The 140,618-nt window shown below is 43.4% G+C and overlaps 6 protein-coding genes and 1 pseudogene across 8 annotated transcripts in view; 5 read left to right on the top strand and 2 right to left on the bottom strand.

Moving 5' to 3' along the window:
- LOC116353675 (probable phospholipid-transporting ATPase VB) overlaps positions 1 to 4,546 on the top strand; it is a 42,838-nt gene extending 38,292 nt beyond the window's left edge. The window contains 6 exon segments of the mRNA XM_031791339.1: positions 1,806 to 1,844; positions 2,374 to 2,593; positions 3,360 to 3,436; positions 4,037 to 4,162; positions 4,237 to 4,349; positions 4,492 to 4,546. Of these exon segments, the coding sequence (XP_031647199.1) occupies positions 1,806 to 1,844; positions 2,374 to 2,593; positions 3,360 to 3,436; positions 4,037 to 4,162; positions 4,237 to 4,349; positions 4,492 to 4,546 (630 nt within the window).
- Positions 4,547 to 31,319: 26,773 nt separating this feature from the next.
- Positions 31,320 to 86,780, top strand: LOC109880546 (copper-transporting ATPase 1-like). The gene is made up of 22 exons (XM_031789611.1): positions 31,320 to 31,578; positions 45,628 to 45,762; positions 47,920 to 48,466; positions 50,748 to 51,500; positions 52,007 to 52,180; positions 54,176 to 54,339; positions 55,676 to 55,837; positions 56,008 to 56,084; positions 56,567 to 56,789; positions 69,537 to 69,770; positions 70,020 to 70,111; positions 70,314 to 70,441; positions 70,630 to 70,784; positions 71,036 to 71,170; positions 71,787 to 71,981; positions 72,188 to 72,370; positions 72,835 to 73,048; positions 74,862 to 75,008; positions 76,106 to 76,248; positions 76,436 to 76,639; positions 82,110 to 82,330; positions 85,462 to 86,780. The coding sequence occupies exons 2-22, from the start codon at positions 45,643 to 45,645 to the stop codon at positions 85,733 to 85,735; spliced, it is 4,545 nt and encodes a 1,514-aa protein (XP_031645471.1). The 5' UTR covers positions 31,320 to 31,578; positions 45,628 to 45,642; the 3' UTR covers positions 85,736 to 86,780.
- A 10,062-nt stretch (positions 86,781 to 96,842) lies between these two features.
- On the bottom strand, positions 96,843 to 113,624 carry LOC109880538 (sideroflexin-1-like). 2 transcript variants are annotated; one of them, XM_031789609.1, is made up of 11 exons: positions 113,442 to 113,624; positions 108,172 to 108,341; positions 107,054 to 107,224; positions 104,621 to 104,719; positions 101,921 to 101,996; positions 101,450 to 101,535; positions 100,705 to 100,832; positions 100,353 to 100,402; positions 99,399 to 99,448; positions 97,594 to 97,641; positions 96,843 to 97,456 (listed from the first exon to the last, which is right to left on the bottom strand). In XM_031789609.1, exons 1-11 carry the CDS (start codon positions 113,616 to 113,618, stop codon positions 97,360 to 97,362), a joined length of 1,152 nt encoding a protein of 383 aa, XP_031645469.1. In that variant the 5' UTR covers positions 113,619 to 113,624; the 3' UTR covers positions 96,843 to 97,359. The 2 variants fall into 2 exon arrangements, with proteins under 2 accessions (XP_031645469.1, XP_031645470.1); XM_031789610.1 differs by lacking the exon at positions 113,442 to 113,624 and adding an exon at positions 113,058 to 113,310.
- Positions 113,625 to 116,373: 2,749 nt separating this feature from the next.
- On the bottom strand, positions 116,374 to 124,369 carry LOC109880541 (serine/threonine-protein phosphatase 2A catalytic subunit alpha isoform-like). The gene is made up of 7 exons (XM_020472739.2): positions 123,698 to 124,369; positions 122,337 to 122,546; positions 120,754 to 120,927; positions 119,441 to 119,530; positions 118,639 to 118,800; positions 118,135 to 118,253; positions 116,374 to 117,921 (listed from the first exon to the last, which is right to left on the bottom strand). Exons 1-7 carry the CDS (start codon positions 123,797 to 123,799, stop codon positions 117,849 to 117,851), a joined length of 930 nt encoding a protein of 309 aa, XP_020328328.1. The 5' UTR covers positions 123,800 to 124,369; the 3' UTR covers positions 116,374 to 117,848.
- Positions 124,370 to 124,785: 416 nt separating this feature from the next.
- LOC109880547 (ATP synthase subunit O, mitochondrial-like) lies at positions 124,786 to 128,502 on the top strand (annotated as a pseudogene).
- A 10,299-nt stretch (positions 128,503 to 138,801) lies between these two features.
- Positions 138,802 to 140,618, top strand: part of LOC109880548 (histone-lysine N-methyltransferase, H3 lysine-36 and H4 lysine-20 specific-like) — a 39,307-nt gene continuing 37,490 nt past the window's right edge. For both annotated transcript variants that reach the window (XM_031789608.1, XM_031789607.1), the window contains exons 1-2: positions 138,802 to 139,279; positions 139,693 to 140,618. The exon at positions 139,693 to 140,618 is cut by the window's right edge and continues 1,319 nt beyond it. The gene's annotated coding sequence lies outside the window, so the exon portion shown is untranslated. The remainder of the gene's footprint in view (positions 139,280 to 139,692) is intronic.
- LOC109880550 (UPF0461 protein C5orf24 homolog) lies at positions 139,876 to 140,385 on the top strand. Its single transcript, XM_031791338.1, has one exon. The coding sequence runs from the start codon at positions 139,876 to 139,878 to the stop codon at positions 140,383 to 140,385; it is 510 nt and encodes a 169-aa protein (XP_031647198.1).

Genomic DNA, 140,618 nt, shown 5'->3' with positions numbered 1-140,618 from the left:
CAGGTGGGGCAACATATTGATGATGGATGGGAGGAATTACCCCCTAGAACAATATTAAACCTGTTTACTGGAGGAATTACCCCCTAGAACAATATTAAACCTGCTTACAGGAGGAATTACCCCCTAGAACAATATTACACCTGCTTTCAGGAGGAATTACCCCCTAGAACAATATTAAACCTATTTTCAGGGGGAATTACCCCCTAGAACAATATTAAACCTGTTTTCAGGGGGAATTACCCCCTAGAACAATATTAAACCTGCTTTCAGGAGGAATTACCCCCTAGAACAATATTAAACCTGCTTACAGATCTAATCAACGGTGTAATACACCAATACAGTTCCAAGGCATGATCACAGTTATCATATTCAACCCTCGTAGGAAATAAACAGCCATTTCTTATGAACAGACCTGGGAGTAGCATATGTTTTGTAATGAACAATCTAAACCACCGTAATACACTGTAATACAATGACTAACCAATTTCCAGAACTTCCATGGTATTCAACCCCTACCATATCTAACATAGTTCAGTGTGGGCAGAATATCACCTCAATATTTTCACCACGTCTGCGTCCTCAAGGCTAGTAGAAGACTCTCCAGTCACTATAAACAGGCTCCTCCAGTCATTCACAGCCAGAGATCTCGAATGTCATGGAAGCACACTGTCCTTGTAATTGATGCTGGTCTGAGGTCACAAACCACACGGCACTGTGACTTGACTTCTCCCCTCTCTGACATTAATAATAAATGATGTGATACAACTGCTTAGAACTCCACCCTAAACGACAACAACAGAGAAACTTCTATGGCTGCATTTCATTCCCTCCTAAAGAAGGGAGTAACTTTCTGAAATGAATTGCAGCCTACAAATAACAGAAAACCTACAAATAACAGAAAACCTACAAATAACAGAAAACCTACAAATAACAGCCAACCTACAAATAGCAGCCAACAAATAACAGAAAACCTACAAATAACAGCCAACAAATAACAGCCAGCCAACAAATAACAGAAAACCTACAAATAACAGCCAACAAATAACAGAAAACCTACAAATAACAGCCTACAAATAACAGCCAACAAATAACAGAAAACCTACAAATAACAACCTACAAATAACAGCCAGCCAACAAATAACAGAAAACCTACAAATAACAACCTACAAATAACAGCCTACAAATAACAGCCAACAAATAACAGCCAGCCAACAAATAACAGCCAGCCTACAAATAACAGCCAACAAATAACAGCCAACCTACAAATAACAGCCAACAAATAACAGAAAACCTACAAATAACAGCCAACAAATAACAGAAAACCTACAAATAACAGCCAACAAATAACAGAAAACCTACAAATAACAGCCAACAAATAACAGCCAACCTACAAATAACAGCCAACAAATAACAGAAAACCTACAAATAACAGCCAACCTACAAATAACAGCCTACAAATAACAGCCAACAAATAACAGCCAGCCAACAAATAACAGCCAACAAATAACAGCCAACAAATAACAGCCAGCCAACAAATAACAGCCAACCTACAAATAACAGCCAACCTACAAATAACAGCCAACAAATAACAGCCAACAAATAACAGCCAACAAATAACAGCCAACCTACAAATAACAGCCAACAAATAACAGCCAACCTACAAATAACAGCCAACAAATAACAGCCAACCTACAAATAACAGCCTACAAATAACAGCCTACAAATAACAGCCAACAAATAACAGCCAGCCAAAAAATAACAGCCAACAAATAACAGCCAACTAATGTGTATAATGTGTTTTCCAGGCGGTGTATACGTCCACACTGGACTGTACTCTTGAAGAGGTGAGGTAGTATGGAGTATGTATGAGGTATGTATGGAGTATGTATGGAGTAGGTATGGAGTAGGTATGGAGTAGTACGGAGTATGTATGGAGTATGTATGGAGTATGTATGGAGTAGGTATGGAGTAGGTATGGAGTAGGTATGGAGTATGTATGGAGTATGTATGGAGTAGTTTTGGAGTATGTATGGAGTAGTATGGAGTATGTATGGAGTAGGTGTGGAGTATGTATGGAGTATGTATGGAGTAGTACGGAGTATGTATGGAGTAGGTATAGAGTATGTATGGAGTAGTATGGAGTATGTATGGAGTAGGTATGGATTAGGTATGGAGTAGCATGGAGTATGTATGGAGTATGTAACAAGTAGGTATGGAGCAGGTATGGAGTATGTATGGAGTATGTATGGAGTAGGTATGGAGTATGTATGGAGTATGTATGGAGTAGGTATGGAGTAGTATGGAGTAGTATGGAGTATGTATGGAGTAGGTATGGAGTATGTATGGAGTATGTATGGAGTATGTATGGAGTAGTATGGAGGTCCAGGAGCTGCCGGGGACCACAGCCCCTCCAACGGCCTGGTGATTGATGGGCATACCCTGGGCATGGCTCTGAAGTCAGATCTGGTGGAGCGGTTCGTGGAGCTAGCTCGGTGCTGCCGCTCTGTGCTATGCTGCAGGGTCACGCCTTTACAGAATAGCACCGTGGTTAAGGTGGTTAGGGAGAGACTGAAGGTCATGACCCTGGCTATAGGTAAAGAGATCCCCAGGATGGATCCATGAGAAGTCAATAAGAAAGTGTAATCTATTGTAAACTTAAACAGTTCTGTGACCAAATGGAATGTCTTAGGTTTGGGAAGGGTTTAGAATGTCTGTAGATATCCCCTTTAGTGTCTATGGTGTTGTGGTTTTAAAGTCAATCTAAGTATAGCTGATCCTTTCTGTCTATGGTGTTGTGGTTTTAAAGTCAATCTAAGCTGATCCTTTCTGTCTATGGTGTTGTGGTTTTAAAGTCAATCTAAGCTGATCCTTTCTGTCTATACTTTTGTGGTTTTAAAGTCAATCTAAGTTGATCCTTTCTGTCTATGGTGTTGTGGTTTTAAAGTCAATCTAAGTTGATCCTTTCTGTCTATGGTGTTGTGGATTTAAAGTCAATCTAAGCTGATCCTTTCTGTTTATGGTGTTGTGGTTTTAAAGTCAATCTAAGCTGATCCTTTCTGTCTATGGTGTTGTGGTTTTAAAGTCAATCTAAGCTGATCCTTTCTGTCTATGGTGTTGTGGTTTTAAAGTCAATCTAAGTTGATCCTTTCTGTCTATGGTGTTGTGGTTTTAAAGTCAATCTAAGCTGATCCTTTCTGTCTATGGTGTTGTGGTTTTAAAGTCAATCTAAGCTGATCCTTTCTGTCTATGGTGTTGTGGTTTTAAAGTCAATCTAAGCTGATCCTTTCTGTCTATGGTGTTGTGGTTTTAAAGTCAATCTAAGCTGATCCTTTCTGTCTATGGCCTCTGGAATACTTCAGGAGACGGTGCGAATGACGTGAACATGATCCAAGCAGCTGATGTCGGCGACGGTATATCGGGACAGGAGGGCATGCAGGTTTGTGTCAGGGCTTTTACTCTGAAGATTCTCTGACATAGCCTGGTCCCAGATCAGTTTGTGCTGTCTTGACAATGACCAGAAGATTTGAGAAGACAGCACAAACACATCTGGGACCAGGATATGAAAGATTTTGATTCTCTGTCCTTCAAAACTCAACCAAACACGTGTTGAAGGAGCTGTGTGTGTTTGATTCTCTGTCCTTCTAAACTCAACCAAACACGTGTTGAAGGAGCTGTGTGCGTTTGATTCTCTGTCCTTCTAAACTCAACCAAACACGTGTTGAAGGAGCTGTGTGCGTTTGATTCTCTGTCCTTCTAAACTCAACCAAACACGTGTTGAAGTAGCTGTGTGCGTTTGATTCTCTGTCCTTCTAAACTCAACCAAACATGTGTTGAAGGAGCTGTGTGTGTTTGATTCTCTGTCCTTCTAAACTCAACCAAACACATGTTGAAGGAGCTGTGTGTGTTTGATTTGATTTAGATTTCATTTGGATACATTCTAGTCCTCATTTGGACTAATCTTCCAAGAGTCCTTAACAAATTTTTACATTTAATTTAAAAATACAATGATGTTTTTCTGTTTATCTTCTGTCTGCAGGCTGTCATGGCCAGTGACTTCCCCATCTCCTGTTTTAAACACATGAAGAAGCTTCTCCTGGTCCACGGTCACTGGTGTTACAGCAGACTGCCTAACATGGCCATCTACTTTTTCTACAAGAATGTGGTGGGTATTTCACCCCGTCCATCCACCACCAATGCATCACACCAATCTAAACACTTGTGTGTCTCTGATTTCAGGGATATAATCACTTTACATTTTGGATCACCATGCTGGACGCCTTCTATCAAAGTCTGGTTTGGTTTGTACAGGCTAGGCATCTGGAGCGACTGGACCCCACCACCAAGGAACGGTGGATCAGGGAGTGGAGGGGGCTCAGGGGAGAGAGCCCATGGGGGGTGGGCGCCAGAATAGACCCAGAAACAGGAGCCTTCTCTGGGCAATCAAAGTCACCTCTGCCTCACCATCATCCACCTTGGGACCCTTCTCCTCAGAGCACAGTCCGGTTTGAACTCCAACAACAACGAGTTGAGACATCACAGAAAGTGACATCATGATGAACGTCATCACCAAGAGATCTCTGAACCCCTTTCTGTCTTGAGAACCTGGGGGATCCTGGGAAAACCTGGGCGATTCTGGGAGAACCTGGGGGAACCTGGGGGATCCTGGAAGAACTTTGGGGATCCTGGGAAAACCTGGGCGATTCTGTGAGAACCTGGGCGATTCTGTGAGAACCTGGGCGATTCTGGAAGAACCTGGGCGATTCTGGGCGATTCTGGAAGAACCTGGGCGATTCTGGGAGAACCTGGGGGATCCAAGGGGAACCTTTAGTACATCACACACAGGAGCAATGAAGAATGAATTATATTTATTACAATGTCATTTTGACAAAGATGGGACTGATTATCTATATATTGTTGAACTAACTCATATCTGGATATGTGCTCCAGTGTGCAATAAGGATGATTAATGAAGTAATGTCCAAAAAGCTATATTTGTATAATGCCGCAAAGTATCACCGCTTCTGTCTCTTCTGGTGTCAAATGCTGTGTCAAGTTTCCATTGTAATTGAATACTAAAATATACAACAGACAGAGAGGCACCTCTCTTCACTCTCCCCTTCCCCTCAGCACAAGGGAAAAACACTCTTCTCTCTCCACTTCCCTCAGAACAAGGGAGGCTCCACTCTTCTCTCTCCACTTCCCTCAGAACAAGGGAAAAAACACTCTCCTCTCTCCACTTCCCCTCAGAACAAGGGAGGCTCCACTCTCCTCTCTCCACTTCCCCTCAGAACAAGCCTCCTTAGGAAACACATTAGCCTGTTACTCTACTGATGGTTTTCAGAGCACACTGATAACCCAATCAGTCTCGCCCCTCTTCCCACCCTGCACCATCCACCCCATCCTTACACCCCTCTCCAAAAAACAACCTCCACTTTTCCAGAACAAAGCACTTAGTATGTTTTATTTAAAGTTCCCCTGCCTCACCTAGGCTGCTTTGTGTCATTAATGGCTCCCTATTCCCTATATAGTGCACTACTTTTGGCACCCTATGATCCCTGGTCAAAAGTAGTAGACTATATATGGAATAGGGAGCCATTTGGGACACACCCAGACCTAGACACCTGAGAGTAATTTGCTCAATAGACAGACGCTCCAAATCCCATCCCATCACCTCTCGCTCTGTGGCCACAGACACACCGTACCATAACTCACGTGTCCCTGTCCAACTCCCAAGCTACCCATCATGACGTAGTTGGTACACTGCAGATGGTGCATCATGTAGTGGCGTTTTCAGTTCACAGACATCGGTCCAAATGGCACCCTACTACTTTTGACCAGGGCCCTAGCTGGTCAGAAGTAGTGGACTGTGTATGCATTAGGGTAACATTAGGAACACAGATCATGTGTCTAGAATTTAGAACATTTAGAACACAGTTCATGTGTCTAGAATTTAGAACATTTAGAACACAGATCATGTGTCTAGAATTTAGAACATTTAGAACACAGTTCATGTGTCTAGAATTTAGAACATTTAGAACACAGATCATGTGTCTAGAATTTAGAACATTTAGAACACAGTTCATGTGTCTAGAATTTAGAACATGTGGAACACAGTTCATGTGTCTAGAATTTAGAACATTTAGAACACAGTTCATGTGTCTAGAATTTAGAACATGTGGAACACAGTTCATGTGTCTAGAATTTAGAACATGTGGAACACAGTTCATGTGTCTAGAATTTAGAACATGTGGAACACAGTTCATGTGTCTAGAATTTAGAACATGTGGAACACAGTTCATGTGTCTAGAATTTAGAACATTTTGAACAGTACTGTATAAAGGTGCCAGGATGAGATATATGTATACATCAAAGAAAGAGAAACGTCATGGGAAGGAACATATAAATGATCAAGTTCATGTTCAGCATTTGTGTAATTCAAGTGGCTTCTGGTGAAAAGGTCTAGCTGTGATTCCATTGGTCAAATTCATTATACTGTCTGTTTATATAACGTCCTGGCCTTCTCTACTGCTTCCTTCTTAGAACGGCTCTGCTCTCTAGTGACTGATGTGGGAACTGCAATAAGATTATTTGAGAATTGGGACAATGTCACGGATGTTTCATCTCATGTTTGCTGATGGGGGTGTTACAATACTATACATAGCCCACAAACAACACACACCATGATTCATTCATTAACAGTGTTGTGCATGGAGGCCGTTGCTATGGTAAAACTGACAAACGTGAAATCTCTGATCTGAGTGTAATTTAATGCCATAGGTCTACTACTGTAGCCTTTGTGTGGAATAGCTCAAATGTCTTATAATTACAATTAAACAGTCAACCTTACAGTTCTCACTGCAAGAATTACAGGACCCATAGTAAATGGAAAATACTTCATTTATTTTTCATAAAATCTTGAAAAGGTGAAGTCCCCAGGAAATACAATATGAGTGAAACTAGGCCACATACACATAGTATTGTATGGTGTAGCCAAACCATCATGTTCCTTTATAATGTCACATAAAACGCAGCTGCAACAGGAGTTCCACATCAAATCAAATCAAATCAAATTGATTTATATAGCCCTTCGTACATCAGCTGATATCTCAAAGTGCTGTACAGAAACCCAGCCTAAAACCCCAAACAGCAAGCAATGCAGGTGTAGAAGCACGGTGGCTAGGAAAAACTCCCTAGAAAGGCCAAAACCTAGGAAGAAACCTAGAGAGGAACCAGGCTATGTGGGGTGGCCAGTCCTCTTCTGGCTGTGCCGGGTCCTGTTGTTGGGTCCTGTTGTTGTCCACATCCTGTTGTTGTTTTACATTTTCACGAAGAATCAACAGCTGCTAGGCCTCTAGGATCCCTTTCTAGTCAACGCGTGGCACACCTCACCATAATACAGTCCTCATATAATACACCTGGATATTAGACAACTGTTGATAAAGCCTCCCCTTTTAATCAGACAAATAAAAAACATATTTTAATATTTGCAAATATTATGATACTATTTGAGCCAGCAATATGTAGACGCACAAAGTAACTCAGTCCACAATGAACGTATAAAAAACAGATGTATTTTGGTTGAATCAGAGCAACGAATTCCTAACAAACATGTTATAAAAAAACATGACTCATTTGTAATCATCCCCTCCTCCAGATCATTACCAGGTGGTCTGGCCTCATCCTCTCCTCCAGATCATTACCAGGTGGTCTGGCCTCATCCCCTCCTCCAGATCATTATCAGGTGGTCTGGCCTCATCCCCTCCTCCAGATCATTACCAGGTGGTCTGGCCTCATCCCCTCCTCCAGATCATTATCAGGTGGTCTGGCCTCATCCCCTCCTCCAGATCATTATCAGGTGGTCTGGCCTCATCCCCTCCTCCAGATCATTACCAGGTGGTGTGGCCTCACCCCCTCCTCCAGATCATTACCAGGTGGTCTGGCCTCATCCCCTCCTCCAGATCATTACCAGGTGGTCTGGCCTCATCCCCTCCTCCAGATCATTACCAGGTGGTCTGGCCTCATCCCCTCCTCCAGATCATTACCAGGTGGTGTGGCCTCATCCCCTCCTCCAGATCATTACCAGGTGGTCTGGCCTCATCCCCTCCTCCAGATCATTACCAGGTGGTCTGGCCTCATCCCCTCCTCCAGATCATTACCAGGTGGTCTGGCCTCATCCCCTCCTCCAGATCATTACCAGGTGGTCTGGCCTCATCCCCTCCTCCAGATCATTACCTGGTGGTCTGGCCTCATCCCCTCCTCCAGATCATTACCAGGTGGTCTGGCCTCATCCCCTCCTCCAGATCATTACCAGGTGGTCTGGCCTCATCCCCTCCTCCAGATCATTACCAGGTGGTCTGGCCTCATCCCCTCCTCCAGATCATTACCAGGTGGTCTGGCCTCATCCTCTCCTCCAGATCATTACCAGGTGGTCTGGCCTCATCCCCTCCTCCAGATCATTACCAGGTGGTATGGCCTCATCCCCTCCTCCAGATCATTACCAGGTGGTCTGGCCTCATCCCCTCCTCCAGATCATTACCAGGTGGTCTGGCCTCATCCCCTCCTCCAGATCATTACCAGGTGGTCTGGCCTCATCCTCTCCTCCAGATCATTACCAGGTGGTCTGGCCTCATCCTCTCCTCCAGATCATTACCAGGTGGTCTGGCCTCATCCCCTCCTCCAGATCATTACCAGGTGGTCTGGCCTCATCCTCTCCTCCAGATCATTACCAGGTGGTGTGGCCTCACCCCCTCCTCCAGATCATTACCAGGTGGTCTGGCCTCATCCCCTCCTCCAGATCATTACCAGGTGGTCTGGCCTCATTCCCTCCTCCAGATCATTACCAGGTGGTCTGGCCTCATCCCCTCCTCCAGATCATTACCAAGTGGTCTGGCCTCATCCCCTCCTCCAGATCATTACCAGGTGGTCTGGCCTCATCCTCTCCTCCAGATCATTACCAGGTGGTCTGGCCTCATCCCCTCCTCCAGATCATTACCAGGTGGTCTGGCCTCATCCCCTCCTCCAGATCATTACCAGGTGGTCTGGCCTCATCCCCTCCTCCAGATCATTACCAGGTGGTGTGGCCTCACCCCCTCCTCCAGATCATTACCAGGTGGTCTGGCCTCATCCCCTCCTCCAGATCATTGCCAGGTGGTCTGGCCTCATCCCCTCCTCCAGATAATTACCAGGTGGTCTGGCCTCATCCCCTCCTCCAGATCATTACCTGGTGGTCTGGCCTCATCCCATCCTCCAGATCATTACCAGGTGGTCTGGCCTCATCCCCTCCTCCAGATCATTACCAGGTGGTCTGGCCTCATCCTCTCCTCCAGATCATTACCAGGTGGTCTGGCCTCATCCCCTCCTCCAGATCATTACCAGGTGGTCTGGCCTCATCCTCTCCTCCAGATCATTACCAGGTGGTGTGGCCTCACCCCCTCCTCCAGATCATTACCAGGTGGTCTGGCCTCATCCCCTCCTCCAGATCATTACCAGGTGGTGTGGCCTCACCCCCTCCTCCAGATCATTAGCAGGTGGTCTGGCCTCATCCCCTCCTCCAGATCATTACCAGGTGGTCTGGCCTCATCCCCTCCTCCAGATCATTACCAGGTGGTCTGGCCTCATCCCCTCCTCCAGATCATTACCAGGTGGTCTGGCCTCATCCTCTCCTCCAGATCATTACCAGGTGGTCTGGCCTCATCCCCTCCTCCAGATCATTACCAGGCTGGCCGGCCACACCCCCTCCTCCAGATCATAACCAAAACAATAACACATACATCACCCTCGTCACACCCTGACCTAACCAAAACAATAACACATACATCACCCATGTCACACCCTGACCTAACCAAAACAATAACATCCCCCATGTCACACCCTGGGGCCTGTTGCACAAAACTAGGATAAGGGATTAAGCCAGGATATCTTGGTGATCCTGGCTCAATTGATCCGTAATCCGGTTGCACTAAAGATGGATAGGGGGCAGGAGGATATGTTATGGTATAAATTACCATGGAGATTTATTCTGTGGAGCTAGCCTGCTCCAGACCAGGCTAAATTCCAGGATCTATTTAATCTCATCCCTAATGTCAATCAGCAGTCACCACAAATGGAAACCAATAGTTATTTCACTGCTCACTATACATTGTTATCACATATAACTAGACCCACTGTTATTATTTAAACGTTTGTGATCATTAATTTCAATGATTTTGGATAAAAAATGATTTTTAGATGATGTTGCTATCATTAGATAATTTACAGTTTCCCATAGACTATAAGGCTATATATAAAATGATAGAATATTAAGGCCACAGAGGGGAAAAAAACACAAGTCATAATATTGTAACCAGTTGTTTTAAAGGAGGACAGTTGTTAAAATGACAGATGTGGGGCATTTCGTGAAATTGTACTTCAGTATGGTTTCATAAACAAAGACATGCTGATGTGCCAGAATATTAAGTATCACATTGTCATAAGTATCAAAACTGTAAAAACAATATGTAGCTTTTCTGCAGAAAGAACCAGCCTCATAAATTTATGACTTTATCCTTTTTCTTCAGTGTGGCCCTAGTACTCTGTCATATAAACAAATACACATTCCATATGAATATAAAAACACAATGTGTAACATTATGTTCCTTTATTGAATAAGGACAAAACAAAGCAGGTAAACCATCAGCTCCTTTCGAAACTGAAGTCACAGTGACTCTACAAGATGGAAAGCACAGAATCCAAGCATATTATACAAAATGATACATACACATTCAAAGGTCTGTATATAACACACCCTGCATGTCTGCACACTAAAATAAATGCAGGACAAATCCATACACATCAACTGAACAGACAAATGAATGGATGCAGTAGCCTCCCTGCAGCCTTGTATTACACACAGTATACCGCACAAACATCATAAGAGGCCAAATTCGTCAAAAAACGAACCCAAAAAAACCCAAATTCCTCTGCCACCGCAGGACATATTTAACCAAAATTGAAAGCACACAATAATTCAACACATATTGGTCCCTCAGCAGCCGACCACTGTCGTCATCAGGGAAGATTGCCGGATTGTCCCAGTCCATGGCTGGTGGCACTCTGGGGGCCCTCTCCTTCCTCAGGCAGGCCACATTGTGGAGGACAGCACAAGCCACAGTAATATCACATGCCCTAACAGGGATGACCCTTAATTTGTGAAGGCAGTGAAAGCGTGCCTTCAGGAGGCCAAAGGTCATTTCAACTCTGGCCCTGGTCCTGGCATGGGCATGGTTGTAGGCCTGCTGTGCTTCCTGGGGGTCTGTGAAAGGTGTCAGGAGAAAAGGCTGGCAGCCATACCCCCTGTCTCCCAGCAACACACCAGAGAATTCACCTGTCAACACAAAATCTCATCATTACTACCTCATAAACACAGTGATATTCTTGACACAGCCATGATGGTTATAAATAGGGGTTGTGTGGCTTACCTTGTGATAGGCACTGATAGATTTCAGAGGCACTGATAGATTTCAGAGGCCCGAAAGATTCTGGAGTCATGGACTGAGCCAGGCCATTTTGCCACAACATTGCTGATCACACAGTCAGCATTGCAGACCATCTGAAATCATAAGATGAGGAATATTACACCAATCAATGCACATCACTGGCAATGCAGAGTGTTCGTCAATGGACAATATCAAAAAGTTATGTTCACCTGAACATTAATGCTGTGAAAGGATTTCCTATTCACAAAATCGGCCTCATGGGCACCTGAGGGGGCTTTTATCCTTATGTGTGTGCAGTCCACTGCACCAATGACATTGGGGAAACCTGTCACACAAAGTAATGAGTATCCTACTATGTGTTAACAGTTGTCCTGTAATTTGTAGATCCTCTTACCTGCAATCCTATAGAACTCCTCTTTGATGTCACAGAGTCTTCTGTGGCCAGGGAAGGAGATGAAGACATCTGCTAATGCTTTGATAGCCAGACACACACTCCTTATTGTGCGGCAAATTGTGGCCTTGTTCAGCTGTTCTGCATCCCCCACTGAGTACAGGAAGGCTCCACTAGCAAAAAAGCGCAAGGCCACACAAACCATTTGCTCCACACTCAGTGCATGGCTCCGTGCAGTGCGGTGCTTAATCCTGGGACCCAGTAGTCTGCATAGATACCGGATGCCATCTGCAGAAAACCTGTATCTTTCATATAGATGGTCATCAGGGAAGGCCAGTGGGTCCAACCGGTCCCTGAAGACCCTTTCTCGCCTGAAGGCTCTCCTCAGCACAAGTGCTTCTTCATCCACCACATCTCGCACGAATGGGCATGCCATTGTCAGAGCAGAAAGGAACACACAATTTTGGGCCTTCATATAGGCTAGTGGCCACACCTGGTGCTGGGGGGGTGGGCAAAAGAGGGCGATGCCTTATAACGATGACTTGGTTGTACTGATTGCTGGGAAAATAAAAATAAAAACGTAGAAAGATGCCACCGTCCTGTGTGCTCACAATAAGAGCTCATATGTCATGGCTCACTTGACTTTACGAGAATATACCTAATTTTTATTTTGAGCTGTGTCATCTTCTTGGAGCTGGGGGAGGAAAGAAAAATAATGATTAATACATTTGTGTTACAGTTAGCATACAGTGTACATTGAAGGCATATCTCACCTCCCTCTCAAGTTTTTTTATTTCAAGGTCCAGTTTCCTAATTGTCCTCTTTTTTATTTCGAACTCCAGTGCAAGATTTTCCATCTTTTTCTTCTTGTACTGAATGTCTATGTCTGCCAGTTCTATTTGGCGCCGGAGGTGGTTGCCATACAACTTTCTGATAGCTTGTGAGCTCTGTGAACACAATACAATTAGCGCAGCTGGAATTTGGCAGGATGTGGTGTCCTTTTATTAATACGCACTATGTTGCCAGGCTGGTTTTCCCACTGTATAGCATCTGGGTCCTGTAAAAGAAATTAGATTTTTTGATTTTGATGAGGACTCCTCACCATTGTAGAGTAAATAGTACTTTCACAGTCTTAACATGATACCTCATGCCTTCTGGAATCCAGAGAGATGGTCTCCTCCTCATCATCGTCTCCATCATGTGCTGTTGCTGCTGCACTGGGGCCTTCACCCTATCACATTTAATCGGATTCATATTGAAGCTAGTAGACAAGACATGCCAGGCCTACAGTATGCCTTTGATGGAGTACTCACTGGATCAGCATCGTCTGGTGCTTGTGCTGGTGGCTCTAACAGGAACACAGTGCTGCCAGACACTGCAAGGCAATAGGTAAACCAAAGTCAGACAGTCCAAATTGATTCAATATGAATGTGGTTGTATCCCATGTAGAGATGGAAGGACATACCTTGAATGAAGCGGGTGGCATCTTGGGAGGAACCTATGCTCATCTCTTTCCCCCCAGGGATCCCCTCTAAGACGGGCCTGCCTTTATTTAGCTCCAAGGCCATGTCCTCTGCTGGGGTAAGGTCAGCCTTTGGTGACCCACCACCCGTGCCTTGTCTGTGGGTATTCTTTTTCACTGCTAAAACAGTACAGACAATGTGTGAGCAGGCACCTTCTGGGTACAATATATGCTTGTGCTTTGTTAAATATTAGTCAGGGACCATACCATTCTGCAGAATGTTCTTGTATTTGATTTTGACCTGCTGCCATGTCCGTTTTGGCCCGTTCATGTTTAATCTACACACACACACACACACACACACACACACACACATTTAATGGAGTCACACTGCAAAAAATTACTTGGTATTTTAGTCTTGTTTTCAGTAAAAATATCAAAAAATGTATCATAGCTTTATACAGTGTGATGGAGTTACTTTACACAATTTCACTCATATCTGCAGTGCATTTCAATAAAAAATTTAACCGTTTCATAATTACAGTACAACTGCATTTTTGGAGATGTGAATTAAATATTTGAATTGTAATTGTGGTGTTTCAGCGGAGCGGTGAGTGTGTAATTGTGCACTACTTACGCATTCAGGCGGTCTGCAATACTTTGCCACGCTTTTTCTCTTTGCTTTATCACTGTGGCGGTGTTGCCTTTCTTCTTAATTATATCTTTTACCTTCTCGTATGCCTCCATGAGGATTTGTGCTTCCGACGGGGAAAAGTACGCGGCTCTAGTTGCCATGGTAAATCAGTTAATCTGTGATCTGTGGCGGGGTCTATTTGAGTGAGCCGTGAGCGCGCACCTATCCAGGATTGGTTTCACCTGGCTTAATGAATCCGTGTCTGCTCATCCTGGCTTGGTCTTTGTGCAACCAATTAAGCCTGGACGCACATGTTTTGGCTTCATTGAGCTCAGCTGAGTCATTTATCCCGGATGTCTTAATTCTACTTTTGTGCAACAGGCCCCTGACCTAACCAAAACAATAACACATACATCCCCCATGTCACACCCTGACCTAACCAAAACAATAACACATACATCCCCCATGTCACACCCTGACCTAACCAAAACAATAACACATACATCCCCCATGTCACACCCTGACCTAACCAAAACAATAACACATACATCACCCATGTCACACCCTGACCTAACCAAAACAATAACACATACATCCCCCATGTCACACCCTGACCTAACCAAAACAATAACACATACATCCCCCATGTCACACCCTGACCTAACCAAAACAATAACACATACATCCCCCATGTCACACCCTGACCTAACCAAAACAATAACACATACATCCCCCATGTCACACCCTGACCTAACCAAAACAATAACACATACATCCCCATGTCACACCCTGACCTAACCAAAACAATAACACATACATCCCCCATGTCACACCCTGACCTAACCAAAACAATAACACATACATCCCCATGTCACACCCTGACCTAACCAAAACAATAACACATACATCCCCCATGTCACACCCTGACCTAACCAAAACAATAACACATACATCCCCATGTCACACCCTGACCTAACCAAAACAATAACACATACATCACCCATGTCACACCCTGACCTAACCAAAACAATAACACATACATCCCCCATGTCACACCCTGACCTAACCAAAACAATAACACATACATCCCCCATGTCACACCCTGACCTAACCAAAACAATAACACATACATCCCCCATGTCACACCCTGACCTAACCAAAACAATAACACATACATCCCCCATGTCACACCCTGACCTAACCAAAACAATAAAGAAAACAAAGAATACTCAGGTCAGGGCGTGACAACAACACCTAACAGGAAGAGGTTCGGTTTTACAATTTTAAATGAATTTTAAATATCTTAACAACACAGCTATATTATTGTGAACTGGGGTAATATTGAAGGGGACTTTTCTAGACATTTTCCAGAAACAAACCGGAAGAACACAATAACTGGAAAGTAACACGTAGAAGGAACACTTATCCTTCCTTTTCCCTTTCCTATCATTTCTCCTGGAATGATGACAAAGTTACAGGTCATTTCCCGACTGAATCGACATATGCAGAGCTTACAGTGAATGCAGTCTACGTTAAAAAAAAACATTTTAAAGGAACATTTGCCTTTTAATTTCAGTGAAGTTGTAAAGCTGATCTTCCACGATGCGGATTGAATAAACCCCAAGTATATACTGTTTGTCCTGGAAAAGACGGACCCGGTTAAAGGACTTCATCTTCTGATAGCCTTGACCATCTCTGTCGTCTCGGAGAGCATTATATCAGGACCCATGATGACATACAATCACATATAGAAGTTTCTGTCAATTGGTCTCTGTGGGTCTCTCTCTCCATCTCTCTCAATTCAATTGAAGGGCTTTATTGGCATGGGAATCACATGTTAACATTACCAAAGCAAGTGAAGTAGATAATAAACAAAAGTGAAATTAACAATGCTGATGATGGACATCTGAGTTAGTCTCTTCCCACACATCTTCACAAACTCCACCTCAGGTGACCTCACACTCCCCGAGGCCAATGGCTTACAGGCTCTTATAGCGCTCAGCAATCCTGAACAGCTCCTCATCCAATAGCTGCAGCCCGTTGGCACAGACCACCAGCTCCTCTAGATGAGTAAAGTGCAGGCCGATGTGACCCAACATCGCTGTGAAGTTAAATTTACTGGGGTTTGGGATAAATTATATGAGCTACAATGCCAGAAGATCTCACTTGAAACCATTTTATCAGGAATCACAGATTTGTTATTTAATTATTTATCCATTTTTTTACCAGGTAAGTTGACTGAGAACGCATTGTCATTTACAGCAACGACCTGGGGAATAGTTACAGGGGAGAGGAGGGGGGTGAATGAGCCAATTGTAAACTGGGGATTATTAGGTGAACGTGATGGTTTGAGAGCCAGATTAGGAATTTAGCCAGGACACCGGGGTTAACACCCCTACTCTAACAATAAGTGCCATGGGATGTTTAATGACCTCAGAGAGTCAGGACACCTGTTTAACATCCCATCCGAAAGACGGCACCCTACACAGGGCAGTGTCTGCGTATTGGGATATTTTTTTAGACCAGAGGAAAGAGTGCTTCCTACTGGCCCTCCAACACCACTTCAAGCAGCACCTGGTCTCCCATCCAGGAACTGACCAGGACCAACCCTGCCAAGCCAGCGTGGTATGCAGGGTGGTATGCTGCTGGATTGTTGACGATGTGCCTTTTAAAGGCAATGTTACCACGTTCGCAAAGAACAAATTCACGGTAAACACTGCATATGTTGGCTTAAATATAAAAAACTTTTTCCAAAGTGGTAAAACAAATAACATCTAATGGCAAAAGGTACATTTTTAATCTCTATCAAATCATTTCTGGGGAACAATTAAGTACTTTACTGTGATTGTTTTCAGTTAAAATGATCAAAAAGAACAGCCTGGTCTCAGAGCAAAACATATTATATTTAACAATAATCTTTGCCACTCCTATTAGTGTGCTATGTTACTTTTAATTACACAACGTTATTTTGCCCTACGTAAATCCGTGACACTCAAATTAGTATGATATGTTAAGTTTGGTGTGACTGTAGGCTTCTTAAGGCATAAACGAAAGGAGGGTAGTCGGTTGGAGTGAATGGGTGGGAGTAAAATGCAAACGTTTGGCAACCCAAAGGTTGCATGTTCAAAACTCATCACAGACTTTAGCATTTTGGCTAATTAACAACTTTGCAATTACTTCCTACATTTGAGCTACCTTGTCACTACTTAGCATGCTAACTAACCCTTCCCCTAACCCTAACCTTAACCCTTTAACCCGTTAAGCCCTATGATCACTCGGCTACGCATGCCTCTCCCTAATGTCAATATGCCTTGTCATTTGCTGCTTTGGTTAGTAATTATTGCCTTATTTCAATGTAGAGCCTCTAGCCCTGCTCAATACGCCTTAATTAACCCTTTAGTTCCTCCTCCCACACATGCGGTGACCTCACCTGGTTTAAATGATGTTTCTAGAGACAATATCTCTTTCATCGTCACTCAGTGCATAGGTTTACCTCCACTGTATTCACATCCTACCATACCTTTGTCTGTACATTATGCCTTGAATATACTATATATAATCTATTCTACCGTGGCCAGAAACCTGCTCCTTTTACTCTCTGTTCTGAACGTACTAGACGACCAGTTCTTATAGCCTTTAGCCGTACCCTTATCCTACTCCTCCTCTGTTCCTCTGGTGGTGTAGAGGTTAATCCAGTCCCTGCAGCGCCTGGCTCCACTCCCATTCCCCAGACGCTCTCATTTGTTGATTTCTGTAACAGTAAAAGCCTTGGTTTCATGCATTTTAACATTAGAAGCCTCCTCCCCAAGTTTGTTTTATTCACTGCCTTAGCACACTCTGCCAACCCGGATGTCCTAGCCGTGTCTGAATCCTGGCTTAGGAAGACCACCAAAAACCCTGAAATTTCCATCCCCAGCTATAACATTTTCCAACAAGATAGAACTGCAAAAGTTGGCGGAGTTGCAATCTACTGCAGAGATAGCCTGCAGAGTTCTGTCTTACTATCCAGGTCTGTGCCCAAATAATTTGAGCTTCTACTTTTAAAAATCCACCATTCCAGAAACAAGTCTCTCACCGTTGCCACTTGCTGTAGACCACCTTCTGCCCCCCGCTGTGCCTTGGACACCATATGTGTATTGATTGCCCCCCATCTATCTTCAGAGCTCGTACTGTTAGGTGATCTAAACTGGGACATGCTTCACACCCCGGCCATCTTACAATCTAAGCTTGATGCCCTCAATCTCACACAAATTGTCAATGAACCTACCAGGTACAACCCCAAATCCATAAACACGGGCACCCTCCTAGATATCATCCTAACCAACCTTCCCTCCAAATACACCTCTGCACTCTTCAACCAGGATCTCAGTGATCACTGCCTCGTTGCCTGCCTCCGTAATGGCTCTGCGGTCAAACGACCACCCCTCATCACTGTCAAATGCTCCCTAAAACACTTTAGCGTGCAGGCCTTTCTAATTGACCTGGCCCGGGTATCCTGGAAGGATATTGACCTCATTCCGTCAGTAGAGGATGCCTGGTTTCCTCACCATCTTAAATAAGCATGCCCCATTCAAAAAATGTAGCACCAGGAACAGATATAGCCTTTGGTTCACTCCAGACCTGACTGCCCTTGACCAGCACAAAAACATCGTACTGCATTAGCATCGAATAGCCCCCGCGATATGCAACTTTTCAGGGAAGTTAGGAACCAATATACACAGGCAGTTAGGAAAGCAAAGGCTAGCTTTTTCAAACAGAAATTTGTACCCTGTAGCACAAACTCCAAAAAGTTCTGGGAAACTGTAAAGTCCATGGAGAATAAGAGCACCTCCTTCCAGTTGCCCACTGCACTGAGACTAGGAAACAGATAAATCCGCGATAATCAAGAATTTCAATAAGCATTTTTCTACAGCTGGCCATGCTTTCCACCTGGCTACCCCTGAACCCGGTCAACAGCCCTACACCCCCCACAGCAACTTGCCCAAGCCTCCCCCATTTATCCTTCACCCAAATCAGGATAGCTGATGTTCTGAAAGAGCTGCAAAATCTGGTCCCCTACAAATCAGCCGTGCTAGACAATCTGGACCCTCTCTTTCTAAAATGTTCAGCCGAAGATGTTGCAACCCCTATTACTAGACTGTTCAACCTCTCTTTCGTATCATCTGAGATCCCCAAAGATTGGAACGCTGCCGCGGTCATCCCCCTCTTCAAAGGGGGAGACACTAGACCCAAACTGCTACAGACCTATATCTATCCTACCCTGCCTTTCTAAGATCTTCGAAGGCCAAGTTAACAAACAGATCACCGACCATTTTGAATCCCGCCGTACCTTCTCCGCTATGCAATCTGGTTTCCGAGCTGGTCATGGGTGCACCTCAGCCACGCTCAAGGTCCTAAATGATATCATAACCGCCATCAATAAGAGACAATACTGTGCAGCTGTATTCATTCACCTGGCCAAGGCTTTCGACTATCAATCACCACATTCTTATCGGCAGACTCAACAGCCTTGGTTTCTCAAATGACTCGCCTGGTTCACCAACTACTTCTTAGTTCAGTGTGTCCGGACCTCTGGCAGTCTCTATGGGGGTGCCACAGGGTTCAATCCTCAGGCCAACACTTTTCTCTGTATACATCAATGATGTCGCTCTTGCTGCTAGTGATTCTCTGATCCACCTCTATGCAGATGACACCATTCTGTATACTTCTGGCCCTTCTTTGGACACTGTGTTAAATAACCTCCAGACGAGCTTCAATGCTTCAACCGATCGCTGCCCACACCTGCCCGCCCGTCCAGCATCACTACTCTGGACGGTTCTGACTTAGAATATGTGGACAACTACAAATACCCAGGTGGATGGTTAGACTGTAAACTCTCCTTCCAGACTCACATTAAGCATCTCCAATCCAAGCATCTTCCTATTTCGCAACAAAGCATCCTTCACTCACGCTGCCAAACATTCCCTCGTAAATCGAACTATCCTACCGATCCTTGACTTCGGCGATGTCATTTACAAAATAGCCTCCAACACTCTACTCAGCAAATTGGATGCAGTCTATCACAGTGCCATCCGATTTGTCACCAAAGTTCCATATATTATCCACCACTGTGACCTGTATACTCTCGTTGGATGGCCCTCGCTTCATATTCGTCGCCAAACCCACTGACTCCAGGTCATCTATAAGTCTTTGCTTTGTAAAGCCCCGCCTTATCTCAGCTCACTGGTCACCATAGCAGCACGCACTCCAGCAGGTATATTTCACTGGTCACCCCCAAAGCTAATTCCTCCACTGGCCGCCTCTCCTTCCAGTTCTCTGCTGCCAATGACTGGAACAAACTGCAAAAATCACTGAAGCTGGAGACTCATATCTCCCTCACTAGCTTTAAGCACCAGCTGTCAGTACAGCTCACAGATCATTGCACCTGTACATAGCCCATCTGTAAATAGCCCATCCAGCTACCTCATCCCTATACTGTTATTTATTTTATTTATTTTGCTCCTTTGCACCCCAGTATCTCTACTTACACACTCATCTTCTGCCCATCTATCACTCCAGTGTTTAATTGCTATATTATAATTATTTCGCCACTATGGCCTATTTATTGCCTTACCTCCGTTAACCTACCTCATTTGCTCACACTGTATATAGACTTTTTCTATTATATTATTGACTGTATGTTTGTTTATTCCATGTGTAACTCTGTGTCGTTGTTTTTGTCGCACTGCTTTGCTTTATCTTGGCCAGGTCGCAGTTGTAAATGAGAACTTGTTCTCAACTAGCCTACCTGGTTACATATAGGTTAAATAAAATAAATAAAACCTAACTCCTAACCTTAACCATAACTTTAACCTTGAACTTAACCCCTAACCTAACATAATACATCATTCTAATGCAGTCGAATGTAATATTTTATACTTAACGGGTCAAAGCAAACTGGTGCGATCAAGAGGTAGGATACTATACATCCTACAATTCAGAGTATACTGTACAACCACGATTATATTGGCAGACCAATGTAATGTAACCTAACGTAAAGTAACATACTGTAACATAGTAAATCGAGTGGCATTATTTTTGTAAAATATAATATTTATTGCTCTGAGACCAGGTTGCAAAGAAAGAAAAAATAGATTTTTAGCAAAGAGCAATTTCTCAAGCAGAATTTTGCTAGGACTTTCTGGGAGTGGTTTGAGTGGGGAGTGTTACTGGCAGAGAGGTTTGGAATTTTCGTTCTTATTGGTCTATTAACTAATTTACCCCATGGTGATGTCACCCATGGAAGACCAAAACTCCTCCCACCAAAACAGGCAGACATTTTCAAACAGCACTTACACTTAAAGGGCATTATCATCATTTTCATTTGACAGCATTATTCCAACCTCATAGTGTTGAAACATATCTAAAATAGGAAATTGAGTGGAAATCGAGTGTTTTACTGCACTGGGCCTTTAAAGACAACATAAAGTGCTAAAAGAAATAGCATCTAATGAGTAAAGTCAATACAAAGTTACTAGACAAAAACATTATACACATCACCTTTAATCACGGTCCTGCAAAAGTACAGGTGTGTGACTGGAGTCTCTTCTCTGAAGAAGGGCTTGAACTCAACGCCATTAAACAGGAAGAAGCACATAATGATGTTGACCTGAGGGGAGCTTTTATTTATCTTTTTCAGAAGTGGCGTTACAGGTACAAAAACCATCAAATAAATAAATGCATAAAAAGATAACCTCCGACCCATCAACCCACCCACCCACCAGCCTACCCACCCACATCCTCCCTCCCCACCCAGAAACCATGCTATATCAGAAGTTGGGTTTTACAAGGGACTCCATAGGCCAGCATAGCTGACCTAAATTGTAACTATAGAAAGAAGGAGTTGCCTGGTAATGTGTATGTATCTATTAAATCTTGGAATGTTCTCAAGCCATTACTGTCCATGATATCAGGAAGGGGTAACGGTATGGATTCCACATTTAGACCATTGGCGGAGACCACCTCTTCCTGGGCAGTAGGAGACACCATATTACATTGGTTAAGGGATATATCAGTGGAGACCACCTCTTCCTGGGCAGTAGGAGACACCATATTACATTGGTTAAGGGATATATCAGTGGAGACCACCTCTTCCAGGCCAATAGGAGACTCCATAATACATTGTTTAAGGGATATATCAGTGGAGACCACCTCTTCCAGGCCAATAGGAGATGCCATATTACATTGGTTAAGGGATATATCAGTGGAGACCACCTCTTCCTGAGCAGTAGGAGACACCATATTACATTGGTTAAGGGATATATCAGTGGAGACCACCTCTTCCTGGGCAGTAGGAGACACCATATTACATTGTTTAAGGGATATATCAGTGGAGACCACCTCTTCCAGGGCAATAGGAGACACCATATTACATTGTGTAAGGGATATATCAGTGGAGACCACCTCTTCCAGGGCAATAAGAGACACCATATTTATCTCTATACTCAGCCAGGGGACAGAATAATCATGTCTAAACCAATTTCAGGATGGGGCGAAATAGTAGAACCTGGAAATACAATTTAAAGTTTGGTACGGGTAGTCTTCCCAGGTCTTTCCCTCTTAGTAAATGTATCTGGGATCGTTTACTTTGTCATATACATTTTTAAAGCGCACTATGGATTTGATCCCAATAGCTAAAGGGGGAGACATGAGACACAGTGAACTACAGAAATTCAAACCTGACAATATATTCATCTTGACAATAGATATTCTGCTGGTTAAAGAAACTGGGATATTACTCCATCTACTGAGGTCGGATTGAATCGATTTCAGCATTTCTGGCAATGATTTTATCTAAAGAAGAAAATGTCTCTACTCTCAAATATTAAAAATGGGAAATGATTGTGGATTCCATTAGTAGAGATGGAGTCCTCCATCGGGGTCCTGAGAGGCAGTAGAGTCACGCCTTGACTTAAGATATCTCTGTTTTCTTTATGTTTTGGTTAGGTCAGGGTGTGACTAGGGTGGATAAAGCGGTTTGTGGTGGCTGTGTGTTGTGATTAACTCTCTGCCATGCAGATACTGGTCAAACTTGTCACATGCAAAAACAACGGAGAGACATTCTTTCTCAGTCTGTGCCTATCTTTGTTCTGTCTGAGTGAATGTTTTGGAGGCAAATGCAACAGGTTGTCCTTTCTGTAGAAGGGCTTCGACCGAACCTGTATCACTGTTATCACACTGCAGGGTGACTTCCTCATTCAGCTCATAGTATTCAAGCACTTGGTGTTGTGTGACTGACTGTTTGATGGTCTCAACTGATACATCACGCTACAGTATCCAATTCCAGTCACTCAAATCAAAGTTTATTTGTCATGTGCGCTGACAGTGAAATGCTTACAATGTCCTTGTCAGTCAGTGATCTGAGCGGCTCACACACATCAGATAGAATGAATTTTGCAAGAGAGTTCACAAACCCCAACAGCCTCTGAAGTAACTTTGACGTCAGTCGGAGGACCCATGTTCTGAATGGCTGTTATTTTCTCTGGGTCAGGGCGAAAGCCCGTTAGTGGTGAGAGGGTGACCCATGTATGTCACACTCGGGAGCTTTAACCGGAGTTTATTTCTGTTGACATCTCTTGCTCTCTGCAGGAGAGCCGTGAGATGTCTGCGATGATCTGCCATCGCCCTTTTCGTGTGTGTCACCACAACCATACAGTAGAATGTCATCTGCGATCCCACTCATTTTAGTCCCTGCAGTGCTTCACACTGTCTGCGCTGGTATTCTTCAGCTGCTGGCTTGATTCCAAATGGCATTCTCAGCCATCTATATCTAACTACAGGTGTCCAGAAAGTTGTTAGATAGCTGCCCACTTCATCAAGTTTGACTTGCCAATATCCATATTTGGCACTGAGTACTGAGAATACCTCTGCATTTGATTTCTTTGGTAGCCGGGTGGCGCATCTAGGGGGGGGGGTATTGTCATGCCTGCTGCTGCTCTTCCCCCCTGGTGCTCAATGGTGCCAAGCTCCCCAGCATTGCGCACTCCTGCCACCATCATTACGCACTCCTGCCACCATCATTACGCACTCCTGCCACCATCATTACGCACTCCTGCCTTCCCCCTGTCACGCGCATCAGCGATTTTTGGACTCACCTGGACTCAATCTCCTCTGTCATTACCTTCCCTATATATGTCTGGATCCTCACTCTGTTCCCTGCTTCAGCATTAATTGTTGTTTGTCTTTGTCTACCCGTGTGCTGACACTGTTCCTGTCCTGTTACCTGTCTGTTCCTCATTAAATGTTCAACTCCCGTACCAGCTTCTCATCTCTGGAGTCGGTCCTTATAGCATCTGGAAGTGTGATCTCAGTAAGGCTTCGTTGAGTGCACTGGGCTCAATGCATATTGGTAGTTAATCAGGTTTTTCAATGACAACCATGCTGTTAATCCAGGGTGTAGGCTCTGTGACTTTCGTGATAATGTCTGCATTGTACATATATGGCCTTTGTGATCCTTTCCCTTTAGGTATCCGTCTTGGTAGCTGCTGCACCGGCCGGGCTGCATTGTCTACTTCTAGGTGTGGCTCTCCAGGAAGGCAGCCAAGCCCATCCAACACGTCCTTGTACTTGGAGATGATCTCCTCAGTTGTCATGATGACCTCAGTGGATGTGGTGCTTCGGGTGTTGACAGTGATGAAACACATGGCTGTGATTCACATGACCTGAAATTTGATAAGAAACCTTTTTTCATCATGGTCTGTTTTGAGATTGCATTCTCCTGTTGTCTTTATCAGTGTGACGTCACATAGCTTGAGTGGAGCTTCGCTGGGTTGGAGAACTGGATTGCCGTCTTGCGTGACTTGCTGTAGGTCCCCATAGCTTGTGACATTCACTGTTGATCCTGTGTCTAGTTGACATTGTATGGCTGGGTCATGTGTCAAAGGCTCGTCACTGATTGGAGCTAGCTTAAGGTTAATTAACCATTTTTTTTGTCTTGCTTTCCACAGAATTAACCTGCGTATCACATTGCCTCTGTTGTTTGGTCATTTGACTCATTATCTTCCTCTACTAGATTGAGTTGAGGTCTGTGTTGTGCTGGTTTACAAAGTGGTTTTGTTTGCCACATGCTTTACAGGTGACACCATATGCTGGGCATTTGGCTTTGGCGTGTATTGAACCACAGTAATGACAGGGTCAGGTTCAGAATCAAAACGTCAAACATATTTATGTAAACAGTTGTTTGGCATTCTATGTTTCTTATTATCCCCTGTAAACTCTCTGTTTTACTATCATATGTTTGGCGTTTTGATTCTGAACGTCGCTCACGGGAGGTATAATGTACAGTCTCTGGTTCACCTCCATCAATTTTTCTGATTTGCCTTTGTGCTTGTTCACTTGAACGACACATGAATAGCTTTGTTCAGTGTGAGGTTCGGTTCTCTGAGAATGCGCGCTCGCCCAGCTATATTTTTAGTGCCTTTGACAAGCCTGTCACGGACTAGTTCCTCTCGTAATGCGCCAAATTCACGTGTCTGCTAGCTTTCTCAGATTTGCAATGTACTGCTCTGTTGTTTCACATTGACTTTGTTGACAAATATTAAACACGTACCTCTCCTAGATCACATTCCTGGATGGCTCAAACTGTTTCTGTAGCGTCTCTATCATTTTTACCGGGTCAGTTCTCTCTGCTTCAGGCAAGATGGAGCCCACAGAGATGGTCGCCTCTCGTCTAGTCCTTAGGAAACTACACAGTATTTCTTTTTTTATATATTATTTCTTACATTGTTAGCCAATAAAATCTTAAGTGTCGTTACATACAGCCGGGAAGAACTATTGGATATCAGAGCGAAGTTGTCACGGCTGTCTTCGTCCTCCTCATCTGACGAGGAGAAGCAAGAAGGATCGGAGGACCAATACACAGCATGGTAAGTGTTCGTCATTTTAATTGAAAAAACTGAACACTACAAAACAACAAAATGACAACCGTGAAGCTAATAAACAATAGTGCTGACACAAACACTACACATAGACAATCACCCACAACCCACAATGACAAAACAGGCTACCTAGATATGGTTCCCAATCCGAGACAACGACTAACACCTGCCTCTGATTGAGAACCATATCAGGCCAAACACAGAAACAGACAAACTAGACATCCAACATAGAATGCCCACTCAGATCACACCCTGACCAAACAAAACCTAAAAACATACAAAGCAAACTATGGTCAGGGCGTGACAGAAGTCAACTTACCAACATTACAACCAGGAATACGACTTTCCCAAAGAGGATCCTTTGTTCGCACCACCACCCAGGACATTGGATCTAATCCCATAGGTCGGAAAAAAGGTAGACAGAGCGGCCTCCTGGTCAGACTTTAAAGGCATCCACACCACCCACCGCTTCCCAGTACATTACTCCCCAATGTCCAGTCTCTAGACAACAAGGTAGACTAAATTAGGGCAAGGGTTGCCTTCCAGAGAGACATCAGAGATTGTAACATTCTCTGTTTCACGGAAACATGGCTGTCTCGGGATACGTTGTCGGAGTCGGTACAGCCACCGGGATTCTTTATGTGTCGTGCCAACAGAGATAAACATCTCTCTGGGAAGAAGAAGGGCGGAGGTGTATTCCTCATGATTAATGACTCATGGTGTAATCATATCAACATACAGGAACTCAAGTCAAATGCTGACCATATTATCTCCCAAGAGAATTCTCGTCGGTGATTGTAACAGCCGTGTATAGCCCACCTCAAGCCGATACATCATAGGCCCTTAAGGAACATCACTGGACTCTATGCAAACTAGAAACCATACATCCTGAGGCTGCATTTATTGTAGATGGACATTTTAACAAAGCAAATTTGAGAACAAGGCTACCTAAATTCTATCAGCATATTGATTGTAGCACTCGTGCGGGCAATACACTGGATCACTGCTACTCTAACTTCCACGATGCATACAAGGCCATCCCCCTCGGCAAATCGGACAACGACTCCATTTTGCTCCTACCGTCCTCTTGGCAGAAACTCAAACAGGATGTACCCATGACAAGACTATTCAACGCTGGTCTGACCAAATGGAATCCACGCTTCAAGATTGTTTTGATCAAGCGAACTGGGAAATGTTCTGGGCAGCCTCAGAGAATAATAATGATTTATATGCTGATTCGGTGAGTGAGTTCAGAAGTCCATTGGAGAAGAAGTCCACTGTGGGATAGATTGCGGCGTTCGGGCAAAATTAAAAGCACAAACCATTGCATTCAACCATGGAAAGATGACTGGGAATATGGCCGAAAATAAACAGTGTAGTTATTCTCTCCGCAAGGCAATCAAACAAGAGAAATGTCGATATAGGGACAAAGTGGAGTCGCAATGTGACCAGCCACGTCACGGACACTGACGTCTTGCTTCCAGACAAACTAAAAACCTTCTTTGCCCGCTTTGAGGATAATACAGTTCCACCGACGCGGCCCGCTACCATGTACTACTGGCCCCCCTCTCCTACTCTGTGGCCGACGTAAATAAGACATTTAAACGCATTAACCCCCGCAAGGCTGCCGGCCTAGACAGTATCCCTGGCCGAGTCCTCAGAGCATGCGCAGACCAGCTGGCTGGTGTATTTACGGACATATTCAATTGCTGCCTATCCCAGTCTGCTGTTCACACATGCTTCAAGATGGCCACCATTGTTCCTGTACCCAAGAAGGCACAGATAACTGAACTAAATGACTACCGCCCCGTAGCACTCACTTCTGTCATCATGAAGTCATTTGAGAGGCTAGTCAAGGATAATATCACCTCCACCTTACCTGCCACCTTAGACCCACTTCAATTTGCATACCGCCGCAATAGGTCCACAGACGATGCAATTGCCATCACACTGCACACTGCCCTATCCAATCTGGACAAGAAGAATACCTATGTGAGAATGCTATTCATTGACTACAGCTCAGCATTCAACACCATAGTACCCTGCAAGCTCATCATTAAGCTTGAGGCCTTCGGTCTCAACCCCGCCTTGTGCAACTGGGTCCTGGACTTTCTGATAGGCCGCCTCCAGGTGGTGAAGGTAGGAAGCAACATCTCCACTTCGCTGACCCTCAACACTGGGGCCCCACAAGGGTGTGTTTTCAGCCCCCTCCTGTACTTCCTGTTCACCCATGACTGCGTGGCCACGCACGCCTCCAACTCAATCAAGTTTGCAGACGACACAAGAGTAGTGGGCTTGATTACAAACAATGACGAGACAGCCTACAGGGAGGAGGTGAGGGCACTCGGAGTGTGTTGCTGGGAAAACAACCTCCCACTCAATGTCAACAAAACAAAGAAGATGATCATGGACTTCAGGAAACAGCAGAGGGAGCGCACCGCCCCCCCCCTATCCACATCGACGGGGCAGCAATGGAGAAGGTGGACAGTTTTAAGTCCCTCTGCTTAACACATCACAGACAAACTGAAATGGTCCACCCACACAGACAGTGTGGTGAAGAAGTCGCAACAGCACCTTTTCAACCTCAGGAGGCTGAAGAAATTTGGCTTGGCATCTAAAACCCTCCCAATCTTTTAAAAATGCACAATTGAGAGCATTTCGTCTGGGCTGTATCACCGCCTTGTAGGGCAACTGCAACTGCACCGCCCACAGCCGCAAGGCTCTCCAGAGGGTGGTGCGGTCTGCGCAATGCATCCCCGGGGGCAAATTACCTGCCCTCCAGGACACCTACAGCACCCGATGTCACAGGAAGACACAAAAAGATCATTAAGGACAACAACCACCCGAGCGACAGCCTGTTCAGAAGGCGAGGTCAGTACAGGTGCATCAAAGCTGAGATTGAGAGACTGAAAAACAGCTTCTGTCTCAAGGCCTTCAGACTGTTAAACAGCCATCACTAACACAGAGACAGACTACATACAGACTCAAAATAATTGGCCACTTGATCAAATCAAATCAAATTTATTTATATAGCCCTTCGTACATCAGCTGATATCTCAAAGTGCTGTACAGAAACCCAGCCTAAAACCCCAAACAGCAAGCAATGCAGGTGTAGAAGCACGGTGGCTAGGAAAAACTCCCTAGAAAGGCCAATACCTAGGAAGAAACCTAGAGAGGAACCAGGCTATGTGGGGTGGCCAGTCCTCTTCTGGCTGTGCCGGGTGGAGATTATAACAGAACATGGCCAAGATGTTCAAATGTTCATAAATGACCAGCATGGTCGAATAATAATAAGGCAGAACAGTTGAAACTGGAGCAGCAGCACAGTCAGGTGGAAGTTGAAACTGGAGCAGCAGCATGGCCAGGTGGACTGGGGACAGCAAGGAGTCATCATGTCAGGTAGTCCTGGGGCATGGTCCTAGGGCTCAGGTCAGTTGAAACTGGAACAGCAGCATGGCCAGGTGGACTGGGGACAGCAAGGAGTCATCATGTCAGGTAGTCCTGGGGCATGGTCCTAGGGCTCAGGTCCTCCGAGAGAGAGAAAGAAAGAGAGAAGGAGAGAATTAGAGAACGCACACTTAGATTCACACAGGACACCGAATAGGACAGGAGAAGTACTCCAGATATAACAAACTGACCCCAGCCCCCCGACACATAAACTACTGCAGCATAAATACTGGAGGCTGAGACAGGAGGGGTCAGGTGTTCCATTGATGAATGGAACACCAGTCACTTTAATAATGCAACTTTAATAATGTTTACATATCTTACATTACTCATCTCAAAAGTATAAACTGTATGTTATACCATCTATTGCATCCTGCCTATGCTGCTCGGTCATTACACTGTTACAATCGCTTATCCACATATTTATATGTACATATTCCTATTTCATCCCTTTAGATTTGTGTGTATTTGGTAGTTGTTGTGGAATTGTTAAGATTACTTGTTATATGTTACTGCACTGTCGGAACTAGAAGCGCAAGCATTTCACTGCACTCGCATTAACATCTGCTAACCACGTGTATGTGACCGATAACATTTGATTTGATTTGATATGAAGATGCCGCTATAAGAGATGACATTTCTTTCCCCATCATGGTTAGCAGAGTTGCTATGCGGACTTTTGCTTCCTTTTTGTCCAGACCGGTAGCTATCCCATAGTTTTCCCATTGACAGAAATGTCCAGTTGTTGTATGTATCGCCCTTCATTTCCATAGGTTCTGGTTCTGGGATTACCGGGTAAGCCATTGTTGTCCTTATTATTATTATTTGTAGCTGGTTAGCTGGTTGGCACCTCCCTTCCTACTGTACATTTATCCATGTGTCGTTTGGATGAGTTTAAAAAATATATATTTCACCTTTATTTAACCAGGTAGGCTAGTTGAGAACAAGTTCTCATTTGCAACTGCGACCTGGCCAAGATAAAGCATAGCAGTGTGAACAGACAACACAGAGTTACACATGGATATACCTATTTGGTTCTGACTTCTGACTCCATGTTTTGTGAGGTGTTTGTTCGATACCAAACCAAGGTAATGTGGATTAGAAAGTCCGTACTTACGCAGCACTGTGTAGCATGCATACAGCTCCATTCAGTGCATGGTAAGTCATGCCTAACTTGGAAAAGAATAGAATGGAATAGAAATTTAAAAAACATGTCCAAGCCTAATCGACACAATGCCATTTGCTTTTTGTTCAGCTGTGGACAACATATTCTACAAAATATGAACTATGCTAAAGTTATTCACAGATCCGTGCAAATGAAGCGAAGGAGACAAGGATAGGAGACAAGGATAGGAAACCAATGGATGAAACCAGTTTAGAATATTTAGAGGCAGCAGTGGTGTCAAGTACTTAAGTATAAATACTTAAAGTACTACTTAAGTAGCTGTTTTGGGTATCTGTACTTTATTTTACTATTTATATTTTTGACAACTTTGACTTTTACTCCACTACATTCCTAAAGAAAATAATGTACTTTTTACTCCATACAGGAAAATGGTCTAATTCACACGCTTAAAGAGAAAATCCCTAGTTGTCCCTCCTGTATCTGATCTGGCGAACACACTAAACACAAATGCTTTGTTTGTAAATGATGTCTGAGTGTTGGAGTGTGTCCCTGGCAAAATTTTTAAAACAATGTGCTTAATATAAGGAAATTAAATTATTTCTACTTTTACTTTTGAGACTTAAGTATATTTTAGCATTACATTTACTTTTGATACTTAAATATATTTAAAACCAAATACTTTTGGACTTTTACTCAAGTATGATTTTACTGGGTGACTTTCACTTTTACCTGAGTTATTTATTTTAAGGTTTCTTTACTTTTACTCAAGTATGACGATTAGGTACATTTTCCACCACTGAGAGGTACCCCCAAGTTCATCACATGCAGCAGGCAGCTCATCCATCTCTCTCTTGCGCAGGTCCCCCGCAATTTAAACCGTGTGACGTCACCATGGAAAACCACACATCGACACCCTAAACAAGGCATGTCAATGTTCTTGTACTTAGATACAAGCTGGAGTACAGAGTTTGTTGCGGCTATAAGGAGACCACTAACTTGCTAGCAAGGAAATAAGCCAGGAAAGTCAACTTTCTCCACCCTTAACAACTCCGAATATCGTTTTTGCAACGTCAACACTACAACATCTTCAATTAAGCTAACGTTACATGGTTGTCTTCTAGTTAAACAGGTAAATATCTGAGAATGTTTTGTCTTAAATAACGTTTGCTTTAGCTACTTATAGCTATCTAGTTTTAGTAGCTAACAGCAGTTTGTTGGTGCTTGATTGGAAAGCAGATCCAAAGAATTAAAAGCCAGCTAGCCCTTGATCATCAACATTTTAAAATGAACATGTAACAAAACAAGCAATGTGAAATATATATATTTCAATAAACAAAGTTGTTAGCTAAGGTCCGAGTAGTTTTATTTATTTAACTACCTTTCGGTTACTAGTCCAATGCTCTAACCACTAGGCTACCTGCCACCCCGAGTAACGTAGGTTCCTTTGGTCCATTATTGGACTAGCTATGCTAATATAATATAGCTATGATTTAAAATACAGATTGCACCTCATACGAAAATAAATTACTGAGCATTTGCTGTGGTGTCATAGTTTTCTATTAAGCCAATGTGAGTAGAAATATAACTTATAGAAATTATTTTCATTGAAAGCAAGTCTAAGACGTGGTAGATCTGTTCTATGTGCGCTATTTCTTTACTGCCCATCTTTAAAGTTAGTTTTTGCGTCTTTTGCTTTCGGTTTTGTACACCAGCTTCAAACAGCTGAAAATACAAAAATTTTGGTTATTGAAAATATATTTCACAGTGCTTGTTTTGTCACAAACTATTATTTTAGTAACCAGGAAATCAAATCAAATCATACTTCATTTGTCACATGCGCCGAATACAACAAGTGTAGACCTTACCGTGAAATGCTTACTTACAAGCCCTTAACCAACAATGCACTTCAAGAAGAGTTAAGAAAATATTGACCAAATAAACTAAACTAACACAATAGCGGGGCTATATACAGGGGTTACCGGTTCCAAGTCAATGTGCGGGGTTACAGGTTAGTTGAGGTCATTTGTACCTGGGTGAGTCTGCAACTTCGGGCACTTTGGCCCGGCAAGCTTTCAGAAATAAAAATGTATTGAAACACCATTTTACCAGTATTATAATCGTGTTTGATTTGTCTAGAAATAATGTCTGATAATGGCTGCGATTGTCCTATTTAGGAATTTATATATTTTCGTCATTTTTCTCAAACAGCCATAGACGAATGTCATTTCCATCACATCATTAAATCAATCAATGAAATTATACATAATATAATAATTTACCAAAAAATATGGTTGTGGTGGAAATGACATCAATGTCTGCTCACCAGCATCAAAGTCAGATGTTTTAAGCTATTTTGCTTGGCAAAGGGAGCACTCTGTGTACATGCACTCTTTCTTCAGGTTCTGACAGCACAAAGACTTACTAACTTTCTCAGTGATGCTGTAGTTTGTCCACCGTGAACTGGAGGTTGGCGTGGGTTTTGCAGAGACATGTGTCTCTATCCTGGACCGTTGGCTTGACAACCCAAAAAGGACGTGTTTTAAAGAATTCATAGTAGGACATTTTTTAATCTCTGATTATTCCCTCTTAAAATCCTGATAAAGGTTCTGAATTGTGCCGTTCAAGAAGCGCTTCTGCTTTTTTTTCTTGTTCCTCGTTACTGTCCTTTTCCCCTGTTGTTCTACTGTTGTCATCTCGTTGATAGAATCTAGTGATGTTCTCTTCTGTGGCTGTGCTAATTCTGTTACACTGTTTTTTCCTGGAGTATTGAAGACTTGTTGGCCTGTTTTAATTTGCCCTCAGTGCTTTTGCTGAAAATCCAAATTCTCTGTTTGACCAGGCCGTACTTTCTCAGGATGTTTCCTCTGAGCATTTTTGAAGCCACTTGTTTGTCTTTTGGCACTGTGCATTTTTTTTATACTTTTGCTTTAACTCTGCAATGATGGTTATTTTGAAACAATAAGATCCTTCTCAAGTTCTTCAGAGTTCCCTGCATTTTCTGTTTTGTCTTTGGGTAATTTTGTCTATCTATTTTCTTCATCAGTTGATCATTGCTTTTTTGTTGTTGGTATTTCTCAGTTTTCCGTTAAGCTTTATCAGGTTTGACATTTGTCTTGCAGAGATCTCTGTTTTTCAGCGACCTCTTCCACCTTTTTTCTTCCAGCAAAGTTAGAGGCAGGTATGTTAGGGGCAGGTATGTTAGGGGCAGGTACAGTGCCTTGCGAAAGTATTCGGCCCCCTTGAACTTTGCGACCTTTTGCCACATTTCAGGCTTCAAACATAAAGATATAAAACTGTATTTTTTTGTGAAGAATCAACAACAAGTGGGACACAATCATGAAGTGGAACGACATTTATTGGATATTTTAAACTTTTTTAACAAATCAAAAACTGAAAAATTGGGCGTGCAAAATTATTCAGCCCCTTTACTTTCAGTGCAGCAAACTCTCTCCAGAAGTTCAGTGAGGATCTCTGAATGATCCAATGTTGACCTAAATGACTAATGATGATAAATACAATCCACCTCACTCTAGCTCCAAGGTGGCATAGCAGTTCAGACGTCTTTTGTCCTCGTCTTGTCGTGTCCTGTATATATATATATTTACAACTTTTTCACATACATTTAATTTTTATTTTCCATCAACTCATCTTCAAAACACTCTCCTGCAACCCGCCTCACCAATGTATATTTATAAAAAAGTATTATTTACCTCAGATCTGTAATCCTCCAAGAAGCTAGCCGGAAACTCCAGGAGGCTGGCCTGAAACTAGCCAGAAGCTAATCCAGAAGCTAATCCAGAAGCTAGTTCAGAAGCTAGTTGGCTCCTTTACTGGCAAGTCGTTGGTGTTCAGCTAACCACGGTTTGTGGTCATCGGCTATCCTTTGGCTCGAAAGTCTATCGCCAGTTCTGTACGGCGCAGCGCGGCTCGGAGCGGAGCATACCGGACCAATTTTTCTCTCCATGTCCCTGGATTTCGACTGCTCTCTGGACATTCATGCCCGGATCTCACAGCTAGCTAGCTGCTATCCGTGTGACTATCGGCCTTCGTCGATTCCGGAGCAAACATCAATTGTTCCGGAGCTAGCAAGCTCCGTCAATCACTCCTGAGTTCCATCAATCGCACCTGGGCTGCAGTCGCCTATCCGGACCCGTTTTGCTGCCTTCGCGGAGCCCCACCGGGCCTTCACAACTGGACTGCCGACGTTATCTACCCGAAGGAGTTATTCGGCTGGCTCCCCCATCTGCGGCCTGCTAACCGTTAGCTGTCTTACCGGCTGCTATCTGAATAGACAATCGGACAATTTTTTTATTTTTTTATTTATTATTTTTTATTATTATTATTATGTTTTCTTCTTGGGCCTCTATAACTATATCTATTGTTTTTATTTTTGTTGTTGTTGTGTGATTTGGATTGATCCCCTCTACCACACGGAACCCCACTAATCTACTGACGGAGCGCAGGAGGTGGCTAACAAACAGACCTCCATCCTATGCTAGCTTGCTACCGATGCCCTGGCTAGCTGTCTAAATCACCAACCAACCTCTCCACTCACCGGACCCTTTTGATCACTCGACTAAGCATGCCTCTCCTTAATGTCAATATGTCTTGTCCATTTCTGTTCTGGTTAGTGTTTATTGTCTTATTTCACTGTAGAGCCTCTAGTCCTGCTCACTATACCTTATCCAACCTATTAGTTCCACCACCCACACATGCAATGACATCTCCTGGTTTCAACGATGTTTCTAGAGACAATATCTCTCTCTTCATCACTCAATACCTAGGTTTACCTCCACTGTATTCACATCCTACCATACATTTGTCTGTACATTATACCTTGATGCTATTTTATCGCCCCCAGAAACCTCCTTTTACTCTATGTTCCAGACGTTCTAGACGACCAATTCTCATAGCTTTTAGCCGTACCCTTATTCTACTCCTCCTATGTTCCTCTGGCGATGTAGAGGTGAATCCAGGCCCTGCAGTGCCTAGCTCCACTCCTATTCCCCAGGCGCTCTCTTTTGACGACTTCTGTAACCGTAATAGCCTTGGTTTCATGCATGTTAACATTAGAAGCCTCCTCCATAAGTTTGTTCTATTCACTGCTTTAGCACACTCTGCCAACCTGGATGTTCTAGCTGTGTCTGAATCCTGGCTTAGGAAGACCACCAAAAACTCAGACATTTTAATTCCAAACTACAACATTTTCAGACAAGATAGAACTGCCAAAGGGGGCGGTGTTGCAATCTACTGCAAAGATAGCCTGCAGAGTTCTGTCCTACTATCCAGGTCTGTACCCAAACAATTTGAACTTCTACTTTTAAAAATCCACCTCTCTAAAAACAAGTCTCTCACCGTTGCCGCCTGCTATAGACCACCCTCTGCCCCCAGCTGTGCTCTGGACACCATATGTGAACTGATTGCCCCCCATCTATCTTCAGAGTTCGTGCTGCTAGGCGACCTAAACTGGAACATGCTTAACACCCCAGCCATCCTACAATCTAAACTTGATGCCCTCAATCTCACACAAATAATCAATGAACCTACCAGGTACCTCCCCAAAACCTTAAACACGGGCACCCTCATAGATATCATCCTAACCAACTTCCCCTCTAAATACACCTCTGCTGTCTTCAACCAAGATCTCAGCGATCACTGCCTCATTGCCTGCATCCGTAATGGGTCAGCGGTCAAACGACCTCCACTCATCACTGTAAAACGCTCCCTGAAACACTTCTGCGAGCAGGCCTTTCTAATCGACCTGGCCGGGGTATCCTGGAAGGATATTGATCTCATCCCGTCAGTAGAGGATGCCTGGATATTTTTAAAAAATGCCTTCCTAACCATCTTAAATAAACATGCCCCATTTAAGAAATTTAGAACCAGGAACAGATATAGCCCTTGGTTCTCCCCAGACCTGACTGCCCTTAACCAACACAAAAACATCCTATGGCGTTCTGCATTAGCATCGAACAGCCCCCGTGATATGCAGCTGTTCAGGGAAGCTAGAAATCATTATACACAGGCAGTTAGAAAAGCCAAGGCTAGCTTTTTCAAGCAGAAATTTGCTTCCTGCAACACTAACTCAAAAAAGTTCTGGGACACTGTAAAGTCCATGGAGAATAAGAACACCTCCTCCCAGCTGCCCACTGCACTGAAGATAGGAAACACTGTCACCACTGATAAATCCACCATAATTGAGAATTTCAATAAGCATTTTTCTACGGCTGGCCATGCTTTCCACCTGGCTACTCCTACCCCGGACAACAGCACTGCACCCCCAACAGCAACTCGCCCAAGCCTTCCCCATTTCTCCTTCTCCCAAATCCATTCAGCTGATGTTCTGAAAGAGCTGCAAAATCTGGACCCCTACAAATCAGCCGGGCTAGACAATCTGGACCCTTTCTTTCTAAAATTATCTGCCGAAATTGTTGCCACCCCTATTACTAGCCTGTTCAACCTCTCTTTCGTGTCGTCTGAGATTCCCAAAGATTGGAAAGCAGCTGCGGTCATCCCCCTCTTCAAAGGGGGGGACACTCTTGACCCAAACTGCTACAGACCTATATCTATCCTACCGTGCCTTTCTAAGGTCTTCGAAAGCCAAGTCAACAAACAGATTACCGACCATTTCGAATCTCACCATACCTTCTCTGCTATGCAATCCGGTTTCAGAGCTGGTCATGGGTGCACCTCAGCCACGCTCAAGGTCCTAAACGATATCTTAACCGCCATCGATAAGAAACATTACTGTGCAGCCGTATTCATTGATCTGGCCAAGGCTTTCGACTCTGTCAATCACCATATCCTCATCGGCAGACTCGACAGCCTTGGTTTCTCAAATGATTGCCTCGCCTGGTTCACCAACTACTTCTCTGATAGAGTTCAGTGTGTCAAATCGGAGGGTCTGCTGTCCGGACCTCTGGCAGTCTCTATGGGGGTGCCACAGGGTTCAATTCTTGGACCGACTCTCTTCTCTGTATACATCAATGAGGTCGCTCTTGCTGCTGGTGAGTCCCTGATCCACCTCTACGCAGACGACACCATTCTGTATACTTCCGGCCCTTCTTTGGACACTGTGTTAACAACCCTCCAGGCAAGCTTCAATGCCATACAACTCTCCTTCCGTGGCCTCCAATTGCTCTTAAATACAAGTAAAACTAAATGCATGCTCTTCAACCGATCGCTACCTGCACCTACCCGCCTGTCCAACATCACTACTCTGGACGGCTCTGACTTAGAATACGTGGACAACTACAAATACTTAGGTGTCTGGTTAGACTGTAAACTCTCCTTCCAGACCCATATCAAACATCTCCAATCCAAAGTTAAATCTAGAATTGGCTTCCTATTTCGCAACAAAGCATCCTTCACTCATGCTGCCAAACATACCCTTGTAAAACTGACCATCCTACCAATCCTCGACTTTGGCGATGTCATTTACAAAATAGCCTCCAATACCCTACTCAACAAATTGGATGCAGTCTATCACAGTGCAATCCGTTTTATCACCAAAGCCCCATATACTACCCACCATTGCGACCTGTACGCTCTCGTTGGCTGGCCCTCGCTTCATACTCGTCGCCAAACCCACTGGCTCCATGTCATCTACAAGACCCTGCTAGGTAAAGTCCCCCCTTATCTCAGCTCGCTGGTCACCATAGCATCTCCCACCTGTAGCACACGCTCCAGCAGGTATATCTCTCTAGTCACCCCCAAAACCAATTCTTTCTTTGGCCGCCTCTCCTTCCAGTTCTCTGCTGCCAATGACTGGAACGAACTACAAAAATCTCTGAAACTGGAAACACTTATCTCCCTCACTAGCTTTAAGCACCAACTGTCAGAGCAGCTCACAGATTACTGCACCTGTACATAGCCCACCTATAATTTAGCCCAAACAACTACCTCTTTCCCAACTGTATTTAATTTTAATTTATTTATTTATTTTGCTGCTTTGCACCCCATTATTTTTTATTTCTACTTTGCACATTCTTCCATTGCAAAACTACCATTCCAGTATTTTACTTGCTATATTGTACTTACTTTGCCATCATGGCCTTTTTTGCCTTTACCTCCCTTCTCACCTCATTTGCTCACATTGTATATAGACTTGTTTATACTGCATTATTGACTGTAGGTTTGTTTTTACTCCATGTGTAACTCTGTGTCGTTTTATCTGTCGAACTGCTTTGCTTTATCTTGGCCAGGTCGCAATTGTAAATGAGAACTTGTTCTCAACTTGCCTACCTGGTTAAATAAAGGTAAAATAAATAAAAATAAAAATAAATCAAGTCTCCGTATAAATGTACCTGCACTGTGATAGTCTCAGAGGTCCGTTAAAAGCGCAGAGAGCATCACGAAGAACAAGGAACACACCAGGCAGGTCCGAGATACTGTTGTGAAGAAGTTTAAAGCCTGATTTGGATACAAAAAGATTTCCCAAGTTTTAAACATCCCAAGGAGCACTGTGCAAGCGATAATATTGAAATGGAAGGAGTATCAGACCACTGCAAATCTACCAAGACCTGGCCGTCCCTCTAAACTTTCAGCTCATACAAGGAGAAGACTGATCAGAGATGCAGCCAAGAGGCCCATGATCACTCTGGATGAACTGCAGAGATCTACAGCTGAGGTGGGAGACTCTGTCCATAGGACAACAATCAGTCGTATATTGCACAAATCTGGCCTTTATGGAAGAGTGGCAAGAAGAAAGCCATTTCTTAAAGATATCCATAAAAGTGTCATTTAAAGTTTGCCACAAGCCACCTGGGAGACACACCAAACATGTGGAAGAAGGTGCTCTGGTCAGATGAAACCAAAATGGAATGTTTGGCGTAAAAGCAACACAGCTCATCACCCTGACTACACCATCCCCACTGTCAAACATGGTGGTGGCAGCATCATGGTTTGGGCCTGCTTTTCTTCAGCAGGGACAGGGAAGATGGTTAAAATTGATGGGAAGATGGATGGAGCCAAATACAGGACCATTCTGGAAGAAAACCTGATGGAGTCTGCAAAAGACCTGAGACTGGGATGGAGATTTGTCTTCCAACAAGACAATGATCCAAAACATAAAGCAAAATCTACAATGGAATGGTTCAAAAATAAACATATCCAGGTGTTAGAATGACCAAGTCAAAGTCCAGACCTGAATCCAATCGAGAATCTGTGGAAAGAACTGAAAACTGCTGTTCACAAATGCTCTCCATCCAACCTCACTGAGCTCGAGCTGTTTTGCAAGGAGGAATGGGAAAAAATGTCAGTCTCTTGATGTGCAAAACTGATAGAGACATACCCCAAGCGACTTACAGCTGTAATCGCAGCAAAAGGTGGCGCTACAAAGTATTAACTTAAGGGGGCTGAATAATTTTGCACGCCCAATTTTTCAGTTTTTGATTTGTTAAAAAAGATTGAAATATCCAATAAATGTCGTTCCACTTCATGATTGTGATTGCACTGTATGTTAGGGGCAGGTATGTTAGGGGCAGGTATGTTAGGGGAAGGTATGTTAGGGGCAGGTATGTTAGAGGCAGGTATGTTAGGGGCAGGTAAGTTAGGGGCAAGTATGTTAGAGGCAGGTATGTTTAGGGCAGGTAAGTTAGGGGCAGGTATGTTAGCCTCATGTTCTGGCTGCAGGTCATCTGGTGACTGAGGTGGTGTGTTGGCTGATAGGTAGGTCTCCATTGTAACTGAGGTGGTGTATTGGCTGATAGGTAGGTCTCCATTGTAACTGAGGTGGTGTGTTGGCTGATAGGTAGGTCTCCATTGTAACTGAGGTGGTGTGTTGGCTGATAGGTAGGTCTCCATTGTAACTGAGGTGGTGTGTTGGCTGATAGGTAGGTCTCCATTGTAACTGAGGTGGTGTGTTGGCTGATAGGTAGGTCTCCATTGTAACTGAGGTGGTGTGTTGGCTGATAGGTAGGTCTCCATTGTAACTGAGGTGGTGTGTTGGCTGATAGGTAGGTCTCCATTGTAACTGAGGTGGTGTGTTGGCTGATAGGTAGGTCTCCATTGTAACTGAGGTGGTGTGTTGGCTGATAGGTAGGTCTCCATTGTAACTGAGGTGGTGTGTTGGCTGATAGGTAGGTCTCCATTGTAACTGAGGTGGTGTGTTGGCTGATAGGTAGGTCTCCATTGTAACTGAGGTGGTGTGTTGGCTGATAGGTAGGTCTCCATTGTAACTGAGGTGGTGTGTTGGCTGATAGGTAGGTCTCCATTGTAACTGAGGTGGTGTGTTGGCTGATAGGTAGGTCTCCATTGTAATTGTTTTCTTTAAAGTCTGTCTTCTATTCCGTTGGTTACATTTCCATCTCTTGTTTCTTTGTTCTCGCTTTGTAAGCTCAGAGATAGATATCACTTCTCCCTTCTCTTTTTTTCTTCCAGTATCTCTCCCTGTCTTTTTGCAGATGTTCCTGGTATCGTATAGGATCATTTTGTTTCTATATGTCTGTGACCTCTGCTGTTTTATGTGGCATCTTCTAAAAACAAAGAAACTACTTAAGTTTTCCAATTGTGCACACCTTGGAGCATTTTCTAGATTAAAGTCATTTAAAACATGATTAAATAAGCCTGTATAAAAAGTACAAAGTAATAACATAACTGTGGTGGAAATGACAAAAATCCATTAAGTTTGTGATGGAAATGACTGATGGAAATGATGCATATTTTTTTTATAAAATCCCCAAAATTGAGCCTGAGGACATATTTTTTTATTATTTTTATTTCACCTTTATTTAACCAGGTAGGCTAGTTGAGAACACCTTTATTTAACCAGGTAGGCTAGTTGAGAACACCTTTATTTAACCAGGTAGGCTAGTTGAGAACACCTTTATTTAACCAGGTAGGCTAGTTGAGAACAAGTTCTCATTTGCAACTGCGACCTGGCCAAGATAAAGCATAGCAGTGTGAGCATACAACAAAGAGTTACACATGGAGTAAACAATTAACAAGTCAATAACACAGTAGAAAACGAAGGGGGGGTCTATATACAATGTGTGCAAAAGGCATGAGGAGGTAGGCAAATAATTACAATTTTGCAGATTAACACTGGAGTGATAAAAGATCAGATGGTCATGTACAGGTAGAGATATTGGTGTGCAGAAGAGCAGAAAAGTAAATAAATAGAAACAGTACGGGGATGAGGTAGGTGAAAAGGGTGGGCTATTTACCAATAGACTATGTACAGCTGCAGCGATCGGTTAGCTGCTCAGATAGCTGATGTTTGAAGTTGGTGAGGGAGATAAAAGTCTCCAACTTCAGCGATTTTTGCAATTCGTTCCAGTCACAGGCAGCAGAGTACTGGAACGAAAGGCGGCCAAATGAGGTGTTGGCTTTAGGGATGATCAGTGAGATACACCTGCTGGAGCGCGTGCTACGGATGGGTGTTGCCATCGTGACCAGTGAGCTGAGATAAGGCGGAGCTTTACCTAGCATAGACTTGTAGATGACCTGGAGCCAGTGGGTCTGGCGACGAATATGTAGCGAGGGCCAGCCGACTAGAGCATACAAGTCGCAGTGGTGGGTAGTATAAGGTGCTTTAGTGACAAAACGGATGGCACTGTGATAGACTGCATCCAGTTTGCTGAGTAGAGTGTTGGAAGCCATTTTGTAGATGACATCGCCGAAGTCGAGGATCGGTAGGATAGTCAGTTTTACTAGGGTAAGCTTGGCGGCTTGAGTGAAGGAGGCTTTGTTGCGGAATAGAAAGCCGACTCTTGATTTGATTTTCGATTGGAGATGTTTGATATGAGTCTGGAAGGAGAGTTTGCAGTCTAGCCAGACACCAGAAGTTCTTGTAGTTGCAGAATTACCCACCTGTAGGTAGGGGTGAAGTGACTAGGCATAGATAGTAAACAGAGAGTAGCAGCAGTGTACAAAATAAATTGAGGGGAGGGGTGTGTCAATGTAAATAGTCTGGTGGCCATTTGGTTAATTGTTCAGCAGTCTTATGGCTTGGGGGTAGAAGCTGTTAAGGAGCCTTTTGGTCTTAGACTTGGCGCTCTGTTATCTCTTGCAGAGAAAAAGCTTGGGTGACTGGTGTCTGTCAATTATATGCGCTTTCCTCTGACACGCCTATTATATAGGTCCTAGATGGCAGGAAGCTTGGCCCCAGTGATGTACTGGGCCATATGTACTACCCTCTGTAGCGCCTTACGATCAGATGCCGAGCAGTTGCTATACCAGGCGGTGATGCAACCGGTCAGGATGCTCTCGATGGTGCAGATTTTTTACGTTTTGAGGATCTGGGGACCCATGCCAAATATTTTCAGTCTCCTGAGGGGGATTAGGTTTTGTCGTGCCCTCTTCACAACTGTCTTGGTGATGTGGACTTTAACGTTAGAAATGCCAATCCCAAAAATATAATTAAGCTACGTTATGCAAAGCTAATCAAAGGACTTTCATGCCATGGCTAGCTAACCTAGAGGAGTCCTATGATGTAACTTGTCTGAGGTCGATGTAGCTAGTCCTGAGAGCCCTAGATGTGTCCAAATTGTGTGTACAGTGACCCACCTGTCTCAGAGAAGCACGGGATTGAACTTCTCAGTTGCCCCCCTTGGTGTGGAAATTGTGATCGAATCAACGTATTATTAGCCACTTTCAATGTAACATACCGAAAGAAACCAAACTATGCAAGACTTAGTATGCAAAACTAACTATGCAAGAGATTTTGTTGCAGAATGCATCGGAGTAGGATTCTATTGCATTGACAGGCACTACTCAGGCCTGTACTGTAAACAGACCAGTGCACCATAACCAATCAGAGCTGGGGTAGGCCAATATGTAAATAAACCATTGCCATATATGGATCTGTGCCATACACTTTGAACTGGACTGTTTACACAGCATGAGCGGTCGTCAGTAGATGCACTTGTTTTGAGATCAAAGCCAGTGTGTGTACATGTTCATATCTTTCGAGTTATTAACCCAGTTACAGATCATGTGTAGTCAACAATGGGGGGAGTGATTGCTTCCTACAAGATGTGTGCATTTCTGGACATCTTTGAAAAACAAGTCAGTGTAGGAGGTTTTTTTATGTCTTAAAGGGGCAGTGTTGTATTTTGAGACGGGCTTGAATAAGCTAAGTAGCCAATAGGCAGAGGGTAGCATAATTTGTCTGATTCTCTGTAATAATGGTATGGGAATAATTATGCATTTTATTTTGTACAGTGGTTTCTTGCATCAAACAACACAACATTTTCAGTCGCCTCCTTGTCTGAAGGACAAGTGGATCAACAGGTTAATGTCAAGCCATGTGTGTTTTTTCAGAAGTCTGATGGAATGTAGGCCTTCATTGAACACCACACATTGGCTGATACTGTAGACTGAGTGATATAACAGCTAATTCCATGTTATGGCAGGCCACTCTGGTATGCCTACATTATGATCAAATAGCCATAGTATCAATCAATCAATCACATTTATTTATAAAACCTTTCTTACAACAGCTGATGTCACAGTGCTGTACAGAACCCCAGAACCCCAAATGGCAAGCAATGCAGGTGTAGAAGCACGGTGGCTAGGAAAAAACTCACTAGAAAGGCCAGAACCTAGGAAGAAACCTAGAGAGGAACCAGGCTCTGAGGGGTGGCCAGTCCTCTTCTGGCTGTGCCGGGTGGAGATTATAGCAGAACATGACGAAGATGTTCAAATGTTCATAGATGACCAGCAGGGTCAAATAATAATAATAATCACAGTGGTTGTCGAGGGTGCAACTCCGAACATCGTAACACATGTGAAAGCAAAATGAAGGCAGAGGACGTGACAAATATACTCAAAATGGGGGAATGTTTACTGGTTGCTCAGGCGGTAAAGGGAAATGTGTCAGATGTGTGAAATAAATTTGACTAGTTATGGAAAATACTGGAGATAAAGAAGATAAGGAGCCAGCACCCCGTGCGTATTATGTACCAAACAGGTGCTGTTAGATTACAATATCATTTACCTGACCATTTGGAGCAATGTAAGCAACACTAAATAAATGATAAGCCTACCAGAGAGTCTGTCTCTGTTTTTTTGGTAAACACTTTATTACAGCAAAGACTATAAACAGTCGCATTCATTCGTGAATGCAATTTATGAAATTGACATTATTATGATCATCATTATAATAAATAAGTAATAATAACAATAATAATTATAATAACAACAACAATGAGATCACAAAAAGGAGGGTTATTATTAATATATATTTTTCTGGCCATTTGGAACAGTGTAAACGACACTAAATAAATTATAAACAACACTAAATAAATTATGAACAACACTAAATAAATTGTAAACAACACTAAATAAATTATAAACAACACTAAATAAATTGTAAACAACACTAAATAAATTGTAAACAACACTAAACTAAAACCAGAGAGGCTGTTCTAACAAACAAGAAAGTGTAAAGCCTTTTATTTCAGCATAGCAAAGATTAAAAACGGTTGAATTTGTGAAATTGGGTGATTCCCACTGATGTAGGCTATTAAACAAACACTCAAACGGGCAACAGAAACAGGATCTGTCTTCTGTATATATATATATATATATATATATATATATATATATATATATATATATGGATGATTCATAAAGCCAGGCACATTCAACAGTTTCCTCTCTCTCCTCACTTTTCTTAGACAATTTTAAGGCAATGGCTGTTTTCTGGTCCTCTAACTCTGCTGCTGTCTCCGCCACATTGTTCTCAATACCGATAAGGCTTGTTAACCCAGTTATTCACATAGCAACATGGTCTAGGAAAAGGTGCCAATTCAACAGCCCACTGATGTGTTTCAGAACCGCGGACAGAGACCACTATCCAACGCGGGAGAAAACACATCGGGTATAATATAGGTGATATTAGTGTTGCGTCGTTGTTCTTACCTAATATAACCAAATAAATGTTCAGTAGCACATGTCTTAGACGTATAGACTGTGCCACCCCCACGGCCTCTGTAATGGATCAGTCCAATCAGACAGGTGTGGGGGGGGGGGTATTTTTTCCTAATGGACAAGTCCACTAAATGGGGTCCTAATGTAATATTTACTGGCCTGTTTTCTTCCGGTTTCTCTCTTGCCGTGGGAAACAAGATCCTTGTCATGCGCTAAGAAATAGTCTCTGACCTTTTCTTGTTTGCTTTCTGGAATGTGAACTATTTTCTTTGTTTAACCATGTTATTTCCTTGTTGGTTCTCAGACTAAAGGACTCACCATGACACTGAAGGCCAAGCTGAGCTCAGTATGTCTGGGTATAGAGGGGATGACCTGTGGTTCCTGTGTTCAGTCTATTGAGCTGCGCATTGGGCGTCTGCCTGGAGTCCTACACATCAAGGTGGGTCCGGTTTCCACATAGGGACTCCAGTCTATAGGATAGGTCTATGTGTAAACCTACACATCAAGGTGGGTCCGGTTTCCACATAGGGACTCCAGTCTATAGGATAGGTCTATGTGTAAACCTACACATCAAGGTGGGTCCGGTTTCCACATAGGGACTCCAGTCTATAGGATAGGTCTATGTGTAAACCTACACATCAAGGTGGGTCCGGTTTCCACATAGGGACTCCAGTCTATAGGATAGGTCTATGTGTAAACCTACACATCCAGCTGATTTGATAGGATCTGAAGGATGTTTTCACCCTTAAAGCTTTGTGTTCATCAATGTCACCTTTTGAACTTTGAAACGGAATGTCTTCAAACTGCCAAGTCTGCATTTCTAATATATGCTTGACACCATTGTACAATTTCAAGAAATGTAAAATAGCTGCGTTTGCTAAAAAAAATAAACAAACAAAAAAACAGGTTTCAGAACATTATAAAAACTAGATGGGAAACTAACCAGCTAGAATTGAGAAAGCAGCAATAACGCTTCTCATTTATATGTTACCAACCATCATTTTTAATTCATTTGACAAATGTCACCCAACATAAATATCCAGGCAGGTTTCCAGGCTGCATCCCAAATCTCACCCTATGCCCTACATAGTGTACTACATTTAACCAGGGCCCATAGGTTCAACTATTTACAGAATAGGGTGCCATTTGGGATCTAACCTCAGCCTCCTCCTCTCCTCTAAGGGGTTGGCTGGTTTATGTAGCTTAATTGAAGATAAACAGTGATCCGTAATCCCGTGTAGCATCTATAAGAACGTTCTAGATGGCAGTAAATGTGGCCTTCTCTGTGTGCTTACCCCTCAGGCACAGGTTAATGAGGATATCATGTGATGGTGTTGTTCCTGACTGACAGCTGGTCTTTACAGGACTGTCATTGGTCGTTGTGGGTCGATAACTGTCTGGAGGTTAGCAGACAGAGGGCGGGAAATGTCATTCATTCCTTAAAAGGGGGATGTTAATGTGTGTTATTGTAAAGAACAGCACATGGCCTTAAAGGTAGGATTTAATATGTTTTTGTTGCATGTGGACTTTAGGCCTATAGGATCGTTTTCTTTCTTTTTTTTAAACTAGTGTCAAAGTTCAAGGAAACTGTATGAGAAAAGGACGGTCTCTCTTTCACTCTCGCTCTCTCCCTGACACACACACACACACACACACACACACACACACACACACACACACACACCTAGGAAAACACAGATCTCTGGCATGTGCACACACACTTCCCTGCTGTGTTTTTAACTCGCAGTGAGTGGTCAGGTGATGGCGTCAGTTAATCACACGTTTCCCTGTGAGTGCGTGTCTGTCTGTGTGAGTGTGTGTCTGTGTGAGTGTGATAACCTGGGGTCTGGAGTTTGGCTTTATCCATTGTGTTTCACGAGGATTATCTTCTGCTAACTTCCAGACAGTTATCGACCCACAATGACCAATGACAGTCCTGTAAAGACCAGCTGTCAGTCAGGAACAACACCATCACATGATATCCTCAATAACCTGTAACCCTCTCAGTGTATGTGATTTATAGTCCATGCTATGAATCTCAGAATCATGCTGATTTTAAGGCCTCCCAAGTGGCACAGTGGTCTAAGACACTGCATTGCAGTGCTAGCTGTGCCACTATAGATTCTGGGTTCAAGTCCAGGCTCTGTTGCAGCAAGCCACGATCAGGAGACCCATGGGGTGGCGCACAATTGGCCCAGTGGGCCGGGCGCAGTGCATGCTGACACGGTCGCAGGGTGCACGGTGTTTCCTCCGACACGTTGGTGCGGGTTAAGTGGGCATTGTGTCAAGAAGCACTTGGTTGGGTTGTGTTTAGGAGGACGCACGGCTCTCGAACTTCGACCTCTCCCGAGTCCGTACAGGAGTTGCAGCGATGTAACTACCAATTGGATACCACCAAAATTGGGGAGGAAAAATAAAGAATAGTGCTGATTTACACAGTAACCATGACATGACAATTTTATGGCTGCGATATAATTCTGTTTAGTTTCAAGGCCTTGTTTTAGAAACTGATTGTACATTGGAATTACACGGTCACTTCTGTTGATACAGTATAAAGTGATTATGCAGTTTGTTTGACGCACATATTTCCTGGTAGGTGTCTCTTGAGCTGAAGAATGCCAGCATCATCTTCAACCACAGCCTCCACACCCCAGAGGATCTGGCGGAGGCCATCGAGGACATGGGGTTTGACTCCATCCTCTCAGACACTACCACAGCCTCCGAGGTCCCCACAGACACACAGCTGATCCCCACCCCAGCCCTTCTCACCCCTGAGGCCCAACAGGAGGCTCTGGCCAGGCTAGCTCAGCTCCAGGGGGTCCTGGAGGTCCAGGAGAACAAGGACCAGAGGGGGGTGTTCATTACCTTCATCCCTGCCCTGATCAGTGCACTGCAGCTGGGGGAGGTGGTTAGTAGCTTGGCCTCCTTCCTGGAGGCCCCTACAGAGGAAACCCTAGTCTCAGTCCCAGACCCTGTCTCAGTCCCAGCCTCTGTCCCAGCCCTGGTTCCAGGTTTAGCCCCTGTCCCAGACCCGGCCACATTCTCACAGGTGAAGATGCGTATCGAGGGCATGGTCTGTCTATCCTGCACCACCACCATCGAAGGAAAGATTGGCAAACTGAAAGGAGTTGAGAAAATTAAAGGTGACTTAGTTACCTTGTATTAAGTAGCAGTCATTATCATTTGATCGTAGTAGTCACAGGTTTTACACTGAAGGTCATTATCATGTAGTGCTGACCTGGTTACAGGTCCAATTCAACAGTCTTTATATCAATATCAAATCATTTCTGGGTAACAATTAAGTACCCTACTGTGATTCATTTTGTTTCTTTTAAATTGAAAACAAACAAAAATAGCTTCTTAGCAAAGAGTAATTTCTCAATCATGAATTTGCTAGGACTGTCTGTGAGTGGTCTGAGTAAGGAGGGGAAAACTGAAAGGTTTTGGAACTCTTTATTGGTTTAACTAGTTTACCACCTGGGGATGTCACCAGGCAGGCCAAAATGTCATCCCATCAAAACGGGCAGAAATTTCAGGTGGTCTTTTCAAACAGCTCTTTTCACAATTTCACAGTATTATTCCAACCTCATACAGTTCAAGTTGGAAGTTTACATACACTTAACTAGTTTTTCTACCACTCCATAAATGTCTTGTTAACAAACTATAGTTTTGGCAAGTCGGTTAGGACATCTACTTTGTGCATGACACAAGTAATCTTTCCAACAATTGTTTACAGACAGATTATTTTACTTATAATTCACTGTATCACAATTCCAGTGGGTCAGAAGTTTACATACACTAAGTTGACTGTGCCTTTAAAAAGCTTGGAAAATTCCAGAAAATGATGTCATGGCTTTAGAAGCTTCTGATAGGCTAATTGACATCATTTGAGTCAATTGGAGGTGTACCTGTGGATGTATTTCAAGGCTGCCTTCAAACTCAGTGCCTCTTTGCTTGACATCATGGGAAAATCAAAATAAATCAGCCAAGACCTCAGAAAACAAATTGTAGACCTCCACAAGTCTGGTTCATCCTTGGGAGCAATTTCCAAACGCCTGTAGGTACCCCGTTCATCTGTACAAACAATAGTACGCAAGTATAAACACCATGGGACCACGCAGCTGTCATACCCCTCAGAAAGGAGACGCGTTCTGTCTCCTAGAGATGAACGTACTTTGGTGCGAAAAGTCAAATCAATCCCAGAAGAGCAAAGGAGCTTGTGAAGATGCTGGAGGAAACAGGTACAAAAGTATCTATATCCACAGTAAAACAAGTCCTATATCGATATAACCTGAAAGGCCACTCAGCAAGGAAGAAGCCTCTGCTCCAAAACCGCCATAAAAAAGCCAGACTACAGTTTGCAACTCCACATGGGGACAAATATTGTACTTTTTGGAGAAATGTCCTCTGGTCTGATGAAACAAAAATAGAACTGTTTGGCCATAATGACCATCGTTATGTTTGGAGGGAAAAGGGGGAGGCGATGAACACCATCCCAACCGTGAAGCACGTCGGTGGCAGCATCATGTTGTGGGGGTGCTTTGCTGCAGGAGGGACTGGTGCACTTCACAAAATAGATGGCATCATGAGGAAGAAAAAGAATGTGGATATATTGAAGCAACATCTCAAGACATCAAGTTAAAGCTTGGTCGCAAATGGCTCTTCCAAATGGACAATGACCCCAAGCATACTTCCAAAGTTGTGGCAAAATGGCTTAAGGACAACAAAGTCAAGGTATTGGAATGGCCATCACAAAGCCCTGACCTCAATCCTATAGAAGATTTGTGGGCAGAACTGAAAAAGTGTGTGCGAGCAAGGAGGCCTACAAACCTGACTCAGTTACACCAGCTCTGTCAGGAGGAATGGGCCAAAATTCACCCAACTTATTGTGGGAAGCTTGTGGAAGGCTACCCAAAATGTTTGACCCAAGTTAAAAATTTAAAGGCCATGCTACCAAAAACTAATTAAGTGTATGTAAACTTCTGACTCACTGGGAATGTGATGAAATAAATTAAAGCTGAAATAAATCATTCTCTCTACTATTATTCTGACATTTCACATTCTTAAAATAAAGTGGCGATCCTAACCGACCTAAGACTTTTTACTTTTAAGGAATTTTTACTAGGAGTAAATGTCAGGAATTGTGAAAAATGTAGTTTAAATGTATTTGGCTAAGGTGTATGTAAACTTCCGACTGTATAAAACACAGGAAAAACATCCACTGGACCTTTTACTGACCTGGCGTTCTATAGCAATAAATGAATATGGGAGGTTGTTGTAGTCTAGTATTCTCACTTAACATAAACTTGTCGTCAGAAATAATCTTGAAACATCTCAGAATCTCCTGTTAGTCTGTACTCCCCACTCTGTGATACTAGGATTGTTGGAGATTAGAAATGTTTCCCCTGTGTGTTCTCCACCCAGTGGTTCTAGACTCCCAGGAGGCCACAGTTCTCTACCTGCCATACCTCATCACCATCGACGACATCATCACCCAGATCGCCAAGACCGGCTTCAAGGCCACGCCCAAGTCCAAGTTCCGCCCCCTGCTGCTGTCCGTCAGCAAGATGGAGCGGTTGCTAAGCGCTGCCTCATCACCCACAGCGCCGGTGGATATTTCCACTGAGGATTCTGAGGTGTCCACAGACTCGGCCCAGACTACCCTCAGGGTGACGGGCATGCACTGCCGCTCCTGTGTGGTAAACATCCAGGATAACATCTCCAAGCTGGCTGGGGTGACCTCCATAGAGGTATTGTTGGAGAGTGAGAGCGCCTCCATTCTCTATGACCCAGGGAGGGTGACTGTGTCTGGGCTACAGCAAGCCATCGAGGCCCTGCCACCAGGGACGTTTAAAACCCAACCCTGGAGCTCTACCTCTGGAGGTGTTAGCCCTACATCCACCACACCACCACCGTCATCCCAGGCCGGCCTCTCCTCCACCCAGCCCTGCTACAGCCAGCCTCTGACGACCACGGCCCTAATCCATATCGAGGGGATGACCTGTGGGTTCTGTGTTCAGTCCATCGAGGGGAGGCTGTCTCAGAGGAAGGGGGTGCGGTCAGCCAAGGTGTCGCTGGCCAATCACAGAGGGGCGTTTGAGTACGACCCTCTCCTCACCCAACCAGAAGAGCTCAGGGAGGCCATAGAGGACATGGGATTTGATGCCTTCCTGCCTGGTGAGTTGATGGGCAGTTTGTATTATTTTATCCTCCTAACTAGGGTTTCAACATTCAGTAAACATTCCATACATTCCCAGGTTTTTCAGAGATCCTGGTTGGAGGATTCCCTCCCTCCTGATTCTAGAAATCCTACAACAGGAATTTCTGTCTTAGGTGAAGTTTCCGGAGTTTAGTAACACAACCCCTAATAATATCTCTGGCTGTGAAACAAAACTAATTACTCTGTTTGTAATAATATCTCTAGCTGTGAAGCAAAACAAAGGACTCTGTCTCTGTTTGAAATAATATCTCTAGCTGTGAAGCAAAACAAAGGACTCTGTCTCTGTTTGTAATAATATCTCTAGCTGTGAAGCAAAACAAATGAATCTGTCTCTGTTTGTAATAATATCTCTGTTTGTAACTCATGGAAACTTCCCAGAACAGTAGTTGGAGAACTGCCATAGAAAGCAGAATGAGAAATTGAAATGTTTATGAAACTCATTGTTGCTATGTTGTCCTTTTAGAAACCAACTCCCTGTTGACCGTCCCAGTTATCCGTCCCCCCTCGTCCTGCTCCCTGTCCCCTGAGGGTGTTAAGGAGCACCCGGACACCCTCGCTAAATGCTTCATCCAGATTGGTGGAATGACCTGTGCGTCCTGTGTGGCCAACATCGAGAGGAACCTGAAGAATGAACACGGTGAGAGGAGATGTGAGAATCAGGGTTATGTTCATTAGGGCATGCAATTTTTTGCAACATTTTACTCCCTGTTTTATTTGGTAATAAACACAACTTAGCTACTGATGGGAACTATGGTATAGTTGTATTAGGGACACTCGTTCTTTACAGCAGCTATCTGTCTTTCTGGGACAGTAATGTGTCATAAACAGTTGTAAACTGTGTCATATTAAGATTTACGATGGCTGTTTTTAAGCAACATACTGTAGGAGGAATGTGGAAGGTATTTAGGATGTTATGAAGACTGAACTTTTACCTTTTTCATAAAACCCCTTTTTTAAAGGTGTGAAACACCTCATTAAAACTCGTTTTTCAACCACTCCACAAATTTCTTTTCAACCACTCCACAAATTTCTTGTTAACAAACTATAGTTTCGGCAAGTCGGTTAGGACATCTGCTTGGTGCATGACACAAGTAATCTTTCCAACAATTGTTTACAGACAGATTATTTCACTTATTCACTGTATCACAATTCCAGTGGGTCAGAAGTTTACATACACTAAGTTGACTGTTCCTTTAAATAGTGTGGAAAATTCCAGAAAATGATGTCATGGCTTTAGAAGCTTCTGATAGGCTAATTGACATCATTTGAGTCAATTGGGGGTGTACCTGTGGATGTATTTCAAGGCCAACCTTCAAACTCAGTGCCTCTTTGCTTGACATCATGGGACAATAAAAATAAATCATCCAAGACTTCAGAAAATAATTGTAGACCTCCACAAGTCTGGTTCATCCTTGGGAGCAATTTCCAAATTCCTGAAGGTGCCACGTTCATCTGTACAAACAATAGTACGCAAGTATAAACATCATGGGACCTCGCAGCCGTCATACCGCTCAGGAAGGAGACGCATTGTGTCTCCTAGAGATGAACGTACTTTCATGCGAAAAGTCAAATCAATCCCAGAATAAGAGCAAAGGACCTTGTGAAGATGCTGGAGGAAACAGGTACAAAAGTATCATTTACACAGTAAAACGAGTCCTATATCGACATAACCTGAAAGTCCGCTCAGCAAGGAAGAAGCCTCTGCTCCAAAACCGCCATAAAAAAGCCAGACTACGGTTTGCAACTGCACATGGGGACAAATATTGTACTTTTTGGAGAAATGTCCTCTGGTCTGATGAAACAAAAATAGAACTGTTTGGCCATAATGACCATTGTTATGTTTGGAGGAAAAAGGGGGAGGCTTGCAAGCCGAAGAACACCATCCCAAAAGTGAAGAGTGGTGGTGCTTTGCTGCAGGAGGGACTGGTGCACTTCACACAATAGATGGCATCATGAGGGAGGAAAATTATGTGCATATATTGAAGCAACATCTCAAGACATCAGTTAGTTAAAGGAAGTTAAAGCTTGGTCGCAAATGGGTCTTCCAAATGGACAATGACCCTAAGCATACTTACAAAGTTGTAGCAAAATGGCTTAAGGACAACAAAGTCAAGGTATTGGAGTGGTCATCTCAACGCCCTGACCGCTATCCCAATAGAATATTTGTGGGCAGACCTGAAAAAGCTTGTGCGAGCACACACTTTTTGTGGGAACTTATTGTTGGAACCTTGTGGAAGGCTACCCGAAACGTTTGACCTAAGCTAAACAATTTTAAAGCAATGCTACCAAATACTAATTGAGTGTATGTAAACTTCTGACCCACTGGGAATGTGATGAAAGAAATAAAAGCTGAAATAAATCATTTTCTCTACTATTATTCTGACATTTCACATTCTTAAAATAAAGTGGTGATCCTAACTGACCTAAGACGGGGAATTTTTACTAGGATTAAATGTCAGGAATTGTGAAAAACTGAGTTTAAATGTATTTGGCTAAGGTGTATGTAAACTTCCGACTTCAACTACTGTATATTAACTGTTGTCTCCATTGAGCATCAAACTCATGTATCAGTTTGGTAGGAAGGTGAATAAAATGTAACGTGTCTAACATTGTCCTGCGTTGTTCTGTGCAGGTATCTACTCTGTGCTAGTGGCCCTGATGGCTAGTAAGGCTGAGGTCCGTTATAACCCTGAGGTGATGGACCCTCTGAAGATAGCAGAGTATGTCAGAGAGTTGGGCTTCACTGCTTCTGTCATGGAGAACTATGAGGGTTCTGATGGAAGCCTGGAACTTGTGGTGAGTGTTCTCATTCTAATCAACACACCATAGTGGTGTGATCTTCTGTTTGGTGTTCTGATTCTAATCAACACACCATAATGGTTTGATCTTCTGTTTGGTGTTCTGATTCTAATCAACACACCATAATGGTTTGATCACCTGTTTGGTGTTCTGATTCTAATCAACACCATAATGGTTTGATCACCTGTTTGGTGTTCTGATTCTAATCAACACACCATAATGGTTTGATCACCTGTTTGGTGTTCTGATTCTAATCAACACACCATAATGGTTTGATCACCTGTTTGGTGTTCTGCTTCTAATCAACACACCATAATGGTTTGATCACCTGTTTGGTGTTCTGATTCTAATCAATACACCATAATGGTGTGATCATCTGTTTGGTGTTCTGATTCTAATCAACACACCATAATGGTTTGATCTTATGTTTGGTGTTCTGATTCTAATCAATACACCATAATGGTTTGATCTTCTGTTTGGTGTTCTGATTCTAATCAATACACCATAATGGTTTGATCATCTGTTTGGTGTTCTGATTCTAATCAACACACCATAATGGTTTGATCTTCTGTTTGGTGTTCTGATTCTAATCAACACACCATAATGGTTTGATCACCTGTTTGGTGTTCTGGATGAATCTCACAATCATGATGTTTATAAGGCTGGTGATATTTCCACTGGCATAAGCACTGCTTCTGTTACCTCTTCCATAATCAAAGATCTCTTTGTCTACACCATCCTAACTGGTCCTCATCAAATCTAATAGTATTGGTCTCATACTTTTATTTATTTAATTTAACTAGGCAAGTCAGTTAAGAACAAATTCTTATTTGCAATGATGGCCTACCCCGGCCGAGGCTGGGCCAATTGTGTGCCACCCTGTGGGACTCCCAATCACGGCCGGTTGTGATACAGCCTGGAATCGAATCAGGGTCTGTAGTGACGCCTGTGGCACTGAGATACAGTGCCATTGACCGCTGTGCCACTCTTTAGCCCTGTTTACACATGTTTAGTGAAATACTTTTGTTCCAGGCTCCAACAGTGCAGTTGTATCTAATAATTCACAACAATACACACAAATCTAAAAGTAAAATAATGGAATTAGGAAATATATAAATATTAGGATGAGCAATGTCAGAGTGGCATTGACTAAAATACAGTAGAATAGAATACGGTATATACAGATGAGATGAGTAAAGCAGTATGTAAACATTATTAAAGTGACCAGTGATTCCATGTCTATGTATACAGGGCAGCAGCCTGTGAGGTGTAGGGTCGTCTTTTCCTCTAAATCGTGTATCAACAGTACACTCTCCTCTCCACCTCTCTCCAGGTCAGGGGAATGACGTGTGCCTCCTGCGTTCACAAAATAGAGTCCAGCCTGATGGAAGAGAATGGTATCGTCCACGCCTCTGTTGCCCTGGCAACCAACAAAGCCCACATCAAGTACGACCCGGAGGTGACGGGACCGAGAGATGTCATCACACTCATAGAGGTACTTCATTTTGTTTTTCATTCATTCATTTATTTGTTTGTCCGTTCGTTTGTTCATCCCAACTGGGTCATCCAACACCCTCTCCTCTGCCCCAGGTTGTTGCTTTAAATGAAGTATGGGATATCAGTTTGCCTAGTTAGATTTGTTCATTCATTTTGTCTGTTTATCAGAACCTGGGCTTCGAGGCATCTCTGGTGAAGAGGGATCGCACAGGCAGTCACTTGGACCACAGCAGAGAGATCACACAGTAATGGAAGGGAATGGGAGGTGTGGGATAACGGGCTGTTTAGCTTTTTACTCACTGGTTATTTAGACATCTCTTCTTCATCTCTTCTTCTCCTCTTCATCTCTTCTCTTTTTTTCTTCATCTCTTCATCTCTTCTCCTCTTCATCTCTTCTCTTCTCCATCTCTTCTCTTTTTTCTTAATCTCTTCTCTTCATCTCTTCTCCTCTTTATCTCTTCTTCTCTTCACTTAACACATATGGACCCAGAACTTAATGGAGCAGCTGACCAATTACACAATACTTTAGTTCTGGGTTAACCGAGATGACTCTTTATCTCTGTCTGTGTCTGACTAAATGTCTGTCTGTCTCCATCTCCGTACCTCATTCTCCAATTACGTGAAACTTTAGTACTGGGTTAACCGAGATTACTCTATCTCTGTCTGTGTCTGTGTGTCTGACTTACTGTCTGTCTGTTTCCATTTCCCTACCTCTCTCTTCTCCCAGATGGAGGAAGTCGTTCCTGGTCAGCCTGTTCTTCTGCGTCCCAATCGTGGGGATGAGGATCTACATGTTCATAGTAGATCACCAGATCAGCACGTCTCACCAGCACAACGCCACCGCACAGGACCGGGAACACTACCACTCCACCATGTTCCTGGAAAGACAGCTGCTCCCAGGCCTCTCCATCATGAACCTGATCTTATTCCTCTTCTGTGTCCCTGTACAGGTAGGAGAGATGGACTGAGAGGGAGAGAGAGGGAGAGAGATGGAGGGAGAGAGATGGAGGGAGAGAGATGGAGGGAGAGAGATGGAGAGATAGAGGGAGAGAGAGATGGAGAGAGAGATGGAGAGAGAGAGGGAGAGAGATGGAGAGAGAGAGAGGGAGAGAGAGGGAGAGAGAGGGAGAGAGAGGGAGAGAGAGGGAGAGAGATGGAGGGAGAGAGATGGAGGGAGAGAGATGGAGGGAGAGAGATGGAGGGAGAGAGATGGAGGGAGAGAGATGGAGGGAGAGAGATGGAGGGAGAGAGATGGAGGGAGAGAGATGGAGAGAGAGATGGAGAGAGAGATGGAGAGGAGAGGGAGAGGGAGATGGAGAGAGAGATGGAGAGAGAGAGGGAGAGAGATGGAGAGAGATGGAGAGAGAGAGAGGGAGAGAGATGGACAGAGAGGGAGAGAGATGGAGGGAGAGAGATGGAGGGAGAGAGAGGGAGAGAGAGGGAGAGAGGGAGAGAGAGGGAGAGATAGAGGGAGAGAGAGATGGAGAGAGAGAGGGAGAGAGATGGACAGAGAGGGGAGAGGGGAGGGAGAGAGAGGGAGAGAGAGGGAGAGGGAGGGAGAGAGAGGGAGAGAGAGGAGAGAGAGAGGGAGGGAGGGAGAGAGGGAGGGAGAGAGAGGGAGAGAGAGGGACAGAGATGGACATGGAGAGAGAGAGATGGAGAGAGAGAGTGAGAGGGAGAGAGATGGAGAGAGATGGAGAGAGAGAGAGGGAGAGAGATGGACAGAGAGGGAGAGAGATGGAGGGAGAGAGAGGGAGAGAGAGGGAGAGAGGGAGAGAGAGGGAGAGATAGAGGGAGGAGAGAGATGGAGAGAGAGAGAGATGGAGAGAGAGAGGGAGAGAGAGAGGGAGAGAGATGGACAGAGAGGGGGAGAGGGAGGGAGAGAGAGGGAGAGGGAGGGAGAGAGAGGGAGAGAGAGGGAGAGAGAGGGAGGGAGGGAGAGAGGGAGGGAGAGGGAGGGAGAGAGAGGGAGAGAGAGGGAGAGAGATGGACAGAGATGGACATGGAGAGAGAGAGAGATGGAGAGAGAGAGTGAGAGGGAGAGAGTGAGAGGGAGAGAGTGAGAGGGAGAGAGATGGAGAGAGAGAGGGAGAGAGATGGACTGAGAGGGAGAGAGATGGACTGAGAGGGAGAGAGATGGACTGAGAGGGAGAGAGAGATGGAGAGAGAGGGAGAGAGAGATGGAGAGAGAGATGGAGAGAGAGAGATGGAGAGGGAGAGAGAGGGAGAGAGATGGAGAGAGAGATGGACTGAGGGAGAGAGATGGAGAGAGATGGACTGAGAGATGGAGAGAGAGAGGGAGAGAGATGGAGAGAGATACATAGACAGAGGGAGAGATAAATAGACAGAGAGGGCAATATAGAGGGAGAGAGACACTGTACTATATAACAAAAGTATGTGGACACCCCTTCAAATGAGTGGATTCTGCTATTTCAGCCACATCTGTTACTGACAGGTGTATAAAATCGAGCACACAGCCATGCAGTCTCCATAGACAAACATTGGCAGTAGGATGCCACCTTTCCAACAAGTCAGTTTGTCAAATATTTGCCCTGCTAGAGCTGCCCGGGTCAACTGTAAGTGCTGTTATTGTGAAATGGAAACATCTAGGAGCAACAACGGCTCAGCCGTGAAGTGGTAGGCCAAACAAGCTCACAGAACGGGACCACCAGGTGCTGTATCATGTAGCACGTAAAAAATTGTCTGTCCTCAGTTGCAACACTCACTACCGAGTTCCAAACTGCCTCTGGAAGCAACATCAGCACAAGAACTGCTCGTTGGGAGCTTCATGAAATGGGTTTCCATGGCCAAGCAGCTGCACACAAGCTTAAGATCACCATGTGCAATGCCAAGCGTCGGCTGCAGTGTGTGTCTATATATATATACAGTGGGGAGAACAAGTATTTGATACACTGCCTATTTTGCAGGTTTTCCTACTTACAAAGCATGTAGAGGTCTAATTTTTTATCATAGGTACACTTCAACTGTGAGAGACGGAATGATCATGAGGAAGGTGATGGATCAGGCCAGAACTACACGGCAGGAACTGGTCAATGACCTGAAGAGAGCTGGGACCACAGTCTCAAAGAAAACCATTAGTAACACACTATGGATTATGGATTAAAATCCTGCAGAGCACGCAAGGTCCCCTGCTCAAGCCAGCGCATGTCCAGGCCCGTCTGAAGTTTGCCAATGACCATCTGGATGATCCAGAGGAGGAATGGGAGAAGGTCATGTGGTCTGATGAGACAAAAATATAACTTTTTGGTCTAAACTCCACTGGCCGTGTTTGGAGGAAGAAGGATGAGTACAACCCCAAGAACACCATCCCAACTGTGAAGCATGGAGGTGGAAACATCATTCTTTGGGGATGCTTTTCTGCAAAGGGGACAGGACGACTGCACCGTATTGAGGGGAGGATGGATGGGGCCATGTATCGTGAGATCTTGGCCAACAACCTCCTTCCCTCAGTAAGAGCATTGAAGATGGGTCGTGGCTGGGTCTTCCAGCATGACAACGACCCGAAACACACAGCCAGGGCAACTAAGGAGTGGCTTCGTAAGAAGCATCTCAAGGTCCTAGAGTGGCCTAGCCAGTCTCCAGACCTGAACCCAATATAACATCTTTGGAGGGAGCTGAAAATCTGTATTGCCCAGCGACAGCCCCCAAACCTGAAGGATCTGGAGAAGGTCTGTATGGAGGAGTGGGCCAAAATCCCTGCTGCAGTGTGTGCAAACCTGGTCAAGAACTACAGGAAACGTATGATCTCTGCAATTGAAAACAAAGGTTTCTGTACCAAATATTAAGTTCTGCTTTTCTGATGTATCAAATACTTATGTCATGCAATAAAATGTAAATTAATTACTTAAAAATCATACAATGTGATTTTCTGGATTTTTGTTTTAGATTCCATCTCACAGTAGAAGTGTACCTATGATAAAAATTACAGGCCTCTACATGCTTTGTAAGTAGGAAAACCTGCAAAATCGGCAGTGTATCAATACTTGTTCTCCCCACTGTGTATGTATGTACAGTGCCTTGCGAAAGTATTCGGCCCCCTTGAACTTTGCGACCTTTTGCCACATTTCAGGCTTCAAACATAAAGATATAAAACTGTAATTTTTTGTGAAGAATCAACAACAAGTGGGACACAATCATGAAGTGGAACGACATTTATTGGATATTTCAAACTTTTTTAACAAATCAAATACTGAAAAATTGGGCGTGCAAAATTATTCAGCCCCTTTAAGTTAATACTTTGTAGCGCCACCTTTTGCTGCGATTACAGCTGTAAGTCGCTTGGGGTATGTCTCTATCGGTTTTGCACATCGAGAGACTGAATTTTTTTCCCATTCCTCCTTGCAAAACAGCTCGAGCTCAGTGAGGTTGGATGGAGAGCATTTGTGAACAGCAGTTTTCAGTTCTTTCCACAGATTCTCGATTGGATTCAGGTCTGGACTTTGACTTGGCCATTCTAACACCTGGATATGTTTATTTTTGAACCATTCCATTGTAGATTTTGCTTTATGTTTTGGATCATTGTCTTGTTGGAAGACAAATCTCCGTCCCAGTCTCAGGTCTTTTGCAGACTCCATCAGGTTTTCTTCCAGAATGGTCCTGTATTTGGCTCCATCCATCTTCCCATCAATTTGAACCATCTTCCCTGTCCCTGCTGAAGAAAAGCAGGCCCAAACCATGATGCTGCCACCACCATGTTTGACAGTGGGGATGGTATGTTCACGGTGATGAGCTGTGTTGCTTTTACGCCAAACATAACGTTTTGCATTGTTGCCAAAAAGTTCAATTTTGGTTTCATCTGACCAGAGCACCTTCTTCCATATGTTTGGTGTGTCTCCCAGGTGGCTTGTGGCAAACTTTAAACAACACTTTTTATGGATATCTTTAAGAAATGGCTTTCTTCTTGCCACTCTTCCATAAAGGCCAGATTTGTGCAATATACGACTGATTGTTGTCCTATGGACAGAGTCTCCCACCTCAGCTGTAGATCTCTGCAGTTCATCCAGAGTGATCATGGGCCTCTTGGCTGCATCTCTGATCAGTCTTCTCCTTGTATGAGCTGAAAGTTTAGAGGGACGGCCAGGTCTTGGTAGATTTGCAGTGGTCTGATACTCCTTCCATTTCAATATTATCGCTTGCACAGTGCTCCTTGGGATGTTTAAAGCTTGGGAAATCTTTTTGTATCCAAATCCGGCTTTAAACTTCTTCACAACAGTATCTCGGACATGCCTGGTGTGTTCCTTGTTCTTCATGATGCTCTCTGCGCTTTTAACGGACCTCTGAGACTATCACAGTGCAGGTGCATTTATACGGAGACTTGATTACACACAGGCGGATTGTATTTATCATCATTAGTCATTTAGGTCAACATTGGATCATTCAGAGATCCTCACTGAACTTCTGGAGAGAGTTTGCTGCACTGAAAGTAAAGGGGCTGAATAATTTTGCACGCCCAATTTTTCAGTTTTTGATTTGTTAAAAAAGTTTGAAATATCCAATAAATGTCGTTCCACTTCATGATTGTGTCCCTCTTGTTGTTGATTCTTCACAAAAAAATACAGTTTTATATCTTTATGTTTGAAGCCTGAAATGTGGCAAAAGGTCGCAAAGTTCAAGGGGGCTTTCGCAAGGCACTGTATATTTAGAAATAATGTATATGTATATAAATATACATACATACACAGTATTTACATACACAGCTGATTGTTATGAAAACGTTAAAATCGGCCCTAATTAGTCGTCCATGCCGATTTAATCGGTCGACCTCTAGTTCCTCTAGTGGAAAGCCTTCCCAGAAGAGTGGAGGCTGTTAAAGCAGCAAAGGAGGGACCAACTACATATTAATGTCCATGATTTTGGATGATATGTTTGACGAGCATGTATCTACATAGTTTTGGTCATGTAGTGTATAGACAGAGGGAGATTATAGGCATAGGCGGAGAGTGGGAGATATAGGCGGAGAGAGGGAGACTACAACCTACAACCTACCCTACAACCTACCCTAACCAGAAACTGGATGGATGGCGGCTTTCGCGCAAAACTGAAACCACGAACCACCGCATTTAATCATGGAAATAGGTCTGGAAATATGGCTGAATATAAACAACGTAGTTATTCCCTCCAAGGCAATCAAACAAGTGGAATGCCGGTACAGGGACATGGTGGAGTCGCAATTCAACGACTCCGACACGAGACGTACGTGGCAGGGTCTACAGGCAATTACGGACTACAAAGAGAAAACCAGCCACATCACGGACACCGACATCACTCTTCCAGACAAACTAAACACCTTTGCCCGCTTTGAAGATAATACAGTGCCACCATTGCGGCTCGCTATCAAAGACTGCCCCCCCTTCTCCTACTCTGTGGTTGACGTAAATAAAACATTTAAACGTGTTAAACCTCGCAAAACTGCTGGTCCAGATGGCATCCCTAGCCGCGTCCTCAGAACATGTGCAGACCAGCTGGCTGATGTGTTTACGGACATATTCAATCGCTCCCTATCCCAGTCTGTCGTCCCCACATACTTCAAGATGGCTACCATTGTTCCTGTACCCAAAAAGACAAAGATGACTGAACTAAATGACTATCTGTCATCATGAAGTTCTTTGAGAGACTAGTCAAGGATCATATCACCTCCACCTTATCGGCCACCCTAGACCCACTTCAGTTTGTATACCGCCCCAATAGGTCCACAGATGACACAATCGCCATCACACTGCCCTATCCCATCTGAACAAAAATAATACCTATGTAAGAATGCTATTTATTGATTATAGCTCAGCATTCAACACCATAGTACCTCCAAGCTAATCATCAAGTTGGAGGCCCTGGGTCTCAACCCTGCCCTGTGCAGCTGGGTCCTGGACTTTCTGACGGGCCGCCCCCAGGTGGTGATGGTAGGAAACAACATCTCCACTTCGCTGACCCTCAATACTGGGGCCCCATAAGGGTGTGTGCTCAGCCCTCTCCTGTACTCCCTATTCACCCATGACTGTGTGGCCATGCACGCCTCCAACTCAATCATCAAGTTTGCAGACGACACAACAGTAGTGGGCTTGATCACCAACAACAATGCGACAGCCTACAGGGAGGAGGTGAGGGCACTCGGAGAAGGTTGTCGGGAAAACAACCTCTCTCTCTCAACGTCAACAAAACATAGGAGAGGATCGTTGACTTCAGGAAACAGCAGAGGGAGCACCCCCCTATCCACATCGAAGGGACAGCAGTGGAGAAGGTGGAAAGTTAAGTTCCTGGTCGTACACATCACAGACAAACTGAAATGGTCCACCCACACAGACAGTGTGGTAAAGGCGCAACAGCGCCTCTTCAACCTCAGGAGGCTGAAGAAATTTGGCTTGTCACCTAAAACCCTGACAAACTGTTATAGATGCACAATCGAGAGCGTCCTGTCGGGCTGTATCACAGCATGGTATGGCAACTGCACCACCCTCAACCGCAAGGCTCTCCAGAGAGTGGTGCTGCAGTCTGCACAACTTGTTCACACCACTATCATCCAGGACGAGGTCAGTACAGGTGCATTAATGCTGGGTCAGAGAGATTGAAAAACAGCTTCTTTCTCAAGGCCATCAGACTGTTAAACAGCCATCACTAACTCAGAGCGGCTGCTGCCTGCATTGAGACCCAATCACTGGACACTTTAATAAATGGATCACTAGTCACAATGCCACTTTAGACAATGCCACTTTAATAATGTTTACATATCTCACATTACTCACGTGTATATACTGTATTTTGCCCATGCCGCTCGGCCATCGCTCATCCATATACGTACAGTTGAAATCGGAAGTTTACATACACTTCGGTTGGAGTCCACAATTTTCTTGATAACAAACTATAGTTTTGGCAAGTCGGTTAGGACATCTACTTTGTGCATGACACAAGTAATTTTTCCAACAATTGTTTACAGACAGATTATTTCACTTATACTTCACTGTATCATAATTCCAGTGGGTCAGAAGTTTACATACACTAAGTTGACTGTGCCTTTTAAACAGCGTGGAAAATTCCAGAAGATGATGTCATGGCTTTAGAAGCTTCTGATAGGCTAATTGACATCATTTGAGTGAATTGGAGGTGTACCTGTGGATGTATTTCAAGGCCTACCTTCAAACTCAGTGCCTCTTTGCTTGACGTCATGGGAAAATCAAAATAAATCAGCCAAGACCTCAGAAAAAAATTGTAGACCTACACAAGTCTGCTTCATCCTTGGGAGCAATTCCCAAACCCCTGAAGGTACCAGGTTCATCTGTACAAACAATAAGACGAAAATATAAACATCATTGACCACGCAGTCGTCATACCGCTCAGGAAGGAGACACGTTCTGTCTTCTAGAGATGAACGTACTTTGGTGCGAAAAGTGCAAATCAATCCCAGAACAGCAGCAAACCCAGCCTCATCTACACCACCATCCATAACCTGACTAGACCCAGCCTCATCTACACCACCATCCATAACCTGACTCGACCCAGCCTCATCTACACCACCATCTATAACCTGACTAGACCCAGCCTCAGCTACACCACCATCCATAGCATGACTAGACCCAGCCTCATCTACACCACCATCCATAACCTGACTAGACCCAGCCTCATCTACACCACCATCTATAACCTGACTAGACCCAGCCTCATCTACACCACCATCCATAAACTGACTAGACCCAGCCTCAGCTACACCACCATCCATAGCATGACTAGACCCAGCCTCAGCTACACCACCATCCATAACATGACTAGACCCAGCCTCAGCTACACCACCATCCATAACCTGACTAGACCCAGCCTCAGCTACACCACCGTCCCTGGCATGACTAGACCCAGTCTCTGCTGTCTGCATCTCATTGCCCCCTGCACGGTGACCTCGATTTCCCCCACTGGCGCTTGTGCCGTCACCTTGTCTACGGCCCCACACTCAAAACAATGTAAGCTATCTGCCCCTCACCATGCCTCACTTTAAAATGCACATTTAGCTGTTGCTCATTGTTATTCAGAAACATAAACACTTGCCTCCGGAACGAAACAACGTGCTTAACGGCATTTGCCTGAAAGCCTGCTGACACGAAAACCGCTAGCAAACTTACCAAAATGACTCCGCTCTTTCCTCAGTACACGAAAACCGCTAGCAAACTTACCAAAACGACTCCGCTCTTTCCTCAGTACACGAAAACCGCTAGCAAACTTACCAAAACAACTCAGCTCTTTCCTGATTTGATCCGCCGTAATAAACGGAGGCAAATTTGCAACTACCACCCTTGTCAAAGGGGTAGAAAGAGGTGGGGAAAAAACGTTACAAATATTCCACTAGCAATTAGCCTACCAACCAAATTGGCTCTTTTCATGAACACAACCACAGCTTAGTTAATTCTAGAAGCGGAATGTATAAATTCAGCTCCTACCTGTTCACCGACTGCAAGCAGAACCTCCTCCACTTAACTCCATTCTCAGGAACACACCTGAATCCATGCCGTATCGACAACACTAGGCTGAGAAGCCATTGCGCACACCACACCTTCCAAACCCCAGGAAACTAACTCTGTACTCTTCCACCCTAACTCTGAAAAAACCTGGGGATATCGCTTAAACAAATAGTGTCACATACACATGGTTAGCAGATGTTAATGCGAGTATAGCGAAATGCTTGTGCTTCTAGTTCCGACAATGCAGTAATAACCAACAAGTAATCTAACTAATAATTCCAAAACTACTGTCTTATACACACAAGTGTAAGGGGATAAAGAATATGTACATAAAGATATATGAATGAGTGATGGTACAGAGCGGCATAGGCAAGATACAGTAGATGGTATCGAGTGCAGTATATACATATGAGATGAGTATGTAAACAAAGTGGCATAGTTAAAGTGGCTAGTGATACATGTATTACATAAAGATGCAGTAGATGATATAGAGTACAGTATATACGTATACATATGAGATGAATAATGTAGGGTATGTAAACATTATATTAGGTAGCATTGTTTAAAGTGGCTAGTGATATATTTGACATAATTTCCCATCAATTCCCATTATTAAAGTGGCTGGAGTTGAGTCAGTGTGTTGGCAGCAGCCACTCAATGTTAGTGGTGGCTGTTTAACGGTCTGATGGCCTTGAGATAGAAGCTGTTTTTCAGTCTCTCGGTCCCAGCTTTGATGCACCTGGACTGACCTCGCCTTCTGGATGATAGCGGGGTGAACAGGCAGTGGCTCGGGTGGTTGTTGTCCTTGATGATCTTTAGGGCCTTCCTGTAACATCGGGTGGTGTAGGTGTCCTGGAGGGCAGGTAGTTTGCCCCCGGTGATGCGTTGTGCAGACCTCACTACCCTCTGGAGAGCCTTACGGTTGTGGGCGGAGCAGTTGCCGTACCAGGCGGTGATACAGCCCGCCAGGATGCTCTCGATTGGGCATCTGTAGAAGTTTGTGAGTGCTTTTGGTGACAAGCCAAATTTCTTCAGCCTCCTGAGGTTGAAGAGGCGCTGCTGCGCCTTCTTCACGATGCTGTCTGTGTGGGTGGACCAATTCAATTTGTCTGTGATGTGTATGCCGAGGAACTTAAAACTTGCTACCCTCTCCACTACTGTTCCATCGATGTGGATAGGGGGGTGTTCCCTCTGCTGTTTCCTGAAGTCCACAATCATCTCCTTAGTTTTGTTGACGTTGAGTGTGAGGTTATTTTCCTGACACCACACTCCGAGGGCCCTCACCTCGTCTCGTCGTTGTTGGTAATCAAGCCTACCACTGTTGTGTCGTCCGCAAACTTGATGATTGAGTTGGAGGCGTGCGTGGCCACGCAGTCGTGGGTGAACAGGGAGTACAGGAGAGGGCTCAGAACGCACCCTTGTGGGGCCCCAGTGTTGAGGATCGGCGGGGTGGAGATGTTGTTGCCTACCCTCACCACCTGGGGGCGGCCCGTCAGGAAGTCCAGTACCCAGTTGCACAGGGCGGGGTCGAGACCCAGGGTCTCGAGCTTGATGACGAGCTTGGAGGGTACTATGGTGTTAAATGCCGAGCTGTAGTCGATGAACAGCATTCTCACATAGGTATTCCTCTTGTCCAGATGGGTTAGGGCAGTGTGGTTGAGATTGCATCGTCTGTGGACCTATTTGGGCGGTAAGCAAATTGGAGTGGGTCTAGGGTGTCAGGTAGGGTGGAGGTGATATGGTCCTTGACTAGTCTCTCAAAGCACTTCATGATGACGGAAGTGAGTGCTACGGGGCGGTAGTCGTTTAGCTCAGTTACCTTAGCTTTCTTGGGAACAGGAACAATGGTGGCCCTCTTGAAGCATGTGGGAACAGCAGACTGGGATAGGGATTGATTGAATATGTCCGTAAACACACCAGCCAGCTGGTCTGCGCATGCTCTGAGGGCGCGGCTGGGGATGCCGTCTGGGCCTGCAGCCCTGGCGAGGGTTAACACGTTTAAATGTTTTACTCACCTCGGCTGCGGTGAAGGAGAGGCCGCATGTTTTGGTTGCAGGCCGTGTCAGTGGCACTGTATTGTCCTCAAAGCGGGCAGAAAAGTTATTTAGTCTGCCTGGGAGCAAGACATCCTGGTCCGTGACGGGGCTGGTTTTCTTTTTGTAATCCGTGATTGACTGTAGACCCTGCCACATACCTCTTGTGTCTGAGCCATTGAATTGAGATTCTACTTTGTCTCTATACTGACGCTTAGCTTGTTTGATTGCCTTGCGGAAGGAATAGCTACACTGTTTGTATTCAGTCATGTTTCCGGTCACCTTGCCCTGATTAAAAGCAGTGGTTTGCGCTTTCAGTTTCACGCGAATGCTGCCATCAATCCACGGTTTCTGGTTTGGGAATGTTTTAATCGTTGATATGGGAACGACATCTTCAACGCACGTTCTAATGAACTCTCACACCGAATCAGCGTATTCGTCAATGTTGTTGTCTGATGCAATACGAAACATATCCCAGTCCACGTGATGGAAGCAGTCTTGGAGTGTGGAATCAGATTGGTCGGACCAGCGTTGAACAGACCTCAGCGTGGGAGCTTCTTGTTTTAGTTTCTGTCTGTAGGCAGGGATCAACAAAATGGAGTTGTGGTCAGCTTTTCCGAAAGGAGGGGTGGGCAGGGCCTTATATGCGTTTCGGAAGTTAGAATAGCAGTGATCCAAGGTTTTGCCAGCCCTGGTTGCGCAATCGATATGCTGATACAATTTAGGGAGTCTTCAGATTAGCCTTCAGATTAGCCTTGTTAAAATCCCCAGCTTACAATGAATGCAGCCTCAGAATGTATGGATTCCAGTTTGCAAAGAGTCAAATAAAGTTTGTTCAGAGCCATCGATGTGTCTGCTTAGGGGGGGAATCTATACGGCTGTGATTATAATCAAAGAGATTTCCCTTGGTAGATAATGCGGTCGACATTTGATTGTGAGGAATTCTAAATCAGGTGAACAGAAGGACTTGAGTTCCTGTATGCTTTTGTGACCACACCACGTCTCGTTAGCCATAAGGCATACGCCCCCGCCCCTCTTCTTACCAGAAAGATGTTTGTTTCTGTCGGCGCGATGCGTGGAGAAACCAGCTGGCTGCACCGACTCCGATAGCGTCTCTCCAGTGAGCCATGTTTCCGTGAAGCAAAGAACGTTACAGTCTCTGATGTCCCTCTGGAATGCTACCCTTGCTCGGATTTCATCAATGGTATTGGCCAGGTGATGAGCGGTGCCTAGTTTCCTCTAGACGTGACACTTGGCATTCAGGACAAAGAGTTCAATCTTGGTTTCATCAGACCAGAGAATCTTGTTTCTCATGATCTGAGAATCCTTTAGGTGCCTTTTACCAAACTTCATGTGGGCTGTTATGTGCCTTTTACTGAGTAGTTGCTTCCGTCTGGCCACTACTATAAAGGCCTGATTGGTGGAGTGCTGCAGAGTGACCATTGGGTCCTTGGTCACCTCCCTGACAAAGGCCCTTCTCTCCTGATTGCTCAGTTTTGCTGGGCGGCCAGCTCTAGGTGGAGTCTTGGTGGCGCCAAAGTTCTTCCATTTAAGAATGATGGAGGCCGCTGTGTTCTTGGGACCTTCAATACTGCAGAAATATTTTGGTACCCTTCTCCAGATCTGTACCTCAACACAATCCTGTCTCGGAGCTCTACGGACAACTCCTTCGACCTCATGGCTTGGTTTTTGCTCTGACATGGACTGTCAACTGTTGGACCTTATAGAGACAGGTGTATGCCTTTCCAAATCATGTCCAATTAATTGAATTTAACACTGGTGGACTCCAAGCTGTAGAAGCATCTCAAGGATGATGTTGCTCTGTGTTAATGCTACGTCTTGCTTGTCCTATGTTGCTCTGTGTGCATGCTACGTCTTGCTTGTCCTATGTTGCTCTGTGTGCATGCTACGTCTTGCTTGTCCTATGTTGCTCTGTGTGCATGCTATGTCTTGCTTGTCCTATGTTGCTCTGCGTGTGCTGACTGGTCAATGATAGTCTGTATTGTAATAGTTTTTAATAACCTGCCCAGGGACTGGGGCTGAAAATTAGCCAGCTGGCTAAAACCGGCACTTCTACTGAAACGTTGATTAATTACTGTCCCTGTAAAAATAGATAATTATCACCATTTGTGAACCAAGTGTGGAAGCCATTTTCAAATCAAACCTGAAATTAATATTTTTCCTACTCTAACGTTCCTCTCTGTAGTTTATTGGTGCGCGCAACTTCTACACCCATGCCTACAAGGCCCTGAAACACAAAACAACCAACATGGACGTGCTCGTCATGCTGGCCACCTCCGTAGCCTTCACCTACTCCGTGGTCATCCTCATGGTTGCCATGACAGAGAGGGCCAAGGTCAACCCCATCACCTTCTTTGACACGCCCCCCTTGCTCTTTGTCTTCATCTCGCTGGGGCGCTGGCTGGAGCAAATCGCCAAGGTACTGGACCGGTATATCTTCTAGAATATATGCTTCTACGTCTTTATAGTATCATATAGTTGTACTGGACCTCTATCTTCTAGAATATATGCTTCTACGTCTTTATAGTAATGTACAGTTGTAGCTATAAAGCATGGTGTTATTTCTGTAGCTGGAGTACGTCTCTTTAATGCAAAGTTATCCGTCTGTGTCATACCTAAAGTTTTCTTTAATATAGCTATTGCAACCTGCTCTGTGTCTCTCCTCCAGGGTGAGACGTCAGAGGCTCTGTCCAAGCTGATGTCCCTCCAGGCCAGCGAGGCCACAGTGGTCACTCTCAACACAGACATGTCTGTACTCAGGTACTTCACTCATTAGGAATTGGATAAGGCAGATATTTGTTACTGTTTCAAGTGTTTTTAAGTTTCATTTCAATGTTTAATCAGAACGGAGCCCAGGCTGACATTGAACAGCAAACCCTTTGACACTTGGACATGGCTATATATGGCATATAATCAGTGTATTGTAAACCTGACTACATGCGGGTCTCTCTGTCCGTGTCAGTGAGGAGCAGGTAGATGTAGAGCTGGTCCAGAGAGGAGACGTGGTCAGGGTGGTTCCTGGAGGGAAGTTCCCCGTAGATGGGAGGGTCATCGAGGGATACAGTATGGCTGACGAGTCTCTCATCACAGGTGGGTTACAGTGGAGGATCAACTCTGACCATACTGGAGAAGATGCTTCTGAAGCTTCCTTTCCTCATTTCCTTAACACTACTGTGAAATGACTGTTTCTTCATGCACGGTTACTATTTCTCTGTGAAACTGTATTATTTATGTTGTGTTCCTGGCTAATGTCTCATCTCTGACGTGTTTTGTCTCAGGTGAGGCCATGCCAGTGACTAAGAAGCCAGGCAGCTCAGTGATAGCTGGCTCTATCAACCAGAACGGCTCTCTGCTCATCAGTGCTACACACGTAGGCCTGGACACAACCCTGTCTCAGATAGTTAAACTACTGGAGGAGGCTCAGACATCTAAGGTGAGGGTGGTGGTGGTGGTAATATGCTAGTTTTGTGTAAATGGTCTCCTGTTTCCTGGAGTTTTAGTTGGGTAAGATATGTAGGTATTTGTCAATATGTGATGTTTACAGAACTGACCCTGGGCAACACATGATGGAGGATTCGCCTCAAACATTTTTAACTGGTTCTGAGCTGGAAGAGCTTTACCTCTGTGACCTCTGACCTGTGCTTTAACATTTGACCTCTGTCACCTCTGACCTCTCCGCTGCAGGCTCCCATACAGCAGTTTGCAGATAAGATCAGTGGCTACTTTGTCCCGTTCATCGTTGGGGTCTCTCTCCTCACTCTGTTCGCCTGGATCCTCATTGGCTTTGTCGACTTTCCACTGGTGGAGAAATACTTCCCAGTGAGTAGCCTTTACTATACAGATATCTATGTGTAGCCTTTACTATACAGATATCTATGTGTAGCCTTTACTATACAGATATCTATGTGTAGCCTTTACTATACAGATATCTATGTGTAGCCTTTACTATACAGATATCTATGTGTAGCCTTTACTATACAGATATCTATGTGTAGCCTTTACTATACAGATATCTATGTGTAGCCTTTACTATACAGATATCTATGTGTAGCCTTTACTATACAGATATCTATGTGTAGCCTTTACTATACAGATATCTATGTGTAGCCTTTACTATACAGATATCTATGTGTAGCCTTTACTATGTTGATATACTATACTGATATCTATGTAAAACCTTTACAGAGGGTGTATTTAGCTAAATCATTCCACTTAAATCAGGTATTTACATCATTTAAATGTAAATCCTGTCTCCTCTTCGTGAGCGCAGTATGGGAAAGGCCTAGAGTGGAATCTGCTGTCACCTGTCCACTTCCTGTTTAAACCGTTGAGGCTGATCAAAGGGAGGAAGCAGGGAGAGGAAATCAACATTAGACTATTGAAATGTAACCCAGACTGTTCCCCTGTTTCACTGTCTCTCTGTCTCCCTCTACAGGGCTATGATAATAGCATCTCAAAGACAGAAGCTGTGATCAAGTTTGCCTTCCAGACCTCCATCACAGTGTTGTGTATCGCCTGCCCCTGCTCTCTGGGCTTGGCAACCCCGACAGCTGTGATGGTGGGCACGGGGGTGGGCGCTCAGAATGGTATCCTCATCAAGGGAGGGAAACCACTAGAGATGGCACGCAAGGTAGGGGAGAAGATGCTACCAATCAGACCATAGTCGATCACTAATAATATCACGTTGATAGTAAAAATCATTAGTTAGGTTTGATATGTTGTGCCTCATGTTTGTAATCAGAATCTATTTAACTGTGACTGTTGCAGTAACTGAGTGTATGGTTGTAAATGATCTGAGATTCACTTCATAAACACTTATGATGGTGTATTTTCCAGATCCAGACAGTGGTGTTTGATAAGACGGGTACCATCACCTACGGAGCTCCTAAAGTCATCCAGGTGAAGATTGTAGTGGAGGGGAACAGGATGCCTCGGTCCCGACTGCTGGCCATCGTAGGGACTGCAGAGAACCACAGTGAACACCCGCTGGGAGCTGCCATTACCAAGTACTGTAAACAGGTGGGTCTGATGTCATCACCAAGTACTGTAAACAGGTGGGTCTGATGTCATCACCAAGTACTGTAAACAGGTGGGTCTGATGTCATCACCAAGTACTGTAAACAGGTGGATCTGATGTCATCACCAAGTACTGTAAACAGGTGGGTCTGATGTCATCACCAAGTACTGTAAACAGGTGGGTCTGATGTCATCACCAAGTACTGTAAACAGGTGGGTCTGATGTCATCACCAATGACTGTAAACAGGTGGGTCTGATGCCATCACCAAGTACTGTAAACAGGTGGGTCTGATGTCATCACCAAGTACTGTAAACATGTGAGTCCACCTGAACCTCTGAGAGGTAGGAGACGGTTTGTGAGTTGATCATTCCATGTGTCTGGAAGACCTCCCAAAATATTTGTGTCCTATCGGTCACTGCGTGTCCAGATGGAGTGTACTAATTTGTCTCTCTGTCTCTGTATTAGGAGCTGGGTACAGAGTCCCTTGGTGTGTGTGCTGAGTTCCAGGCTGTACCAGGCTGTGGTATACGATGCCAGGTCAGTAACACTGAGACCCTGCTGAGACAACATCAGGAGGAAGGTGAAGACAACAACCAGGGAAACAGTATTCTGGTCCAGATCAGGGACTGCAGAACCAGGCCAGGATCACACCCCCTCATCATGGACGCGCAGCCTCTCCGTACGTACTGGGATATGTAGTCTAAAATAGGACCGCTATTTAAAAAATAAATGTTTTAAAGTGGAATAAGTACACAACCCTGAGGTACCCCTTATTGTCAATTACTATTCAACATAAGGCCTAACGATTCCCCTTTGTTTCCACTGCATTGAATGCATGCTATACATTCTGCCTACATTCTAGTTTAACCCCTATTCCCCTTTCTGTTCCTCTATAGCCCTGATGCAGACAGCATCCTACGTGGTGTTGATAGAGAGCCAGTAACCTCTCTGTGTGTTCCTCTATAGCCCTGGTGCAGACAGCATCCTACGTGGTGTTGATAGAGAGCCAGTAACCTCTCTGTGTGTTCCTCTATAGCCCTGGTGCAGACAGCATCCTACGTGGTCTTGATAGAGAGCCAGTAACCTCTCTGTGTGTTCCTCTATAGCCCTGGTGCGGACAGCATCCTACGTGGTGTTGATAGAGAGCCAGTAACCTCTCTGTGTGTTCCTCTATAGCCCTGGTGCAGACAGCATCCTACGTGGTGTTGATAGAGAGCCAGTAACCTCTCTGTGTGTTCCTCTATAGCCCTGGTGCAGACAGCATCCTACGTGGTGTTGATAGAGAGCCAGTAACCTCTCTGTGTGTTCCTCTATAGCCCTGATGCAGACAGCATCCTACGTGGTGTTGATAGAGCCAGTAACCTCTCTGTGTGTTCTTCTATAGCCCTGGTGCGGACAGCATCCTACGTGGTGTTGATAGAGAGCCAGTAACCTCTCTGTGTGTTCCTCTATAGCCCTGGTGCGGACAGCATCCTACGTGGTGTTGATAGAGAGCCAGTAACCTCTCTGTGTGTTCCTCTATAGCCCTGGTGCAGACAGCATCCTACGTGGTGTTGATAGAGAGCCAGTAACCTCTCTGTGTGTTCCTCTATAGCCCTGGTGCAGACAGCATCCTACGTGGTGTTGATAGAGAGCCAGTAACCTCTCTGTGTGTTCCTCTATAGCCCTGGTGCAGACAGCATCCTACGTGGTGTTGATAGAGAGCCAGTAACCTCTCTGTGTGTTCCTCTATAGCCCTGGTGCAGACAGCATCCTACGTGGTGTTGATAGAGAGCCAGTAACCTCTCTGTGTGTTCCTCTAGCCCTGGTGCGGACAGCATCCTACGTGGTGTTGATAGAGAGCCAGTAACCTCTGTGTGTTCCTCTAGCCCTGGTGCGGACAGCATCCTACGTGGTGTTGATAGAGAGCCAGTAACCTCTCTGTGTGTTCCTCTATAGCCCTGGTGCGGGTAGCATCCTACGTGGTGTTGATAGAGAGCCAGTAACCTCTCTGTGTGTTCCTCTATAGCCCTGGTGCAGACAGCATCCTACGTGGTGTTGATAGAGAGCCAGTAACCTCTCTGTGTGTTCCTCTATAGCCCTGGTGCAGACAGCATCCTACGTGGTGTTGATAGAGAGCCAGTAACCTCTCTGTGTGTTCCTCTATAGCCCTGGTGCAGACAGCATCCTACGTGGTGTTGATAGAGAGCCAGTAACCTCTCTGTGTGTTCCTCTATAGCCCTGGTGCAGACAGCATCCTACGTGGTGTTGATAGAGAGCCAGTAACCTCTCTGTGTGTTCCTCTATAGCCCTGATGCAGACAGCATCCTACGTGGTGTTGATAGAGAGCCAGTAACCTCTCTGTGTGTTCCTCTAGCCCTGGTGCGGACAGCATCCTACGTGGTGTTGATAGAGAGCCAGTAACCTCTCTGTGTGTTCCTCTAGCCCTGGTGCGGACAGCATCCTACGTGGTGTTGATAGAGAGCCAGTAACTTCTCTGTGTGTTCCTCTAGCCCTGGTGCGGACAGCATCCTACGTGGTGTTGATGGGGAACAGGGAGTGGATGAGGAGGAACGGACTGCAGATCAGACCTGATGTTGACGAGACCATGACTGAACATGAACGCAGAGGAAGCACTGCTGTACTGGTGGCTGTCGACAGTGAGTTGATCAGAAATACAGTGTAGACATTGTTAATGTTGTAAATGACTATTGTAGCTGGAAAGAGCTGATTTTTAATGGAATATCTACATAGGCGTGCATAGGCCCATTATCAGAAACCATCACTCCTGTGTTCCAATGGCACATTGTGTTAGCTAATCCCAGTTTATAATTTTAAAAGGCTAATTTATCATTAGAAAACCCTTTTGCAAATATTTCTGCACAGCTGAAAACTGTTGTTCTGATTAAAGAAGCAATAATACTGGCCTTCTTTAGACTAGTTGAGTATCTGGAGCATCAGCATTTGTGGGTTCGATTACAGGATCAAAATGGCCTCAAAACACCAGTCTCAGCGTCAACAGTGAAGATGCCACTCCGGGATGCTGGCCTTCTAGGCAGAGTTCCTCTGTCCAGTGTCTGTTCTTTTGCCCATCTTAATATTTAATTTGGCCAGTCTGAGATATGGCTTTTTCTTTGCAACTCTGCCTAGAAGGCCAGCGTCCCGGAGTTGCCTCTTCACTGTTGACGCTGAGACTGGTGTTTTGTGGGTACTATTTAATGAAGCTGCCAGTTGAGGACTTGTGAGGCGTCTGTTTCTCAAACTAGACACTCTAACGTACTTGTCCTCTTGCTCAGTTGTGCACTGGGGCCTCCCACTCCTCTTTCTATTCCGGTTAGATATCTACACCTATGTAGATATTCCATAAAAAATCTGCTGTTTCCAGCTACAATAGTCATTTACAACATTAACAATGTCTACACTGTATTTATGATCAATTTGATGTTATTTTAATGGACAAAAAATTTGCTTCTTTCAAAAACAAGGACATTTCTAACTGACCACAAACTCTTGAACGGTAGTGTATTGCTTCATTTTAGATTCTGGATATTGGAACGTAGCCTTAGGAGTTTCCAAACATTTAATCCATTGTGTTGCTGAGTCTATAACCACCCTTTGCCTATAACCATTGTCTATCTGTCTATAACCACCCTCTCTCTCTGTCACCTACCTCCCCCTCCCTCTCCCGTCTCTCTCTCTCTCTCTCTCTCTCTCTCTCTCTCTCTCTCTCTCTCCCTGTCCCTCTCTCTCTGTGTAGGTCTGCTATGTGCCATAATAGCCATAGCAGACACAGTGAAGCCAGAGGCAGGTTTAGCGGTTCACACCCTGCAGGCCATGGGTCTGGAGGTGATTCTGATGACTGGAGACAACAGCAAGACAGCACGGGCCATCGCTGCTCAGGTAGGGGACAGGACTGGCTTGGCTTGGGATTTTTATGAATGTATGCACGAAACCAGAACATTCATTACAGATGAAAAGGAATGTTGTTTTGTAAGTCACTCTGGATAAGGGCATCTGCTAAAGAACCCAAATGTAGTTTTATTGTAGGTTGTGAACTGTCATTTAGCTGTCTCTATGTCTCCTCCAGGTGGGTATCAGGAAGGTGTTTGCGGAGGTGCTGCCGTCCCACAAGGTGGCCATGGTAGAGCAGCTGCAGCAGGCAGGGAAGAGGGTGGCCATGGTGGGTGACGGGGTCAACGACTCGCCCGCTCTGGCCATGGCAGACGTTGGCATCGCCATAGGAACTGGCTCTGACGTGGCCATAGAGGCAGCTGACGTGGTGCTTATCAGGGTGAGGAGAAGAGGGCAAGACTGGGTTTATGGATGGATGTTTACCTGTCTGTCTGATAATCTCTACATGTTAATAAGTCTGTCTGTCTCAGGTTTTCCGTTATCCGGTAATAGCTGGCTTTTGGCCCAAAACATGAAATAAAAAATGAATAGCTGATGAATAAAATATTAATTGCCCGGGACAAGAGAAAAAAAAATCCCATTTCAAAATGATGCTTTTTAGCCATTGATGGAAATACATTTGACCTGGCATGCTTATTGGTCTTTTGGTTCATTTGCATAATTTAGTGGAATTAAATTGGAGCTTCGTTAGTCGTTATGTATCATATTCATCACAGCATGATGAGCGGAAATCTGTCAGAAGTGAGAGCTGCTGCTACAACTTCTCAAACAGCCCGTTCGTTGATGCTGGAGTGAAACATGCTTTTTATTAAGTGCACAACAATTCTAAATGCAAATGTGTGTTAAAACCTGTTTATTTCTCACCTGGTAAATGAAGCTCGCTTGACATTAAAGTGTATAGACAACGGTAGGCAGGCGGCAGTATACATTTTGAAAACATATACTTAATTGTTTGAAACCTGAATGTTTTACTTCATATTATGCGGTATGTCTTACCTTGTTACCTTACCTTACCTTACCTTACCTTACCTTACCTTACCTTACCTTACCTTACCTTACCTTACCTTACCTTACCCTACCTTACCTTACCCTACCCTACCTTACCCTACCTTACCTTACCTTACCCTACCTTACCTTACCTTACCCTGCCTTACCTTACCCTGCCTTACCTTACCCTGCCTTACCTTACCCTGCCTTACCTTACCCTGCCTTACCTTACCCTACCTTACCTTACCCTACCTTACCTTACCTTGGTTCAAAGTAGCCAAAATCCTACCATATATGTCATGGAGGCAATTGTTTTATAAAGACTTCCATATGCTATTGAAGCCAGTAGAATTTTTCTCTCGTGTTCTATTGGTTTTCAAATCAAATTTCTTTCAATGTCCAGTAGCCAAAGGCACAATCCTAGTCATATTAGCAACCCATGCTAGTTGTTGCATCCTTAGACCTCCCTTCTTTCTAGGTTTCTTAGTCACATGAAACCGCTTGTGTGCATTGCTGTGCTTATAATGTGAAGACATAATAGTTGATTAACATTTTAATAACATAAACGTTCTGATCTGTTGCATCAGACTCGTTGATTTTTAACAGGTTTTTTTTCAAATGTATCCTAAGGCCTACTGGTTGTATGAATTTGGGATCTATCTTCCCACAACTGTCCCAGAGTCTGTTTGGAATAGGATATTTCTTTCTAGCACAGAACGACAAGGTGACCAACAGAAAATTTCCACTTTTCTACTATGGGGGATAGTAGATTGACAGGCTAGTGATTTAGCTGTTTGTTACTCGTCTTGTTGGCTGAGGACAGTTGTTCTAACATCTTTAAAGTGCACATCAGAATTCAGTAAGAAGGAACGCATCCTGTCAGAATTCAGTAAGAAGGAACGCATCCTGTCAGAATTCAGTAAGAAGGAACGCATCCTGTCAGAATTCAGTAAGAAGGAACGCATCCTGTCAGAATTCAGTAAGAAGGAACGCATCCTGTCAGAATTCAGTAAGAAGGAACGCATCCTGTCAGAATTCAGCAAGAAGGAACGCATCCTGTCAGAATTCAGCAAGAAGAACGCATCCTGTCAGAATTCAGTAAGAAGGACGCATCCTGTCAGAATTCAGCAAGAAGGACGCATCCTGTCAGAATTCAGTAAGAAGGAACGCATCCTGTCAGAATTCAGTAAGAAGGACGCATCCTGTCAGAATTCAGTAAGAAGGAACGCATCCTGTCAGAATTCAGTAAGAAGGACGCATCCTGTCAGAATTCAGTAAGAAGGACGCATCCTGTCAGAATTCAGTAAGAAGGACGCATCCTGTCAGAATTCAGTAAGAAGGAACGCATCCTGTCAGAATTCAGTAAGAAGGAACGCATCCTGTCAGAATTCAGTAAGAAGGAACGCATCCTGTCAGAATTCAGTAAGAAGGAACGCATCCTGTCAGAATTCAGTAAGAAGGAACGCATCCTGTCAGAATTCAGTAAGAAGGAACGCATCCTGTTGGATCCTCAAATACAATCCTCAAATTGTTCTGTTAAAATGAATTACCATAATGTAAATGTGATTTCTGTCATTCTGAACACCGTGGGTGGCCGCCCTAATCAGGTTAATTATTCTGAGCACCGTGGGGTGGACGCCCTAATCAGGTTAATTATTCTGAACACTGTGGGTGGACGCCCTAATCAGGTTAATTATTCTGAACACCGTGGGTGGATGCCCTAATCAGGTTCCGTACCCAATGCATATGGGTCAGGTACATTTCCTAACGGAAACCGTGGTATGTCAAATAGTCTCTACATGTTAATTTGTCTGAGTAATCTCTACATGTTAATTTGTCTGAGTAATCTCTACATGTTAATATGTCTGAGTAATCTCTACATGTTAATATGTCTGAGTAATCTCTACATGTTAATATGTCTGAGTAATCTCTACATGTTAATATGTCTGAGTAATCTCTACATGTTAATATGTCTGAGTAATCTCTACATGTTAATATGTCTGAGTAATCTCTACATGTTAATATGTCTGAGTAATCTCTACATGTTAATATGTCTGAGTAATCTCTACATGTTAATATGTCTGATTAATCTCTACATGTTAATATGTCTGAGTAATCTCTACATGTTAATATGTCTGAGTAATCTCTACATGTTAATATGTCTGAGTAATCTCTACATGTTAATATGTCTGAGTAATCTCTACATGTTAATATGTCTGAGTAATCTCTACATGTTAATATGTCTGAGTAATCTCTACATGTTAATATGTCTGAGTAATCTCTACATGTTAATATGTCTGAGTAATCTCTACATGTTAATATGTCTGAGTAATCTCTACATGTTAATATGTCTGATTAATCTCTACATGTTAATATGTCTGAGTAATCTCTACATGTTAATATGTCTGAGTAATCTCTACATGTTAATATGTCTGAGTAATCTCTACATGTTAATATGTCTGAGTAATCTCTACATGTTAATATGTCTGAGTAATCTCTACATGTTAATATGTCTGAGTAATCTCTACATGTTAATATGTCTCAGTAATCTCTACATGTTAATATGTCTCAGTAATCTCTACATGTTAATATGTCTCAGTAATCTCTACATGTTAATATGTCTCAGTAATCTCTACATGTTAATATGTCTCAGTAATCTCTACATGTTAATATGTCTGAGTAATCTCTACATGTTAATGTCTCAGTAATCTCTACATGTTAATATGTCTCAGTAATCTCTACATGTTAATATGTCTCAGTAATCTCTACATGTTAATATGTCTCAGTAATCTCTACATGTTAATATGTCTGAGTAATCTCTACATGTTAATATGTCTGAGTAATCTCTACATGTTAATATGTCTCAGTAATCTCTACATGTTAATATGTCTGAGTAATCTCTACATGTTAATATGTCTCAGTAATCTCTACATGTTAATAAACTCAGCAAATAAAGAAACGTCCTCTCACTGTCAACTGTGTTTATTTTCAGCAAATTTAACATTCAACAACTGAGACATAAACTGGAACAAGTTCCACAGACGTGTGACTAACAGAAATGGAATAATGTGTCTCTGAACAAAGGGGGGAGGTCAAAATCAAAAGTAACAGTCAGTATCTGGTGTGGCCACCAGCTGCATTAAGTACTGCAGTGCATCTCCTCCTCGTGGACTGCACCAGATTTGCCAGTTCTTACTGTGAGATGTTACCCCACTTTCCCACCAAGGCACCTGCAAGTTCCTGGACATTTCTGGGGGGAATGGCCCTAGCCCTCACACTCCGATCCAACAGGTCCCAGACGTGCTCAATGGGATTAAGATCCGGGCTCTTCGCTGGCCATGGCAGAACACTGACATTCCTGTCTTGCAGGAAGTCATGCACAGAACGAGCAGTATAGCTAGTGGCATTGTCATGCTGGAGGGTCATGTCAGGGTGAGCCTGCAGGAAGGGTACCACATGAGGGAGGAGGATGTCTTCCCTGTAACGCACAGCGTTGAGATTGCCTGCAAACTCAGTCTGATGATGCTGTGACACACCGCCCCAGACCATGACTGACCCTCCACCTCCAAATCGATACCGCTCCAGAGTACAGGCCTCGGTGTAACGCTCATTCCTTCAACGATAAACGCGAATCCGACCATCACCCCTGGTGAGACAAAACCGTGACTCGTCAGAGAAGAACACTTTTTGCCAGTCCTGTCTGGTCCAGCGACGGTGGGTTTGTGCCCATAGGCGATGTTGTAGCCGGTGATGTCTGGTGAGGACCTGCCTTACAACAGGCCTACAAGCCCTCAGTCCAGCCTCTCTCAGCCTATTGTGGACAATCTGAGCACTGATTGAGGGATTGTGCGTTCCTGGTGTAACTCGGGCAGTTGTTGTTGCCATCCTGTACCTGTCCCGCAGGTGTGATGTTCGGATGTACCGATCCTGTGCAGGTGTTGTTACACATGGTCTGCCACTGCGAGGACGATCAGCTGTCCGTCCTGTCTCCCTGTAGCACTGTCTTAGGTGTCTCACAGTATGGACATTGCAATTTATTGCCCTGGCCACATCCGCAGTGCTCATGCCTCCTTGCAGCATGCCTAAGGCACGTTCACTCAAATGAGCAGGGACCCTGGGCATCTTTCTTTTTGTGTTTTTCAGAGCCAGTAGAAAGGCCTCTTTAGTGTCCTAAGTTTTCATAACTGTGACCTTAACTGCCTACCGTCTGTAAGCTGTTAGTGTCTTAACGACCGTTCCACAGGTGCATGTTCATTTAATTGGTTATGGTTCATTGAACAAGCATGGGAAACAATGTTTAAACCCTTTACAATGAAGATCTGTGAAGTTATTTGAATTTTTATGAATTTTCTTTGAAAGACAGGGTGTTGAAAAAGGGACGTTTCTTTTTTTGCTGAGTTTATGTCTGCTAATCTTTACATGTTAATGTCTGTCTGCCTCCCTGTCCTCTGTCTGCCTCCCTGTCCTCTGTCTGCCTCCCTGTCCTCTGTCTGCCTCCCTGTCCTCAGTCCAAAATTAGTTTTTATGAATTGCAAGATGTTATAGTAATATAGAAATGGTAAAGCTCACTATCACATACTAAGTTTTCATCTCCCCCATCTCTCTCTCTCTTTCTCACTCACTCGCTCTTTCTCTCTTTCTCTTTCTCTCTCTCTCCCTCCCCATCTCTCTTTCTCCCTCTCTCTCCCCATCTCTCTTTCTCCCCCATCACACTCTCTCTCTTTTCCCCTGTCTTTCTACCCCAATCACTCTCTCTACCTCTCTCTCCCCATCTCTCTTTCTCCCCCATCACACTCTCTCTCTCTTTTCCCCTGTCTCTCTACCCCAATCACTCTCTCTACCTCTCTCTCCACTGTCCACAGAATGACCTGCTGGATGTGGTGGGGAGTATTGACCTGTCCAAGAAGACCGTCAAGAGAATCAGGATCAATTTTGTGTTTGCTCTGGTCTATAACCTGGTGGGGATCCCTATCGCTGCTGGGGTGTTCATGCCTGTTGGTCTGGTTCTCCAGCCGTGGATGGGTTCTGCTGCCATGGCCCTCTCCTCTGTCTCTGTGGTGCTGTCCTCTCTACTACTCAAATAGTGAGTTACCAGACCAGGTGCCAGTTTACCATCAAGCTGTGGTATTCGTGTGTGTGTGGGTGGGTGGGTGGGTGGGTGGGGGGGGTGGGGGGTTACTTGCAGTTACTCTAAATTTCATTAACTCTCCTCTCTGTTTGTAGTTACACTAAATCTCCTCTGTCTGTTTGTAGTTACACTAACTCTCCTCTCTCTGTTTGTAGTTACACTAACTCTCCTCTCTCTCTCTGTTTGTAGTTACACTAACTCTCCTCTCTCTCTCTGTTTGTAGTTACACTAACTCTCCTCTCTCTGTCTGTTTGTAGTTACACTAACTCTCCTCTCTCTGTCTGTTTGTAGTTACACTAACTCTCCTCTGTCTGTTTGTAGTTACACTAACTCTCCTCTCTCTCTCTGTTTGTAGTTACACTAACTCTCCTCTCTCTGTTTGTAGTTACACTAACTCTCCTCTCTCTGTCTGTTTGTAGTTACACTAACTCTCCTCTCTCTGTCTGTTTGTAGTTACACTAACTCTCCTCTCTCTGTCTGTTTGTAGTTACACTAACTCTCCTCTCCTGTCTGTTTGTAGTTACACTAACTCTCCTCTCTCTGTCTGTTTGTAGTTACACTAACTCTCCTCTCTCTGTCTGTTTGTAGTTACACTAACTCTCCTCTCTCTGTCTGTTTGTAGTTACACTGACTCTCCTCTCTCTCTGTTTGTAGTTACACTAACTCTCCTCTCTCTCTGTTTGTAGTTACACTAACTCTCCTCTCTCTGTCTGTTTGTAGTTACAGTAACTCTCCTCTCTCTGTCTGTTTGTAGTTACACTAACTCTCCTCTCTCTGTCTGTTTGTAGTTACACTAACTCTCCTCTCTCTGTCTGTTTGTAGTTACACTAACTCTCCTCTCTGTTTGTAGTTACACTAACTCTCCTCTCTGTCTGTTTGTAGTTACACTAACTCTCCTCTCTCTGTATGTTTGTAGTTACACTAACTCTCCTCTCTCTGTCTGTTTGTAGTTACACTAACTCTCCTCTCTGTCTGTTTGTAGTTACACTAACTCTCCTCTCTGTCTGTTTGTAGTTACACTAACTCTCCTCTCTCTCTCTGTTTGTAGTTACACTAACTCTCCTCTCTCTCTCTGTTTGTAGTTACACTAACTCTCCTCTCTCTCTCTGTTTGTAGTTACACTAACTATCCTCTCTCTGTCTCTTTGTAGTTACACTAACTCTCCTCTCTCTGTCTGTTTGTAGTTACACTAACTCTCCTCTCTCTCTCTGTTTGTAGTTACACTAACTCTCCTCTCTCTCTCTGTTTGTAGTTACACTAACTCTCCTCTCTCTCTCTGTTTGTAGTTACACTAACTCTCCTCTCTCTCTGTTTGTTTGTAGTTACACTAACTCTCCTCTCTCTCTCTCTGTTTGTTTGTAGTTACACTAACTCTCCTCTCTCTCTCTCTGTTTGTTTGTAGTTACACTAACTCTCCTCTCTCTCTCTGTTTGTTTGTAGTTACACTAACTCTCCTCTCTCTCTCTGTTTGTAGTTACACTAACTCTCCTCTCTCTGTCTGTTTGTAGTTACACTAACTCTCCTCTCTGTTTGTAGTTACACTAACTCTCCTCTCTGTTTGTAGTTACACTAACTCTCCTCTCTGTTTGTAGTTACACTAACTCTCCTCTCTCTCTCTGTTTGTAGCTACACTAACTCTCCTCTCTCTCTCTGTTTGTAGTTACACTAACTCTCCTCTCTCTGTCTGTTTGTAGTTACACTAACTCTCCTCTCTCTGTCTGTTTGTAGTTACACTAACTCTCCTCTCTCTCTCTCTGTTTGTAGTTACACTAACTCTCCTCTCTCTGTCTGTTTGTAGTTACACTAACTCTCCTCTCTCTGTCTGTTTGTAGTTACACTAACTCTCCTCTCTCTCTGTTTGTAGCTACACTAACTCTCCTCTCTCTCTGTTTGTAGCTACACTAACTCTCCTCTCTCTCTGTTTGTAGCTACACTAACTCTCCTCTCTCTCTGTTTGTAGTTACACTAACTCTCCTCTCTCTGTCTGTTTGTAGTTACACTAACTCTCCTCTCTCTGTCTGTTTGTAGTTACACTAACTCTCCTCTCTCTCTCTGTTTGTAGTTACACTAACTCTCCTCTCTCTGTCTGTTTGTAGTTACACTAACTCTCCTCTCTCTCTGTTTGTAGTTACACTAACTCTCCTCTCTCTGTCTGTTTGTAGTTACACTAACTCTCCTCTCTCTGTCTGTTTGTAGTTACACTAACTCTCCTCTCTCTGTCTGTTTGTAGTTACACTAACTCTCCTCTCTCTGTCTGTTTGTAGTTACACTAACTCTCTCCTCTCTGTCTGTTTGTAGTTACACTAACTCTCTCCTCTCTCTCTGTTTGTAGCTACACTAACTCTCCTCTCTCTGTTTGTAGTTACACTAACTCTCCTCTCTCTCTGTTTGTAGTTACACTAACTCTCCTCTCTCTGTCTGTTTGTAGTTACACTAACTCTCCTCTCTCTGTCTGTTTGTAGTTACACTAACTCTCCTCTCTCTGTCTGTTTGTAGTTACACTAACTCTCCTCTCTCTCTCTGTTTGTAGTTACACTAACTCTCCTCTCTCTCTCTGTTTGTAGTTACACTAACTCTCCTCTCTCTCTCTGTTTGTAGTTACACTAACTCTCCTCTCTCTGTCTGTTTGTAGTTACACTAACTCTCCTCTCTCTCTCTGTTTGTAGTTACACTAACTCTCCTCTCTCTCTCTGTTTGTAGTTACACTAACTCTCCTCTCTCTCTCTGTTTGTAGTTACACTAACTCTCCTCTCTGTTTGTAGTTACACTAACTCTCCTCTCTCTCTCTGTTTGTAGCTACACTAACTCCCCTCTCTCTCTGTTTGTAGCTACACTAACTCTCCTCTCTCTCTGTTTGTAGCTACACTAACTCTCCTCTCTCTCTGTTTGTAGCTACACTAACTCTCCTCTCTCTCTGTTTGTAGTTACACTAACTCTCCTCTCTCTCTGTTTGTAGTTACACTAACTCTCCTCTCTCTGTCTGTTTGTAGTTACACTAACTCTCCTCTCTCTGTCTGTTTGTAGTTACACTAACTCTCCTCTGTCTGTTTGTAGCTACACTAACTCTCCTCTCTCTCTGTTTGTAGCTACACTAAGCCCAGTGCTGAGCTACTGGAGTCTCGTTTGGGCAGTCAAAAGAGACACGCTGCAAGCCTATCAGATGTCAGCGTCCACATCGGCATGGGCGATTTGCGCCGCCCCTCCCCCAAGTTGAGGCTATTTGACCGTGTCGTCAACTTCTTCCGCGCATCCATCAACTCCCTCCAATCAAAACACTCCCTGAACTGCATGGCCCTCAGCGACTACGACAAATACTCATTGCTGGTGGGGGAGGCCCACTGCGAGGAGGAGTTTGTCTGAGCCTAGGTTAGTCTGTGCTAACTTAAGCTTAGTTTAGCCATTATATGCTTGGCTAAGCTAAGCTAACTTACGGTAGCGAAAGCTAGCCCATGCTAACTAAGTGGGTTACATAGGTTAATTTTCCCATCCAGCTATACAGGTGCCCCCAGGGCAGCATCTTTTGACTTGAAAAAGCCTTTCTCTTGCCCCTCCCCCTCTGTCTGACTGACAGTGTGCACTCTAATGGATGCTTGGGGGGACTTCATGCCAAAATGTATTTTGTCAACGGCTACAGGGTGAAGGGATCTTACACTAGGGTTTATAGGATCTCTGGCTCTCTTTGTTCAGGCGTTTGAGACAATGCAGGTGTCAGCCGCTAGGAAGATGTGTTGTCTTTTGTCAACGGCTACAGGGTGAAGGGATCTTACACTAGGGTTTATAGGATCCCTGGCTCTCTTTGTTCAGGCGTTTGAGACAATGCAGGTGTCAGCCGCTAGGAAGATGTGTTGTCTTTTGTCAACGGCTACAGGGTGAAGGGATCTTACACTAGGGTTTATAGGATCTCTGGCTCTCTTTGTTCAGGCGTTTGAGACAATGCAGGTGTCAGCCGCTAGGAAGATGTGTTGTCTTTTTTTCTATGTGTTTATAATATGAAGGTTAGCAGAGACTATCTTTGACATCTGTCCAAAGACACTCTAAAATGGCGCCCGATGTTAAAATGAACTTAATATGAGTGCCTTTTTCCTTCTGAGGGATCAGAAGTATAATAATTATGCTGTTGTATATTATGATTATATAAGAGTGTTTATGTTAGCCTTATTTAAAAAACGTAAAAACAATTCACATATTTTCCTTGGAAAACAAAGGAATGTTGTTGAGCACATACCGATGTCATTTGTCATCTAAATGTTTCCATCGTAAACATTGGTTTCTCATATCAGGAAATATATACTGTATGTGAGCAATCATTTAAGAATGTACAGTATGAAGTATAAACTCTAAGGATCTCTTTCTACAGAACACTTATGGAACCATGTGTACCAGTAAACATTACTCCAAGTGCCAATTGTAGACTCTCTCTCTCTCTCTCTCTCTCTCTCTCAAAGTCCAACACATTTCAAAGATAACGCTGCACTGAGCAGGCGTCTGCAGGAGGACCAGGTTTTTTTTGTACTGAATGTGTACGGTGATAAGGACACTGATTGGTAGATTACGATGCTGAAGTGGTCCAAATCCTGCCTGTACAATCACTGACAGTCTGCTATACCAGTGCTGATCTAGCAGTGGTGTAAAGTACTTAAGTAAAAAATACTTGAAAGTACTACTGAAGTAGTTATTTGGGGGTATATGCACTTTACTATTTATATTTTGGACAACTTTTACTTCACTTCATTCCTAAAGAAAATATTGTACTTTTTACTCCATATATTTTCCCCTGACAACCCGAAGTATTCGTTACATTTTGATTACTTGAATACAAAAAACTTGTGAGATTCACACACTTATCAAGAGAACACGTGGTCATGCCTCTGAACTGGCAGACTTACTTAACAAGTGTGATCTTTTGTAAATAATGTCTGTGTAACGGCGTTCGTCTGTTGAAAGAGGAGTGGACCAAAATGCAGCGTGGTCGTTACTTATGTTCTTTAATGAAGAAGAACAAACGAACAAATACAAAACAACAAACGGAACGTGAAAACCTATACAGCCTATCTTGTGACAACTAACACAGAGACAGGAACAATCACCCACAAACACACAGTGAAACCCAGGCTACCTAAATATGGTTCCCAATCAGAGACAACGAGAATCACCTGACTCTGATTGAGAACCGCCTCAGGCAGCCATAGACTATGCTAGACACCCCACAAAACCCCAAGACAAAAACGCACCACAAAACCCCATGTCACACCCTGGCCTGACCAAATAAATGAAGACAAACATAATATACTACGACCAAGGCGTGACAGTCTGTGTGTTGCCAGGGGAACACTCCATTTTAAAAACGCACCACAAAACCCCATGTCACACCCTGGCCTGACCAAATAAATGAAGACAAACATAATATACTACGACCAAGGCGTGACAGTCTGTGTGTTGTCAGGAGAGCCAGGGGAACACTCCATTTTAAAAACGCACCACAAAACCCCATGTCACACCCTGGCCTGACCAAATAAATGAAGACAAACATAATATACTACGACCAAGGCGTGACAGTCTGTGTGTTGTCAGGAGAGCCAGGGGAACACTCCATTTTAAAAACAAGAACATGGGGCTGTCCTCTTCACTTCATATAAGGACTTTGAAATTAGCCCTGCCCCCCCGTCCCTCCTGATCCTAGATCACCACTCTGACTCTGAGACTTGTGTAGTTGACTGTGATCTCGGGTCAGCCCTGCCCCCCCTGTCCCTCCTGATCCTAGATCACCACTCTGACTCTGAGACTTGTGTAGTTGATTGTGATCTCGGGTCAGCCCTGCCCCCCCGTCCGTCCCCCGTCCCCGTCCCCCCTGATCCTAGATCACCACTCTGACTCTGAGACTTGTGTAGTTGACTGTGATCTCGGGTCAGCCCCCCCCCCCCCCGTGTAGTTGATTGACAAATATGCTTTACCACAGTCATGTATTGACTGAGTTTCTCATAGAACGGCAACGAAGAAGAATCGGAATTCGGAATCTCAGTTGAACTCCGTAATTGACTGGATTAGTAACAGCGTGTGTGTGTGTGTGTTGGCGTGTGTGTGTGTGTGTGTGATGGGACATTTTGAAAACTTGGGTCAAATAAGATATAAGGATGAAGAAATCTGCAAGTTGGCATGAAAGCAGAGCCGTTCTCCTGGCGCAGTCTGGAGCATATTTCCTGCAACACAATCCTTCCTTCCTCTTGGTTATTTCTATGTGATGGATGTTCAGGGTACTTGGATTGGGTTTCAGAGGGCACCAGGAAGACTTGGGTCAGTAACAACTGGGTCTGAGAGGGAACCAGGAAGACTTGGGTCAGTAACAACTGGGTCTGAGAGGGAACCAGGAAGACTTGGGTCAGTAACAACTGGGTTTCAGAGGGAACCAGGAAGACTTGGGTCAGTAACAACTGGGTCTGAGAGGGAACCAGGAAGACTTGGGTCAGTAACAACTGGATCTGAGAGGGAACCAGGAAGACTTGGGTCAGTAACAACTGGGTTTCAGAGGGAACCAGGAAGACTTGGGTCAGTAACAACTGGGTTTCAGAAGGAACCAGGAAGACTTGGGTCCGTAACAACTGGGTTTCAGAAGGAACCAGGAAGACTTGGGTCAGTAACAACTGGGTTTCAGAGGGAACCAGGAAGACTTGCTAGAGACACTATGAAACACCCAATGTGAAGCTAGCAAGACTAGAAGGATAGTAGCTTGTAAGTCTTCTTCATTCAGATTGCGGTCATGTTTGATCATGCCGGAAGGCTGCTTGTTAGTTGAACTAGTAGTGGCTTGTCATGTGTTTCATTCATCTGAGTTGCTGCACTTTCACTGTGAATATTGTGAATGATGTAATCATGATACACAATGTAGACACATACTGGTTCCTCCACATTAGATGCCAGTTTCATTGTGCTCTTATATACACTCCATAGTGTCAGTCAGCACCAGCATCTAGCCATCCGGGAGGGGGGGGAGTTGTGATAGCCATCCGGGAGGGAGGGGTGTGTGTGTGGAAGCCATCCAGGAGGGGGGGTTGTGTGTGTGTGTGTGTGTGTGTGTGTGTGTGTGTGGAAGCCATCCGGGAGGGAGGGGTGTGTGTGGAAGCCATCCAGGAGGGGGGGCTGTGTGTGTGTGTGTGGAAGACATCCGGGAGGGGGGGGGTGTGTGGAAGCCATCCAGGAGGGGGGGTTGTGTGTGTGTGTGTGGAAGACATCCGGGAGGGGGGGGGGGTGTGTGGAAGCCATCCAGGAGGGGGATGTGTTGAAGGCATTAGTGATTGTATTTCTATAAATTGTATAATTCTTCCTGGAATAAACTGCTTTGACATTGTTCTTCTGTTTTGTTATTTTTAGTGGCACATCAAACCCAGTTGATTAGCTTTTTAAATTGGTTAAAACATTCTTATTGCAGTACAAATCCACTGTGGTGGAAAAAGGCCTCTGCTGTGTCCAACCTTGACCAGTAGATGGCTGTAGGCAAGCAGTGGTTCTGCCTGTCTGGGTTTGAATGAGAGCAAAGATTAAAGCTGAGGAAAAGGTTATATTTATAGACTGTTTCATATTGGATTATTTTGATACATGGAGACGGAATTAGCCATGTGACCTGACCAGGGGAAAAGCCAGTAAAGGCTTCAGTCCTGCCCTCCAGGACATCTACAACACCTGATGTCACAGGAAGGCCAAGAAGATCATCAAGAACCTCAGCCACCCGAGCCACTGCCTGTTCACCCCGCTACCATCCAGAAGGGGATGTCAGTACAGGTGCATCAAAGCTGGGACCGAGAGACTGATAAACAGCTTCTATCTCCAGGCCATATGATCCTTTACTGATGTCACCTGTTAAATCCACTTCAATCAGTGTCAATCAGATGAAAGGGAGGATACAGGTTAAAGAAAGCTATTTAAGCCTTGAAACAATTGAGACATGGATTGTGTATGTCTGCCATTCAGAGGGTGACTGGGCAAGACAAAAGATTGAAGTGCCTTTGAACGGGGTATGGTAGTAGGTGCCAGGCGCACCCGTTTGTGCCAAGAACTGAAATGCTGCTGGGTTTTTCACGCTCAACAGTTTCCTTTGTGTATCAAGAATGGTCCACCACTCAAAGGACATCCAGCCAACTTGGCACAACAGTGGGAAGCATTGGAGTCAACATGGGCCAGCATCCCTGTGGAACACTTGACACACTGTAGAGTTCATGTCCCAACGAATTGAGGCTAGTTCTGACGTCAAAGGAGGAGGGAGGGGGGGGGGGGGACGGCTGCAACTCAATAATAGGAAGGTGCTCTTAATGTTTTCTACACTCAGTGAATATTCTGTATAATAAACTGGGTGGTTCGAGCCCTAAATGCTGATTGGCTTACAGCCGTGGTATATGACAAAACATGTATTTTTAATGCTCTAATTACATTGGTAACCAGTTTATAATGGCAATAAGGCACCTCGGGGGTTTGTAGTAAAAGGCCAATATATACTCTGCATTGTGCCTAAGAACAGCCCTTAGCCGTGGTATATTGATCATATACCACAACCCTTCGGGCCTTATTGCTTAATTCTACTCAAGGTTCATCCCAAGTAACTACTGCAGTACACAACTCTTCTGTTCATATGCTGTCTATACTGCCTGTGCACACTCTCTCTCTCTCTCTCTCTCTCTCTCTCTCTCTCTCTCTCTCTCTCTCTCTCTCTCTCTCTCTCTCTCTCTCTCTCTCTCTCTCTCTCTCTCACCATTTATAAAGATATTTCTTCATTTCCTGTTTATTTTATTTGTTGTACTCTTGTGTGTAATGTTATTGTGTTGCTAGGTATTAACGTATGGATGACGTGTGTATGGTTGTGTTGCTAGATATTAACGTATGGATGACGTGTGTATGGTTGTGTTGCTAGATATTAACGTATGGATGACGTGTGTATGGTTGTGTTGCTAGATATTAACGTATGGATGACGTGTGTAGTGTTGTGTTGCTAGATATTAACGTATGGATGACGTGTGTATGGTTGTGTTGCTAGATATTAACGTATGGATGACGTGTGTATGGTTGTGTTGCTAGATATTAACGTATGGATGACGTGTATGGTTGTGTTGCTAGGTATTAACGTATGGATGATGTGTGTAATGTTATTGTGTTGTTAGGTATTAACGTATGGATGACGTGTGTAATGTTGTGTTGCTAGATATTAACGTATGGATGACGTGTGTATGGTTGTGTTGCTAGATAGATATTAACGTATGGATGACGTGTGTATGGTTGTGTTGCTAGATATTAACGTATGGATGATGTGTGTATGGTTGTGTTGCTAGATATTAACGTATGGATGACGTGTGTAATGTTGTATTGGTAGATATTAACGTATGGATGACGTGTGTATGGTTGTGTTGCTAGATATTACCGTATGGATGACGTGTGTAATGTTGTGTTGCTAGATATTAACGTATGGATGACGTGTGTATGGTTGTGTTGCTAGATATTAACGTATGGATGACGTGTGTATGGTTGTGTTGCTAGATATTAACGTATGGATGACGTGTGTATGGTTGTGTTGCTAGGTATTAACGTATGGATGATGTGTGTAATGTTATTGTGTTGTTAGGTATTAACGTATGGATGACGTGTGTAATGTTGTGTTGCTAGATATTAACGTATGGATGACGTGTGTATGGTTGTGTTGCTAGATAGATATTAACGTATGGATGACGTGTGTATGGTTGTGTTGCTAGATATTAACGTATGGATGACGTGTGTAATGTTGTGTTGCTAGATATTAACGTATGGATGACGTGTGTATGGTTGTATTGCTAGATGTTACTGCACAGTTTTTTAAATTCATTTAATTGTATTTCACCTTTATTTAACCAGGTAGGCCAGTTGAGAACACCTTTATTTAACCAGGTAGGCCAGTTGAGAACACCGTTATTTAACCAGGTAGGCCAGTTGTAACAAGTTCTCATTTACAACTGCGACCTGGCCAAGATAAAGCAAAGCAGTGCGACACAAACAACAACAACAGAGTTACACATAAATAAACTTACAGTCAATAATATGATAGAAATAAAAAAAGAGTCTATATACTGTGTATGCAAATGGCATGAGGAGGTAAGGCCGTAGTAAAAGTGTTAGATAGTAAAATGCTTATGTTTCTGCACCTGCGATAAAATCTGCAAATCTGTACGCGACCAATTGTCTTTGTTTTATTAATAAAAAACACAGCACAACCCTTTTGAGATTGTAATTTTTTATTTTATTTCATCCAGTTAGGTCTAGACATTACATCCCAAATTTAATCGCAAAAAAACAAAAACAATGAACTACTATTAACAGTATTTCATAATACCCTTTCTTAAAAATACCCATTTCATTTATATTACAGTAAACTGTCATGACTTATTCCTTTCCAGTGGATTTGTATCACTTTGGCTAGATTGACATTCAAGCAGATTGATTTGGCAGATAGGTAAATAAAAATAAATATCCTTCAGTATAATATTAGTATTATTATTATTATTATTATTTGTAATTAAGGTTTGTTCGGGCAGGTTCGTTTGGCATTTCTTGGGGTTTAATACATCAAGTTAAAGACTAAGGAAAAGAGACACTCATATACATTGTCCACTGGTTGAAAAATATTCAGTTATTAGAATCCATTGTGCTTATCTCTCTCGCTAATTGTTGCTTTTTAAAGTTACATTGAATCTATTTGATTAATGAATGTGCTTAAATAAATGTATAGGACTTTAAGTTTGAAATACTGAGAAATAGAAACGTGCAGTATGTCAGATCAACCATCAATCACAATATTGTGCTTTTTCATCTTGTATTTTCCCAAACATAGCATTCAACGTTTTACATATGAGGAAACACCAAACAACGAACAGATGCTGAGACCGTAGAGAGCAGCACACTAACGTAATTTACACTTGAGCCAACGTGTGCAGCGTTTTAATGTGATCTCGGTGGGAACGTCAGAGAAATTGCCTTTAAAAAAAAAAAAAAAAAAAATTAACACGGCTTAGATTGAATCACGGCTTAGATCTGCTGACGCTACGTTTAACTACTGAAATACACAGAAACATTATCCATCGCTTCCTATCATCTGTAAGAACAACTTCTATAGCAGGATTCTCTCTGAAAATACATATATAGAACCATATTAAGTCAATACTGGTAGATATTTTTCCATACTTAAAACATTTAAAAACACCTTACAAAAAAACACCTAATGTGATGAACCAAGGACGATACTTTTATCAATCAAACGGAATGTTCACAATAATTATACAAAAAAAGTATTTTAAAAAATTATATATACTTCTATTTTATTTTCGGACAAACTCTGGAATAAACAGCATTGAAACTATCAATTTCTCTATTGTTTCTGTGTATACATCACTTTATTTTTAAAAGGTACTGCTATTATCCAGAGTTGGTTTTGTCTGTCAGTACTGCCACCAGTAGGCTTTTGCTACACTGATATGTCTGTAGTACAGAGTTTAACATCATGTGCATTTGAGGGAATCTTCCAGCAGACCACAAGGTCTAGCTATTCCTTAAATTTCACTGTCATATAGATTTTTTTAAATTAGGGATTGACAAATATGCACAAGACATGCTGTGCTTGTGTCGAGCCTGAGAGATGGTCTAGCTAGCCTGAGACAGCAGCACAGGAGCACAATAAAACATATCATCAGCTCTTTGGCACATCGTTCAGCAAGGTCTGTGGGAGCCTCGTGACCGGGTTGCATTCAGGACCGCACGGTTTTGCTCTTTAACAAAGCGATCTGGCACCCCCACCCCCCCACATATCAAACTGTAGACAGTATTTGTAGAACATAAGATTTTGTCATCGTTTTTGAAACACAGCTGCTGTGGATGCCACCCTGAATGTAGCCCTGAAGTGACTATACAGACAGACTAGTTGACTCGGCCTGAAACACACCTGTAACCAACCATATGCCGCACTATCACTGATGAGGAGTGGTTTGTTCATGCATGGTTTGGGAAGCAGAATAAATAGTCTGGAATAAACATCAATTATATGACGATATTGCATCAAAAGCACCAGTAATATATGGAACAACGGTCATTGTAAACCATTGTAAAATCTCACATTGTTAGAAGGAGTAAACCCTGGTCATGGAGCCAATATAGAGTTCCATCCCAAACGGCACCCTATTATTCCCCACGTAGGGCACTACTTTTGGCACCCTATTATTCCCTACGTAGTGCACTACTTTTGGCACCCTATTATTCCCTACGTAGTGCACTACTTTTGGTACTCTATTATTCCCTACGTAGTGCACTACTTTTGGCACCCTATTATTCCCTACGTAGTGCACTACTTTTGGCACCCTATTATTCCCTACGTAGTGCACTACTTTTGGCACCCTATTCCCTACGTAGTGCACTACTTTTGGCACCCTATTATTCCCCACGTAGGGCACTACTTTTGGCACCCTATAATTCGCTACATAGTGCACTACTATTGGCACCCTATTATTCCCCACGTAGGGCACTACTTTTGGCACCCTATTATTCCCTACGTAGTGCACTACTTTTGGCACCCTATTATTCCACACGTAGGGCACTACTTTTGGCACCCTATTACTCCCTACGTAGTGCACTACTTTTGGCACCCTATTATTCCCTACATAGTGCACTACTTTTGGCACCCTATTATTCCCTACGTAGTGCACTACTTTTGGCACCCTATTATTCCCCACGTAGTGCACTACTTTTGGCACCCTATTATTCCCCACGTAGTGCACTACTTTTGGCACCCTATTATTCCCTACGTAGTGCACTACTTTTGGCACCCTATTATTCCCTACGTAGTGCACTACTTTTGGCACCCTATTATTCCCTACGTAGTGCACTACTTTTGGCACCCTATTATTCCCTACGTAGTGCACTACTTTTGGCACCCTATTATTCCCCACGTAGTGCACTACTTTTGGCACCCTATTATTCCCCATGTAGTGCACTACTATTGGCACCCTATTATTCCCCACGTAGGGCACTACTTTCGGCACCCTATTATTCCCTACGTAGTGCACTACTTTCGGCACCCTATTATTCCCCACGTAGTGCACTACTTTTGGCACCCTATAATTCGCTACATAGTGCACTACTATTGGCACCCTATTATTCCCCACGTAGGGCACTACTTTTGGCACCCTATTATTCCCTACGTAGTGCACTACTTTTGGCACCCTATTATTCCACACGTAGGGCACTACTTTTGGCACCCTATTACTCCCTACGTAGTGCACTACTTTTGGCACCCTATTATTCCCTACGTAGTGCACTACTATTGGCACCCTATTATTCCCTACGTAGTGCACTACTTTTGGCACCCTATTATTCCCTACGTAGTGCACTACTTTTGGCACCCTATTATTCCCTACGTAGTGCACTACTTTTGGCACCCTATTATTCCCTACGTAGTGCACTACTTTTGGCACCCTATAATTCCCTACGTAGTGCACTACTTTTGGCACCCTATAATTCCCTACGTAGAGCACTACTTTTGGCACACTATAATTCCCTACGTAGTGCACTACTTTTGGCACAATATTATTCCCTACGTAGTGCACTACTTTTGGCACCCTATTATTCCCTACGTAGTGCACTACTTTTGGCACCCTATTATTCCCTACGTAGTGCACTACTTTTGGCACCCTATTATTCCCTACGTAGTGCACTACTTTTGGCACCCTATAATTCCCTACGTAGTGCACTACTTTTGGCACCCTATAATTCCCTACGTAGAGCACTACTTTTGGCACACTATAATTCCCTACGTAGTGCACTACTTTTGGCACCCTATAATTCCCTACGTAGTGCACTACTTTTGGCACCCTATAATTCCCTACGTAGAGCACTACTTTTGGCACACTATAATTCCCTACGTAGTGCACTACTTTTGGCACCCTATTATTCCCTACGTAGTGCACTACTTTTGGCACCCTATTATTCCCTACGTAGTGCACTACTTTTGGCCAGAGCATTTATAGGAATCGGATGCCATTTGGGATGCACACCTGGCGAAGTTCACTCATTTGGCAAATATGAATTCATTCAAATGAACTGTACGTCATATTGTTATCCTCTGAAATGACACTAATATATTACTAGAGGTTGTGTATTGTTGAGAGGTCTCACAAAACATTGTTGAGATTTGGCAAATACTTGAACTGAATTTTGGAGTAGGCATCATAGTTAGATTAAGACTGACTAATACTGATTACTGCTAATGTTACTAATACAGGAATACAGACCTTGTTATTTTTCCTGTTTTGGCAGCTAAATACAATTGACACCCCCCCCCCACAATTTTTTTTTATCTGACTGAAAAACTGTGTGGGAATAGAAACAAACAAATGTCTATCTTAGAAGCCTCTCCTCTTACTGTACACAGACCCACTATAAACCACCATCATCACAGCTCCACAATGAGAGACAATATCTTTCACAACATAACAGCAACAAGGCAAACATCTCAAAAAGACTGAAGGAGACAGAGGGGAGGAGGGAGAGAGAAGAGGTAGAGAGGGAGACAGAGGGGAGGAGGGAGAGAGAAGAGGGAGAGAGAAGAGGTAGAGAGGGAGACAGAGGGGAGGAGGGAGAGAGAAGATGGAGAGAGGGAGACAGAGGGGAGGAGGGAGAGAGAAGATGGAGAGATGGAGACAGGGGAGGATGGAGAGAGAAGATGGAGAGAGGGAGACAGAGGGGAGGAGGGAGAGAGAAGATGGAGAGAGGGAGACAGAGGGGAGGAGGGAGAGAGAAGAGGTAGAGAGGGAGACAGAGGGGAGGAGGGAGAGAGAAGATGGAGAGAGGGAGACAGAGGGGAGGAGGAGCAGAGGACAGAAAAGAGGAGAGGATGAGAAGCAGAAGTGAACTTTGGCACACAGAATGAGGAGGGTTGTGGTGTCTGCCAGTAGAGCTGCTCTGAGGAACGCTACTGTTGGGCTGGACACTCATAGTCCTTTATTGAAGTAGACCCTCTCCACACCGGGGTGGCTCACACGGATCTTCTCCTGAAGCTCTGGCTCCAATCGGCTTACTGACATAGAGCTGGAGAGAGAGAGAGGGACAAGAGAGATGCGAGAGCGAGCGATGGCCAGAAAGAAAAAGAGAGATGGGGAGACAATACAATACCATTCCTGATCAACACATCTGATCAACACAGCTAGCAATGATAATTCACTCACCTCTTCTGGGGGAACAGTGCACAGCACAGCGGAGTGGCAAACACCAGGCTGAAAGACAAGCAACACATAAGGGTCAGTAACACATAAGGGTCAGCAACACATAAGGGTTAGCAACGCATAAGGGTCAGCAACACAAGGGTCAGCAACACAAGGGTCAGCAACACAAGGGTCAGCAACGCACAAGGGTCAGCAACGCATAAGGGTCAGCAACGCATAAGGGTCAGCAACGCATAAGGGTCAGCAACGCATAAGGGTCAGCAACGCATAAGGGTTAGCAACACATAAGGGTCAGCAACGAATAAAGGGTTAGCAACACAAGGGTCAGCAACACAAGGGTCAGCAACACGTAAGGGTCAGCAACACAAGGTCAGCAACACATAAGGGTTAGCAACACATAAGGGTTAGCAACACAAGGGTCAGCAACACAAGGGTCAGCAACACAAGGGTCAGCAACACATAAGAGTCAGCAACACAAGGGTCAGCAACACATAAGGGTCAGCAACACATCTACTATATAGAGCTAGACAGTAGATTAGATACCACAATTCCTGGCCCTTTCCCAAGACACAATGTTGCTTCAAAACAGCTGTTGTGATATCTAAATGACACTGTACTTATGTTTACGTGATAGTTATATCAGGGGTGCGTCACAGCGTTTACAGTATATGTTACGGGTCCTTCACAGCGTTTACAGTATATGTTACGGGTCCTTCACAGTGTTTACAGTATATGTTACGGGTCCTTCACAGTGTTTACAGTATATGTTACGGGTCCTTCACAGTGTTTACAGTATATGTTACGGGTCCTTCAGTGTTTACAGTATATGTCATGGGTCCTTCACAGCGTTTACAGTATATGTTACGGGTCCTTCAGTGTTTACAGTATATGTTACGGGTCCTTCACAGCGTTTACAGTATATGTTACGGGTCCTTCACAGTGTTTACAGTATATGTTACGGGTCCTTCACAGCGTTTACAGTATATGTTACGGGTCCTTCAGTGTTTACAGTATATGTTACGGGTCCTTCACAGCGTTTACAGTATATGTTACGGGTCCTTCACAGTGTTTACAGTATATGTTACGGGTCCTTCAGTGTTTACAGTATATGTTACGGGTCCTTCACAGTGTTTGTTTATCAACAGTCCAAATTGCGGTTTATCAACAGTCCAAAAGCGGTTTATCAACAGTCCAAATTGCAGTTTATCATCAAGTCAAAATGGTGGTTTATCAGCAGTCCAAATGGTGGTTTATCAACAGTCCAAATGGTGGTTTATCAGCAGTCCAAATGGTGGTTTATCAACAGTCCAAATGGTGGTTTATCAACAGTCCAAATGGTGGTTTATCAACAGTCCAAATGGTGGTTTATCAACAGTCCAAATGGTGGTTTATCAGCAGTCCAAATGGTGGTTTATCAGCAGTCCAAATGGTGGTTTATCAACAGTCCAAATGGTGGTTTATCAACAGTCCAAATTGTGGTTTATCAGCAGTCCAAATGGTGGTTTATCAACAGTCCAAATGGTGGTTTATCAGCAGTCCAAATGGTGGTTTATCAGCAGTCCAAATGGTGGTTTATCAGCAGTCCAAATGGTGGTTTATCAGCAGTCCAAATGGTGGTTTATCAGCAGTCCAAATGGTGGTTTATCAACAGTCCAAATTGCGGTTTATCAACAGTCCAAATGGTGGTTTATCAGCAGTCCAAATGGTGGTTTATCAGCAGTCCAAATGGTGGTTTATCAGCAGTCCAAATGGTGGTTTATCAGCAGTCCAAATGGTGGTTTATCAGCAGTCCATTGCTGGCCACTTACCAGAATCCCACCAAGACCACTTGAATAGGTGCACTCATCCACGGGAACTTCTGAAAAGACCAGAAAACAATGAGACAAACAAAGGGATACATTCCACTCCTCTGAAATGGCTTCCTCTGCTCTGTCCTATTTCCTCACACTGACTGATCACTGAAAGGGCTGGAGTGCAATAGGCAATATGCCTAAGGGCTATAGTTTAGTAGGCACCATTTTGTTTCTACCCATCCAGTTAGTTTGAATCAGGATGAGGAAATAGAGCATTTGGACTTAGCCTGCTGACCGTGTCTAGAAGACTGCAATGGAGGGTTAGGGCTAGGGTTAGGGCTAGGGTTTGGGCTAGGGTTAGGGTTAGGGTTTGGGCTAGGGTTAGGGATAGGGTTAGGGCTAGGGTTAGGGCTAGGGTTAGGGTTTGGGTTAGGGTTAGGGTTAGGGTTAGGGTTAGGGCTAGGGTTAGGGTTTGGGCTAGGGTTAGGGTTAGGGTTAGGCTCACACAACACAGCGACAGGCCATTATATATACACTGTCTCTAGTATAGCCACTTATCAAAAGGCTGACTGCCATCACAGATACGACAAAGTAAGGCTGACTGCCATCACAGATACGAGAAAGTAAGGCTGACTGCCGTCACAGATATGAGAAAGTAAGGCTGACTGCCGTCATAGATACGAGAAAGTAAGGCTGACTGCCGTCACAGATACGAGAAAGTAAGGCTGACTGCCGTCACAGATACGAGAAAGTAAGGCTGACTGCCGTCACAGATACGAGAAAGTAAGGCTGACTGCCGTCACAGATACGAGAAAGTAAGGCTGACTGCCGTCACAGATACGAGAAAGTAAGGCTGACTGCCGTCACAGATACGAGAAAGTAAGGCTGACTGCCGTCACAGGTACGAGAAAGTAGGTAAATATGTGATCATACATGAACAAACAAAATGCTAAATGATATGAATAATACCTTCAGGAAGGCTTTCTTTTCCAAGGTGTTCATTAAAAATGGAGGGATAGCTGAAAAACAAAATAGTAAAATAAAATGTTAATCCTTTATAAGTGTTTATTCATACATCATAATCAACCTATACAAACGTGATCTTTCACCTGACAACATGGTGGATTTCAAGCTTTTATCATTTCCAGTGTATCATGTGGAGTTGCCAGGTTGGAGTCACAGATTGCATGGGTTGCCAGGTTGGAGTCACAGATTGCATGGGTTGCCAGGTTGGGGTCACAGATTGCATGGGTTGCCAGGTTGGAGTCACAGATTGCATGGGTTGCGAGATTGGTTCTAAAGCCTATTGTGTAATACGTACCCATTCCAGGAGAGGCCATGAGGATTCTAGACACCACCACCTGAGAGATAGCCTGCTTAGCGGCGGTGGTTGACTCTCCTAACCGGTTATCGTTCTCGTCGGTTATCGGAATGCCGTGTTTCAGTTCCCTGGACAAAAGTTGAAGAAGAAAAGTAAACATCTGTTAAACTATTATCTTTCTGTTGAAAGACCTTATAGAACCTGGCATTGATGATAAAGACCCTTTCTGTTGAAAGACCTTATAGAACCTGGCATTGATGATAAAGACCCTTTCTGTTGAAAGACCTTATAGAACCTGGCATTGATGATAAAGACCCTTTCTGTTGAAAGACCTTATAGAACCTGGCATTGATGATAAAGACCCTTTCTGTTGAAAGACCTTATAGAACCTGGCATTGATGATAAAGACCCTTTCTGTTGAAAGACCTTATAGAACCTGGCATTGATGATAAAGACCCTTTCTGTTGAAAGACCTTATAGAACCTGGCATTGATGATAAAGACCCTTTCTGTTGAAAGACCTTGCCAAGTTGTGGAAAGAAACATTTAAATAAGCGGTGAGTGATATATGCTATAGAATTTTTTTTTTTTTAAAGGAGAGAATTGAGAATGAATCTAATCAACATTTCAAACATTTAACACTATAGATTAGTAGAGCATTGAGAAGAAAAACACTTAAAATGCTGAATGCATATTTGCAAAGACATATTTCCAAACAGAAGGTGGTACAGGCTAGTTGGTCTTACCGTTGCCTCATGAGAGGGATGTTGATGCAGTTCGCAGCAGCAACAGCGGCGAAGGGAACTAACCTTCCTACGAGGGGAGATATGTGCTGGACAACAACAAAAGGTTGGAGTTAAATAGACAGACAGGAGTTGAATTGATCTATACATTCTAATATTTTTCCAAAGCTTTAAAAGCTCTTTGTGTATGTCATGATGGTTATGATGAGCGACATTTGTTTCCACAATGGGAATACCGTATGAAATACACAACATTAACTCTCTCTTTCAACACATTGACAAACCAGCAAAGCAGGCAGCAGGCAAAATATGTAGACTACTTCTATTCGTGGTTACTAGTCACTTCTATTCACTATTTTGGACATGATAACTACTCATGATATGACTTGTGAGTAGCTACGTTTGATAACACTCCCTTGCGATGTGGTTGATGGTAAATGAATGAATGAGAACAGGGTTTCAGTGGGTTAATACCTTTGTTAGTGCATTTAGTCCTAGAGCCGTGGCTACTGCCCCTGTGGTAGCAGATACATAGGCTGTGCCAAGCTGACTGCAAACGAGAGACGCATTCAGAAATTCACATAGTCATATTATCCAAACCACAAAATATTACAGGGTTAATAGGTATCAGAAACACACAAGACAAAAAACCGACCAGAGCAACATCAGCTAAAAAAATGTATATAGAACAGGGCTGTTCAACTGGCGGCCAGATTCGGCCCGTTTATTCATTTAGACTGGCCCTTTGATCAATTCTGATCATGAACAAAAGATCTGAAAATAAATCCCCGTCAGAATCCGACATTCCGGGTCAAAATGACAAGAACTACGGTGGTTGTCTATAGTGTGGTTTCTATGACTACGGTGGTTGTCTATAGTGTGGTTTCTATGACTACGGTGGTTGTCTATAGTGTGGTTTCTATCACTATGGTGGTTGTCTATAGTGTGGTTTCTATCACTATGGTGGTTGTCTATAGTGTGGTTTCTATCACTATGGTGGTTGTCTATAGTGTGGTTTCTATGACTATGGTGGTTGTCTATAGTGTGGTTTCTATCACTATGGTGGTTGTCTATAGTGTGGTTTCTATGACTAGGGTGGTTTCTATCACTATGGTGGTTGTCTATAGTGTGGTTTCTATCACTATGGTCGTTGTCTATAGTGTGGTTGTCTATAGTGTGGTGTCTATGACTATGGTGGTTGTCTATAGTGTGGTTTCTATCACTATGGTGGTTGTCTATAGTGTGGTTGTCTATAGTGTGGTTTCTATGACTACGGTGGTTGTCTATAGTGTGGTGTCTATGACTACGGTGGTTGTCTATAGTGTGGTGTCTATGACCTCGGTGGTTGTCTATAGTGTGGTTTCTATGACCTCGGTGGTTGTCTATAGTGTGGTTTCTATGACTACGGTGGTTGTCTATAGTGTGGTGTCTATGACTACGGTGGTTGTCTATAGTGTGGTTTCTATGACTACGGTGGTTGTCTATAGTGTGGTTTCTATCACTATGGTGGTTGTCTATAGTGTGGTTTCTATGACTACGGTGGTTGTCTATAGTGTGGTTTCTATCACTACGGTGGTTGTCTATAGTGTGGTTTCTATCACTATGGTCGGTGTCTATAGTGTGGTTGTCTATAGTGTGGTTTCTATCACTACGGTGGTTGTCTATAGTGTGGTTTCTATCACTATGGTGGTTGTCTATAGTGTGGTTTCTATCACTATGGTGGTTGTCTATAGTGTGGTTTCTATGCCTACGGTGGTTGTCTATAGTGTGGTTTCTATGACTACGGTGGTTGTCTATAGTGTGGTTTCTATGACTACGGTGGTTGTCTATAGTGTGGTTTCTATGACTACGGTGGTTGTCTATAGTGTGGTTTCTATCACTACGGTGGTTGTCTATAGTGTGGTTTCTATGACTACGGTGGTTGTCTATAGTGTGGTTTCTATGACTACGGTGGTTGTCTATAGTGTGGTTTCTATCACTATGGTGGTTGTCTAGTGTGGTTTCTATGACTACGGTGGTTGTCTATAGTGTGGTTTCTATCACTATGGTGGTTGTCTATAGTGTGGTTTTCTATGACTACGGTGGTTGTCTATAGTGTGGTTTCTATGACTACGGTGGTTGTCTATAGTGTGGTTTCTATCACTATGGTGGTTGTCTATAGTGTGGTTTCTATGACTACGGTGGTTGTCTATAGTGTGGTTTCTATCACTATGGTGGTTGTCTATAGTGTGGTTTCTATGCCTACGGTGGTTGTCTATAGTGTGGTTTCTATCACTATGGTGGTTTCTATCACTACGGTGGTTGTCTATAGTGTGGTTTCTAGCACTATGGTGGTTGTCTATAGTGTGGTTTCTAGCACTACGGTGGTTGTCTATAGTGTGGTTTCTATGACTACGGTGGTTGTCTATAGTGTGGTTTCTATGACTACGGCCGTTGTCTATAGTGTGGTTTCTATGACTACGGTGGTTGTCTATAGTGTGGTTTCTATGACTACGGTGGTTGTCTATAGTGTGGTTTCTAGTGCCTATGTGGCAGGTTGATTTTTTCTTCATATGAATTTGGCTCTATCATTTGAACAATTTAAGCTACAAAAGTATGTGGACACTCTTTCAAATTAGTTGAGTCGGCTGGCAGGTGTACCCAGCCATGCAATCTCCATAGATAAACATTGGCAGTAGAATGAAGAGCTCAATGACTTTCAACATGGCACTGTCATAGGATGCCAACTTTCCAATAAGTCAGTTCATAAAATGACCTGCCCTGCTAGAGCTGGGGGGGGCGGGCAACTCCATATTGATGCCAATGTTCAACGAGCAGGTGTCCATATACTTTTGGTCATGTAGTGTATCGTTGTATTAAATTACTGAGATGCTCAGTTTTCAGACGATTTTCAAATGACCTAATTACTTTTAAGAGACATTTAATAAATAAAAAAGGTGAGCGGGCGTTGTTTCCTTTTCATGATTATCAAATGTTTTGGTTGCCACCTCGACTCCAGCTGGTTGAGAACATTTCATTTTAAGACAAGTAATTTATTGGTGTGTGTTTGGCTTTATATATATATATATATATATATATACACGTGAAAAATGTCTGGCCCCCCTGCAATCAAACTCTTTTTTTTACACATCTGGCCCCTGTAAGAATATAAAAGTATATATAAAACCAACTTACTTGACTGAGAGAGGAGCATCTCCACTCCTATTGGTGTAGTTGACTATTGCATTGAAGGACTGATTGATCCACTGCCATAAGACTACAGCTGGAGTTGTCCTGAGGAGAGAGAGAGAGACTTCAATTAGACCATAGCTGGAGTTGTCCTGAGGAGATAGAGAGACTTCAATTAGACTACAGCTGGAGTTGTCCTGAGGAGAGAGAGAGAGAGAGAGAGAGACTTCAATTAGACTACAGCTGGAGTTGTCCTGAGGAGAGAGAGAGAGACTTCAACTAGACCATAGCTGGAGTTGTCCTGAGGAGAGAGAGAGACTTCAATTAGACTACAGCTGGAGTTGTCCTGAGGAGAGAGAGAGACTTCAATTAGACTACAGCTGGAGTTGTCCTGAGGAGAGAGAGAGAGAGACTTCAATTAGACTACAGCTGGAGTTGTCCTGAGGAGAGAGAGAGAGACTTCAATTAGACTATAGCTGGAGTTGTCCTGAGGAGAGAGAGAGAGACTTCAATTAGACTATAGCTGGAGTTGTCCTCAGGGGAGGGGGGGGGGCACTATGGAACACAAAGCTTTTACTATCTCATCCTGGAATATACAAGGTCTGAGGTCATCTGCCTTTGGCCTAAAGAGCAGGAACAAGACTTCATCTAAGAAATTAGAAATACAGACATTGTCATCCTACAAGAAACATGGTGTAGAGGAGATGAACTCACTGGTTGCCCTCTAGGTTACAGAGAGCTGGTAGTCCCATCCACCAAACTACCAGGTGTGAAACAGGGTAGAGACTCAGGTGGTATGCTAATTTGGCATAGAGCAGACCTAACCCACTCTAGTATATTAGTCAAAACAAGAACATTATACATCTGGCTAGAAATGAATAAGGAAATGATCTCAGATAAAAATGTCCTCATGTGTGCTACTTATATCCCCCCAATAGAATCCCCATACTTTAATGAAGACAGCTTCTCCATCCTAGAGGGGGAGATCAATCATTTCCAGGCCCAGGGACATGTACTAGTCTGTGGCGACCTACATGCCAGAACTGGACAATAACCTGACACCTTCAGCACACAGGAGGACAAACACCTACGTAAAGGTGACAGTATTCCCTCCTTTAAAATATGCCACCCTAGACACAACTATGACAAAACAACCAACAAAAATGGGTCACCACTCCTGCAGCCCTGTCGCACGCTGGGTCTGTACATAGTGAATGGTAGGCTTTGAGGACACTCCTATGGTACCTACACCTACAGCTCATCCCTTGGCAGTAGTACTGGGCTCCCGAGTGGTGCAGTGGTCTAAAGGCACTGCATCTCAGTGCTTGATGAACCTGGAGAAGAGTCCCCTAAGCAAGATGGTCCTGGGTCTCTGTTCACAAACACAACCAACAGAACCCCAGGACAGGAACACAATTAGACCCAACCAAATCATGACAAAACTAAATTATATTTACTTGACACATTGGAAAGAATTAACAAGAAAACAGAATGCTATTTGACTAGAATGCTATTTGTCCCTAAACAGAGAGTACACAGTGCCAGAATACCTGACCACTGTGACTGACCAAAAATTAAGGAAAGACTATGTACAGACTCAGTGAGCAAGCCTTGCTATTGAGAAAGACTGCCTTAGGAAGACCTGGCTCTCAAGAGAAGACAGGCTATGTGCACACTTCCCACAAATGAGGTGGAAACTGAGCTGCACTTCCTAACCTCCTGCCAAATGTATGACCATATTAGAGACACATATTTCCCTCAGATTACGCAGATCCACAAAGAATTTAAAAACAAATCCAAATTTGATAAACTCCCATATTATTGGGTGACAAATCACAGTGTGCCATCACAGTAGCAAGATTTGTGACCTGTTGCCACAAGAAAAGGGCAACCAGTGAAGAACAAACACCATTGTAAATACAACCTATATTTATGCTTATTTATTTTCCCTTTTATACTTGAACTATTTGCACATTGTTTCAACACTGTATATGGTAATTGAAGTGTCTTGTCATAACACTGCCATTCTGATAGGACAGTCGTATAACACTGCCATTCTAATAGGACAGTCGTATAACACGGTCATTCTAATAGGACAGTCTTGTAACACTGCCATTCTAATAGGACAGTCACGTAACACTGCCATTCTAATAGGACAGTCGTATAACACTGCCATTCTAATAGGACAGTCGTGTAACACTGCCATTCTAATAGGACAGTTGCGTAACACTGTCATTCTAATAGGACAGTCGTGTAACACTGTCATTCTAATAGGGCAGTCGTATAACACTGCCATTCTAATAGGACAGTCGTGTAACACTGCCATTCTAATAGGACAGTCGTATAACACTGTCATTCTAATAGGACAGTCGTGTAACACTGCCATTCTAATAGGACAGTCGCGTAACACTGCCATTCTAATAGGACACTGCTGCTCACTTGTAGAAGGTCATCATACAGCCAGTGATGGTCATGTTCATGGGGACCTGAGCAGACATGCGGCCAATCAGGATCATCTTCTCTCCGGTGTCTGGGTGGAAGGCTGAGTCAAAGATATACTTGGCTCGCCATAGCTCGTCCTCTGTCAGCCCGGGGGACATCACACCTTGCCTGGGAGAGAAGGGGGGGGGGGGGATTCAAAGAGAAATAACAAGTGATTAGCTGAGCCTGTTTACTTAGTAGCAACACAAGTTTAAACAAAACCCTGTTCGTTGCACACAACCTGTATTTGATAAACATTGTCCCAAATGTAACAGTGTAGAAGCCTTCAATCTCTTACCTAGCAACATTGCTCTGTGTATTCAATGTTGCATCATAGAATGCAACCATGTGTTGTCTTTCTGGTTCATCAATAGTTAATTAAGGGTAAACTGATCCTAGATCTATGCCAATATGCCGGAAGTCAATTCTATCAGTTGCTCTCAGCTCAGTTAAAGGTTGTTTCCAAACAGCAAAACCAGGAGGAACCAGATCCCAGGAGAACTAGAGAAAACCAAAAGGAACCAGAACCAACGAGAACTAGGCACAACCAGGATGAACCAGAACCAACGAGAACTAGGGACAGCCAGGAGGAACCAGAACTAACGAGAACTAGGGACAACCAGGAGGAACCAGAACCAAGGACAACTAGGGAGAACCAGAACCAAAGACAACTAGGGAGAACCAGGAGGAACCAGAACCAAGGACAACTAGGGAGAACCAGGAGGAACCAGGACCAAGGACAACTAAGGAGAACCAAGAAGAACCAGAACCAATGTGAACTAGGGAGAACCAGAACCAATGTGAACTAGGGAGAACCAGAACCAAGGACAACTAAGGAGAACCAGCAGGAACCAGAACTAAGGACAACTAAGGTGAACCAGGAGGAACCGGAACCAATGACAACTAAGCAGAACCAAGAGAAACCAGAACCTATGTTAACTAGGGAGAACCAGGAAGAACCAGAACCAAGGAGAACTAAGGAGAACCAGGAGGAACCAGAACCAAGGTGAACGAAGGAGAATCAGAAAAAAAAGAACCAAGAAGAACTAAGGAGAACCAGGCTCAGAATACACTACCGGTATTCACTGATGACTTTGTGTGCATTCTCTAGTTGTTCGTTGGTGAGCAGGACGTTGCGGGGGTCTGTAACGGTGAAGAAGTGTTTGGCCCGGCCCATAAACGTCCCTTGGTCCCATCGAGGCTCCTTGATGTTTATGGAGGTGGAGATTTCTGTCGTCATGGTTATCTGAAAGAACACAACAACATTGTAATAGCAAAGATAATTTATTTTGTCCATCCTGTAAAACATTCACAACACAGACACGTTTTATTGTCCCAGATGATTTATCTACCAGCGCTCGACTAAAATTCATAAATTAGCCTAGCTACTGTCAGAGGAGGTGAAATTCATAACATCCTCCTGAATAAAAGCTTTGGAAAAACTGTAATAAGGTGTCCCGGTGTTAAGTTTCTTCCCACAAGATTAGTTGCCACAAGATTAGTTCCCACAAAGTGTGGCACTCACAGGAACAGTTCTAAACAGCATTAAGTCAATGTCATCTGGGTCCCCAGTCCTAGACTTAGAGAGAAGGGGAAAAATGCAACACAAATCACAAAAAGCTAAACAAAAGGGCTTGACTATTGTATTACCTGGGAGCAAACTAACCCTGAAACAGCATTCCAGTTATTCTATTTCATTCTGAGACTAGAGGAAAAACTGGTTTTTAGACATTTTTGCAACAAAAAAAAAGGGAAAGGGCTCTGAATACTACTTACACATCAGCCAGAAATCACTCACTGTATATCACTTACACATCAGCCAGAAATCACTCACTGTAGATCACTTACACATCAGCCAGAAATCACTCACTGTATATCACTTACACATCAGCCAGAAATCACTCACTGTATATCACTTACACATCAGCCAGAAATCACTCACTGTATATCACTTACACATCAGCCAGAAATCACTCACTGTATTACACATCAGCCAGAAATCACTCACTGTATATCACTTACACATCAGCCAGAAATCACTCACTGTAGATCACTTACACATCAGCCAGAAATCACTCACTGTAGATCACTTACACATCAGCAAGAAATCACTCACTGTATATCACTTACACATCAGCCAGGAATCACTCACTGTATATCACTTACACATCAGCCAGAAATCACTCACTGTAGATCACTTACACATCAGCCAGAAATCACTCACTGTAGATCACTTACACATCAGCCAGAAATCACTCACTGTAGATCACTTACACATCAGCCAGCAATCACTCACTGTATATCACTTACACATCAGCCAGAAATCACTCACTGTATATCACTTACACATCAACCAGAAATCACTCACTTTATATCACTTACACATCAGCCAGAAATCACTCACTGTATATCACTTACACATCAGCCAGAAATCACTCACTGTATATCACTTACACATCAGCCAGAAATCACTCACTGTATATCACATACACATCAGCCAGAAATCACTCACTGTATATCACTTACACATCAGCCAGAAATCACTCACTGTAGATCACTTACACATCAGCCAGAAATCACTCACTGTAGATCACTTACACATCAGCCAGAAATCACTCACTGTATATCACTTACACATCAGCCAGAAATCACTCACTGTATATCACTTACACATCAGCCAGAAATCACTCACTGTATATCACTTACACATCAGCCAGAAATCACTCACTGTATATCACTTACACATCAGCCAGAAATCACTCACTGTATATCACTTACACATCAGCCAGAAATCACTCCTTTCTAGGTAACGTCTCTTATGTTACCACAAAATCATGTCACAATTGCTGTCCCTTGAGAGGAATGAAAAACCCAGAACACACTGTGATAAATTCTTCTTGAGATTAATTTAACAGGACAACTGATCCAGTAGAATGTTGCTATGGAAACAGGCCTGGCTGACCTGACACGGGTTTTGAAGAGCTAAATTGTACTGAACCTCATAACCCCCCCCCCCCACCACACCCCCCAGTGACCGGGGTCGAGGCGTCTCTTCAAAAGCCCCAAACCCACCACCCTACCCTCCTACCCCTTTCTCTCCCTCTCTCTATGGGGTCAAAGAATGGATGAATTGTGTGTTAACAGCCTAGTCATGGGCACGTAGATAGGCTATCGCTCATCTTCATTCTAATTTAATTAGGCCTAATCAACATAGGCTATATTTATATGGGCATGTCAATAAAACAGTTTAGTCTAATTGAAACTACATTATGCTGTGTTAAAATAATCTCTCATAACCTAGACAAGGCACCTTGTCTAGCAGCCAGTATGGCTACATGTAGTGTGACAGAACTTCTGCACTTTGCCATGCTACTGCATGTTTTCCCTTTCATATCAAATGGATGTAATGTTGTTGTTTTTTTAAATCACAGAGAGGTGAAATAATCACGACATTCCCAAGATACAATGTAACCCAGTCTGAACTAGATTCTATTAACCCATTGTTACAATGTATCCCAGCCTGAACTAGATTCTATTAACCCATTGTTACAATGTAACCCAGTCTGAACTAGATTCTATTAACCCATTGTTACAATGTATCCCAGCCTGAACTAGATTATATTAACCCATTGTTACAATGTAACCCAGTCTGAACTAGATTCTATTAACCCATTGTTACAATGTAACCCAGTCTGAACTAGATTCTATTAACCCGTTGTTACAATGTAACCCAGTCTGAACTAGATTATATTAACCCATTGTTACAATGTATCCCAGTCTGAACTAGATTATATTAACCCATTGTTACAATGTAACCCAGTCTGAACCCGTTGTTACAATGTAACCCAGTCTGAACTAGATTATATTAACCCATTGTTACAATGTAACCCAGTCTGAACCCGTTGTTACAATGTAACCCAGTCTGAACTAGATTATATTAACCCATTGTTACAATGTAACCCAGTCTGAACTAGATTCTATTAACCCGTTGTTACAATGTAACCCAGTCTGAACTAGATTCTATTAACCCATTGTTACAATGTAACCCAGTCTGAACCCGTTGTTACAATGTAACCCAGTCTGAACCCATTGTTACAATGTAACCCAGTCTGAACTAGATTCTATTAACCCGTTGTTACAATGTAACCCAGTCTGAACTAGATTCTATTAACCCATTGTTACAATGTAACCCAGTCTGAACCCGTTGTTACAATGTAACCCAGTCTGAACCCATTGTTACAATGTAACCCAGTCTGAACTAGATTATATTAACCCATTGTTACAATGTAACCCAGTCTGAACTAGATTATATGAACCCGTTGTTACAATGTAACCCAGTCTGAACTAGATTCTATGAACCCGTTGTTACAATGTAACCCAGTCTGAACTAGATTATATGAACCCGTTGTTACAATGTAACCCAGTCTGAACTAGATTCTATTAACCCGTTGTTACAATGTAACCCAGTCTGAACCCATTGTTACAATGTAACCCAGTCTGAACTAGATTATATGAACCCGTTGTTACAATGTAACCCAGTCTGAACTAGATTCTATTAACCCGTTGTTACAATGTAACCCAGTCTGAACTAGATTATATTAACCCATTGTTACAATGTAACCCAGTCTGAACTAGATTATATTAACCCGTTGTTACAATGTAACCCAGTCTGAACCCGTTGTTACAATGTAACCCAGTCTGAACTAGATTATATTAACCCATTGTTACAATGTAACCCAGTCTGAACTAGATTATATTAACCCGTTGTTACAATGTAACCCAGTCTGAACTAGATTATATGAACCCATTGTTACAATGTAACCCAGTCTGAACTAGATTATATTAACCCATTGTTACAATGTATCCCAGTCTGAACTAGATTCTATTAACCCATTGTTACAATGTATCCCAGTCTGAACTAGATTATATTAACCCATTGTTACAATGTAACCCAGTCTGAACCCATTGTTACAATGTAACCCAGTCTGAACTAGATTATATTAACCCGTTGTTACAATGTAACCCAGCCTGAACTAGATTATATGAACCCGTTGTTACAATGTAACCCAGACTGAACTAGATTATATGAACCCGTTGTTACAATGTAACCCAGTCTGAACTAGATTATATGAACCCGTTGTTACAATGTAACCCAGTCTGAACCCGTTGTTACAATGTAACCCAGTCTGAACTAGATTATATTAACCCATTGTTACAATGTAACCCAGTCTGAACTAGATTCTATGAACCCATTGTTACAATGTAACCCAGTCTGAACTAGATTCTATGAACCCATTGTTACAATGTAACCCAGTCTGAACTAGATTCTATGAACCCGTTGTTACAATGTATCAGGTGTTGTATCTATCCAGTTCCAGCTTGCTGCAGGTGTAACGGGGGACATTTTGAAACGCATGTCTCTGTCTGTAACCCGTTACACACACACACACACATCAGTCTGTTGCAAATATCACTTGTCGGTCACTTACAAACAACAACAGTTGTTATAAATCTAAGTTCCTCTGACAAAATGTCAACCAGTCAGACTTCATGTGGGTCAAATCCTATGCAACAATAGGCTGAAGGCCTAATACAAAGGCAGTGTTGATTTGATCATATTTGTTATGCCACTACAAAATCTGAACTCTGACAAGGGGCGGTTTCTCTTAACGCCTGCTACGTTAGGTGGCTTCTGATCTAAAGACCTCTCTTCCAGCCCACGTTTTAACCAAATCACTGGCCTCCATGGCTACATGTTAACCCATATTAACTACATTGTAACGTTTTTCTTATTCTACAATGGTTGTTCCAAAAGCATAGCCACACAGCTGCATAACACTGTGCAAGAACCGGCCAGCTCTGGTTTGAGAGAGGCTCAGTGAAATATAGCCTACGATAATTCTCACCATTTTGTCAGATGAACCGACCGTGCAAATGGATCCGGGCGAACAATACTACCTACCATTGGCTGGATCGGATAAATTGATCAACCGAAGCAGACCAGCTTGATCCGAAGCTAACCACTGCATGTAGACCGTTACATCTGGATACCAAGCCAACGTCCAACACCGTGCAAACGCCTAAAGAAATGTAATATCTCCGCTAATAGCCTATTATTCAAAACATATGTTTCAGCCCAGCTCTGCATGCCTGTTTCAACTACAGCCCTAGCGTTCTGCCTGCCACATCCTCAGATTCAGTCATCTAGTTGCCCACTAGGCAGGCAGGCAGTAGGACTATCCCTCCGTTCCCTGTTAACCATCCAAACCAGATGCACGACTCCAGAATAAGTAGTATCAAATTCCAACATGTGGAAACGTGTTTTAAAGGGTATCCAGCCACTTACTAAGCTCCGGTCCTCGTCTGCCACGATCACAGCAGTCTTCTGCCAGAGACGTCCCTGAACAGCGAGCTCATTCAACGAAGCTAATTTGACAAGTATGCATCCGCTACTCAGCACCAATAGATGCACAGCAGCGGGCACGGAGTTCCTTTCACAATAAAATCCCAACATTAAATACATGCAAATAAGCAGACCAAAATAATATAAATATCTAGATTTTTACGGGAGTCCAAATCATAGAAATATAATATATTCTTTATCTAGCCCCAAACATTTTCATGGCCAGGTTTATCATAAATTAAAAGTCAATGGCAGCTAACACTTTTCTTCCTCAGACAAGGACTTTTATTAGCAAATTATTGTTTAGGTGAGTTCTGTCTGCTACTCCCCTACCCAGTCATGTGAAATCCATAGATTAGGGCCTAAATCATTTATTTAAATTGACTGTTTTCCTTATATAAACGGTAACTCGCCAAAATCTTTGAAATTGTTGCATTTATACTTTTGTTCAGTATGATTGATGACAATAATACAATATAACTTTGAAAGTCCATTCGCCTTTTTACCCTTTAAATTGTTTATGGCCTGTCTCCATAAACTTGCTTTAGAGAATATCAGAAGCAGAATCACTGCGTTAAACACATCATCAATAGCCTTCCTATATTTGAAGCCATATAAAAGTGCACTGATTACACACGACTGTGGCTTGCTCCTTCGTAGAAGAGGAAACATTACAAAGCCAACAAAAAAAGCTCTCAGGCTGCCTTTACACAGGTAGCCCATTTCTGATATTTGTTCCACAAATTGGTCTTTTGACCAATCACATCAGATCATTTCACATCAGCTCTTTTCACAGAGCTGATCTTGATTGGTCAAAATACAAACGAGTGAAAAAAAATGATCAAAGTTGGGCTGCCTGTCTAAACGCATCCTTATACGGCCCATAACGGTCTGATACGGTATGCTAGAGTGCATGGTAGCTTATATAACTTGGCTTGTAAGTGAAATTGCCATGAATGTTTCACTTTTGGCTCAGAAAATGGGGGGGCGGGGCGGGGTAATGTTCAACTTCAAGGGCAGCGTAAGGAAAGCTGGTTTTCCAATAGTCAGCTCTTTTAACTCATAGCTAATGGGTATTGCAGTTGTAAATCAGTTGTAGGCTGCTGTACACTGGGCCTTCGATTTTACAAAATACAAATGAAATGGAACCATAGAGAAACATGAACTAACATTATCAATCATATGTAAAATGCCCTCTAATAAGCCTATCCACATTGTAATGTATCCACCCGATCTTTACAGCCATTCAAATTGTAGGCCTATCTCCTGGAGATTGGACTATAGTGTAAAGGTAGTGCAACAAAAAAAAACAGTTCAAGAATTTAAGGATTTTTACTGCCATCTAGTGGTCCGTTTTGGTAGTACATGTGACTCATTCTCACTCAGAAGTAGAACAAAGCATCAGCTGGTTAGTCATTTGTAATAGAGCCTCAGAGTGGAGGTGTCACGATACCCATACACCTAGCGGCCAAACAAGGAAATTAGAATTTGAGAAACACTTAAAATAAGGGCTGTGTTGGCTTATCCTGGCGTCCCGTTTTGATAACCGTATAAATCTCTCTCGGGACAAGGTGACTTTTATCACTATATTCGGCTGTATGTACTCTCAGATTCGAAAATGCTAATTAGCATGAAAGTAGACATCATTGCAAGACTACAAATCCCTGCACATCATCTCTAGCTGACATCTTTGTTAACAGGTATTGTGCCAATTTAAAACTTACACATGACAGTTCAGAATTGTCCATTTAAGGAAATGTAGCCAATTTATTAATGACTAAATTTAGCTAACATTAAAATCCAGAGATTATTGCCTTTGCCTCGATTCGCAGTCTCATCCAGATCATCATGGTATTTGTAGTTCTTTATGATAGCCACATTAGCGTTTTCATTTGTTGTGGGGTAAATACAGGCGAAAATGTTGATATTTGTTGATAAGTCACCTTGTCCTAGAGAGATTTACACAGTTATCAAAACATCACCCCAGGGTAAGCCTACATTTAACGCAGCCCTTATTTGAGGTGATTCTAAAATCCCCTATGGGAAAAATGAATGGTGGAAAAACAATTGGAACCATTTCCTTGTTTGAATGCTAGGTTTGATGTGTATTATGACTCGTACTTTATAGAAGTGACATTACATGCTGACCAGACCTCTCGCGCACGTGTGTCCACCTCACGTGCATGTTGATTTTGTCCACCCACACCAGACACGATCAGGACATGCAGGTTGAAATATCAAAACGAACTCTGAACCAACTATATTAATTTGAGGACAGGTCAAAAAGCAGTAAACATTTGATTTATTAATACACAGATAAAAGGGTCAACTGAGTTTGTTTCTAGTAATCTCTCCTTCTTCAGGGTTCTTCATTGGACTTTATATGTCGGTTGGCAACCAACTTTAAGATGCATTACCACCACCAACTGGACTGGAGTGTGGACAACCGAGATCCCAGTTGTCTTGAAAGCACAATTATACAAATTAGTGAAACATTTATGGAACATCACAGGGCAGACAATTTTGCATGACAGAATCTGGGTCCTGTTCAAATTCACAACATGTATTCTCTTCCCCTGCATTCCTAGGGACTCCTAAGTGGCATGGTGGTTTAGGACACTGCATCTCAGTGCGTCATAGCCGAACCTGGTTCATAATGCAGGCTGTATCACAGCCGTGATTGTGAGTCCAATAGGGCGGCGCACATATTGGCCCAGCGTCGTCTGGGTTTGGCCGGAGTAGGCCATCATTGTAAATGATCATTTGTTCTCAACTGACCTGCCTAGTTAAAAAAAATTAAACTAGGGATCAAGGGACAACTTCTGAGAGTCGAAGGTCACATTTTCAGCCATGCAGAAACCACACAGGACAAAGCAAAGGAGCAACTTCAATCTTTATTGTATAGCAGAGACGTATCTATACTAACCCAAAAATATAAAGGCAACATGCAACAATTTTAAAGATTTTGCTGAGTTACAGTTCATAAGGAAATCAGTCAATTGAAATAATTAATTAGGCCCTAATCTATGGATTTTACGACTGTTCAGGGATGCAGCCATGATTGGGCCTGCGAGGGCATAGGTCCACCCACTTGGGAGCCAGGCTCAGCCTATCAGGATGTTTCCCCACAAAAGGGATTTATTACAGACAGAAATACTCCTCAGCACCCCTCCCTCTGACAATCCCGCAGGTGAAGAAGCCGGATGTGGAGGTCCTGGACTGGCGTGGTAACAAGGCCGGTTGGACGTACTGCCAAATTCTCTGAGGCAGTTTACGGCAGAGAAGTGGACATTCCTGCATTCATCATGCCAATTGCACACTCACTCAAAACTTGAGACATCTGTGGCATTGTGTTATGACATAACTGTGGCCTTTCGTCCCCAGCACAAAGTGCATCTGTAATGATCATGCTGTTTAATATGCCACACCTGTCAGGTGGATGGATTATCTCAACCATAGACAGAATGTGCACAACATTTTTGAGAAAAGATTTTTGTGCATATGGAACATTTCTGGGATATTTTATTTCAGCTCATGAAACACGGGACCAGCACTTTACATGTTGCGTTTATATTTTTTTTCAGTGTATAACAAGGGATATCATTTTGTACAGGTATTCCTAACTGAAATAGATGTCAGTCACAGTGACAGGTGAGTGACAGAAAAACTATTTTCTGGGGGTGAAATATAAAACAGAATGCTGTAGTTTGTCAGTGTCATGTGATAAAAAATTAAATACAAAAGTGCAAACAAAGAATTAAATTCCACCCAACCCTGAAAACAGTGATTTAAATTCACACACAAAAAAAGCCATTGAATTTCTGTTTGAAACAATGTCACAACATATCATGTTTACCACAACCGTCCAGTTTGAGGCCATGCCGAGTTTAGTTCTGGCAAACCTTTCTATATCTTAATTACGCTCCTAACACAAGGGTTACATTTAAGCATTAATCTCAGCAGATGCATTCATTCAAAGCAGATATTTTACCTGACAAAACCAGCAGGTACTGTGAGACTGGCTCCTTCCAAAAATGGCACCCTTTTAACTATATATATACTGTAGTCTTTATAATGAAGAATCCTTTTCAGAGACATAAATACAACATGCAGAGAGAGAGAGTAGGAAGTGGACTGTGGCGGGTGTAGGCTGTGTGGTCTTCTTTAAAGTTGAATCAGAATCCCCCCCCCCCCCCCCCCCTCCCCTCACAATTTTTGCATTGTGAAATGATGGCACACATTTTGGTCCATGGATGCTCAACTCTATACCGATGGTCGGTTGCTCCCTTTTCCCCACCTTCTCCTTCACGTTGACTAAGAAGATTCTACAGCTTTACACGCATTGATCTTTTACAGGAAGTAGTCAGGAGTACGGCGGGTCACATGGGGCTCTCCTCTGCGAGGGGCGGGGTCAAACTGAAGGCTGCACCGGAAACAAAGACAGTCACATTTATATCTGATATGACGCCTTGGAGCCATTTTTAGATCTAAATTAGAGGGTTGGTTCTATTTCAAGACAATGAAGCTTCCTAAGACCTTTATATACTCATCACAATTTCTAATGTTTGGAGTTTTACAATAAAGCTACAAGTAAAAGCATTTTTAACTGGGATTTCATTCTGAAGTGAGTACTTACAAGGAGTACTTGAGTGTGTCATCCAGCTCCATGATGGCGGCCTGGTTTCCACAGCGATAGCAGTAATTGGGTGCACTGAAGATAGTCACTACGTTACGGTCATGGCACCAGTTATAACCCTGTCAAAAACAAACACTCAGTAAATCTAGGAACACAAAGTGCAAGTCTTGCAAAACTAACACATTACATCATGCAAACAGGACAAAGTAAACATTTTGGTAAAAAAAATATATATATATATATATTCACAGTATTTTAAAAAAGGATAGACATCTTAGGACAAGGATAGTCAAAACAGTTGCTGTGGATCTTTGGACGCACGGCTTGATAAATGACCTTGCACTGAAGGGATTGGGTACATTGTCACATTTCATTATGAAAAAACAGGAGAATACCAGAACACTGGTTTGTCTGTTTAAACGTAGCAGTGACTGACCACGGTCCATCCTCATCAGGCTAACTGGTGTACATCAAGTCCTTAGAGGATGAAACATGCCAGTGTACCTCCATGACCAGCTGGTGAGCTCTGGAGACCAGGGTGAGTCCGTTAGCATGGTTGAAGGTCTCGGAGATGTCCTGTCCAAAGGTGTAGCCGGCACCGCGGGGAGAGATGCCCCAGCCGCCACGGTCATCGGGGTCTGACCACAGCAGGTCACACATCGGACCCTGGGGGAGGGAGACGGTGGCCATGTTAGTAAATTCAACAACACTAAATAAGGTGGCCATATTGGCGAGGTCAGGCTACAACACTCGGAGCGTCACCGCAGGATGTGATGTCATCGAAGGCGTTTTGTCTGTGCATGTTACAACTGAGATGAGTAGTGACTGGTTGGATGGTTGACAGATTAACCCTCTGATATACAATGGTCAGGGCTTACAGACTCCAGTGGATCTACATCCACACTAGCACTGTGACACGCTAAACAACTGGAGACGCTTCACTCAACATGAACAAAACAGGGGTCTCCCGGCCAGAGGCAAAAGCCCTCACATAGAAGTGAGCGAGGTGGAGAGCATGGTGGACGCCCCTGTGCTCCCAATGGGGACCAAGAGGTTTAAGTCAAGTGAGTCAATACTATGAAACAAAATATTCTGCATGTATTCTAACTAGCATGGTAGTATGAAGATTGGACGTCGTTTCTAGGAACATATTGGACATGTTCACAACATATTGGACATGTATTCTAACTAGCATGGTAGTATGAAGATTGGACGTTGTTTCTAGGAACATATTGGACATGTATTCTAACTAGCATGGTAGTATGAGGATTGGATGTCGTTTCTAGGAACGTGGAAGTGAGCTGACCTCATGAGGAACTTCCTGTAAGCGATCCAGCGCTCTGATGTGTTCCAGTGTGTCTATAGAGGGGGACAGTCCACCATGGAGACAGAAGATCTGCAGAGGAACAACAAGTCAGGACATTTCCATCTAAAACATGGTGTAATTGGTAGAACAAAGCAATAATTTAGGTTTATATTTCCATCTAACATCTTGGCCAGGTCGCAGTTGTAAATGAGAACTCGTTCTCAACTAGCCTACCTGTTTAAATAAAGGTGAAATAAATAATTAAATACAAAATAAATTGTGTTACTGTTAAAAACTAAATCAGTAACAGACGGACGTGAACATTGTGTCGGGTTGTAAATGTCACAATTACTTTTAAGACCTGTACTGTACAGCACATGGCTGCTAAATTGTATGGTTATGTAATAACATATAGTGGTAAAGAGTCCACTGCCACTACCTCGCTTTTCAAACTGAAGGAACTGAAGGAGGAGATTCAGCTGCATGTGGGAGGACAACATTTGATTTTTTATTCAAACAACGTATTTATTGCAAAAAGTAGAACCGACACGTTTCGGCTTCTGGCCTTCGTCATGGTTTTGATGAAGGTCAAAAGTCGAAAAAGCGTTGGTTCTACTTTTCGCAAAAAAATAAGCTTTTATTTTTTTATTAAATTCTGTTGTCCTCCCAAGTGTTGCTGAATCTCCTCTCTCCTTCATAACAGTGATACTAATAATACAGGAGTTTTATATAGAACTCTTCCAAGGACCCAAACAAAGACACTTGTGTAATACTTATCCCTAATATCTAATAAGTAAATACGTGATACATTAAAGCTGCAACATAACTTCTTGGGCGACCCGACCCTAATTCACATAGAAACGTGAGTTATAGATCTCATTGAAACCAAGTCTAAGAAGTGGTAGATCTGTTCTATGTGCTCAATTTCTACGCTTCCTGTTCTTAAGTTTCGCTTTAGTGTCTTTTACTACTGAACGGCCGGGATTGGGAGTCACATAGGGCGGCGCACAATTGGCCCAGCGTCGTCCGGGTTTGGCTGTCATTGTAAAATAAGAATTAAATAAGAATAAAGGTAAAATATTTTTTTTTTAAACTTTAGTTTTGTACACCAGCATCAAACAGCTGAAAATAAAATATTTTGGGTTATGTCAAATATATTTCACAGTGGTTTAGATGGTACAATGATTCTCTACACAATGACTACTGGTTTTGTCAAATAAACTGAAATTAGGCAAAAGAATAATATAATTTTAGCAACCAGGAAATGACAGAGCTATTTCTGCATAATGCACCTGTAACAACTCATATCTCACCTGGTTATCTACCAGGGCAGTGAGGGGCAGATAGTCAAATAAGTCTGTGAAGTACTTCCAGACGTTGGCGTTTCCGTATTTCCTTAAACACTCGTCGTAGAAGCCGTACACCTGGGTGATCTGTCTGCTCTCGTGGTTCCCTCGGAGGATTGTGATTCGCTCACGGTACCTCACCTGAAAAACTATAATTATTAACACATATCTGGATGGGACAACAAGTGTATAACACACATTACATTCACAGCGACTGCACATTCTGTTTTAGAGTCAACCAGAGATGGTTTAAGGTTGATAATGACATTTACAGTAGCAGCAATAAATCTTTTCCTGTGTTATATCAGTAGGCTGTCCTGTCCTCCGTGTAAACCTACTGACCTCCTCTACCCGTTTGAGTTTAACCTTGTTGCTGTTTTTCCCCATGCGCAAAATAAAATAATTAAGCAATATCAGAGAGGAATCGGCCAAAGCTACTTCAGAGTACACTCTAACACAGGGATGGGTAGCTTGCGGCCTACGGGCATTTTGTTAGCCCGCGGATCAACCCCCCTCCCACTAAATGCAAATACAATTTTTTTAGGACCTCAGTGGGGGTCTCAACTTAATGTTTGAGAATTATAAATGGGAGAATACAAGGTGCAATTTCAAAATATGGCTGTGAATCAGCAGTTTCTCTCTAGTTAGGGCAGTCACTGACAGTGACTCAATTAACCCACGTCAGCTAAAAATGTTTAGATCGGTAAGTTAGCCTAGTCAGCTATCTAAACTTGCAATAAAATAAAAAAATAAAAAAAATAGAATTACTGACGGGTAACATTGATTTTGTTGGTCACTATCACTCAGATATATCGAGTATATTTCTGTCCACCCTATGGCAAAATGTGTAGATTTGCAGGAAGTTAGCTGCAAAACCGCTAATGATTCTCTCTGCCTCATGGCATACTGAATAGAATTGCATGAAATTAATTATAAAACTGCTAAATCTTCTCTCCACCCCATGGCAAAATGTGTAGAATTTCAGCAAACTTAATTTAAAACGGCAACATTTTCTCTACACGTATAGTGGAGAATTGCAGGAAATGTCTCTCCATTGTCAAGAGGGGAGCCGTGGAAAAGTTTTGCTTGCAACATGTTACTTAGGGTCTCTGAAAGGCTAGGGCCGGCTCTGACCGCATGTGTGGCTATGGATGTGGGTATATGCAGACCTGCAAACCACTGCTTGCCTGGCTACCCAAACGCTATGCCCACGGATGAGAGTTTCTCTGCAATGGGTCAGAGTACCTCTACAACGATTTCTAGAACGGACAAAACATTCTAACTGTTCTAATTGGTCCCAGAAACCGATGGGTTGGGCCAGAACCAGAACACAAGTGGGTAAAGTGGAGGTTTGAAAATGTATCATTGGTTTTGCGACTGATTGGTTAGAGATGATCCAATCGCTGATTACTTAGTTTTATACAACACTTCTCATTTTGACCTCACCACAAGCAATTTTAATTATGGCAGCGAAATAATTCAGTTTGAGTTAGGCAAGGCCACTGCGGCCCCTCGTGATGAAATCAGATTATTATTTTTGGGCTGTTTACCTTGAGAGATACCAGGAGGCTGACTGTCTCTACAGAGTAGTAGCCCCTGTCCACATAGTCTCCCATGAAGAGGTAGTTGGTGTCTGGAGACTTCCCTCCGATTTTAAACAGCTCCACCAAGTCATGGAACTGTCCGTGGACATCTCCGCACACGGTGACCGGACATCTCACCTCCTGCACATTAGACTCCTTCGTCAGGATCTCTTTGGCCTGGAAAGGAGGAGACGAGAAAAGAGTTTGGGTTTAGGGATTTAGTTAGAGGATGGGTGAATTCTGGGATACAGAGCGAGAGTTTGGATGTTATTTCTTGTTTAAGTATTTAACCTCTATGGATTCGGTGACCCCCCCCCGGGACAGTTGAGCTAACGTGTGCTAATGTGATTAGCATGAGGTTGTAAGTAACGTGAACATTTCCCAGGACATAGACATATCTGACATGGGCAGAAAGCTTAAATTCTTGTTAATCTAAATTGCACTCTCCAATTTACAGTAACTATTACAGTGAAATAATACCATGCTATTGTTTGAGGAGAGTGCACAGTTACACACTTGAAAATGTATCAATAAACCAATATGGCACATTTGGGCAGAATTGATTCAACATTTTGAAGATAAATGCAATGGTTCATTGGATCAGTATAAAAATGAGGCACATACACTGCTCCCATCTAGTGGCCAAAATGTAAATTGCACCAAAACTGGAATAAATACATTGTAGCTTTTCTCTTGCATTTGAAAAGATAAAACAAAACACGCATGTTTTTTTCTTTGTATTATCTTTTACCAGATCTAATGTTATATTCTCCTATATTATTTTCACATTTCCACAAACTTCAAAGTGTTTCCTTTCAAATGGTATCAAGAATATGCATATCATTGCTTCAAGGTCCTGAGCTACAGGCAGTTAGATTTGTGTATGTCATTTTAGGACGAAAATTAAAAATCAGAGTCCGATCCTTAGCTTTAGTAGCTGATACCCAAGCGGCACACTTTGGAATTAAACTGTAACGAGCCAGAGCGAAATGTAAGAACAGCAAGGATATCAAACTGACATTTCCAAAAACATTCATAAAAAATATCATCAATGCTCCTTAAATCCTGCAAGTAAACTACGGTACTGCCAATGTATGTCTGACAACTCCAAAGTGAATGCAATGGCAATATGCAGCCCCGCCGCCATTTTCAGAATAATGTAGCTAGCCTGAGCATACAACAGTCGGTGGAGAAATGTACCGTGCTCGGACCAATGATCAAATTAAAACAGTTGTTTAACAGTTAGCTAATGCTCGCTGTCTAACATAGCCGGCAAACTAGCTTAGCTAAGGACTTGCAAGATCACAAATTAAATAGGCTAAAATTACCTTCTCGCAAAGGGCTTTCACTTGGTTTTCCGAGAGCTGCTTGCATTCGCCGAGTTGCTCAATCCACCCATCCAATTCCTTAGTGAATGACTTGTCGTCCATGTCTGGTTATATTTCAGCTAGCTAGTTAGGTTGAAAACCTATTGAAAACTAGTTTAGCTAATGCGTTCTCGTCATTCGCACTCGTTTTGCTTTCGTCGAAAATGAATGCACGATCTTGCTAGGTTACTGACTCTGTTTTAAATTGGTTCAAACCATCGGCACTAGCTAACTACTTGTTAAAAATAAGCGATGCATGTACCTCAAGCTTATGTTAATATGAAAAAGCTAAAGAAATGCGTGGTGCAGTTGCAGAAAACTGGCTCTGTATGAAATTCCGTGGACCCAACCCAGCTTCTTTCCCGAGCGACAATCAATGAGGGAGTTCTATTACACTGAACCGGGCAACGTTATCGGGAGGAGCGCCCATCTCAAATCGATCTGTAATATGCGCCGCTTTGTCATGTTGCCAGAATCGTCCAGAAACATTTATTTATTTTCCATAAAATAAATGTTTGAATTTTCAAACTAGGATTGGAAAGCTTTTTTTCACCTTTGCATGTGGAAACACAGAATCCTACTCATCACATTTATTAGTTAGCAAGTTAGTTAAGACTTATTTTACAATGACGGCCTTCACCGCCTAACCCGAACAACGCTGGGCAAATAGTGCGCCACTCTATGGTATTCCCGCTCACGACCAGCTGTGACACACCCCGGGATCGAACCAGAGTCTGCATTGACACCCCACTGAGATGCAGTGCCTTAGACCGCTGCGCCACTCGGGTGAGTAGTTCATTTCGTCACTTTTGTTTTGAGCCGACTTCTCCGTCGGCCAGAGCTGGGCACCTACCTGGCTCACGTTCGTGAGGCAGCACAGTTCTAAAACTATGCATTCACTTTTCACCCGAATAAAATTTCTCCCATCGGAGTAACCCAAGTCAGATAAACGAACCACCCTGTTCTTGCTGCGTTTACTTGGCCGATGGACTTCACTGGCCCCCTTAATCTGAGCTTTTCTGCCACCGTGTGGTTACGAATGGGTACTAAATTGTGCTCTCGGTATCAAAATAATAAACCTATCAAAATAAATCCCATGAATATTGTGGAAAATAGTGTAAATATATATACTGCTAATCAAATGCTTAGGACTACTGTGCATTCACAGTGAATAAATACAATGGACTGGCTGGAATCAAGAACAACTATACAGAATTTGAGGCGGCTCATCAGGTTTATGACACAAGCATGCGCATTGAGTTTCATCCCAGACAGCAGTAGGAGGTCATGGTTTGTGCAATAATGAATCCTTGGGACATCCCAACCCTGACGTTAGCTTATTGAAGTTGACATTTAAAATGGTTAAGGTAAGGTTTAAGGTAAGTGTATGGGTTAAGGTTTATGGTATGGACGTCCCAAGGATTCAATATACCCCTAACCATGAGAAAATGGCAGCAACATTGAGGCATGGATGACATCAGGTAAGACATTAAGTATTTAACATGTATTTTCTGTTGTAAAATAACATAGTTAGCTGAACCTCTTCACCTAAACCCTAGGTACATAGGCACTGAGTGCAGTTCGCGTCCACTATTACTTGTGTTTTGACCAGTCATTGATTTTGACAGACGCAGTACGAAAATGAATTGAATGAATGATGAAGCTTGATGGGAAGTCACTCGGAAAATATAGTTTACTAACCTATCAATTACTTCAAACTGTAAGAAGTTAAGCTACCCTTAAGAAAAAAATATAGTTTACTGCAATAAGTAACTTTGAAAAAGTAGTTCACTGCATCCAAACAATTAAGTAAAAAGTGATCATATCTAAATCTAAAATGTAATTGACTACAAATTGCAAGAACATATCGCTCAGGAGTCGGATGTTTACACAATGTGTATTTTAGCCTATTTAAAAACGACAACTATGTCTGATGCCAGTGTTGTTCCCGAAAATCCCCCCCTGACAGAATTCTCCCCTCTACATTTCACTGATCTTAGAAGCAGAAAGCCTTGCTGAAATGAAACGCAGCCTAGCGTGATTATTGACAGCTGCCTTGAAAAACACAAATAAAACATGCCTTCTGCTTCTAAGTTCAGTAAAATGTAGACTAAACTGACAACGGAGTGAAGAGCAGAAATCTCAACTACCAAGCAAGTCGCAGCAATGAAGAATTGAGTGTGTGCGCGTTCGAAGGGGTGTGAGAATTCTGGCAGAGGATAGATTTTCGGCACAACACCAGAAAAAAATGAATCTCTTGCCTACTTCACCCATATTTGATTTGATTTTAGCAAAAAAAAGTATTGGGTAGTTCCAGTAGTTAGCTACACCGTTACATTGCAAAAAAAAGTAATTAACTACTGAAAACACTACCAAGATTTGAATTTGGTTCAACTACCACCAAGCTACTGCAAAATTTAGTTAAATTACTAGTAGAACTACTTGTAGTTCACTACTCGCCCACACTGATAACAACCAACACTTCTACAGTTACTGGGTTTCCACACCTAGCTTCTCACTTGCTGTCACTGGAAGCTAAATCAACGCCAGTTTTATCCAAGCAATGCTCTCTCTCTCTTCTCGCAGGTCCGTCAGTTCAGCACTTCGCTGACCAGGCAGGTTTCTGGTCACGGTAAGCAAAGCAGGACATACAAGCTACTGGAAGGGCTCAACATTCCACAACAATTATGCAATGACGACTGACGACTTGAGAACAATATTATCAAACACAGGCGTCTATAGTCTAAAGATGTAGCCGTCACAGTCAAAAATAGGCAAAATACCTCAATATAATCCTGAAACTTCTAATGGGTGCAATGATTTCCCCTCTCTGCAGCCTGTTTATCCCTCCCATCCAGGTGTATGGAGTTGAGGGTCGCTATGCCTATGCTCTCTTCTCAGCAGCCAGCCAGCAGGGCAGACCAGAGTAAGTGGAGAAGGAGCTGATCACAGTGTTTGTAAGTCAGTCCCATTCATTTCCAACACACACACACACGGGAACCCCTGACTGTCATCTGTCCCATGAACCTGGATGCCTTTCTCTTTCAGACGACCCGGTTTCAGACCTGGTATCCAGCTACTGCCCCATAGCTATACTAAACAGGCTTTATTTCTGTTTCTCCAGGCCCTAGTCAAGGACCCCAAGCTATCTGGCATCATGGTGAATCCCCATGTTAAACGCAGTATCAAAGAGCACACCTTCACTGATGTCATGACCATCATCATCAACGTCCTCAGTGGGTAGCCAGCCTTATGTCACCTGTCTCGACAGACGGGTGAAAGAAAGATGGTGTTACAAAAGTTGTGTGTAATAACCGCGTAATGTGTAATAGTTGTCTTGTGTGTTGTTTATGTGCCTGTGTCTGAGGCCCTGATGTAGCCCTGACATTAATTGCCCTAAGTAGTGTTGTGGAAATTCTACACAGGGACACTCAAAGTCAATCTTAAATGAACCTCTCCAGCAAGCTGGAGAGGTTCCAACCAACTCAATAATCCATGTACACATGTCGATCAGGATCTCCACTGGGTCAGTCCCGTTAGTTCTCTTATATACAGACACGTTATATTTCCATGATTTAGCTCATTCATTATTCATAATTAATTCATCACTAACATTTGGTTCATGCATGTGACAGACCAATACCTCATGAGGCTTCTTCTCTCCAAGTTGAGACCTTGAAACTGAGATATCCTTTCGTTCTGGGCGTACTTCCAAATTGCAGATACTGATTGTGAGGATTCGTTCAATCAGTCACTTGCATGAACACAAAAATAGGTTATTAGATAAGCACAAACATAAAATGTTCCATCACAGGAGATAACTACATTTGTATTGAATTGAATATCTTTACTTTCATTCCTCAGATGTTATGGCTGATAACGACCGTCTGACGCTGACCTCTGACATCATCTCAGCCTTCAGCAAGATGATGAGGGCTCACCGTGGAGAGGTCCTCTGTACTGTCACCACCACACAGGTAGGAACTGACACACACACACACACACACACACACACACACACATTCCATCATTACACATATTTAATCTAATCCCAGATCAGCCAACTCAAGATGTACATTAATCCACACTAAAATGTAATTGTCATGTTGTTTACATTTACAGAATTTAATAATTTGCAGATTAATTATTTTCATTTATTTGACATTTTCCTAATCCTGTGTATCTTTCACAGCCTCTGGATGCTGCCAACCTCAAAGACCTGAGAGTTGCTCTGAATGGCTTCCTGGCCAGAGATGCTCAAACTGGAGACTAAGGTAGGAACTAGGAACTCACAGAGGAGGCTAATGAATAGCTAATACTGAATAGACATAACAAGCCACAGTGGATGAAAGAATAATGGAATCAGTGTCCACCTACAGAATCAGAAACGTTGACATTTTAGGCTTACGTTTCCATTACCCCTGATTAAAATCCTCACCATAAAGTCTGCAAAATCAAGAGATGAATATAGTGATTATGAGCTGGTTTGTACATTCTGCTACATGTCTGAATGTCTTTTCTGTTCTCTCTCTGCCCAGTCGGACCCCTCCATCCTGGGTGGAATGACAATCAGCATCAGGGACAAGTATGTGTACATGTCTACTGAGACTAAGATCCAGAAACTGACCAAGATCAGACCAAGATCAGACCTAAGAATTGGCATGGCTTGCGTCCCAAATGGCACCCTATTCCCTATGTAGTGCACTACATTGTTTGACCAGGGCCCTATGTAGGGCAGGTAGCCTAGCGGTTAAGGGTGTTGGGCCAATAACGGAAAGGTCTCTGGTTTGAATCCCTGAGCCGAATAGGTGATCATTCTGTCAATGTGCCCTTAAGCAATGGACGTAACCCTAACTGCACTTGTAAGTTGCTCTGGATAAGAGTGTCTGCTAAATGTTCAAAATGTAAATGTCTGAGACCAGGCTGAGGGAATAGGGTGCCATTTGGGATTTTTTAAAAACTTTTGCATAATCAACTGGAACTAAGTCCTATGGACTCAATAGGGAATTAATGGGTAGTGGAACAATGTTAATGGGAAATGTTTATGTACAGAGCATTCGGAAAGTATTCAGACCCCTTGACTTTTTCCACATTTTGTTACGCTACAGTCTTATTCTATTCACAATATCCCATAATGACAAAGCAAAAACAGGTTTTTAGACTTTTTTGCAAATGTATTAAAAATACAAAACAAATACCTTATTTACATAAGTATTCAGACCCTTTGTTATGAGACTCAATTGAGATAAGGTGCATCCTTTTTCCATTGATCGTCCTTGAGATGTTTCTATAACTTGATTGGATTGCATACACCTGTCTATATAAGGTCCCACAGTTGACAGTGCATGTGTCAGAGCAAAAACCAAGCCATGAGGTAGAAGGATTGTCTGTACAGCTCCGAGACAGGATTGTGTCGAGGCACAGATCTGGGGAAGGGTACCAAAAAATAGCATTGAAGGTCCCCAAGAACACAGTGGCCTCCATCATTCTTAAATGGAAGAACTTTGGAACCACCAAGAGTCTTCCTAGAGCTGGCTGCCCGGCCAAACTGAGCAATCGGGGGAGAAGGGCCTTGGTCAGGGAGCTGACCATGGACCCAATGGTCACTCTGATAGAACTCCAGAGTTCCTCTGTGGAGATCAATCAATCAATTATTGATTAATTATTAACCAGCTGCTTCCTGTGCTTGGCCCTCCTATGTTGAACATAATAAACGGCTCTCTATCCACCGGATGTGTACCAAACTCACTAAAAGTGGCAGTAATAAAGCCTGTCTTGAAAAAGCCAAACCTTGATCCAGAAAATATAAAAAGCTATCGGCCTATATCGAATCTTCCATTCCTCTCAAAATTTTTTGAAAAGGCTGTTGCGCAGCAACTTACTGCCTTCCTGAAGACAAACAATGTGTACGAAATGCTTCAGTCTGGTTTTAGACCCCATCATAGCACTGAGACGGCACTTGTGAAGGTGGTAAATGACATTTTAATGGCATCGGACCGAGGCTCTGCATCTGTCCTCGTGCTCCTAGACCTTAGTGCTGCTTTTGATACCATCGATCACCACATTCTTTTGGAGAGATTGGAAACCCAAATTGGTCTACACGGACAAGTTCTGGCCTGGTTTAGATCTTATCTGTCGGAAAGATATCAGTTTGTCTCTGTGAATGGTTTGTCCTCTGACAAATCAACTGTAAATTTCGGTGTTCCTCAAGGTTCCGTTTTAGGACCACTATTGTTTTCACTATATATTTTACCTCTTGGGGATGTTATTCGAAAACATAATGTTAACTTTCACTGCTATGCGGATGACACACAGCTGTACATTTCAATGAAACATGGTGAAGCCCCAAAATTGCCCTTGCTAGAAGCATGTGTTTCAGACATAAGGAAGTGGATGGCTGCAAACTGTCTACTTTTAAACTCAGACAAAACAGAGATGCTTGTTCTAGGTCCCAAGAAACAAAGAGAACTTCTGTTGAATCTGACAATTAATCTTAATGGTTGTACAGTCTCAAATAAAACTGGGAAGGACCTCTGCATTACTCTGGACCCTGATCTCTCTTTTGAAGAACATATCAAGACCATTTCAAGGACAGCTTTTTTCCATCTACGTAACATTGCAAAAATCAGAAACTTTCTGTCCAAAAATGTGGCAGAAAAATTAATCCATGCTTTTGTCACTTCTAGATTAGACACTTTGCAATGCTCTACTTTCCGGCTACCCGGATAAAGCACTAAATAAACTTCAGTTGGTGCTAAATACGGCTGCTAGAATCCTGACTAGAACCAAAAAATTTGATCATATTACACCAGTGCTAGCCTCTACACTGGCTTCCTGTCAAAGCAAGGGCTGATTTCAAGGTTTTACTGCTAACCTACAAAGCATTACATGGGCTTGCTCCTACCTATCTCTCTGATTTGGTCCTGCCGTACATACCTACACGTACGCTACGGTCACAAGACGCAGGCCTCCTAATTGTCCCTAGAATTTCTAAGCAAACAGCTGGAGGCAGGGCTTTCTCCTATAGAGCTCCATTTTTATGGAACGGTCTGCCTACCCATGTCAGAGACGCAAACTCGGTCTCAACCTTTAAGTCTTTACTGAAGACTCATCTCTTCAGTGGGTCATATGATTGAGTGTAGTCTGGCCCAGGAGTGGGAAGGTGAACGGAAAGGCTCTGGAGCAACGAACCGCCCTTGCTGTCTCTGCCTGGCCGGTTCCCCTCTTTCCACTGGGATTCTCTGTCTCTAACCCTATTACAGGGGCTGAGTCACTGTCTTACTGGGGCTCTCTCATGCCGTCTCTGGAAGGGGTGCGTCACCTGAGTGGGTTGATTCACTCATGTGGTCATCCTGTCTGGGTTGGCGCCCCCCCTTGGGTTGTGCCATGGCGGAGATCTTTGTGGGCTATACTCGGCCCTGTCTCAGGATGGTAAGTTGGTGGTTGAAGATATCCCTCTAGTGGTGTGGGGGCTGTGCTTTGGCAAAGTGGGTGGGGTTCTATCCTTCCTGTTTGGCCCTGTCCGGGGGTGTCCTCGGATTGGTCCACAGTGTCTCCTGACCCCCCCTGTCTCAGCCTCCAGTATTTATGCTGCAGTAGTTTATGTGTCGGGGGGCTAGGGTCAGTTTGTTATATCTGGAGTACCTGACATGATGACTCCTTGTTGTCCCCAGTCCACCTGGCCGTGCTGCTGCTCCAGTTTCAACTGTTCTGCCTTATTATTATACGACCATGCTGGTCATTTATGAACATTTGAACATCTTGGCCATGTTCTGTTATAATCTCCACCCGGCACAGCCAGAAGAGGACTGGCCACCCCACATATGCTCTCTCTAATTCTCTCTTTTTTTCTCTCTCTCGGAGGACCTGAGCCCTAGGACCATGCCCCAGGACTACCTGACATGATGACTCCTTGCTGTCCCCAGTCTATCTGACCGTGCTGCTGCTCCAGTTTCAACTGTTCTGCCTTATTATTATACGACCATGCTGGTCATTTATGAACATTTGAACATCTTGGCCATGTTCTGTTATAATCTCCACCCGGCACAGCCAGAAGAGGACTGGCCACCCCACATAGCCTGGTTCCTCTCTAGGTTTCTTCCTAGGTTTTGGCCTTTCTAGGGAGATTTCCTAGCCACCGTGCTTCTACACCTGCATTGCTTGCTGTTTGGGGTTTTAGGCTGGGTTTCTGTACAGCACTTTGAGATATCAGCTGATGTACGAAGGGCTATATAAATAGATTTGATTTGATTTGATCAAATGTATTTATAGAGCCCTTCTTACATCAGCTGATGTCACAAAGTGCTGTACGGAAACCCAACCTAAAAGCCTAAACAGCAACCAATGCAGGTGTAGAAGCATGGGAAAACCTCCCAGAAGGAAAACCATCTCTGCAGCACTCCACCAATCAGGCCTTTATGGTAGAGTGGCCAGACAGTAGCCACTCCTCAGAAAAAGGCAGCATGTGTGAAGCATGGTGGTGGCAGCATCATGCTGTGGGGCTGTTTTTCAGCGACAGGGACTGGGAGACTGGTCAGGCTCTAGGGAAAGATCAACGGAGCACAGAGAGATCCTTGATGACACCTGATCCAGAGCGCTCAGGACCTCATACTGGGGCGAAGGTTCACCTTCCAACAGGACAATGACCCTAAGCACATAGCCAAGACAACGCAGGAGTGGCTTTGGGACAAGTCTTTGAATGTCCTTGAGTGGCCCAGCCAGAGCCCGGACTTGAACCCGATCGAACATCTCTGGAGAGACCTGAAAATAGCTGTGCAGCAACACTCCCCATGCAACCTGGCAGAGCTTGAGAGGATCTGCGGAGAAGAATGGGAGAAACTCCCCAAATATAGGTGTGCCAAGCTTGTAGCATCATACCCAAGAAGACTTGAGGCTGTAATCGCTGCCAAAGTTGCTTCAACAAAGTACTGAGTAAGTGGTCTGAATACTTATGTAAATGTGATATTTCAGTTTTTTATCTTTAAAACATTTGCAAAACTTTCTAAAAACCTGTTTTTGCTTTGTCATTATGGGGTATTGTGATGTCATTATGGGGTATTGTGATGTCATTATGGGGTATTGTGATGTCATTATGGGGTATTGTGATGTCACTATGGGGTATTGTGATGTCATTATTGGGTGTTGTGTGTAGATTGAAGAGGGGAAAAAACTATTGAATCAATTTCAGAGTAAGTCTGTAACGTAACAAAATGTGGGAAAAGTCATGTTGTCATGTTCATATTAAATATGATGTATTATAAACATCGCTGGATTTGTTTGCTTGTTTGGTGTTGATTTGCAAAGCCATAGTGAGGCAAGTTGAATTGTAGCCTCGTAAAGCCAGAGTGAGGCAAGTTGAATTGTAGCCTCGTAAAGCCATAGTGAGGCAAGTTGAATTGTAGCCTCGTAAAGCCAGAGTGAGGCAAGTTGAATTGTAGCCTCGTAAAGCCAGAGTGAGGCAAGTTGAATTGTAGCCTCGTAAAGCCAGAGTGAGGCAAGTTGAATTGTAGCCTCGTAAAGCCAGAGTGAGGCAAGTTGAATTGTAGCCTCGTAAAGCCAGAGTGAGGCAAGTTGAATTGTAGCCTCGTAAAGCCAGAGTGAGGCAAGTTGAATTGTAGCCTCGTAAAGCCAGAGTGAGGCAAGTTGAATTGTAGCCTCGTAAAGCCAGAGTGAGGCAAGTTGAATTGTGGCCTCGTAAAGCCAGAGTGGTCGCATACAAATGTTTAGCGCCGTTATTGTGAAATGCTTGTGTTCCTAGCTCCAACAGTGCAGTAATATCTAACACACACATTTAAAAGTAAAATAATGGAATTAAGAAATGAATAAATATTTAGAAGAGCAACGTCGGAGTCCAGATAAGCAAAAGTTATTTCTGTTTGTATGTAATAATGCAAAGAACATTCTGGGCTAATAACGTGAAAAATAACGTAAAAAATATCGTAAAATAGTTCAAAGTTGCTTAGGAGCCTGAAACAAGGCAGCCATGTCTATCAGCACCATCTTGACTTCTTCTATTTTATTGAACTAGGCAAGTCAGTTAAGAACAAATTCTTATTTACAATGACGGCCTACCAAAAGGCAACAAGAGGCCTCCTACAGGGGCTGGGATTGAAAAATAAAATATAGGTCAAAACACACATCACGACAAGACAGACACCTCAACACTGCATAAAGAGAGAACTAAGACAACAACAACAGCATGGCAGCAAAACATGACAACAACATGGTAGCAACATGACAACAACATGGCAGCAGCACAACATGGTAGCAGCACAACATAGTAGCAGCACAAAACATGGTACAAACATTATTGGACACAGACAACAGCACAAAGGGCAAGAAGGTAGAGACAACAATACATCATACAAAGCAGTCACAACTGTCAGTAAGAGTGTCCATGACTGAGTCTTTGAATGAAGAGATGGTGATACGGAGTCCAGTTTGTTGCAGCTCATACCATTCGCTAGCTGCAGCGAACTGAAAAGCAGAGTGACTCAGGGATGTGTGTGCTTTGGGGACCTTTAACAGAATGTGAATGGCAGAACGGATGTTGTATGTGGAGGATGAGGGCTGCAGTAGGTATCTCAGATAAGGGGAAGTGAGGCCTAAGAGGGTTTTATAAATAAGTATTAACCAATGAGTCTTGCGATAAGTATACAGAGATGACCAGTTCACAGAAGAGTATAGAGTGCAGTGATTTGTCCTATAAGGAACATTGCTGGCAAATCTGATGGCCGAAGGATAAAGAACTTCTAGCCGCTCGAGAGCAACCTTACCTGCCGATCTATAAATTACATCTCTGTAATCTAGCATGGGTAGGATGGTCATCTGAATCAGGGTTAGTTTGGCAGCTGGGGTGAAAGAGGAGCGATTACGATAGAAGAAACCAAGTCTAGATTTAACTTTAGCCTGCAGCTTTGATATGTGCTGAGAGAAGGACAGTGTACCATCTAGCCAAGTACTTGTATGAGGTGACTACCTCAAGCTCTAAACCCTCAAAGGTAGTAATCACACTGGTGGGGAGAGTGACATTCTTCTTACCAAACCACATGACCATTCTTTTGGAGGTTGTCATGGCAATTTCCTGTATTACCAAATGAGGAGAGTTACAAACCACACACCAGTCAGAGTTATACTTAAACTTCACCTTTAATAATAATTAAGCTTTGCATTTGACTTTCAACAATTCACTATCTCTAATGAATAGTTGAGAGTGTAAACATAATGGCATCTGAGATCTTTTATAGCAAAGATCTCAACTTACATGACGAACCACAGATCTCAGGAACTCTTCACAAAGGGCCTTTTACTTGAGAAAGGAGTATCCCTTAGCCAGATTGCATTCGCTATAAATTATCGCTCAGTTTGTTCTCTAAAACGAGGTTCTAATCTCGTTCCTGGTACTTCATAGTACCAAAACATTACCTCATCCAAGGCATAACTCAATTGTCAATTCTATATACTCCCATCTCAAGTAAACCCCCTCTTCTCCCCACTCCTGGACAAGCTCAATGAGGGGAGTGACTTGCGCACAGACATTGTGGAGCCAATAGATAGTTGGTTCTCCCTTAATCACGCCATCCCTTCACATGGTTTAACAGATACACAAAAATGACAAATATCTCACATAAGCATTATTATGTAAATAAAGCACCTTATTTATCAACGTTACCCAACTCATTCTGATTCATTCTTCACAAGGTGTTCAGAACAAGGTTAAGGGTAGAGAAAGCTTGTCGGACACTAAGAAAGCTTTGTTGTAGAGCATTTAACACAAAATCCAGGGAGGAGCCAGCTGAGTGTAAGACTGTATCATCTGTATATAAATAGATCAGAGAGCTTCCTACTGTCTGCATAGAATTGGATGAGCAAGCTTCCTACTGCCTGCATAGAATTGGATGAGCAAGCTTCCTACTGCCTGAGCTATACCGTTGAGCATGGGGCCTAGGATCGAGCTTTAGGGTACTCCCTTGGTGACAGGCAGTCACTGAGATAGCAGATGTTCTGACTTTATACACTGCACTCTTTGAGAGAGGTAGTTAGCAAACCAGGCCAAAGACCCCTCAGAGACACCAGTACTCCTTAGCCGGCCCACAAGAATGGAATGGTCTACCGTATCAAAAGCTTTGGCCAAGTTATTAAAAATAGCAGCGTAACATTGCTTAGATTCAATGGCAATGGTGACATCATTTAGGACCTTAAAGGTTGCAGTGACATCCATAACCTGAGCGGAAACCAGATTGCATACCAGAGAGAAAACTACAGACATCAAGAAAGCAAGTCAGTTGATTATTGACAAGTTTTCCCAAAACTTTGGAGAAACAGCGCAAAATAGAAACAGGCCTATAACAGTTAGGATCAGCTTGATCTCCCCCTTTAAAGAAAGGACACACTGTGGCTGCCTTCCAAGCAATGGGAACCTCCCCAGAGAGGAGAGACAGGTTAAAAAGGTCAGAGATAGGCTTGGCGATGATGGGGGCAGCAACCTTAAAGAAGAAAGGGTCTAAACCATCTGACCCTGATGTTTTTTGGGGTCAAGTTTCAGGAGCTCCTTTTAGCACCTCGGACTCGGTGACCACCTGCATGGAGATACTTTGTAACTGGGCAGGGGAAAAGAGGGAGGAGCATTGGGGCTAGTCGCATTAGAAGGGGTGGGAGATGAGGAGATGTTGGACGGGCAATGAGGCATTGCGGAGTCAAATAGGAATCCTGACTTAATGAAGTAGTGATTAAAGAGCTCGGCCATGTGCTTCTTGTCAGTAACAACCACATCAACATTAAAGGACATGGGCAGCTGTGAAGAGGAGTGTTTATTCTCCAGATCTTTAACCATTTTCCAGAACTTCTTGGTGTTAGACTCACAGAGAGAGATCTGCTCACTTTAACTGACTCTGGCCTGAGTGCACATATTTTTCATTTGCCTGAACAAGAGCCAGTATGATTGTGCCGAGCCTTTCGCCAAATGCAATTCTTGAGGTGGTGTAACTCTGCTAGATCACGGTCGAACCAGGGGCTGAACCTGTTTTTAATTATCATTTTCTTTATGGGTGCGTGTTTGCTAACGATACCACTGAAAATATCAAAAAAGAAGGACCAAGCATCTTTGACAGAGGGGATCAAGATGATTCTATAACAATTTACAGAGGCCAGTTCATGATGGAAGGCTTGCTCATTGACGTTTTTTAGCAAGCGTCTATGACAAATCAGAACAGGTCGTTTCACTGAGCAGCCATTACGAACACAGGCTGTAAAACAGTGATCACTAAGGTCATTACAGAAAACACCAGACTGATACCTATCAGGATTATCTGTGAGGACAACATCAAGAAGAGTAGCCTTTTCTGGGTGTTTGGAGTCATACCTTGTGGGATTGGTAATAATCTGAGAAAGATTTAGGGAGTCCCATTGCTTTAGGACTTGGTCAGATGGGTTAAGTATGTCCCAGTTTAGGTCACCTAGCAGGACAAATTCAGACTTAGTGTAAGGGGCCAGGAGAGAGCTTAGGGCAGGTAGGGTACAGGCCAGTGCTGATGGTGGTAAGCACCCAGAAACAGTCAACAAAGAGCTATTTGAAAGTTTAATGCTTAAAACCAGCAAATCAAAATTGTTTGGGGACAGACTTGGTAGAGACAACCGAGCACTGAAGGTGATCCTTGGGAAAGATTGCCACTCCACCACCTTTGGAAGATCTGTCTTAGTGAAAAAGGTTATAACCAGAAAGGTTAACATCAGTGTTCAAAACACACCTTAACCACGTCTCAGTAATTACATTTTTTATTTAACTAGGCAAGTCAGTTAAGAACACATTGTTTTTTACAATGACGGCCTAGGAACAGTGGGTTCGCTGCCTTGTTCAGGGGCAGAACAGCTTGGGTATTCAATCTGCCAACCTTTCGGTTTCTGGCCCAATGCTCTAACCACTAGGCTACCCTCCCCGGCAGTAATGACCAACACATCTGGATTGGACCTGTGAACCCACACTTTCAATTGATCAATTTTAGGTAATAAACTTCTAGTGTTAACGTGCAGAAAACCCAGGCTTTTACGATAGCAGAAATCAGTGCAGTAGACATCAGTGCACAAGTCAGAATTGGGGTTAGCAACAGTAGTTGGGCCAGGGTGTACATGCACATTTCCAGATATCATCAGCAGTAATACAATCACTGCACGGACAGAGGACAGGGAGAGCTCTGCAGTGTTGATTTATGACATTGGAATGTGCATCAGATGGCAACAAGATCATATTGTACAGCAATTTAATCCGGGAACATGAATACAAAGCCGGCGAGAGGTGGATAGAATAGGATGGGAGGCCAAATGTCTGTGTAACCAATAGAGAGTCAGAGTCCCGAGTGTGAGAACAAACATAGTCTGTTCCACGGTTGGGTAAACAAGCAAGTTCATAGTCAACAAAGCACTGCAGGAGTCATGAGACAAATAGAATGAAGCACAAGAAAAAAATATATAATGACTTGGGGCTAGCCATTGTAAGTTCAAAGGGTCACCCACCCCAACAAGATATCTTGACAGGGTAGCACTCTATGAGTCCAGTAGGCTGTAAAAGTCTGAGATAAATTCAACAAATAGTAGGTCTATACTAGTTTATTAAAGTGTTTCTGAGTAAGCTTACATAATAAACTTCACAAGTTAATTAGCCTTCGTTAAAATTATGATCAGTCCAAATGTATGATACTTTGCAGGAAAAACGTATTTGTATCTGTATCTGAGTTCTGTAAATTGGATTGCTTTCCCACTAACGTCAGGTCAATTTTAGTTAGATTACACGGTTTAGTAGATTAAGCAGGTTTTTAATCCTGTACTTTAATCATTGTTATGCTACCACCTACTGAATGTACAATGTTCATAAACCTCTGTTTCTAAAGGGTTCCACTAGTTACCACAGCCACAAAGTCGAAATTGCCATTATCGTAACAATTCATGAAAACACAAATTAGCTTTTTGGTCTTAATATAAGGTTGGGGTTAGGCATAAAGTTAGCAATGTGGTTAATGTTAAGCAATGTGGTTAACATTTTAAGAAGATCAATTGTAGAAATAGGCGGGGTTATGACTGTGGCTGTGGTAACTCGTGACGACCGTTGCTTAAACATCTGCGTCCATTTCCTGGACACAATGTCCACGATTTCAAAACCAGGATTACGAACGAAATGCATAATATTCTATATTTTTGATCGCATTATGGCAGGATTACATGTTTTTTTTGTATTATTATTATTGTGAATGCCTTTATAGGGCTACGTTTCCTTGAAGTCCCGTGCGCATGCGCTTTGATCCCCTCCTATTTTATATTTAAAAAAAAAAATCAGACGAAAATGGCTACCTTTCTCAGTTAAACCTCTGTCTTAGAAGATTAAATAAAGATGAAATACCCAGCGCATAATGTAAACCAGGATCAAGTCAATAGCCATGGAATATAGGGCTTAGAATGCATCCGTTTGTATCATGATGTTGTGGCGGTCAAGAATGGAAAATCTATCCGTTTCATATTTAACCCATTGCATTCCATGATCCGCCTACAAATTAGGTTTGTGATTTTCTTCGTTTTTATGTACTCAAAATGTACTTGCAAATGTAGCAGTTTTATTTGTGTATTGCATTGTAGTAGCGCTCATTGCCTCATTATACAGCTGTTGTATTTTTGGGTTTGTAAACGCATAATAGCGAGACACTACTGTATGTTGCATATTGCATTAGCACCGGATATGGTTTTGAAACACAATAGCCTGTTCGAATTGAACAAGATGTTAGCAAATAGAATAGATACTTTATAACATATTTATCACATGGTGTTGTGATGTGCATCACCAAATTAGCTTTTTATTTTGTTTATGTGTGCGCGTGCGTGCGTGTATGTGTGTGTTTATGTGCATGCACGTAATTCTGTGTCACACATACCAATGCTGAACCTGTTTACCTTTCATGTGTACCCCTCAACAGAAAATGATGCACCAAGTCACTAGCAGCAGCAATGACTATTGCATGAGTGGCATTGCAGAGGAATGTCAACACCCAACCAGCCACTTTGACTTATGTAGCTCGCAATCCAACAAATTCTACCCTTCGCCCCCACCCCCTACTCTACAGCTGCCTCGCCCTAACCTACCCACTCTTCCACAAGGCATGCACAAACCCATGCCGTGTCAAATGCAACAAGAGACCCAGAATGAGTTCCACGCTCAGACAGTGAGGATCCGAGGGCCCAGTGAGGCTCCAACTGGGCCAGAGAGCTCCAAGAAAAAGAAAGGAAGCGTTGTCAAATCCGGCCGTAGAGGGAGACCCTCGGGGACCACAAAGTCAGCCGGTTACCGGACAAGCACCGGACGTCCGTTGGGGACCACGAAAGCTGCGGGGTTCAAGACCAGTCCCGGCAGGCCTCTGGGTACAACCAAAGCAGCAGGCTACAAGGTTAGCCCTGGCAGGCCTCCTGGTAGCATCAAGACTCTGGCTCGGCTCAAGAAACTGGAGTACGGGAGCTGTGATGGTACCAAGAAACTAGACTTCAGTAACTGCGGCGGCGGAGCAAAGAAACTGGACTATGCCAGCTGCGAAGTGGCACCTTTCCCTTACACCCTGATGCAGAAACGAGGCTTGCGTGAGCCTACTGGCAAAATGGAGGAAACTAACGAGTAGTTATGCCTTCGTCTCTATCCATTGCCTAGAACTCATATTTGAATGCTTGTCCTAAAGGGTGTTGATGACCAGAAGGGACTCATGTAGCCAAAATATGGGTTGACTTTTGGATAGGTCTGTCACTGGCTACCTACGAATGGCTCCTCCTCTCTTCACTGTACTCTGCTGATATCGTCACCATTTAATCTGTCCCTATCCAAAGACTGAAATCGCTCTCTTTTTTTTTCAATACG

The sequence above is a fragment of the Oncorhynchus kisutch genome, linkage group LG15 (assembly GCF_002021735.2).
Source record: "Oncorhynchus kisutch isolate 150728-3 linkage group LG15, Okis_V2, whole genome shotgun sequence".
In the NCBI taxonomy this organism is placed as follows: domain Eukaryota; kingdom Metazoa; phylum Chordata; class Actinopteri; order Salmoniformes; family Salmonidae; genus Oncorhynchus; species Oncorhynchus kisutch.
This window is presented reverse-complemented; position numbering and strand designations above follow the sequence as displayed.

What these genes read in the sequence shown, in the direction of transcription:
- LOC109880538 (XM_031789609.1), bottom strand. Translation starts at nt 113,618, where the DNA reads ATGTATTTAATGTTGGGATTTTATTGTGAAAGGAACTCCGTGCCCGCT. An exon ending in AAAGTCATCAGTGAATACCG is followed by an intron (nt 107,225 to 108,171) that starts GTAGTGTATTCT and finishes CTTCTCTCCCAG; the next exon opens with GCAAGGTGTGATGTCCCCCG. An exon ending in GACTAAATGCACTAACAAAG is followed by an intron (nt 101,536 to 101,920) that starts GTATTAACCCAC and finishes GTTGTTGTCCAG; the next exon opens with CACATATCTCCCCTCGTAGG.
- LOC109880541 (XM_020472739.2), bottom strand. Translation starts at nt 123,799, where the DNA reads ATGGACGACAAGTCATTCACTAAGGAATTGGATGGGTGGATTGAGCAA. An exon ending in GCCTCCTGGTATCTCTCAAG is followed by an intron (nt 120,928 to 122,336) that starts GTAAACAGCCCA and finishes ATAGTTTTTCAG; the next exon opens with GTGAGGTACCGTGAGCGAAT. An exon ending in CTCACCAGCTGGTCATGGAG is followed by an intron (nt 118,254 to 118,638) that starts GTACACTGGCAT and finishes TGTTTTTGACAG; the next exon opens with GGTTATAACTGGTGCCATGA.
- LOC109880550 (XM_031791338.1), top strand. Translation starts at nt 139,876, where the DNA reads ATGCACAAACCCATGCCGTGTCAAATGCAACAAGAGACCCAGAATGAG.
- LOC109880546 (XM_031789611.1), top strand. Translation starts at nt 45,643, where the DNA reads ATGACACTGAAGGCCAAGCTGAGCTCAGTATGTCTGGGTATAGAGGGG. An exon ending in ATGTCATCACACTCATAGAG is followed by an intron (nt 55,838 to 56,007) that starts GTACTTCATTTT and finishes TCTGTTTATCAG; the next exon opens with AACCTGGGCTTCGAGGCATC. An exon ending in TGGTGGAGAAATACTTCCCA is followed by an intron (nt 71,171 to 71,786) that starts GTGAGTAGCCTT and finishes CTCCCTCTACAG; the next exon opens with GGCTATGATAATAGCATCTC.